The following is a 144179-nucleotide window of genomic DNA, read 5'->3' on the forward strand; positions in this document are numbered from 1 at the left end:
ATTGATTGAAGTAGACTCCTTAGGGGAAGACTTACACTGATCAAATACTTCACTTCCTATTTTTGTGTTATGTCCTCTATGAATCTGAAGTTCTTGATGTGCCAGAAATGTAGCATTGCTTCTTATGTACTAAGGGAGTTAAGTTTGCCTTCAAAACAAATTGCTTCTCCCCAAATCTCATCCCATGAGGAAGATCCCAACTTAGGTATCTGCTGGTGGATGCCAGCTGGAAAAGTCTTCTTTGCCATCAGCAAATGGACCTGCTGAGCAGACCACTCTGGCCACAACCCCAGGGGGCCGTGAGAAGTTCTGGATCAGGCGGCTGAAGGTGGTTTAGGAGGAATGGACAACAAAAAGAAATGTTTGTCTGAACGTAGATATGTCACTGATGTTCTAGCACCTACTGCTGTCTAATAAAACTGGGTATGCATGGTCAGTTCCCTTCTGTTGTCATTTATTAGGGGAGATTGTGTGAAGCCCATGCTATTTCTAATTGCCACCCTCACTCTAATAAGATATTTTGCCTGTCTGTACCTACTCTTCTCCAGGACAGGAGGGTGCTTGTTGGGGATGCTTGTGTCCCCACTTACCCTGTGCTGTTGAGTGTGTATGAGATAAGGAATTTGCTGCATGGTGGCACCGTCCCAGAGCACTGATCAGTCCTGAGCACGCATGGAGGAGGTAAGGGAAGAGGTAGCACCCACAGTCCATCCTCCCACCTTCCTTCTGCTCACCAGGCACCCTTGGCATCTCGGTAGGGATATAGAGACAAGCCCCTTCCCCATCTTGTGTTCTGCCAACTCTTCTGCAGTGGGAAAAGGAAATTGGAGCCCTGATGGGGCAGATACCTTTATACTGTCTGCATTGTATGGCCGAGGTTTTTTCTCTCCAGGTTTGTTCTCCTGCTGTACCACTAGGTGGGCCAAAGCTACATCGGTGAGGTTACTATTTCTCCTGCAGGAGACTGGCAAGGCAGGTGCCTGCCTGATCCCTGACGGCCAGGGGACAGGAAAATAAGAGGGAAGAGATGGAGAAAAAGAACGGTGAGAGGTGCCAGAGACTCTCCAAGTTTCACCTTGAGCCTTGCTATCGTTCAAACCCTAGTGACCACCTCAAGGAGAGCAACCCAGCTGGGATGGGACATAATGCCAGTTAAGTCACTTGCACAAAGTCACATCGCAAAAGGTGACAAAAACAAGAGCAAAGCCCTCACCACCATTTCAAGGCTTGGCCTTACCACCTACTGCCTTTCTAAAGCAACTGATTGATGACTAGGACGTGGTCCTAAGAGCTTGACATGGAATAAACAGAGTCAACACCAGTGCTTGCAGGTACCACCTGGAGGCACACACAATATGACGGAGAAACCCTCCTCAAACTACCATTTTTCTTCACCCAGGTTGAGGTGGCAGAAACTCCTGTATTTGAAGGTCCAGAGGAAAGGATCTTTATCCCTGACAGATCTACTCTACTCTGTGAAAGGTCTGGCACATTGCAGTGCAGGTCTTTGGGTGCTCTGCCTCCTTTAAACTGAAAACCACATCGTCTATAGAATCTTTCCTGTCCTTTTTGGGACATATCAGTACTGGTACCTATGCTTTCAGCCATCCTCTATTTCTCTTATGAGCAGTGTGACCAAAGGATAACACCTTTGAATAGAAATCTTTTTATGGGAATCCAGGATCAGCCAAATATCCCAGTCTGCCATCAGCACAGAATAAAATGGTTAGAAGGCTTCCTTTGTGAAAGGTATTTTAGTCAGTGACAAATGTATGCTGTCCCTTTGCAGCTGAGGATGTGTTCTTGTACCTTAAAGAGCTGAGAAACCCACCCTGTATGTGCTTCTGATTTGTTCATTGCTATCAGTGCCTCTTTAGAGCCCTGAGAAGAGACAATGGCCTGTAGGCATCACACCTAACTTCAGCTATCTGAAGATTAGACACCAAGTCTCGATTAGATCCCAAACAGAGAAAAAGGCAACTCTAGAAGTTCACCACACCTACCAGGGTCTTCAGTGGGCTGAGTTGCTCAGGTTTCCACTGCAATATTGAACACAGAGGCAGACAACATTGTGCAAGCAGGAATTGAACAGCTGTAGCAAGGCAGGGGGAATCCATGCTGCTGGTGTATTTGGCACATTTCTAAAAGCCTTCTCCATCTCCAGCAGTGGACCAACCTCCACTTCTGCACAGGAGTGACCTTCTAGAGTAAAACCATCTGATCACGGAGAGGGCTATCTTGAAAAGGGGACATGAATTTAACAGCAAAATCCATCCTTTCACAAGTTCTGCCATTGAATTGCATCATGATCCAGTTGTTACCCACCTTCTCCTTTATTATCCACATCAGATGAGGTCAATATTAACTACCTTGTTGCTATTTGTGCCGATGTGACTCCTGTTCAAGATGTATGGATGACATGGATGGCATGGACCTCAGTCTTCAGAGACCTTAAAAGGCACAGAGGCAAAATGAAAGAGGGAAGCAGAATGATTTGCCACAAGTCAAAGGGACGAGGGCAAAACCAGGCTCCCAGCAACCCAGCATCCAGAGACCTCGGAATTCAGCACTTAGATGATGTTTTCCAAGTATCAGTGGAGGGAGGAGGTTTGGTGGCCACAGCATGTTTTGGTATCTGGGTTTCCAGATATCTGTAACAACTCCTACATGCTATTGGGGTTCCTTACCAGGGCTGGCTTTAGGGAGGGTGGGTTACAAAGCTGCCTGATGGGGATTTACTGGTGCTCCTATTATCATGATGTGCCACAGTGTGGGCTTCTTGGCATAGGAAAAATAGGTCATGCCTTTCTCACACACAGTGGTTACACCAAACCATGGAGACCACAGCTCAGAGAGTGATATGTGAGGCAGACAGAGAGGAAATTGAAAATGGGGAAGATTAACCATCGTCTAGCAAGAACTAGTTCTAGTTGCAGTTTGCAAAAGCAGATCGTGAATCAGGTTTTACCCTTCTGCCTCGTGAGGAACCTTCCCTGGCTCCATCTTTGCTGTCAATGAGGATTATCTCCCCATCCTGCAGCCATAACAGGTCTTCTCCATGTAGGGTAGAGGAGGAAGGAGAGCAAGAAAAGTGACACAAAGAGTATTTGAGAAGCGTGACAGACTGCATTGCACTAGTCTGTCTGCCTTCCTGTCTTCCTGGATCCCTCCAAACCTTCTCTCCTTACCCCTGATCTATTTACATAGATGTCTTTAGGGTGGGAGCACCCTGGATATGCCTTTTTTGGAACATGGGTGAGGGCAGCTGTTCCCTCTTGTGACTAACTGCTCTGTGAAGTGGTCATGTTTCTAAATCCAGCGCTATTTACACACTCAAGAAGGCCCTGAAGATGCCAGATGGGCCATCCCCATGAGTAAGCAAGATAGGACCAGCTTCTAATGTCTTCATAAGGCATTCCAGCCCTACTATGATGATACCTGCTGCATGTCTTCTCATCCTCTTTTTCCCTTGCCAGCTTGACAACTGAAGCTACCCACCTCCTTTCACTGCAGGCTTATAGGGCTGAGGAATTCGCCCCACGGCTGTGATCATGGCCAAGAATTTATCCTCCCATTTGACAGCCAGGGTGATAGACCTTCATCTCCTGGGACAGTCACGATCCAAATCTGGTGTTTATTTTGCTGCTGTAAGTATGGGCACTGTGGAAAATCTGTACCACCAGGACTGAGACTTGGGGTCACCACTAAGGGGTCACAACCCTTCAACTTGGACTTTCCTCAGAACTTCTGCCTGGGCGCTGATGAGAAATGCCACGAGTAAAGAAGCCAAAGCCTTGATGCTGTCACCCCACCGAGGGCCGGATCCTGCCCAATGCAAAGCATATGTCTGAATGTGTGTCCGAATATTCAGGACAGGGATAGAAACCGATGAACCCCATGGACAAGGATAGCCAAGTTTTGACATCAGGACCTTAAACCAACTGTTGGGAGAAAACACTGTAGATCTGCGCAGCCAAATGCCAGCAGTCTCACATCCATAAAGCCCATGGCAGTCTTTTTACTGCCTCTAATGGACTGAAAAATCTGGTCCTTAAAGGGCTCTGGTTCAAAGGTAATGTTGATAATAGATAATTAATCTACGGTAGAGTTTCTAGCGATGGGAATAGCTTTTCTACACCCGACTACATTTTATCAGTGTAATTAAAAGCAGTTGGTGTCAGCATAAGCAGCAGCGCTGCCTGCTGAAGAAATCAATACCATCCCACTTGTGTGTGTGTGTGTGTCTGTGCCTGTGACAAAGTGGATTATCTCCATCCTCCCCAAATAGCAGCTGCAAAGCAAAGACGAAAAGGGAGAGTGGCTGAATTTGTACCTTCAGGTAAAGTTGCCTGGTGCTTCCTGGTGGGAGGGGCAGAGGCTTTGGGGGATGTTTAAATCTCTCCCCAGGAACAAAAGGAGGGGAGATTAGCTCGACCCCTGGAAGGGATGTGTGTGCTGCCCCTTCCTCTCCCTCCATCCCTGGTTTGCTGGAAGCCCCCATGCCCAGGCGGGCGCTGAGTGTCTCAGGGTCTGAATGTGTGTGTGCGTGTGTGTGTGTGTTCCAGTCTGCAGTGTGAGCAATTTCACTTGAAAAGACAGAGAAATCCCCTCCTTTGAAAGTCTCAGCGTTTGGTTCTTTCCAGTAATGCTATAATTGGATGGGATTTTCTCTAATACGGAGGGAAAGTCCTTAAGATGATTTTTCACACACTACCACCCTCCTCCTCGTTTTCCTCATCCTACATTATGCAATAAAACTCCCTTCTCCCTCTTTAGCCTTTTTTGGCTCCTCGGAGGTGGGGAGCTGCTGAGGGGGTGGGGGACTGGATTTAATGCACTCAATATAATTGCAGCATCAACACCACGGGGATTTGCTGGGAGAGCCAGAGAGAGCATCCGTTCCTCCTCTGGAAGCAAGCGAGAAGCTGCTCGGATCAACCCAAGCTTGGCTATACGGGGCGATTAGATCTCGGAGCACTTGCCAGAGCTCACATTTGCAATCACTTGTCATCCAATCCCAAAGAAAATAATCAGGCCCCGACCCCTGCCAAATTCCCAATGATTTAAATATCCCCGAATGAACTGCATTTCTAGTATAATTTCACTAGAATGAATATATCTCTCCATCTAGCTAGACACAAACATATCTTTATATATATGCATATAAAGCACTGCGTGTGTAAATAGAAATGTTCCCCACGAAGGCAAAATCTATATACAATTCTCAATGAGGAAGAAAGCGCATTTTGATTTGCATTAATGCAGGGTTGCAAGCCTTCCTCCAAGAAAGTCATTAAAAACTGTACCGCTCTTTGTTCTGTGTGAGCCACAGAAATTTTCTGATTTACAGATAAAATAAAATCAAGTCAAATAAATAAAGAAAATCTCATCCTCATCTCTCTCTCCTAAAAAAAAAAAAAATAAAAGGTGACAAATAAAGGCAAAAAAAACCCCCAATAAGCAGTGACTGCAACAACCAAAAAAAATCACATAAAAGAGAGTTTTCGTTGTTATTCCAGGAAGAAAATATCTCTTCACTCTTGCAGTGCCTCCTTCCCCTCATTTTCACCTCTCAAGCCCCCTTTCAAGTGACCCAGGGTAAGGGGAAAGCCTGTCAGCTGGGTGACACTTGCTCACAGATACAGCAAGCTTTAAACAATATGTTCCGGAGGAGCAGCAAATCTAACTGCGCACCCAGTCGTGAGGAGCTACGTCTTTATAATAATACAAATGATGATTTTTCTTTTTTTTTTTTTTTCTTTCTTGTTTCCACCCCACCGAAAACCTGCAGATTTTTTGTAACGGTGCGAGATACCCCAACTCACCCCCCACCACCGCCACTGAAAGGAGAGAAATTCTTACAATATGAGAGAGAGAAATTAAAAAAGAGATCAATTACTAGAGCCCTGTGGGGTGGATCTGGTGGAGGAAGTCATTTGCAGCAGCGCCTTCGCAAAGTCTGGAGCTGGGACTCTTGGAAATTGTGATGATCTGGATGAGCCTTATTGAGATTTACATGGAAGAAGTTGATTTCCTAGCAGATGTCTTCAGTGGAGCTCTTGGATATCTGGCTGGTTGGACTGGTGGGGAAGGGGTGGGTGTGTGTCCGGGGGGGTGTGCGTGTCTGTGTGTGTCTGGGGGGTGTTGTGCATGTCTGTGTGTGTGCGTGCATGTCTGGGTGTAAATCCTCTTTTTTTTTATTTTTTTTTTTAATGAAAAAAAGGAGGGGAAAAAAAAAAAAAGAACCAACCCAAAGTTTCTAGAAAGTTAGTTAAAATGTATCCCAACCATCACCATGAAGAAACGGAGATTTGAGAAGAAGACAGAATGGCAAGAAGGAGCAAATCGAGAAAATGATATATTTTTAAAAAAAAAAAACTTCACACTTTTTTTTTTTTTTTTTGCATTTTAGTAGCTTCGACCCAGGGAGTGAAATCCGGGCAGGTTGTTATAGCTACCCAAATCCACAGGGGTCCCCCCTGTCTATTTAAACCCCCTAAATCTTCCTTCCCCTTTTTAAAACTACATTTTATCCCTTGGCTTGTGGGCCAACGTGCCCCCTAATGAGTATTAAAACACTATCTCCTTGCAATTAGCTCATTCCTGACTTCGCGCTCCTGATTGACAGAACAAGCCAAAGCATCAGAATTCTCCCTTTGGCAATAAGTGCTGATTGGGTCCTTTTTAAGAGAGCTACTTCAAACTTTTTTTTTTTTTTTTAATATTTGCCTTCAGTGTCTTGGCTGAGAGAAGAGTTTTTTACCTCTCTGAGATTTTTTTTTTTTCCTTGAGAGTAGTAGAGGAAGCAAGAAAGGATTTACCTGGTCGGGTTGAGTTCACTTCATTTGACTTTTTTTTTTCCTTTTTAAATTATTGTTATTACTATTATTATTATTAAAATAATCATCCTGCCTCAGAAGAAAGGAAGGTTTTTGGCAACTCTGGTTAAAAAAAAAAAAAAGAAAGACAACTTTTCATCAATGGCCTCTTTTGGATATTTCCTGTTTCTTTGTGGGTTGAGTCAGGCTCTGTCAAGTTACCCAATCTGGTGGTAAGTTTTATTCTTCTTTTTTTTTTTTCCTCTCATTTTCATTTATTTTACCCCTCCTCTGCTTTCTCTGCAACCCCTACGCTTAAGATGACTTGAAATTCTCCTTTCGTTGCCACTCAGCTAAAGAGGTGGGATTGTTCCAGCGCCAGCAAGTTCTTAGAACCTGCATTTCACCTCTTTTATTTATGCATTCACTTTGTTTATTTTGACTGGGTTATACCTGATCTCTCCTTCTCCTACTGTAAAAGAGAGAGAGCGAGCGAGAGCGATCGGAAAGTTATTTTTTTTTTTTTAAGTGCTTTGATCCTCTCCTGTGAAGAACAAAAGGCGCTGCCTGAATTAAAGAGATAATGATACAAGTTGACATGAGCAGTTCAAGGTGCTTTCGAGCTAGTCAGGTGGAAGGAAGGGGGAGAAATGATGAAAACATTTTTTTTTTTCCCCCCTCTTCGCTTTAAGGAATATTTAGGGAGAAAGAAAAAAAAAAAAAACAAACAAGGAGGTGAAGGAAAAAAAAATAAGGAAAGAAAGAGAAGGGAGGTGAAGGCTGAACAACCTGGGCTGGTTTCGAAAAGCAGAGTAGAGAGCAGAGACGGGGCTGGGGAGGGAAAGGATCCGCGGGGACCTGCGCACCCCTTTTCCCCCGGGATAACGCACTTTTGTGTCCGCGTTGCAGCTCCCGGTTTGTTTTTTTCTCCTGCGCTTTGCACCCTACGCCTTTAAGAGCCTTTTTTTTTTTTCTCTCTTCCCCCACATAAAAAAAAAAAAAAAAAAAAGCAAATGGTGCTGGGCAAGGCATGTAACTGCAAGATCTGCGCTAATTAGCCCGCGGAGGTAATTGGGCTCAGGGAAGCCCTAGCGCAGGCGGGTGAGCGCGTAGGATGCGCGGAGCAGAAGCCGCGCAGGGTTGCGCGGGGCTGGGGAGGCTCAGGCAAAGCCGGGGAGGGTTCAAATCTTTGCCCTCCAGCTCCGCGGGTGCGGAGATGCTCTCCTGCAGGAGCTGCCAGCCCCGGGAGCCCCGCTCCGCGCTGGAGGCGGTGCGGTAAATAACCCCGAAGCATCCCCCCCCCAAAAAAAAAAATCCCAATAATAATAATATACTTTTTTAAGAGCATTTAATCTCTGCCAACCCCCCCCATCCGACGAGGGGAGGGAGCCGGGTTCAGGTGCGATCCGGCCGTGCAGAGGTGAGGGTGTTGAAGGCAGCCTCTCCAACTATTTCAGGTATGTCTGAACGCAGGGAATTCGTTGGGATGGGAGAAAAGCAATAAAATGCAAATGGGCTCTTGGGAAGAAGACAGGCAAGAAAGAGCACCTGGACGGGAGTCATTAAAAAGCAATCTTTTATTCCCAGCCACCATCTAACTTATAATTAGAAACTCTGCTTGCATTCCTGATTGGAGAAGGAAACGCATTCCTCTAATACCAACATAAATATTCCCCTGTCACCCACCGTGGGGAGAGGAGGGCAAAGCGGCTACGTCTTTATTCCCATCCCCTTCCCCATCCCTGTCCCCAACCCCGTCCTCATCTCCATCCCCGTTCCCAACCCCAAACTCATCTTTATCCCTGTCTCCAACCCCAAACTCATCTCCATCTCCATCCCCGTTCCCAACCCCAAACTCATCTCCATCCCCGTCCCCAACCCCAAACTCATCTCCATCTCCATCCCCGTCCCCAACCCCAAACTCATCTCCATCCCTGTCCCCAACCCCAAACTCATCTCCATCTCCATCCCCGTCCCCAACCCCAAACTCATCTCCATCCCCGTCCCCAACCCCAAACTCATCTCCATCCCTGTATCCCCATCCTCATCCCCATCCCCATCCCCGACCCCATCCCCATCCCGGTATCCCGGCTCCCTGCTCCCTCCTGGAAAGGCGGCTCCCTAGGTGGGGGAAAGGCAGGGAAAGAAGCAGTGGAGAGAGGGGCAGGAGGTCCCTTTCCACGCTGGGACATCAGGTGTGTGCAGGTGGACTGCAGCTGCGACTCTTTGGGGTCTGAGCTGTTTTCTTTCCCCCCCTTTCCATCCTTTCCCAGTGCCAACCAGCGGTTTCAGACGGTTCTTTCTCCAATAGAGCAACCCCCCTTAGGCCATGGAAATGCAAAGGAGGTTTTGATTGGGGTGGGGGAGTCGGAGGAGAGGCCGAGTGCTGTTACACTGGCTGCCTAAACTCCCCCTCACACCCACCCACACCCCTCTCCCCTCTTTATTTATCCTCAATCAAGTTATAAACCCCTGGCCACCCCCATGGCTGGAGCTGGGGGGGCAACCCTGGAGCTGGGCGACTCAGGGCTGGAGGGTGGCACAGGGGTTCCCCAGATGCACCCCTGCACACCCCAACATCGGGAGTGCAGTTTCTTTTCTCCTAGTCAAGCATAGCCTAATTCCAAACCAGCTGATGTAGCAAAACAGTCTTGCTTCTTTACTTTATTTTCATTTCATTTCATTCTTTTGGACTTCTTTTAATTTTTTTTTTTCTTGAAGTGGCTGTAGAGAGGGCCTGGAATTTTTTTTAGTCTGGTAACGCAAGCAGCAAACATCTCATCTCAACCATCTCTGTTTAAAGCCTCCCCTATATAAGCTCATAGCGACTTAACTGCTTACAGCAGAAAATCTGTAATTTGCCATCCCCAAACTGTGCCCCCCATGAAGAATAGTTCCTAATTAAAGCGTAAAGTCATCCTAAAGCACACAGAGCTGTGGGTACTTACAGTGCTTTCGGCTTTGAGACAATCTGAGCAAATCAGAGGCTGAGAAACAACATTTTCCTGTAAGTTTTAGTTAATTATTCTCCCAAAGGAAAGAAATTGGAGGAAATATCTAGTGTGTATTTGACAGTGGGAGCAAGCAGGCGTCTCTCTGTTACTGTAATTTCTATCTGCCTCTAAAAATTTCTCCTTACTTGGCTGCGCTGTTTCAGTTGCTGTTCGCATCGTGGCACGGGGGCACCTGTTTAAAATCAGACCATGCAGGGCTGGTGGCTTCCACACAGACCCAGATGCATGGTACCTTTGGAAAAAGTTCACTGGAGCAAAAGGGAAAAGATCCTTTGGGGCAGCGATGCTCCCACATTCCGTCCTCATCCTTTCGGTGACAACAGGGGAGAAAGCTACGGGAGCATCTTGAAAACAGAAAATTCCCCAATAATGTGTTTACAGAGAGGGATGAAATAGGCTTTAAAAATAATTATTTAAAAATAGTAAATGAAGAAGGCACCGTTTCCTATTCGGTCTGATGTGGTAAGTTTTTAGGGACGTGCTGGCATGATTTATTGTGGCATAGTAACCCCACGGGACCTTGTCCAACGCAGCACAGCTCTGTTCAACCTAAAGAAGCTACACCTGGTAATGGCAACCAGCTCTTCCACACCCAGGGAAGCAGATTAATAGCAAAAAGAGTGAGTTTGGTATTTTTTTTAATTGTTAGTGCTGTTCATTTTTTTTCCTTTTTTTTTTTTTTTAAATAGAAGAAAGACCTGAGTGAGTGAAGGAAGGCTTAGGAAATTCAGAAGCAGAATTCAAGGGTAGGGGAGGATTAGATGTTACATGTACCCTGTCCTGTTGGGTTTTAGGGTCCTTGCGGAGTCACAGTGGCAGCACAGACAAAATTACTTTTTCCAGCTAACTTGCAATTGCTGACTGAGTGCATATGAAATGGAAAAAGAATTTTGTTTTACTTTTTAATCAGTGGCATAAGGCCTGACTTGCTCTGAGGACAGTCAGGTGCAGAAATGATACAGAAGGGTTTGGTTCAGGAGGCTAAAACGGCAATAAAAATGAACACAGAGCCTGAGTGCTGGGGATGTTCACGTCCAATAGCCCAGGAGGCTGGTACTGGGTGACATGATCATGGGAGAGAACCTCTGGGCTGAATAAGAAGTACAGGCAGATCTCTTAACCACAGGAGAAACCTACCAGCTGGCATCTCAAATGCCATTCTTCTTGGGATGCAAGGCAGCATGGTGTCTGTTGAGGGATGCAGATAGTTAAAGCCTGGAGAAGGGCTGGAGGAGGACATCTCATGGGAAGAGATAAGGACGGTCTGGGACTTCATGTGGTGTCATTGCTTTGTCATCAGTCTGATCAGTTGTGTCACAGCTTCTGTCTTCTCTGCTGCTCTCTTTAATGCGTGTGTCACATCCTAAGCGGGGTGGGATGAGATCAGCCCCATGATGAGCTGGGCAAGGACAGAACCATCACCACTAATGGCAAAGTGAATGCAGCAGTACTGGAAATGCCAGGCTGGTGTTTGGAAAGTGGACATGAAGAACACGTGTCAGGAATATTTTCCTGGTTGTGATCTCTGTTGGTTTGCTCTTGGTTTCTTATTGCTTACTCCCCCCAGCTGGTCACAGGAGCTCTGTTGGTTTACTCATCTATGTGGGATGAGCTTGGCCAAAGCCTGTGATGTCCTGCAGCAGCCACTTTGCAGCCCATGAGGGCTGGAGAAAGTGATATAACAGATCTTTCCACCTCTATTTTTTTTTTGCAATTCAGGAAATGTAAGAGCATGGGAGCAGGGTGGGAGGGAGCCTTGCCAACAGAAAGACAGGTAGCCTGGTGGCAGTACTCCAGTAATGTGCAGGTGCAACCCCTGAACGTGTCCCTGTAAGAGGTTAATGACATTACTGTGATAAAAGCAGTGCATGGATGAAGTCCAGGCTTGTGCTCTGGTTAAGGTCTCTCCCGGGATCTTTTCCCCTCAAGGTGGGTGGAACAACCCCAGATTGACAATGGCGTGGTTGAAAGCCAGGCCAGGTTCTGGATCCCACGAGAAACCCCATTTTCTTTTTGTTGCAAATCCTGGAGAACCAAGCTGATTCTTGGCAAGCTCCACACTTGAGAAAGCAAAGCTTGAGTTTGGCAGACAGCAACTGTGTTAAGTGAGAGATGATCATCCCTTGTTAGCCAGGAGGGAAGCAGAGTTGCAGAAGGTCACCCAAGGGACAGCGTGAGACATACGTGTTGGCACCAGAGCTCCTAAAGCAATCTCTAGAGCTTGGAAAGTTGAATTGCATTTACTCACTTTGCTCGGTTAGCTGGAGTTGAGGATTTTGACATTTCCAAGGCGATGGCATTCATCTTCATTTCCTTTGCTACTGAAGCAGGTTGTGGTGTGAAGCTAAACAGCTGTCATGGTCCTCTGCAGAGGTGGCTGCATCTCAGCTGTATACGGAGCAATCCTTGCACATGCAGCCCTCTCCCACCCTTGCCCAAGGCTTGGGAATTGTCTTTATGCGCAAGTATCTATGTTACAACAGTATGTTACACGGCCCTGTTCTGCCAGGCAGCGTAGAGTCGCGGAATGATGGTTTAGCCTATTCATAGAATCATAGAATCACCAGGTTGGAAAAGACCCACTGGATCATCGAGTCCAACCATTCCTATCAAACACTAAACCATGCCTCTCAGCACCTCGTCCACCCGTCCCTTAAACACCTCCAGGGACAGTGACTCAACCACCTCCCTGGGCAGCCTGTTCCAGTGCCCAATGACCCTTTCTGTGAAAAAATTTTTCCTAAAAAAATTTCCTATTCTTAGATAACAACTGGCCCACCAGGTGAGATTTTCCAGAGCACAGCATGGGTGATTTGCAGCTAAGCAGCAATGGGAATAAAGGACAACTGGGTGGAGGAGATCTTAATATGTAGATGTAAAGGGTAAGAAAGAGCCCTTTGCCTGGTCCATGCATGGGGTATAGCGTGCAAAGGGTTAGGGAAGTGTTCTTCCATCTCCATTTTTTCACAGTGGGACTGCAGAAACAGACTCTAATGGTATTTATGTTGCTGCTGGCATAGTCCAGGCATGGAGGAGCTTTGCTGGTGGCATTAAATGACTGGACCATGATCACACAAGAGGACTTTCTCACAGCAGGAACTGAAAATTTGGCAAGGTCTTTGCAAGAAGTCCCAGTTTCAAACACAGGGAGGACTGAATATGAGCCAGCAGTGTGCTCAGGTGGCCGAGAAGGCCAATGGCATCTTGGCTTGTATCAGAAATGGTGTGACCAGCAGGTCCAGGGAGGTTATCCTCCCTCTGTACTCGGCACTGGTGAGACCGCTCCTCGAATCCTGTGTTCAGTTCTGGGCCCCTCACCACAAGAAGGATGTTGAGGCTCTGGAACGAGTCCAGAGAAGAGCAACAAAGCTGGTGAAGGGGCTGGAGAACAGGCCTTATGAGGAGCGGCTGAGAGAGCTGGGGGTGTTTAGCCTGGAGAAGAGGAGGCTGAGGGGAGACCTCATTGCTCTCTACAACTACCTGAAAGGAGGTTGTGGAGAGGAGGGAGCTGGGCTCTTCTCCCAAGGGACAGGGGACAGGACGAGAGGGAATGGCCTCAAGCTCCACCAGGGGAGGTTTAGGCTAGACGTTAGGAAAAAATTCTTTACAGAAAGGGTCATTGGGCACTGGCAGAGGCTGCCCAGGGAGGTGGTTGAGTCACCTTCCCTGGAGGTGTTTAAGGCACGGGTGGATGAGGTGCTGAGGGATATGGTTTAGTGTTTGATGGGAACGGTTGGACTCAATGATCCGGTGGGTCTCTTCCAACCTGGTTATTCTGTGATTCTGTGATTCTCTCAAAAAGCACAGTATGTGTAAAAGAAAAGCTGTCATCTCAGATTTTAGATGCATTTTTTTAAATTGTATTGTCCTGCTACATATTCATTGCTAGTTTTTCTTTCAATTTTAAGAGGAGTTCATTAGATAAGTTAACCTGAAAACCATCAACTTGATATTCAAAACACTGAATGAAGGCACTGCTTCAAACAAGCAAGCCTTTCCTAGCTGAAATAAGGAAAGGTGACTCATTTTGCTCTTCGGCCCTTTTCAAGTAGCCCCAGAGGCAAAATATGTCCTTTACAGACATTTGAACGCCTCTAAAACTCTTCACCTGGAAAGCTTTGAGTACCTACTTACATGGCTTAAGCTCTGATATGTGCCCAGGAAGGGAGAGAATGTTTTTTATTCCTATTTTGCAGGTAGGTAAGCAGAGGCAGAAGAATTTAAAGGCCCTGCCCTGGACCTTGGCAATAAGCCTGAAGCAGGGCTGGGTGTAGAGGCAGTTGGTTGTTCGGTTCACCAGGAGAAGGCAGGTCTTTTCTTCTTTCTCAAGACCTTTCTGCATAGGCCTCACATCCTTGGGTGCTATTGCAGTGCACAGCACAAGGGCAGGGTAAAGAAGCATTTGCTTCAAGGATAGTAGATGTTATAGAATCATAGAATCACCAGGTTGGAAGAGACCCACCAGATCATCGAGTCCAACCATTCCTATCAAACACTAAACCATGCCCCTCAGCACCTCGTCCACCTGTCCCTTAAACACCTCCAGGGAAGGTGACTCAACCACCTCCCTGGGCAGCCTCTGCCAGTGCCCAATCACCCTTTCTGTGAAGAATTTTTTCTTATTGTTCAGCCTAAACCTCCCCTGGTGGAGCTTGAGGCCATTCCCTCTTGTCCTGTCCCCTGTCACTTGGGAGAAGAGGCCAGCACCCTCCTCTCTACAACGTCCTTTCAGGTAGTTGTAGAGAGCAATGAGGTCTCCCCTCAGCCTCCTCTTCTCCAGGCTAAACACCCCCAGCTCTCTCAGCCGCTCCTCATAAGGCCTGTTCTCCAGCCCCCTCACCAGCTTTGTTGCTCTTCTCTGGACTCTCTCCAGAGCCTCAACATCCTTCTTGTGGGGAGGGGCCCAGAACTGGGTCCTGTTTTCCGCTCTGAGCTCCTGTGCCACCTAGATGAGCCATTTCACTTGTGCACATGACATTTCTTTTTTTCAAATCTATCTCTAAAGCTAGATCTGCTGCAGGTTAAGGAGTTGGAAGAGGTGAGGTGGCCATAGCCCTGCTTTCTGTTGACCAAAAAAGTCTTCTGACTGTTCCCTCAAAAGGATCAGGATAGAGGAGCCTTGGCTTTTGTTGTGAGTCTGTGGTCTCTGCTAGTAAAGAAAAGACAAGGATTGCTGATTGTACCAGGAGAAATGAGGCTGAGTCACTGATGTCTCCATCCCAAACCTATGGCATCGCTTTCCTGCTTGCATCTAGCTTCCTGCATCTAGGATGAACCAACTTGACTCCAGTAGTGCTGTCACTTTTCCAGATAGGGACTTCCAGTCTCTGCACCTCTTCCCACATCACTAGTGCTTAGCGCAGGGGCAAAGCAGCAGGGTAAGGAGGCTGTTCTGTGCTAGACCTCACAAGGATCGTACATTTTTGCTTTGCACGTATGATCGTGCAAGAAAAGTGCAGTGGGACAACCATGGGTCGACGTGTCCACTTTTGCCTTGCTCAGCATTTGCGCTTGTGTTCCTCGAGTGCATGATTCAAATAGCCCGGCTGCATTTCAAAGGGCTTTCTTGGGCATAATGACAGCACTTAACAAGCATTGCACAAGTGTGTCACAGGGGGAATCCTCTGGGCTCTGAGTCACGGATGCTCCCTTTGGACAGCTGAGCTATATGCTGCAGGATGAAGGCAGCTGGCTACGCAAGGAGCGTGAAGCCCCAACCCCAGAGCCTCCTGCGAGCAGGGATGGATCTGTCCGTCTCCCACCAACATCCATGCTGAAATCTTCTTCCCAGAGCAGGACTGGACTCATGATCTTATTTTGGTTCCCAAAAGAAAAGCTATACAGGTGGGATAAGGGCAGGTGAAGTGTGCAGGCAGTCTGGAGACCATTGTTGCAAAGAAGGAGGAGAGCTTCCAAGGCTCAAAATATGTACCCAGTGTCTTTTAGTTATGTGGATCTTGATGCTTTCTGCTCAGCCGGGTGGTGGCAGGTGCTGGGACCATGATGCCAGTTAAAACTACTGGAATATAGTGAAATGGAAGAGAAAACAGCAGGGGCAGAAGTATTGCACAGAACACATCTGCTTTGTCCACATGCTCTGCTTAGGCTGGATGGGCACTACCCCAAGAGCTGTTCCCATCCTGTTTCATTAAACCCATCTCTGCTTTGCTGATGCTACTGAGAACCAAATGAAGGTCCAAGGACCCTAAGAGCCAAGACAATTCAGTGGGGCTTAATACTGGCAGGAAATAAATACTCAGGAGAGTCTGGAAAGTCAGAAGCCCTTCCATGATGTATCCAGCAGGACTTTGCTTGATCAGGCCCAGGGTTGTTCTTGTAGAAAAGCAACTCCTCACGCTGTCTTTGGCAACTGTTTCCACCTAGCCTGGCCCAACCATAATGCTTTTCACCCCTCCTGTCCCTTTAAAAGTGGCAAGGTTTGCTTTAAGTCCTGTTATCACCTTAACATAACATATAAAAATTCATCAGTTCACCAGTTCACTCCAAATTCTCCCAGTGCCTGCAAAAAGAACAACGGAAGGGAAAAAGAACCAATGCATTAACTCCCTTGTTCAGAACTCCTAACATAGGGAACTGCTTTTAAAAACAGCCAGTAAGCCAAGGGAGAGCATTACGCATCACAAAGATGTTGTTTGTCCCTTTTCCTTGTTTGTCACCTGCATATTCACAGTCCCCTTCCCACCTGGGTGTTGCTGATACCCAGAGAGTGCTTTGCATTTGTAGAGCCTGGGCCATCAAAGGAGTTCAAGGTGCCTTTGGTCTCCTCACCACTGTTTCTGCTTTGGTGTAAATAGTAGCCACTTATGTTTTATATTTTTGTAATGATAATTCTCAACAGGGATGCTGTCACTGTTTTCCAACATGGATATTTCTCCACACTCTTTTGGTGTGAAATACTTTTATTGCATCTTTGCACACTCTCAGACTTCATCAACAAAGTCATATCATAGGATTTGAGCTGGTTCCTTTCTCACATCACAGGCCTTACAAGGCATCTCACGTGTTGTGATGGCTGTTTCTCCTCTTCCATGGGGGCTCTGTCATCTAGAAATGTGTTGGAGCAGATTTTTCTAGAAGGCTCAGACAGTGCCTCAGGGGTTCCTTGAGCTCAGATCATGGTAGACTCTTGCATTTCTGACCTGGCATCATGTCTGTCACATATTATGGAAACTCTCCTGGTCACCACACATCAAAGCTGGTGGTCAGCCTAAGCATGTCTTCCAGGAAAGACATCTACTCTAAAAAAGAAGATGCCCGAGTTCCCATAAGATGTCCGTACATATGTTCTACTTCCAGTTAAGATGCCCAATGGCATCCTAGTTGTCTTCAGAAGCCTGGAAGGAACTGTATACAACCCACTGACGACACATTCCTTCCTCAGCAGCAGCAGGAGGCCAGTCAAGACAACCCTAGCGCATCATAGTGGCACTTGATGCCTATCTGCAGGCAACCAAACAAAGCCTTGGGGTGGAATTAATTTTACTGATTACATGCCTGAAATTTTGATGTCTCCATCCAATCCAGGTGTTCTTGGCTCCTTTCATTGATGGGGAGAAGTGGGTACTTCCTCATGGTGCAATTAACGATAGTCATTTAACTGAGCTTGACAGGTCAAGTCTTCTTGGCTATGAAGGAGTTGAGGCAATCAGCTCAGAGATACCTGCACCACTGTCATCAAGGTCTGGTTAGGTTATAGCCACGACAGGGAAACCTCCTTGAGAACTAGCCCATTTGCCTATTTCCTAGCTTTATTTCCCATTGCCTAGTGCAAATATAAAATCAGGAACATTTTCTCTGTTGTTTTCCTACATTTTAATAAGTTCTTTAGTGCACCGTGCTCATCGGTGCATTGGAATGGCCATGGTATGTATGCTCTTGCAGGAACATGCATGCCATCCAGGTTGGTGCTAAAAGCCTCCTCTGGGCCACCCCTCTCCTCAGCAAATTCACACCATCTGATATTCTGTCGTGTTTCAGGACAGCTGCTGAAAACCTAAGCAGCTTGAGTGTTTTACAGCTTTCTCTGTAACGTATTTAATCCTGCCTCTAATTCAGCACACTCCAGAGCACAAATACATCTTCCTCAAGCTCCTTATCCTCAAACACGCCCAGAATCTCCCACCATCCTCCGACTACACCCACAAGTCATTGGTTCGAGTTTGGAATAGAATTTTAAATCAAAACCTTAAAAAAGATGTAAAATGGCTTTCTTACATCCCTGCCATGACAGTTTTCTCAGCGGAGGATGCAGTCACTCTCATTAATGCAATAATTGTATATGCATTTTTGAGAATTCCTCTGACTTGGTTTTACTTTCAGTTCTCTGAAATCAAATCCCTTTTTCTTCTCCCAGTCTGTATCTCTTAATTTCCATTTCCAGGTTCTTATTTCCTCTCCATCTCTCTTGGAAGATGCAGGTTTATGGCAGAAGTCACTCACATTCAGGTTTCCAAGGAGTCGCTCTTATTCAACAGGATTCACATTGTGGGACAGGGCAGCGAGAAAAGGCAGAGCCCATCTCTGCTATAGCCAAGCCCATGACATGAAGCTAAGCAGCGCTGAGCAGAGCAGGGGTTTCTTCTGCTTCCAAAAGGGTGCACCTTGTCTAATAGAGATATTTGTTAAGGGGTGGGAAGGCAGGAATGAAACTCCTTGAACAGTTGCCAAGCCTACCATTCAGTTTGTCCTTCTGCCCCCAGAGGAGCAACAATAGAGCTTGTTGCTAGACAGTGTTGTGGCGTGACAGAAAGCAACTCCAAATCCTTTGCAGGCTGAGGGACACACTTACGGGAGCCTTTCCATTTCTTTATGAGCCTACAGTAACCAGGAAGAAACAGGACAGCCTAAGCTCTTGCTGGATGGGTGGCACCCCACCCAAAGCCCAGTGAAGACTGGGCAAACGCCGCTGGGCATCAGATAAGATACATAGAATTTACTGGGAAACCCATAGTTCCTTTAGAGGCATAAAAATCTGGTTAATGCTGGGCTTGGGGAGAACTAGATTTGATTCCTATCCCTCCTGGAGGAAGAATCACCTTGCAGCCTTAGCAGTCTCTTCTCACCAAGTTCCCTTCAGAGTTATTGGTGAGAAATAGGATGCAACTTACCTGACATATGTTAGACATTTACTTATGCATGAGATGAATCACGTCCCAACTGTGCCAGTTCTCTAACCATTGCCAGGATCCTGGATGACTAGGTCGGAGAAAGATATCTCCTTTTAGATGGATGAATCCAATATCTAAGCATTTTATAGTCTACCTAGACATGAAAATACTAAAAAAGGATGCTTCCATTGGAAATCTGAAAATCCTAGTGGGCATCGCTTTATGTCTTTAGTGACTGAATTACCTTTAAAAACCTATCACTTGAAGTCCTGGTTTTGAATTCCATGTAAGTATAAAAGACCTGAGCAAAAATCCAATATCTCTGAGGGGAATTCTTAAAATGTATCAATGTCTTGCACATTCTTCCATGGGAAGAGCAGTCCAGATGTGTTTATTGTGAAATAATTTACCATAATAATCCAGACCAGGAGAGCTGGGTACCCCATTTGATCCTGCATGCCACAGGAGTGTTGCCTCTCCTTGTGGATTGGCTTCACACTGGTGGTGGAAAGATGTCCTGTAAGTTCTGTGAATAGTACCCTTCAGAAAATGTGCAGATGCTAGGAAGGACTAAAGACGTTTTGAAGTGTGTGTTGATACAATCTATTCTGGTAGAGAGGGATCCAGGCACTGAGAAGCTCAGTCTAGCCTAACCCGTTCATTGGCTGGCTTGAACAGAGTATGTTGGTTTTGGTTTTTATTTTCAAGGCGTGCATATGCTCCCATTCACAAATAATGTAAATCTACAGAGAAAGAAAGCAGCAGCCTGTTTTCCAGATCCTGAAAACTGTTTTGCTGCAGCACTAGCAGAGGTGTGGCTTGGTCACCATCTGGAAAGATTTGCTGGTAGAAGTGCTCAGAAAAAACAATAAGAGGCTAAGTGGAAAAGGACACAAGATGTGAAGTGCAAGGCTATTTGACATATAATTCTTGCTTTATGCCTTGGACTTATTGACTGCATTGCTGCAGCTGATCAATTAGCTAATTTTATTGAGCTGCCCCTTGTCGGTGACTGGTTCATGAATACCCTCAGCTCATTCTGAATATGAGGAGAAGTGGATTAGCTCTTTTGCTTTTATTGAAGTGCTTATTTCTCCTCACATGTTGTAGAAAGAACAGAAGTTAAGTAGCACCAATTTAGCTGTCGAACTACTAGGCACCTTAGTTTAGTTGAGATGTTTCCCACTGTGGGTTTGCAATAATAGGTATAACAGCTTCTACCATCATTAAATCATTAGATCCAGAGATCATTTCATCCACTCATGTGCCCCAGGCTGGATTAAATATACCTAAATCAGAATGGTGAAGAAGTAGTGGATATAAGAGGTACTTAGCACTGAGTCATTACTAACAAGAATATCAGCTGAACAAGGAAGGAGCTTACTGGTTCACAGCCTTTTTCTAACAGGACAAGTCATGGATATTAGTGGATTGATTGCAAAACCTAAAAGTCACTTGCAACAGAAGACTAAGGCCACAGTGGGAACTAGTTATTGCCTGAAAGAGTATACGGTCCAGACAGATGGGGCAAACAACTGAGTTGAAAGAGAATAGATAAGACACATTAGCAGAAGATTGGGAATCAGACGGGGAAATGCTAATTCAGTGGCCACTGAAATCCTCGGTGCAACTTGCCCACAGGCATATGGGAAGTCTGTGATAGGAAGGAGCATTGAGTCCATCTGTCCTGCTGATGCAATGTGTAGTCTCAGTCTCCTGGTGAATGGAAGGTTCAAGCTAAGTCATAATACAAGGAAATGTGTTGTTAGTAGAGCTTTCTAACAGCTTCACTAAAATTACAAGAGAACTATAACGCTTACCAGAAGAGTCTCCAAACTGTAGTACAGAAACTAATTCGTACAGAAACAAATTTGAAGGTTATACAATCTAGCATATATTTACAACCACAGGTACAGTGGTGTCCTCTGTTACCACTGAACCTGGTACTTCTCCCAAGTAACAAGTGATAGGACTAGAGGAAACAGACTCTAGTTTCACCAAGAGAGGTTTAGATTGGATATTAGGAAAAATTTCTTTACTGAAAGAGTGGTGAAGCATTGGAACAGGCTGCCCAGAGCAGTGGTGGAGTCTCCATCCCTAGAGGTGTTCAAAAAAACTTGTAGATGTGGCACTTCAGGATATGGTTTAATGGGCATGCTGGTATTGTGTTGATGGTTTGACTTGATCTTGGAGGTCTTTTCTAACCTTAAAAATTCTATGATTCTATGACTCTATATTGAGAAATTCTGTCCTGCACAGAAGCTCCAGAAGCAGGGAAATACAGACTCTTGTTTTTATTCTTGCATACAAAAGCTGAATTTTGTCCATCTCTAGTACAAGACAGGTAGGACAACATGCAAGACCATGGCTATCTAATGAATTGCAGACCCTGTGATAATCCAGAGGAAAAAGATAAATCAAGGGCACACCTTTAGGACACAGGACATCTGGTCATATCACTTCTCTGTCCACCACAAGCCTAAATAAATAGCTTGGTGATCTGGACAGATGAGAATCAGAAAGCTGGAAAACAAGACAGTTTCCTACAGTCTCTGGAAGAAACAGGCTGCACCCTTCCCTTTTCAGTGTACAGCACAGGGTCACTGAGCAGAGACAGAGGTACAGGAGGAAAAGCTGTGCTGGAGTTGCATTTGACTCACTGTCTCAAGGAAAAAAAAACACTTAGGTGAGGATAACAGCCAGGGCAGATGGACACATGAGTCAGTACAACAGACAGCATGAGGGAAGAGTTAAGGTTTGTTTACTCCATGGTAGAGATGTACATAATCCTTACGCACTGCAGCCACGCTGAGCAGGTTTCGTCATACTCTATCTCAGAGCTGGACATCTCATCTGAGGTAGTCATCTAAGCTCCCTTTCTAGTCAATGAATGAAGGCTGACATTTCCTCACTGTGATTCATCAGACCTATTTGCAATGCCAATCTTTAGACAGAATGACTCTCTCTGTAGCAGCTGATCTCTCTATGTTGGTGGTCAAGAGAACCAAGCTGACTTGTTGGCTGCCTGACTTCTGGATAAACAAGGTTATGTCAGATGCTTTAACTCCATCATGACCAAATCCTTAGGCTCATCCTGCCCATAGTTGTGGGAGCCTATGGACAAGGAATTTGTAGTTGTTCATAAGTCTGTCCTTTTTTGGTTTTCTGTGGTCCTAGCCTACCACACAAAGGCTAACTCAAGAAAGATGCTCTTGTAGGAACATCATTCATCAAAGAAATATCCATTTGGATCAATTTTTTAACGAGTAATGCTGCCAAGCGGAGGTACCATGACAGAGACCACCCTCAAGGCCAATCATAATTGTGAAATCACTGTGCCAAGAGTCACCAACTCATATTGTCTTGCCCTGAGCCTGATATTTTTATCGTTCTGCTGACCTTGCTGATAAGATCTGTACAAGTTTATTCACATACTTGTGTTGTCTAGTCCTCAAGTTCCCAGACTGTTTCTGTTACAGTGAATAAGGAAGAGTTTGGCTTATCTTAAATTTCCTTGATCTTAAAGATGTCAGGAGAGATGCCTGGGATTTTCTTTGATGTCTGAAGAATATGGTGGCAACACGATAATGGAAGAGTGAGAGAAGTGATGTCAACAGCCCTCTAAACTGCCTAAATTTCAGGTTTCTACATAGGTTTTGCTACAAAAACTGTCTGGGTGCTAAGTTAGGCATGAACTTAGCCTTAGGCACTACTATGCTAATATAGACTTTATTATTAACATTAGGAAAGAGTAGATGGAGACACATCAGGTGCAATTTGAGTAATTTTCAGCCCGTGTTGGTCCCCTTCTCTGTAAAATTCAGGCCCTTCTAAAGTGTGTGTTCAATGCAAAGCTTTAATTGTCAGAGGAGAGTTTGTGCAAAGGGACTGATGCCCTTCAGGGCACGCACTTTGTGGACCAGGAGGGATTGGCAGGCTGGGGACAGGGAGGGGCTCATGGAAGATCTCTCAGACACATTGCTCCTCTAGTCTGTCTCACAGCTGGTTTCTGCCTGAACTAAGACATAAGCAACCCTGCTGCCTGCTTATCCCTTCAATGATACTTGAACTCATTGACCCATTGAGATTCGTTTCGTAGAGGTTCTCAAAAATATTGGATACCCACAAGCCTTGCACAAATGGGCATTTAAGTAGAGGAGAGATGCAACTGATGCCCTCCCAAAGGGAGAGGCTGCAGTGTGCGTGCATATGTGCGTGCGCATATGTGTGTGTGCATGTGAGTAAGAACACACATGTGTGCATGTGTGCGTGCATTATTCCTTGGGCATTAGAAATCCAGACAGGAGGACAGAGAAGTTAGCGCTCACAAGTTTCAGTGCCTGCAGAATAATTCCTTGCTCAAGTTTTTTTTTCATTCATCCTCTGTTCCCTCCCCCTTCCTCCTCAGTCTGACTTTGTGATTTGTGGGAGGAAGGAGAACATGCAGCAAGTGGGCCATGCCTTGATAGACATAGGAAGAGACGAAGTGAATTAACCTTCTTGTTAGGTTCAAGGAGGATGGAGGGATGCTTCCAAGCCACGGCTTGTCTCCTATAAGAGGAAAATGCATACCGTGTGTCCTTCACCTGGGAGGCACTTGACAGCATGGCCGTGCACTGCAAGCATTTTTAGTGGAGGGTTCCAAGACAGAATGAATGAGAGCAATTAAGAGTTTGTGAGAACAACCAGCTTGTGTTTCCAAGCATGGGAGCAGGACAGCTGGAGAAATGCACCCACTTCCCTGGTGGAGCTGCTAGCAGCTCCCAGTGGTATCTCCTGGAAAAGTCCAGTTAACTACTTCTTTGAGGGTTCTTTGGAGAAAAGAAGTGCCTATTATGAAGGAAGATAGATAGGTAGGTAGATAGATAGATAGATACATACATACATACATGCATACATACATACTAAGAAAACACATATGGCTGTTTATGCACATCTATGCATAGGTAGAGACATGAATCTATTCCTCTCCTTAGCTTTAGCTTCTGCTCCAAAGACAGGTTGAATGCAGAGGAAATCTTCCCTTGACTTTAATAGACTTTGGAGTAATCTGAAACTCTGAGCTCCTTTAGATCTTGATCCTACAAGTTGTTTTATACTTTGGTTCTGAGCCAGGAGAGTGCTGCTTAGTTTTGTGTTTGTCCTTAAATATCTGGGCAGTTCTGTTCATTTTCTATACGCAGGCACCAAGCTGCGTCACACAGGTTGAGATCAAGCCCAAGAGCAGGGAGAGTCTTTCCTGTGTTAGGCTGATACATTGCATATTATTATACATGCTATCAGGGACATACAGTAATAATGTATGTAAATTACAAGCGTATCTCTCAGTCCCATCTCCTATCCCACTGCAGGAGAGAGAAAGAACCCAGTTAAGGCTTGTATACATCTGACAACACGCAGCAAAATCTGACTAGGAGCTGGATGGGGTTTTGTGGCATGCAAAGACAGAATTGCAGAACTTTTGTGTGTATCCTAATGGGCTTTGGCATTTGCAAAATCCATACATATACCACCTTTCGTGATCTGCACCCAAGTCTCGTATACTACGGGTGTTAAGCTGAGAGCTTCTGCTCTGAGTTCCGGAGGTGTCTGGATGAATCTCCAGTACTAGCCAAGACTCAATCAACACGAATAATTGATTCAGTAGTTTTGTGGAACAGCATAATCTTTCAGCTAAGATGTGCTACCAAGATTTGAGAGAGCTAGGTTCAAAACCCTGTTTCAAATCAAGCAGAGGAAACTTATGAAGCTCATTTTCCCATACTATGGGTAGGTGCCCTAACCACTAAGTTGCTGACTATGGGTATAAAGGGGATATTACATCCTCTGACTTCACTTTGGGAATTGTACCTTAGGGGATGGGCACATGAACAAATTACCACGAGGTAAGTTAGGGTGTGAACTAATAAGATGCCAGTTTTTCTGTGGTAACTGCTCTTACCGTGCAATAAATACAAGATGGTTCATTTATTTCGGGGGTAAGAATGTTCACATGGCTGTTCACATGGCTCACAACCTGGTTTGAGTCCTAGCAACTTGGGTATGTGCCTCTAACCTCAGTACCCTTGAGAATTCTTCCTGAAAAAAAAAATAAACCAACTGCTTTACAAAAACCCCAAATCTGCCATTTCTACATTTTCAATAAAAATTATTTTAGTGCATTTTTAGTTTGCAGATAGTCTACTGATGCCTCACAAGCTTTGCCTGTCTTGTAATCGGAGACCTTCTGGGCACTAATATAATGTTCATATTCCCCTTTTTCACAGCCAACCCCTGAACCCTGAAGAGCTTTAGGCATGTGGAGACACATAAAACGCTATTTAGACATTGGAGGAAAGGGTGATGTGGTTGTGAGACGAACAGTGCTTGCAGATTGCCTTGAGGTCAAAGGGTGTTCAGGACTTTTTCATGCACTTCTCATAAGCCTGGGAAATGACCACAAAAGAAGGCAGGAGCTCTGAAGAGATCTTGATTTAATTTCTTGGCATGTTGGGGTAGTAGCCTTCTGGGGTTGCAGAGATAGACAACTTTGCCTACGAGCAAACTAAGCATAATTGTCCATGAGCCCAAGTGACTGAATAAGGGAAAATGCCTTTAAAATGTTTCAGGAACTGGACTTTATGTTCCAGTCAAAAAAATTCCTGCTTGCTTATAGGATGGGAACTTGTCTTATAATAATCCTGATGTCTGGCTGGCTCAAGCTATCTTGAGACATCTCCTTTCAAGTTAAATTGGGAAGATTCAATTCGCCTTTGAGGAAGTGTTCGACCAACTTAGGACAACTCCATTTTCAAAACAGGGTTCTTTTAGAAAGCTTGAGGACACCTTCTGCTTCCAAGCACACAAGGAATTGTGTCTGTACTCTGTTGGGTGACAGCACAGCCTCCTAACAGACCTCTGGATAAAATTCACTCACTTAATTTTTGCCATGTAATGCTGAACTATCTGAGCTAATCATCTTACCTCCCTCTAGAAAGCTGGGCATCTTCTGAAGGCAATTCCTCCTTCCTCAGATAGGTATCTTTTTAGTGGATGTGATGAATCACTGTCTGGATTTCCCTATCTTTCTCCATCCACTCTAGAAACAGCCTAAACACCTACCTTTTAGACAGCTAAAGCTGGAAGGTATGACTGAGTGCCTGAACATCCAACAAATGTCATTGATGTGATGCCAGTTGGTGTCTGGAAGTTTTATCCCTATTTTAAGAGTGGCTGATGAGAAGCCTTAAGTGTTTCTCAGGTCCTTGACCTTCATTGGTTATTTTGCGTAGAGATAAGAGGTAAAAAACCCAAATCCTTTCTGGTGCAAACATCACAACTCTTCCAGTTTCAGCACATAAACAAACTAAAGTAGATACTGCTTTGCAGAGTTACCTCAGGAGAAAGAAAATCTTGCTGATAAAAAATTGAAAATACAATGGGAATGCAGATCTACTCCACAAGGATTCTTACATTTTCTTCTGGAGCAGCTGGTTCTGCCCACTCTAGGAAATGGTTCCTGCCCTCAGGTCTGCTAATTCACATTTTTCTGTAAGACTGGAGCATTATTACCAGCCTGGTGTGCAAACTGCTAATTCATTTATGTTTGCAATGGGGACACCAAGATCTCCATAGAGAAAATAGAATCAGTTTTCCATCACTACATCCTTCAGAGGGAAACTGATGGTTTGTGACCCATGGCTCAGTAGAACCTTGACAATGTTTTGGAGAAATATTGAGCTGAATTGCCAACAGTGTCTGCTAACAATGTTGAAAAGTGATTTAAAAACCTTTCCTTCTGAACTCATTATTGAATTTTTCTTGTGTGTGTATACGGTTTGAGAAGGGTAGGATTCATCTGAGCAAGCTTCTGCCATCTAAACATTAAACATGTTGTTTATGGCTGTCATATAGGTTCCTTTCATAGGGACTTATTCCCCTCAAAGGCAATCCCTCCTGCCTATCCTAAACGCCTACCTTAGAACAGGTTAACTTGTTCTTCTGAGGCCCTGTTCTCTCTGTTACGAGGACAGAGGGGGCCTAGGTGATATCATTAACCGGTTTCTTAACTTTTAGGTGGCTACAGAGAGATGAGATGAACTCTATTCCAGGTGACCATCTCTGGAATTAGCATAGGTTTCTGCCATGAGCATGCATGAAATTTCAGATCTGGTGAACTGAGAGTTCTTTGCAAAGCTATTGAAGTTCTGCAGCCTCAAGAACTTATTTAAAGCTCAAATGGTGTGAACTGGCACAGCTCTATAGCCTAAAGGATGGGGACCACAGCTGACAAGTATCACACCAACGTGCAGAGATGAAATATGAGGTCATTGTGGCGAGGAAGCTATGGAAGCTGCTTGCAAATTGACCTCACTATGGAGGTTTGAAGCAAACCTTCTCAAGTTTACTAGTACCTACATGTCTTTTCGAAGTCTAATTGCCCTAACACTATGCAACCCTGACTTCAGGGAAGTTTTTAACCAAGCTATGAATCTTTGGAAGTCTCCTTCTCGCTTTGCTTCAAACCTCTATAATGGGAAAGTCTCTGTGTCCAGGTTGATTTCATAAGCACAAACCTCAGCATTTCATTAGGCTTTCGTGTTTGTGTATTCAGATGAGGCAACCTGGAAATGGAGACATGTACTCAGGACATCCTAAGCAAATGAGACACATCATTGCAACTAACGTAGCTTTGCAGAGTATGGGGCTGGTCTCTACTGACCTTCAAAGTCCCGTGGTCATTTCTTTTAATGATGATATCCCATTCTTACTTCTATGGCAAGTGATAACTGCATTTCTATGTAAGTGCAAAGTTTCTGCTTTGCAAAATTTAAACAAAATCAACCTATTTTTTTTCTCTAATTGAAACATTCACCTGCTTTCCTATAACCCCATGATGTCTGAACACCTTTCCCTTCACTATCCTGCTCTTTGCATCACGTTGCACCTAGGTTTTAAGAAACACTTTCATCTGTCACTACAGTGCAATCTGAGCATCTGTGTCATTTAGGAACCCAACGGAGTGGTGGGAGTAGGAAGGTGAGCTCTTTAGCTTAACAATGGTCCATGTTTCCAGGGCTTTCTTATAAATATCAAGAGCTTGATCCCAGAGGTGACTGGGGATCCCTGCAGTCCTGGATAGATAAGGTTTACTTGCAAAATACTCTGTGGTAGATTCAGGAAAGCCAGAATTAGTCCTATTGGACATTTTTGTATGCAGATATCTACATGTAAATTTCTCAGTCTGTGAATTAAGTCCCACCCTGAGGAACCTCAGCATTAGGTGACTGATAGTTTTACCCATTTGAAAGTGGATTTGGGATGCAAAGCTCTATGGGCTTATCCATTAAGATGACAATGAGGATTTCATCACGATTTCCCCCACAACTAATATTGGACTGAAATGCATTTTGGGGAAGAGCTTTCAGTTGTGACCTTGAAGCTGGCAACCAACCTTTCTCTGGATGGAATTGGTCAGTTGGAGATTCATCAGATTCACCACACTTCAGCTCTACCTCTGAGCTTAATTTGGCTGGTTTCAGTGAAAAATCATTGGTCCCTATTTCACTGTTGGATTGTAAAAAACTCTCATATAATCCAAGTATCTGGTTGGGATTTTGTCCCCTGTTAAGTCATTTCAAGAGTGTCCTATGGAGCACTGGAAGTCTGGGAAACAAGCATTTCTGTATTCTCTCCTGGGCTTGGTGAGGTGAGCAGCTCTCCTCTTACGCTGAGATTGCCGCTGATCACATTTGTCTTCTGCCTGGGCAGCAGACAACATAGATGGGATAACAGAAATAAAAAAGTCAGTGTCCCTCTCGAAAGATGTCTCTTCTAACAGCAGAGGTTGTGTTTGTAATTTAGGGCTAGCTGGACTGTCACTGTACCTATCACTAAGGACTTTTGGTGACCTTGATTTGTTGTTTCCTGGCTCAGAAGAAAGACTATCATTAACATATTTATATCTTAATTTGTTTGAAAGAAATAAATGTATTTTATTGTTTTTTATTAAGCACAGCTCTTTCCCAAGGGATGCTGAATGCCAGTAGTGAAACAGATTTGTTGCTGTTTGATACAAGGGGTTCTTAATGTTTTAAGCTGGAAGAAGATTCAGAAATTTGGGGGGTGGTGGTAGGGGTGTTATTGTTATCACTGTTAGACACTTCATTTGTGCAAAATGGAAGTTTTTGGAGAAGTGTGGACTGATGCCCACCATGTCTTAGCACCTCCCAACAGAGAGGGGTATCGGTGTGACTGCTCCCTCTCCTTAATACAACTTTTAGTCAATGTTGTACTGCCTGAGGCTTTAGGAGGAATTAGAATCCAGGTCTAAGGGTTTGCCTGTGTGTGGAAGTTAAGCAAATTAAACTCGTGATCAAGTTTCTGTGGTGCAACAAGTTGCCACACATCAGCTGACCCTTGGTAACTGTCTGTGTGCTCACTACTAGCCTGCAGCAAGTGAGGTAATTAGACTTTGCTTACCCACAATAAAAAAGGGTTAATTTAAATCACATTCGCTAGCATTTGCTGTAGGCTAGGAATCCACGAATGTAGGACTGCTGTGGGTCAACTAGCATGTAGTAATTTGAGCTTCACTTGTTTGACCATGAGATTGAGCCCTAAGTGTAGATCTGGATTTATCACGCAATGATGTCTGTGTGATGATTCCTTCAGGAGGCACTCTAGGACATCCACATTCAGGCATCTGCAATGGGGACATCTTTTTCTGACTCCTTCATAGTCGATAAAGAGGAGAAGTGGATGTATTTTTCTCAGCTTAAAGATGTGATAGAACAAGAGAAAATGGCCTCAAGTTGCAGCAGGGAAGGTTTAGATTGGATATCAGGAAGAATTTATCTAGTGAAAGAGTGGTGAAGCATTGGCACCGGCTGCCCAGGAAAGTGGTGGATTCACCTTCCCTGGAGGTGTTCAAAAAACGTGTAGATGTGGCACTTTGTCATATGGTTTAGTAGGTACAGTGCATTTTGTTGATGGTTGTTCTTGATGGTCTTAGAGGTCTTTTCCAACCTTAACAGTTCTATGATTCCATGATCCTATGTTAAAAAAATGACTAAATAAAATACATTGAACTGTGCCCTAAATCAGCGTACTTCCCTTCATCGCTGAAATGAAAATCTGGATATCTTGCTCAGAGGCGGACCTCTACATTGCAGTTGTCATCAGGTGGACAAATTAATCCCACCTCCCAGTGGACACTGAAAGATCAATTTTGCTGCAGGCTATCAGGGTCTAGTGCCATCCAAGGGACCTCCGACCTCTTCTCCAAAAGGGCTCAGGTCTCCCTAGGGTCTAGTGTCATATCTGCCAGTCTCGCAAACATATCTCAGAAACTACATCCTAAATGTGAAGTGATTTATCCCCATTCAAAGGCCTCATTTTTAAGACATTCCAATGTAGATTATTCAAATGCACTTACAGTTGATTATTTGTATTTCAGGGTTTGTAAGGAATAAGTAGCACTTAATATCTTTATTGTCTAAGTTACTATGCAATGTTTTCTCACATAGGTAAATCATTAGTGATTTCTGTACGTGTTCTGTAGGTGTATATGATGACTCAGAGAAGCAGAGATTCTCTGCAGAATGCAACTCTTGCCTTCACATGAGCCAAAAGAACAGAACTGGTCCAATTCCAAGGGAGCTGGATATCTGAGTCCGCAAGAGATGAACAGAGAGGCTGAAAGTTGAACTGACTAAGCAGTTTCTTAAATAATCAGTATCTTTCAATAACTTGTACAATGCTGCAAGTTTCCTTTCTCTAACAAAAATGGCCCCTTCTGTAATTTCACCTTTGTGATATCTGGTGCAATCCTGAGCAAAGAAGGAAAGGATGACTTTAATCTTGTGCTATATACAGTGAATTTTTTTACTGAACAGTAATATTCCTCCCTGAGAGTTTGATACCTTTGGCTAAACTTGGATGTCTGAAGCCATTCGAGAATTCTCTGAAGTCATGTGCTGCTCCAGAAGGGTACAGGCATCCCATAGGTCCTATGTCATACCTGCAAGCTTTGTGTCGGTATCTCATATAGGGTCTTTCATGTGGAAATATTTAGGAAATTAAATAGATTCCAGCATCAAATTCAGATATTTTCATTTGAGGGTCTACAACATGGACATCAATGTTTTTGGGCTGAAAGTTTGACTGGATGTTCTTCCAACCTTTATGATTCTATGATTCTATGAATAGATGCTAAGGGTCACGGTTTAGTGTTTGATAGGAATGGTTGGACTCAATGATCCAGTGGGTCTCTTCCAACCTGGTTATTCTATGATTCTATGATTCTATGAATGCCCAGTTAGTTTTCTGAGTCCTGCTACAGTCAGCAGACATTTAAGTTTCAATATAGTTATGTATGCAAAGTATATAGCACCATTCAGGATCCTTCATGTCATCTGAGGTTTCCACATGATTTAGAAAGGCAACTAATTTGGATCTGGTTTAGTCTATGCTCATGGAAGTAGAAAGTCACTTTGCCAGTGCACGTGAGATGATGAAGATCAGTTTCCAGAAACCAGTAATCTACTACCAGTCACCAATTTAAAATTTAATTTAAGTAATTTTCACTTTCAAGAGTAACCCAGTATTACTAACTTAGATCTGTGTTTGATTACTGCTGAAGAAGAAAATTAGGAATTTGGCCTTACCTAGAAGGATAAATTGTGGTATTGCATTGCATAATTTAGTTTCTCTGATTCGACGCATTGCCAGCCACCACCAGGACTGCAAGTCCTATGGAATGATAGATTCATAGTCTCAAACGATCATAGAATGGTTTGGTTTTGGTTGGAAGGGAACTTGGAGATGATCTAACCAGCCATGGGCAGGGTCACCTCCCACAGGTTGCTCGAAGCTCCATCCAACGTAGCCTTGAATACCTCCAGGGACGGGGTGTCCATAATTTCTCTGGGCACCCTGTGCCAGTGCCTCGTCACCCTCACAGGAAAAAATATCTTCCTAATACCTCAACTAAATCTCTCCGCTTTCATCTTAAAACTCTTACCCCTCACCCTATGCCTGCACTCCCTGATAAAGAGCCCTTTTCATTTTCATGTAGGACCCCTTTAAGTACTGGAAAGCTTCTATAAACTATGTCTAGAGCCTTCTTTTCTCTAGGCTGAACAAGCCCAATTCTCTCAGCCTGGCCTCTTATGGGAGGTGCTCCAGCCCTCTGATCATCTTCATGGCCCTATACATGACCTCAACTTAATGTCAAAGCAAAAAGAAGAGTATTAAATCTGTGCGTCTCCCAGTTGGTGTAGGCTAAGAGTGCTGTCATGGACAGTTTCAGCAGTTCTCCTTGCAGGCAGCAACTTGTGAATTACTTGATCTCATTCATTGTGTGCCAATACCTTGCTTCTCGTCACCTTGGTGAGTAAACAGAGGGAGATAGAGCCCCTACCTCCACGTTTATGAAAAGCGTTGCCATGTCAACGTGCACAGCTTCACACGGATACATGTGAACAGATCAGCTACGCACAGGCATGCATCGTTCAGCCTAAGTGTGAAATGCAAGGTGACGGGAAAGAGCCCACATAATCCAATGAGCTGAGCCCTTGAATTGAGTTGATATGATGATATGGCTTCAGAGTGCAGCAGTCCACTGCATTTCATCCCATACTCATGCCAGGAAGATGTTGACAAACTGGAGAGTATTCAAAAAGCCAGAGGGCTGGAAGGACTGAAACTGATGAACAGAGATTAGCAAGTACTAATCTGGGCCAAATAGTGATATGATAATAGCTCTCAAATATTTGTCAGGTGTATATAGCAAAGGAAAGCAAGAAGGAATTATTCCATGGTTTACCAGTGGTCATAACTAGGAGAAGGAAAGAAAGAGGACCTGCAAGATATCAGGGAAAGCTGCTTACCCAATATTCTAGAATGTTAAAATGTAGAAAAAGTGTTTTTAAACTGGTAGAAGTATCATCATTTGGATTATTCAACATGATCTCAGGCAAATGGAGCATTTGTGATAGAGGTTTTTATTTTATGGCTACCCTGACTTTGGTGGAGCCATTTCAGCTGCCCAAGGGCATAGAAGAGGCTACTGAAGACATGAAATTCAGGATGTGATTGTATGGAACCCCCTAGGCATTAATCTGTGTACTCAAGTTGAGGACCTAGACATTCACTTATTTAGATATAAAAGGATGAAATTGCCAACTCATGGATATGTGTACCAGGTATAACAGAGTGGGAAAACTTATGATTTCCCATTGACTTCAATAACTTTCCAAGACCCAGCTTTTGTGTCTTCACAATGTTAAGCATCAAACATATCTTCTAGGCCAATAGTTAACTAACTCTTCCACAAATAGATTTTTCTCACTTAGGTTAAAATAATTCAGACATGATACGCTGAGTTCCCTCCTGAAAGTGCCTTTCCTTTCTTCAGACAGAGTAGACATCAATATTTTAGATGGCTACTGTTAGGTGAGATGTGTCGTACCTGAACTGTGAATGAGCATTTGTGAAGCTCTGGAGTGTATGAGAACAGATAATAATTTGTTAGAGAACCTTATGTAAAGTCAATGTTTTACTTTATATTTTCATAAGTTAAGAGGAAGTGAAGGAGTTGTTTCCTGCTGCTTGCTAGAGGAGGACCTAGATATTCCCCTCTTCTGGACACACCCTCAGTGAGAGATGGTCATTTTCTCAACTTCCCAATCTTATAGAGCATGTAAGGGCTACAACCATAGCAGATGTTAACAGACTCTTGGGATAAACAGTATTTAAGCACTGTGTAACTTCTCTCTTTAGCGTCCTGCTGAGAAGTTGGGCAGCCAACATGGTCATACAATTCAAGAGTTGGTGTTAAAAAAGAGGACATGTAAAACTGGCAAGGGAATGGATATATATCAGGCAAAGAGTTAGAGTTTAGTGACTGACTTGACAAGATACAGAGATGAGAAGGGAATATGTAACTTGCAAGCTCATCTGTGCTGAAGTTTCTCTATCCTATTAGCCGTGGAGTTGCCACCAATGCATAGATCACTGTGTAAATGCACAGTACGCAGCTGGTAGGAAGAAGGGTTTTATCATCACAGTCAAAGTGGGGTAAGTGTCTTTAGAGACAGACTGGCTGCTAAATGCCTTTAAGGACCTGAGTCCTAGTCTTCTGAGAGTCCAGGAGTGCTGCTGTTTGACACCACTTGAGCATCTGTCTTCCCTCAGTGCTGATAGAGATCACTAGATTTCAGCAGTGTTGTTATGTTACACTATGCACTGCTCCAAAATGCCTTGGGATGAGATTTATACAGAAAGCTGCAGAGGACAGAGTCTGGATGAATTACGTCTGCACTGAGTTCCTTCCAGCTGAGACAAGCTCAGGAGCAGAAGCTCACAGTTCCCATCCAGCTGGCAGCCAAACACATGAACAGATCCTCCCCACCCCTTCTCCCAGCACTGGCTGGACTTCATGGCTCGTGTGCACGTTGCACAGAGACCCTCATGGTCCTTAGGCATTAGGTGAGTCAAAAATGGAGCCTCCACCCCATTGGCCAAGTCGTGCCGAACTTGTCTCAGCTAGAAGTCACTGTTTGCGTATTTTACCATAGCTACTGAAATACGATTGATTCCAGGCTAAGGTGTGACATGCAGGTTCCTAGCTCATATATGCAAATTTGCCTGACGAATTTGGATTGCCTACCAGTTGCTGAATTATCCAAGATATATATGAGGGGTGGGGATGTCTTCATTTTTGTGATTTTGTATTCCAGGATCTGGGGCGCACCAGGAGCCAAGATCTCAGATACCTAACATTTGGGTCTGAAGTAATCCTTTTGCTCAATATTAGCCTATAAATCCAAACTAATTGACTTAATGCCTCCTCTCACAGCCCGAGGTAGAGACTGTGTTAGGCACATGGCAGGAATTCTGCCATGCAATGGCATTCCCCGGATTCCTGGGTCATTAAACAGCTCTGAGAAGCTCCAAGGTTATTATCAATTATGCTGGTACCTAGATTAGTCCCTGCTCTGTCACCTTATCAGTAACAGCGTCATAAAGTCAGCCTTTGTGATTCTTATCTCTTCACTTTGATCAAATCCCTGAATCTTGATTGCGTGCTAGGTTGATCTTGTCTGTTCCGTATGGGTACCCAAGAGCACTTAGCAGGCAGAAGCTATGCATGGGACTCAGGGTGTAAAAAGGCAACCAGGATCCTACTTTATTTAATCCAAAGCCCTGGCAAAGCTCTGAAACCAATTCTTGCCAGGCAGTACCGCTTTCACCCAAAACAGATTGAAGCGACGCACATACAATGAAGTGAACATGCAAAATGCCTTCCAATTTCCATTCTGATTTGGATGAGGACACCCTGTTGTGGACTTGTTCCTTGTGGGACAATGTATGTGACAGTTGTGGCCACCTGAATCCCATCTTTCTCCCAACGGACAGTCTGACCACATGATTCTTTGCCTGTCTCTGTGAAAAAGAGAGAGAAATAATAGCAAAAAGGCAACATGAAAAATGATATCCTCAAAAATTAGTCTGCTAAGTCACAGTTTATTTTCATGTATGCTTTAAAATAAATAAACAGAAGCTCCCAACTGATGTTAAAGGGGAGCTGGTACAAGAAGACACTAAAAGCATACAGACCACACACAACAGTGATTAAAGAGAGGTGAAGTGAATATGTGAACTCAGGACGCTCATGTCAGTCATATTTGTGTGATTGTCCTGAAGGCTCAGGACATTTACCTTCAGCTCTATGAGTACCAGGTCTTTGAAGGCCACGTACTGCTTCTTCTCTGGGTTCATCTGAGCTTCCTACCTCCTTGTGTTTTGTAGGTTGTTTGACCTGTTGGCTATCATTCAGGAAGATTCTGTAGTAGAAACAATAGGTGAAAACATGTCAGTTACACATTGAACATGCTGCCTTGGTACTCTTATTTACTAACTCAGGATATTGCATCAGGCCTCTGTTTGGACTCCCGATCAAGTCAGCTTCAACCAGCTGCAGTGGCAGAGGTTTCCTAGAGGTCTCATTGTTGGAGATCTCTACTTATGAATAGTTTTTGGACTACACGGACCAGGCTGCGGAGCAAGCTTTCCATCTAATATAAATGCATCAACTTTTGTCTACCACTGTTAAAGCATCCCTATAGATCTTTGTTGACTTAGCAACTGATATGAAGAAATAGACCCTCAGTGAACCATTCTGAATGAAATCCAGAAGTGGATGATTATCACAGAATCATAGAATGGTTAGGGTTGGAAGGGACATTGAAGATCATTCAGTTCTAACGCCCCTGCCATGGGCAGTGGTAAAGTGGGCAAAGTAGAGCTGAACACAGCAGTAAAGTTGGTAAAGTAGAACTGAATGTAGATTTATTGTAAGTTTTACCTGACAGGGGTTTTGTTGAGTTTTGGGGTTTTTTTAAACTCTTGGATATTTTCATGTTTTTAAATTTTAGAAGCCTTAAATTATTTAAAATAGAGCAGCAAGTAGGGTCCAAGGTTACTTTTAACACAGGAAAACCTGGGTCATGCATCATTATTGAATTAAATCTAATTCTTATGAAAACTATGGTTTAGCCAAACACTTAACCACGTGTTCATATGGAACATCCATGTGCTTACATACTTGCCTATGTGTGATAGATCCATAGCTTGGATGGGCACTAGGTAAATAAGGAATAAGTGGAATTGACCTAGGGATCAAAAAAGGAAATTTCCAGCTTCACACCATCTGTCCTGTCTAGTAAACTGGGTTGAAAGTTTGAAAACAAAAATCCACCAGCAATCTGACAAGGCTTTACTAGAACTGCAGAAAACAACCACATTTTTTTTTCTATTTTTTTTCAAAAATTCTAAAATTTGGTGTGGCTCCAAAGAATGCAAGGAGAAAACTTTATGGATGAGGTGGGGAGATTCTTAAAAAGAAATAGAAGTGAACCTTCCCCACCCAAAATAGTGTTTATATATTCTACCATGAGTTGGAAGTGAGGTTTGCATACTGTATTATACTTACAGTTAAACAGCTGGTTATAGCAGAGATATGATGTGCTTAGGGATATGATTTAGCAGTGGACAGGTATGGTTGGACTTGATGATCTCAAAGGTATTTTCTGACCTAGAGATTCTATGATTCCATGATACTATGATCTTGGCAGCTCTTCTAGAAAGAATTACATTCAGCTACCTTCGGTTCCTGTGTTTCTGTGGTTGGCATGAGCCTCCGTTTGCCACTGCAATATGGTTCATTCATTAATAATCCATCACCTAAGTTGTCTTTAATTCCTTAAATACTATTTTCATGAATGTATATGGTAATATTATTCCCACTTCACAGATGGGAAATTGAGGCAAACCAAAATGCCTGATTTGCCTGAAGTCCACAGGGGATCTTTTGTGTGGTGAGGTATTGAACCCACAGTCCTATACTTAATAACTATGCCATTTACTCTCCTAATTAAAGTTAGTTCCTAATATAATTGATCCATGTGTACTCTGGAAAGATTGTTATCTCAAATCTAATGTCAGCTCCATGAAGGACAGGTTCAAAAATCACCTGATCTTTTAATGCTGAAGGTTCTCCATCTCAAACTCTTGTTTTGAATTGTGAGTGCTTTGAGGTTTCCTTATTCAGTGTTTACGAAGTTCCTATCCACACTTAATACAGACTTATAAGTCTGAAATGATCAGTCTTAAGGTAAAACAAAAAAAACTTGGGAAAATCTGCTACAATTCTGATTGGTATTTGATGATTAAAAACATGATTCATCCAAAAACAACCCACGCCTTTCAGTCTGTTCCCAGAGCTCTGGCGCCAACCAAATTCTGGGTACCGAAAAGACATTTCTGTCCTGTCACAGCAAGCAGCATAGAAATTGCAGCAAGGCAATTCCTTTCCTTCTGCTAGAACAGGGTGTCTTTCACAATGGGGACCAAACTGAGTGGAGTATCACTTACAGAAGCTTCTCTTGAGCAGGATGCCACAGGACAATAGAATGAAAGGGCCACAACTGAGATGTTTCCAAACAGCATTTTTAGTTTAGGACCTTTGCTGATAAGTGATTAGATGCTCTAAACAAAAAGGTGGTGCTAAAAGGATCAAGAAGGAAAGTCAGTGCTGAGTGGGAGCAATTTGCTGGTGAGAATCAACATCCTTATTCCTGTAAGGCTGGAGAAGGCTGGTAATTTCAAGGCATAAATCCTTTTAAGGCTTGCCACATCCTGGTTTCAGCCAACACTGGGATGGGTTAAAAGCAGGAGGGGCAGCATTGTAAAGCCATGATCTTATCCAGCTCTCATCCAACCAGCTATTTATGTGGTTGTAGATATATTACATCCCATTGTCTAAGGCAGATCTTGCTACTCGGCCCTTTGAGGGATTGTGGTGAATGCTCCTCTGATCAGAGAATTTTATAGCACTTGGTGATAGGGGACTTTATGGCCTCAAGCTGTGGACCATCTTGGGCCTGATTGTGTCAGATTCCTTACCTAAAACAATAAAGTTGAGTCACTACTTGGGTGGGAAGACTTCAAGGAAATCTGAGTATGATTCTGTGTCTTCAGGATCATTATGACCATGATGTCTGAGAGTTACCCCTGGTCCCTCTTTCATCAGATCTAGTAACTTGTGCTTGAGCTACAACATTTAGCCAGATATTCAAGGCGGTGTTTTCCAAAACTCCTGTAGTCCATATTCAGACCACTGTTCTTAGAGGAACTTGAGGAACTTATCAGTGCATACTGTGGCATTAAAGATTTTGGTAATATTCAAAGTATCTCCTGTATGTGACTGGCTTCAATCCTGTGTCCACTTTCTCCATTGTTTGTAAAGGGAAGAACAATGTAGCATCTAGGGACTGGAGATTATATGAATCAGTCATTTCTCTCTCAAACATCGATGTTTTCCTGCTTTCCCAGCCCCTTTCCAGCTTTTCAGTACATCTAATGTAGTATTTTGGTAGTGTCCTCACCAGTGCTGTGTGCAGTGCTTATATTCTCCTCCTCTGTCTTGACTTTCCTAGCCAGCCTGTTGTGCTCAGTGTTCGTGTCAGGGGGCTCAGTCCCCAAATCCCTGTGTTGTCTTGAAGCCTTGACATGGCTTTCATCACTTCTGCAATCCTTACTTGGCATCTGGGACGTGAAGGTCCTTCACACTCACTCCTCTGGTGCTTTAGTATCCAACAGACTTTTTCATTAATGATGTGATGGAGGGTTTTTTTGATCCTTGGTAAGAAAGTTAAATACAACTGAGATGATCTCAGAGGGTTTCAGTTAAAAACAGCCCCACCTGAGGATGATTGTCTAGCAGAATGATGCTGGAGAACTGTCAGTTGTGCATCCATTTATTGTGTACTTTATTAATCCTTTATGTTCACAGTTTGAATTTTTATTCACTCTTTTTCTTTCTATTCTGACAACAGAATTATTTTATCACCTGTGTTTAACAATCTCATTTAAAAATTGCATTAAATTAATTTTCCACGTAACTGTAGCTATTTCCACTAATTATACTACAACTCTTTCATTCTCTATGGGTTCAGTCTTGTATCATCCATTTCCCTTTTGGGCCAGATAACAGATTTACAGTTATCCATTTGCTAGTAACAACACAGTGGATTCCTAACCTATTTGGCATTCTCTTGTTTTCCATCATCACTTTAAGATTTATTGCAAACGTTAACAGCAGTTATCCAGAAATATCCTAGATTCTCTTCATTCTTTATCTCCTTGTTTATCTACGTATGGTTGATACATTGTTAGGAACTATAAATGTGTATTTGGGTATGAGTCTCTCTGTGTGTGGATCTTTCTGTCTATTTTCTGACAACACATTAAACGATTATTTATAGGTCATTGTCATGTACTTAGCAGTATGAGCAATGGATTATTCACTGATGGCTTGGGATTCTCTTATCACTTATTTGCCTTACTTAGTCCTAATTTACAGTCACTGCATTCACAGTTTCCCCTCTCTTACCACATTGTTTTTGAGCGCACATAGAAATGGAGTGAGTTTGAGATGTATGGGCAGAGCTGCAGGATGATTTTTAAAATATCCCATGGGATTTCTCCTAAACTGTAATTTATTTTTCTTTTTGTAAGAGCAAATAGTACTCACTTCACCTAAATTTCCACCTGGACAGACTTTTCTTTTACCATCCCTGACCTAGACTGTAGTTCAGTGCTCCTATGTCACAGTCCAGGCGGAGGCATTAATTCTTTTTTCCTAAGCACAGCTAAGAAACGTGTGCTATTTTTTTACCATTTATCAAAAAAACCCACAGCAAACATTTTAGACCCCTGGAAGCCCCTCTCAGTCACTCTGCTGTCCTTTCACACCTCACGTTTCAAGATCCTTCCAATTCTTTATTAATTGCAATACATTAGCAGTTGCCAGTTCCAAGGAAGTTGAGAGGCTCCTTGTCCTAAGCACTATATGTGCATATAGCGAGAGACAGTCCCTACCCTGAAGCACTTCAAATCTAATCTAAAGAGACAGGAAAAACAATGGGTGAAATAAAGAATTATTAGTATGGCACGATGTTAGCAATTCCTTGCCCCAGATCCCTGGCAGCTTTCCAGCCCCCAAAAGGGACATGATTGTAAGTATCTCTTCTAAAGATAAGGCTTTTTTGTCACAGAAAGCTCTCCACCCTGGATTTGCCACCGAGGAGGAGTTTTTCTCTGGGCATTTGATGTACTTGGAGATGAGCTCTATCACTGAAAAGGCAACAGCAGCAATCAGACCAGTGCGCGGCTGCTGGAGGTTCTCCTTCTGCTATGTCAAAAATTCCACGTTTCTGCAGCTGGGAAATTCAAGGGAGCATTCCCCTTCTCCCTGCCGAGATTTGACATGTGTGGACACAGACAAGGAGCGGGGTTTGCTTAGGCAAGACACCAGTGCTGACTCCTGCTCTTCTGCTAACTGCTCTTCATTTTCTACTTACTGCTGCCTCTCAATTCTACCTCATTCCTGGCCCCTTTTCTCTGTTTCCTTCACCCCTTCAAGTTCTGCCTGAATGCAAACAATGAGCTTTCTACACCAAGAATCAGCTCCTTGACGTTTCTCCGTCAGCCTCCAAACACAATGGGCGCCCTAATCTTAGACTCAAGTTCAAGGCATAATAGTAATAATTATTGTTACTATCATTATAACAACAATGATGGAAAGATTTAGAGAAAGCAGAAATAAAAACGTCCCTAGCAGCAAGGGAAGATTATCCTGATCCTAGAGGGAGGTGTGTATGAGCAACTTTTATTCACCAGATAGTCGTCTTCTTTCAGTGTGGGATGATACTAGATTCTGGGAGGTCTGGTCATGCTCTCTGATGGATCACATGATAGGAGCTGTAAGAATAGGTCAGTAAAGTTATAAAGGGGTGCAAAAAGCTGTGCTAAATGGGGGTGCACAGAAAGATGGAGAATGGACTGCAGGCATCCACACAGGTTCATCAGTGATAGGTGGCCCAGACCTCAGGCAGAGAGAGGTCAACTTTTGGACGCTTATGGGGTACATAGTATGGGGTTAACAGCCAATGTGGGCATGCAGGGCTTTATCCCTCTCTCTTATTTCTTCTGAGTACACCAGATAAATAGCTCCAGGTGAAGGCCTGAACATTCTTTATGAAGCAAAACGTGCTGTCGGTCTAAGGAGGCGAATCTGTGGCCCGGGGCACCATGTGCAATGTAATGTGTCTCGAGTCCCTTGCACAGGCTTGTTTGAAATATGTGTCAATAACACCAGCAGCAGCAGCTCGCTGCTCAGAAAGTAAAAGGAGGTTAGTGTGGTGGGGAGCTGAGGGGAAAAGCAGCTCGGGGTGGAGGAGAGGTAGGTCCCCCATCCTCTCCCATGAGCCTCCTTAAGCAGTGAAAAACTTCCCCTCCTCCTCACCACCAACTCCCTCTTCAACTGGTGATATCACCCTCGTTAAAGTGAATGCCCAGCAGAAGCACTTCTAGGAGGGATCCAGCATATTTGCTTACAAAATCCTTTTTCAGCAGAAGGAATAAATGGTCTCTTGCAGGGAGTGGGTGAAGCCTTTAATTATTGTTGTTAAGGAAGCAAAATATACCCAGAATAAAAATTACGGGGGACTGATTGTCTTCCCCTTCTTCCTTCCTGTTCTAGACAGGATTCAGGGCTCACTGATTTCAGTGGAATCAGAATTATCACCTCCAGGGCCCACTTCTGGAAAGCCTTATTCCTTCTGCACTGCGGTCTATGATTACCACCGCTCCCACAAGAGAATGGCTTCAGCAGCACTAGCCACTCTTACCAGCAAAGGTGGTTAGCCACCACAGCACGTCCCCGGGGGAGACTGGTAGATTCCTCATCCCTGGATATCTTTGGATCAAGACTGAGTACCTTTCTGAAGAAGATGATTCAGCTGAACAAAAGCTCCTGGATTTGCTCCAGGTGAATCCAGAGACCGAAATTCAGTGGCCACTGGTATAGAAGAGATGAGGTCTTGAATTTTGGGAGAATTCCTGGACTTTTGAGATTCCCTCTCACCAGTTCTCCTGCCCTAGTTGATGAAATCTATCTCACAAGAAGGCAAGTGAAGGGAATAGTCCCGAATCTTCAATTCAGAATTTTTTGTCTCAGTGAGAATCTCCCTGTCCTGGATTAGGCTACTCTGGGAGTCTCTGGGTTTGGGTTTCTGTTTCTGTATTTGTCATATATCCATAGAGGTAGTTCCTACCCCACTGCAGTCCCTCTTCTCTCAACAAATCTCTCTGGATCTCCTCCAGAACCAGATCTTTTTTTATCGAAAAGGTTTGGATGGGGCCTTGGGTAACCTGATCTAGTGGGATGTCCCTGCCCATGGCAGGGGCGGTTGGAACTAGATGATCTTTGAGGTCCCTTCCAACCCAAACTATTCTATGATTTTATGATTCTATGAATAGAAACCTTCTGTTTATCACTTGGCCATAGGATCCCGAGTTCATGGCAGGATGACAGTAATTCACACTTGAGGTATAACTCTTATAGCCAGTGCAGTCCCACACATGATCTCACTTTGACCTTCTTGAAATACCTCTCTGGGTTTTGGAATTTCGACCCAACTAGTTCTGACCTCCTGATGTCCAAATATTATTAGTCAGTATTAGCAGGAAAAAAAGATGTACGAAAGGGTTCTTTGAGGGCACTCAGTGTTTCTGGTTGATGCTTGGGTGCATTAAATCAGAGAAATCCTAAATCGCTCCTCCACAGACAGGGATGTGTCAGTAGGTGTGTCTCTGCGTGGGTACATGCAGGAAGAGAAGGGAAAAGAAGACAGAAAACATCTGATGCGGCATCAAGGGTAAACATGTTCTTGCGTTCATGGCTTTACTTCCATTGCCATTTTCAGCCTTGCATTTAAGGAATAGTCTGTTCCTTCCAAAGAAACTTTCTTCTTTTCCCTTCTAGTTGGGTTTAAATGGGCTAATGTCACGTAGATGAAATGCTCAGAAACCTTTAAAATCCTGGCATCTTTGTGTTGTCAAATATTTAGGCCTTCCTGCTTTCTGTAAAATAATTGATCTGCTCTTACTCCTGCTCAGCTCTGAACCTTAATGATAATTTGTGAAACTGAGATCCATGAATTAATTATTTGAGCACTGCAGCAAAAACCAGTGTTGTGCAGGGCCTTCTGAAACAGTAGTTGCAACATCTGTGTACTGCTTCATCTGTTGTTCCTGTAAAAATACTTGAAAACTGAACTTGGCAATACATACAGTAGGAAATTCTTTTACATCTTAATTAAAAATATTGCTAAAATTCTGAGTGCTTCATTCTGGTAAATATCTCTGGCCAGTCAAAAGATCTCCTTTAGATTTCTACTTTTCAATGTTGTAATGCAAGTGGGACTATAGCAGACAAAATGCTAAAAGTTGTTTCAATGAGGAAAATTATCTGAGTGAAGAAACGTTTCCTAATATCCAATCTAACCCTCCCCTGCCACATCTTCCTGCCATTCATTCTGGTCCTATCACTGGTCACCAGAGCAAAGTGATAAGCAGCTGCTCCTCCTGCTCCACTTCCTGGGAAGCAGTAAAGTGCGATGAAGTCTCCTCTCAGTCTCCTCTTCTTCAGGATAAACAGACCAAGTGGCTTTAGCTGCTCCTCATACAGCTTCCCCTCTAAACCCTTCACCAACATCATGGCCTCCTCTGGACACTCTCCAGTAGCTTTATGTAATTTTTATATACTGTGGCACTCAAAACTGCACCCAGTACTCATTTTAGGGCTGCACCAGTACAGAGCAGAATGAGACAATCACCTCCCTCAAATGGCCAGCGATGCTGTGTTGGATGCATCCCAGGACATGATTGGCCCTCTTGGCTGTCAGGGCACACTGCTGGCTCATGTCCAACTTGCTGTTGACCAGAATAATAAAATAAAATAAAGCCTTAGCATGTTAAAGCCACCAATGGCATAGGTTGGGCTTGTTAATCTCCAAGATCTTTTTCAACCTAGTGGTTCTATGATTCTATGTTTCTATAATTCTAGGTTTAGGGTTCCCTCTACTACCTGTGCATCACGGAAGAAAATTGCAAAAACACACACAAACCTTGGTGGGGGCTTAGGCTTTTGAGGTTTTTAGCACAATCACATCCAGAGCTTAAGGTTTTGATTCAATACTGAAAAGAAAAGCGAGGGAATGTTCCTGCAACTTTCTGTTACTTCCTCTGCTGTGATAGGCACCACTAGCATCTACAAGCTTAGGGAAGTCAAAAATTGGAGAGTGAGCAGTCTGGTTGATTGCTCCTGTAGCTTTTTGGTGAGACAAAGCTGTTTCTGTTACGTGAATGAAAGCAGCTTGCTGGCACACAGTGAGCTCCTGCTGCAGAGGGCTGTGTGGTCCCTGTGGCTTCTCAGGCTCCTTAGACGTGAGCAGAGTCCACAGGTTCTACATGAGATCCATGGGTCGATTTGATTTTCTCCAGTGGAACTTTGTTCCCACAGCCTTGCATTGTCAATGTTCAGATCTCCTGTGAAACCCAATTATTAACGTTGCGTAATCCCCCAGATACATCAGTGCATCAGTTCTGCAGGTAAACGAGGAGAAATCCAAGCTGGAAAGAATCCATCTGCTAAGCCGAATGACCCTGCAGCTTTATTATTATTACTATGAAGAGGAGGGCTTGTCTCTCGTTTCTAAAGTAAACACAGGAGGTATCTTGGCAGCGGAACGTGCAGCAGAAAACTGGGATTGCTTCCCCAAATTCTTGGCCGCTTCCCTCACTACATGTCAAAGCTGGTATCTTTGCCTAGTGGTGATCACCCCTCCACGAGCTGATCACTATCTGGCAGCCTGTCTGCATTTCCCCAGCTACTTTCAGAAAGAAATCATTAAGGCTCTGATGCTGCACAGAGAGGTCTGCAGGTGCGGCTCCTGATTGCTGCCACCCTCTGAGAGACCTTCTGCAAGAGACACCTTGCCCCAAGCACCAGGGGGTCATTTACCCTCAGCAACCAAGGAAAAGAAGTGGACTGCTCTGATTATTTCCTTTTCACCCAGTATCTTATTTCATCCTCCAAGTCAGAGATTTGTGTTAGTTTCTCCATCTCCAAGGGCAATTCCTTGCTCATTTTGTTTTCTCCAAATCCTACTCCTCCTACATGTTTCCAAGTTCCCTCCCCATTCACCAGCCTGAACACCACCAGCCTTTTTTTCAGCCAGGCACTGAGTCACCAGTCAAGCTGAGAAGATACTAGGCTGGAGGACAGTTACTATCTCCTGAGGAGCATCAAGGCACCACATTTACTGAGTCACTTGGTGAAGCTCTTTGAGGCACGACTTCTCATGCGCCAACACCAAACTCCATCAAGTGTAGGGAAAGGAGCCTAAGAAGAGACCTTGGTCCCTCTCTGCAAGATCTAGTGATGCACAGGTGGTGCCATAATTCTCCATCTGAATTGCAGGAAATCAGACCAGGCCTGTTTCTTGGTTACTGAAAAGACTGGAAGAGCCTTATCATCCAAATTGCCTTTTTTTTGAGTAAGAGAGCTGTAGCCCCTTGGAGTGGGTGGCCTGTTGCTTAACAGTCCACAGAAGACGGCTACGAAAACCAAGCTGGTTGTGAATAGAATCACACATAGGACTTCCCAACTCAAAAACAGACAATAAAGAATAGGAAGTTGGAATATTTTGCTTAGCAGCCCAAGAAAATTAAGCTGCCTTATGGTTGAAACATCCCTGCTTGTTCCATTCACATCAGAATAACTTTTGAGCTGAAGGAGGCTCTATACATGCATTTCAGCAGACAGGAGATACCCACAAACAATAGCAAAAGTCAGTGCTGAGAAGTGAATGAAATCTTTCTTTTCTTTCTCTGCATCAGGTTCATCACCACTGTTATTCTTTCTGTTGTGAGAGATGATCTTTGCAAGAGAATTTTTCTCTCTCTCCAAGTGTATACATATGCCAGGACATACACTGGCATTTTTCCTGTACCTCTGAGCAACTCATCAGTCTGTACCTCCTTAATTTTACTGAGATCTAGCTCTAACATGTCAAGGAGCCATGAGGATTTTTTTCCCATGCAAAGCAGTTTCTTTGCAAAGGAAAAAAAAAAATCCAGTTGTTCTGTTGCAGCAAAAACTGCTGTTTCATTTTAAAAAGTACTTTTATAAGCAGCAAAAGAATTCTGAGCTTCATGGCAGTCTTACAAGTGTTGAGCTCTAAGAACTGACTTCTCTCTGGGATGGGGCTCTATGTAGATTCTCTGTTGTGTATCAACAGGTCATCTTTTGTCGCAGACCAGGTGGGATCTTACAAGAGAGACTCCAAGGCCAGGTTGGATGGGGTCTTGGGCAGCCTGATCCAGTGGGATGTGTCCCTGTCCATGGCAGGGGAGTTGGAACTAGATGATCTTAAAGGTCCCTTCCAACCCAAACTATTCTATGATTCTATGATTCTATGATTCTATGATTCTATGATTCTATGATTCTATGATTCTATGATTCTATGATTCTATGAAGAGCAGAGTACAGGTCCCCTACTCTGCTCTTGTGAGACACCACCTGGAGTCCTGCATCTAGCTCTATAGTCCTCATCACAAGAAGGACAAGGATCTTTTGGAGCGAGTCCAGAGAAGGCCATGAAGGTGATCAGAGGGCTGAAGCACCTCCTAAATGAGGACAGGTTGGGAGAGTTTGGGTTGTTGAGCCTAGAGAAGAGAAGGCTGTGGAGAGACCTTGTAGCAGCCTTACAGTACTTAAAGGAAGCTACAGAAAAGATGGTGTGATGTTCTTTATCAGGGAGCACAGGGAGAGGATGAGGGGGAGCAGTTTTTAAGCTGAAAGAGGGAAGATCTAGATTAGATTATAGGAAGACACTTTTTCCTGTGACAGAGATGAGGCCCTGGCCCAGGTTGCCCAAAACTGTCATGGATGCCCCATCCCTGGAGATGTTCAAGGCCAGGTTGCATGAGGCTTTGAGCAACCTGATCCAGTGGGAGGTGTTCCTGCCTATAGAGGGGATATGGGGGTGGAGAGTGGAACTAGATGATTGTTAAAGTCCATTCCAAGGCAAATCATTCTATGATCCCACGAGTTTATTAAATATTCTCCTAAATCCATCCTGTGTACAGATATGGTCCTCAAAGAGGGTGTAGGATGTATTCATACCTATATAAGACTTTGGAGCCATTGATTCAATATTGATCAGTTCTTGAGTCCTTCAGAGTGTTTGAATGAAATGGATCTTGTGACATTTCAGATGAAAGGAGAAACAGATTCTGTGATGAATGGTTGTTATGAAAGGAAGCACAACCATAATTTATTGCAAAGTAGTTAGATGGGTTTTTGATGGATAGTGCAACTAGATGAAAAGCTCTTTCAGGTTTGGGACTTTTTTTTCAGTTCAATAGTTCAAAAATGGAAGCATCTTTTTCATGGATGAAAAATAAAGCATTTGATCAGAAAATCCTTTTCCACATAAATTAAAATATTTCACTTAAATTTTGAAGTTGCGAGTAAGCATAAAAGATTGATTCACAAAGCAAAATAAACTTTTTCTGAGTGCTTGGCAAATGTGGTAAACTCCATAGTAGGTGAAAAATAGGGTGGAGATTTTATATATATATATGTATTTTTATGGGAAATAGATTCATGTTAAAAAAAATGTGCCCAGCCCTAACTGGCAATTTCAGTAGAGGAGATAAACTAGTATAGGAGTTTGCTGTTCCTCAGATGATCAGGGTTTGGATACAGTGACAATAAGAAACAGCAAAATTCCTAACGCAACCAGAGCTGTGTCATGGGTCTGAAAAGGAAACAATCCCTGGGATTGCTCAATCAAAACCACTAATTTGGTATCGATAATTAAAAATAAAAGCACATATAAGTGTAACAGAAAGTTCCTTACTGACTGTCTTGGTGCAATAAAAGTCTCCAAACACATGCTCATTCTTAAATATGTGCTTAAGTCCCATTGATTACAGTGTTAACTTGAAGCATAGGCTGAAGTGCTCCTCTAAATCTAAAGGCTTCCTGTGTTTTCCTTAACAGTATTTTATGACCAGAACAAAAAAGTAGCTGTAGGATTCATTAGAGGGAGAAGGGAAAAGAAAAAAAAAAAACAGAGAGAGAAAGAGAGTGCAAAAGGAAGGAAAAACAAAGAAGAGGAAACTTTATGGCTCCGTAAACAGCTGTAAGCAATGTCTCTGGTCGGGTCAGACCGGTCTGAGTTGACAAGGCAGTGTCTCCAATTATATAGCATGCTGTAGCCTGTAAAAATGAAATCAATTTGTTATTTTTCTGGGAGAACATTATAGCGTGAGTTCACACATTTGGTGAGCTTGATGACTCAGTGAAAGCCAAAGAAGGAACTCGCAGACGCGTGTGTGTGAGCACAACCAAGTGAGGGTCCATGTGTGTGTTTGGTGTGAGAAAATGCATAATCAAAATACATCCTTGGAGGAAAGGGCAAGAAATAGAAGCAACTCATTGTATAACAACAGCGGACAGTGAAAATGATGTTGGTCTTACAGGATTACCAAAACACCACAAGGACAGTGCTTTCCATCCATAGTTCTCATTTCAAAAATGGCTTCAACACTAAGGAGCTACAGGATAAAATTCCCCCAGGCACTTAAGCACTTAAGCAATTTAGAAGTCCAAATCCAATCTTCAGAAGGATCTGAGGTCTTTGAGCCCAGTCCTCTGAGGTATTTAGCACTGACATAGCCCAGAACAGACCTCAGTTCAGGGAGATGAGCATTAATGAGAGGTTTGAAACCACAGTACGTAATTTATATTGCTGATCATTTAAAAAAGGTTCAAGTTGGGATGCTTTGGGGGTGGGAGGTAGCTAGGAGGGCTAAGATTAACCACACTCCTAATTATTATTGAAATTCATAGTAGGAGTCTAAATTTCTATAAATACTGTAGGTATTTTTCAGTGCCTGATGTGTTGCCTTCTCTCTTCCCTCTGCTCCCCTGATTTACCACAGCTGACCCAGAAAATTTGGTTCTGGGGGCTGAAGTAAAGCTTAATTCCAATGCCTGAGTTACAAAATCATTACACTGGCTAGAAAGGGGCAGGTTCTCTCTCAGGCCAGCCAGTCATTGCATCACAAACACACACATATACATACTTTCCATTTGTCATGAAACCCTGATAGGGGTTAGGCTGGAAGAAGTCAGAAGTAAGGCAGCAAAGGTGTTTACCTGAAACTTTAAACTACTTTGCTTTCATTTGCAAGTAACTGTTGTTCCTCATCCCAGGTAAATTTATCCATCAGCAATATCATTAGATGAGTTCATTATAACCACGAGATTTACAGGTGTCATAAACTGCAGTGTAGGTGGCAGATTAAAACGTTAAGGCTTCCACTCCTCTAATATCCTGCACTGTGAGCCTGGTGAATCTTATAAGATAAACGGAGCTGGACTGGGGGCAGATTTCAACAGCAAGACCTCCAGGGAGAAGCCCCAGATGTAGGATGTGGTACAGAAACAATATCAGGGTCACTGTGTCCTGGAGCCAGGCTTGAAAACGTGGTTTGAGGGACCATTAATCTGCTGGATGGCTTGTTTTTCAGAAGACGTGTACAACAGACTCAGTTGCCTAGGGCAATTAAAGAGTTCCTGATCCTTTTTGCAAGGAACCAGGTTGTTAAAACTCACAGTTTCTCCTCTTCTATTCTGTTTGGTAGATTCTAAGGGAAGACAAAGTCAAACAAACAACTCTTGCACTTGGAGTAGAAGGTGCGGAGTCTTGTGGTGCAGCTTAGTTCCTGTGGGAATTCACTGTCCCGGCCAAACCTCAACTCAGATAATTACACTCAGCTTTCTTAGCATCCACTCAAAGTTGCTGTTGAGTAGGTTATTTTATAAATACAGACCTAAACTACTGCTGGGTGTTATAAATAAGCTGCTGCAGTCCATGTTAAAGATTGCTGCCATCCACCTCTCAGCGAAGAATTTCCTTGGTGTCCTTATACCAGCACTCCAGGGATTTCAGTGAGAAAGAGTGATATTCCTCATCCCCATGTTTAGCTTGCTGAAAACAAGGTGTCTAGTTTATGCTCATCACTTTTCCACAACCAGAGCTGCCTCCTAGGCATCTCCAGTGATTCAGCCCACCTATCTGTGGCACCTATCTTAGGATGGGCTGAATTGCCCTCTGGAGATGCTGATCTTGCTCCATGGACTCTAGTAGACAGCTAAATTGACCAAGATGCCTACCTTTTAAATGGTCAAAGTCAGGTGAGATTAATCCCACGCTTAGAGATCTTCTGATGAAAGATGCTAGAGAAATACAATGCTGCATAATCACCAGCATTATTATTAATACGGGGCAAGGGTGAGGGAATTATTCATGGGAGAAAAGTTACCTCCATGCCTGCGTGTTTACACGATTGGACCTATTCACACAATTTGAACATGAGCCAGCAGCGTGCCTGGCAGCCAAGAGGGCCAGTTGTGTCCTGGGGTGCTTCAAGCACAGAACTGTTAGCCAGTTGAGGGAGGAGATTATCCCACTCTGCTCCATTCTGGTGCAGACCCACCTTGAGTACAGGGTGTAGTTTTGGGCATTACATGATCCTTGCAGGTCCCTTCTTACTCAGGACATTCTATGATTCTAAGAATTGTGTATATTCTTCCTGGGCTAAAACAGAAAAAGAATTTAAATATAGCTCTTTTTCTCTGGTTGGAGATGAAAGAAGAGATATCTAACAAACGAGGTGGAAGAAAACAGTTACTCCAGCAGGTTTCAGTCCTTTTTTTCCAGATTGGAATAAATTATCTGGGTGAACAGACACCTGCACAGTGAATTTGATCTGTCTGACAACAGGTACAGATTTCTTAGCTGATTCTGTGGACCTCTTATGAATAGTCTGTCAACAGGCAGATGCTCAGAGATCAGAATTTGTGGACCCTACTGGAATCAATGTTGCATACTCATAATTTCTGTATTACAATATGTCACTTCTGCAAATAGTGTTAGAGTGCTTGGGTCTAGGTCTGATTGATACTGGATAATACACAACCAAAATAAACCCCCCTCAAGCTGAAAAAATGCTTTTCATGATAATCAGTTATTTAATGTGTGTCTTCTAGAGCTAAACCTATTGCTTTGCTGACCTGGGTTAAAAGTGTTTTCAAATTTTCAGCTAAAATATTTCCAACAAAAACATAAATTAAAAGTTTAATAGATTCATAGAATCATTAAAGTTGGAAAAGACCTCTAAGGTCACCCAGTCCAACCATCAACCCAACACCACCGTGCCTACTAAACCCAAAGTGCCACATCATTTTTCATTATTGTTGTCATTTTGTAATTAGTTGGGCTTGGGACAGTTTTAACATCATACAAGAAAGTCACTTCCATCCAGGAGGGTCGTTAGTAAGCACAGTTATTTCCTTTTCCATTCAAAATAATGGGCCTTGGCAATCTCTCTTTCCTTTCTTTCCATTCTAGAATGTCTCCAGGTTTTATTTTCATTTTCTTAGGGAAACAGAAAAATATTCACAATGTTTGCTAGGACAATGGTGTTATTCTGTGATAAAGAATGTAATTAAATGAACACAGATTTATTAATGTTTCTGCCTGTCCACCCACCTGGCCTTTGCGCTGATGGCTTTTCTCTGCAGAAAAGTTTCTTAGAGACTGAGAGCTGATATGTGCTGTAGGAGTGAAAAAGAAGGCACAGTAGGCTTAACTACATCTCCTGTGCCTGGTCCCTAGCTCTGGTTGAGATGTTCTGAAGTATCCTTCCCAGCTTCCAGTTGTCCCTGTTAGGGAGGCACCATAGCTCCTCAGTCATATACGCGGCTTGTGTGGTGAGGGGTTTGTGGGAACTGAGTCAAGACTGGCTTATAAATCCTGTCCTGGGAGTCTTAAACATTCAGGTGCCACAGGCTACTCATGGCAATCTCCATTTTTTAGAAACTTCATAGCTAGTAGCTCACTTCTCCCAAATGTGTTTTTAGGTAATCTCAAACACATGAAGTTCATGCTGGTCAACCTTAGCATTGCACTGGGGATTATGGGATGGCCAACACAGAGGACATAAATCTTATGCTGTAGGATGAAGTAAGGGCTGCCCACTCATCACGTGCAAGCAGCTTCCCTGTGAGCTCTGCTGACCTGCTACAAGGAGGTGTGAGGCAACCCTCACTAGGTTTTCCTTGTAGCCTGATAGGACCTATGAAGACCTCTTGAGCCACCTTCTTCTTTTCAGTATCTTCATTGCATAATTCCACGGGTGTTCAGGGAATGTTCATCTTCTTAGATAGACAGCTCTGCACAGCTTGCCTGCTTCTCCACAGTGGGGCTGAGATTCATCTTCAGTAAGTTAGATGTGGGACCATCAAGAGGTGGAGGAAATGGCTGAGAAAGGAAAAGGAAAAGAGAGTGAAGTGAACCTCTGGAGATAAGAACAGATTATGAGAAAGGATTTGGAAGAGGTGTGACATCCTCCTGCTAAGCCACCTCACACAAAGGAAGCAACATGGAAGAAAACTAGGGCATCTACAAATAAAAATGAATCCCATCTATTATAAGCAGATGGACATCCTTCCTTTGACTTAAGTTTTGCACCAGGGCTGGCTGCCACCTTGCATCTGTGTAAGACAAAAGGAGCAAGGACACCGCTGTTGCTCAGTTCTCAATATTCAGTGGGGACATAAGTGCTCTCTGAGTCTTATACTGGGTCTTTAGACAGGTTACACTATTGTTGTACAACATTAATAAATACAGCTATTATACCTGTATTGGGACCCCAGAAGGACATCTGCTGAGGATGCTCTCAGCAGCACTTTGGAGCCAGCAAAAGGCCTCTCCAAGATAAATAGCAAAATAGAGCTTCTACAGAGTTCAAGAATAACAGAATTCACAAGGAAGCATAGGTGTACACACCTCTAAGTGCAGCTGCTGATGTGACAAGGACTTTTGACAGCCATACTGAGGAGGTAGGGACACTGAAAATTCAGCAGAGTGGTGCTGTACAGCAAGGTCATCCAGAACAGAAGCTTTCTCTTTTTTCTCTAAAAGCTATAAGCATATATTTCCTGCATATTTCTTCTTCATAAACTGGCTGGGATGTCCAAGAGTGAGGGTTCATGTAATTTATTAAGAAGGTGGCCAGGTACTTATTTACAACAGTTCTACTGAAGGAGCAGATAGAACGAGATAAGGAAAATGAAGAGCTTTCTAGGTGTGTTGGCAAAGCAAAATTCTTACTGAAGGTTGAATTAAACACTTAAGGGCATGCAAGGCTTAAAGATAAGCCAAGAGCTTTGGCTGTGGATGTATAGAATAGTGGTTTTATGGCTTCTCCTGAGCTAATGAGAAAGAAAAATAATTTGTATAAGAAGAACAGCTATTTGACCCTTTCCCTTGCTTCAAACTTGAGCTGTACTTGTTCTGTGGATGACTGTTTTGGCAAACTTGAGTGCTTCATGAATTGTCCACTGAAAAAGAAGAGCTTGGTGTTAATGCATCCAGGAAGTACTGGTGCTTAAGAAATTTGAATATGAAGCCTAGTTTGACCACAATAGACAACACTTGACTCATTTCTTGACACCACATTTTCAAAATCACCCACATGCAGAAAACACTTTAGAAGCAGATTGCAGGAGAATGGAAAATGCAAAAGACAAGTTTAATCATTGGAAACAGAAAAATGAATGATGGAAGCTACTAGAGAGTTGAGTAATGCTGAAATGAGATTCTGATCTTTATAGACTTTCCCAGTGTCTTCTAAAGGTTTTGGTTGTTGGGTTGTTGTTTTTTTGGGAGGAGGGGAGGGTTGGAAGGTTCATATCTTATGATCAATAAAAATGTCAGGAAGCTGAAAGAACTTGGTTCTCCTAAAGACAAATTGACTTTAGAGAGAGGGAGAATGTGTTTGCATCTGGAAACTAGAAGCAAAGTAGGGACCAAAAGAGGGTTCTCTGACAAATGTTATCACACACCACAGTCTGCAAGAATTAGGAAGAGGGCTGGGTTTACCTGTATTTTGTAGCAGAGGCACCATTCATGGAAAGATGCTTTGAGGTTCCATCTTGTATTTTCAGCTGAAAGTCAAGTCTCTACACACTACTCCATGAAATGCCAGATTTGAATTACACTGTCTCAGTGCCTGATGACGCCTTGAGAACAAGACTATTGCTGGAGATTGTCTTTTGCAGATTAAACTTTCCAGACTGTAACACAGATCAAAGCAAGGTGTGACTGTTTCCCTACTGTATTGAGAAAGGAGCAATGTGAAAAGCAATTAAATTATTTCTACATGTTTTTATTTTTTTTTATCTTGGATGATCTTCCCAGCAACGGAAATGTATAGTTGAGGGCACCAACCTATAGACTCCTCTTCCTGTAACTGACGTTTTCACTCTGCTACTGCAGTAACCATGAAAAAACTTAGAGACAGGCATGAGTTTGTTCACATCAGTTAAGGTTTATGAGACTGGGAGTCCTAGAACTTCATCCAGGTCCTATTGAAATAGCTCAAGAAAGTCCTTCTGGCTTCACCACATGATGGATGGAGCCTGCAGCAGGTTGATTATATCTCAGAGGAGAATTTGTCTTTGGTGGGAACTGAATGGGGCATTTTTTAAAGCTCTGAGATGGATACCAGTGACTCTGGCTGATGTACAAACAAGCTCTACAGATGTTTCCACCACAGTTAATTTTAGACACTGGATATGTCCACACCATGGACTCCCTATATAGTCAGCGACTGAACTATTTCTGCAGGATGAGTCAAAGCAACCAAGTTAGTTCTCTTCTCTGAAGGCTTCAGTGTTGGCATCTCTCTTTCCTCATTGTTTATAGAGAGAACCATCTAGCTTCTGAGCCTAAAGGTAGCAGTTACCATCTTTAAATGGCAACTCTCTCTTCTGAGCCTAAAGATGCCAGCTGGCATCTGTAAATGCCTTCTAGTTCAGGGAGTGGAATGGGGTGAGATACGGAGAAGTAGTACCCTAAGACTTTGTATTTCCAAAAAGTCCATGAAGGCAACTCACGCAAGTCCTCTGAAGCCTGGAACAGTGTTTTAGAAGTGTTTTAGAGGAGGTCTTTTGTCCAGAAACTGTGATTCAGTGTTTTGCACATAACTTACCAATGAAACAAAACCATGTACAATGGAAAGCAAAATCATCTTTGGCTTGACATGGGCTCCATTTCAAAGATGCTTTCCTGTCATTAGTTGTTCCCTGAATTAATCAAAAGCTCAAGAAATCTAAAAAACTCTAAAGATCAGGCCATTTAGAAAGGGAAAACAAGTTGTCTGGGTTCTGTTCTTGGTCTTCTCCCATGGGTTCCTGCAGGCTCCTGGAGGAACTTGCCCCTTTCTACTGCTCAGCTTCAACACATTACTTAGCTTTCCTGGTGGGACTTTTTTCAAGGAACTTAACCACCCCAGTTGTTAGGTATCATAGCATGATTCATCTGGAGACTTGTAAAATGCAGACATATTCCCCTGAACCAGTCATCCAGGCTGTCTTGATAGTCTAGCCAATGCAGTCAATGGAGGCAAGGCCATGATTCACCTCATCCAAAGCAGACATCTGAAAGGAGGCAGACAGCTCTTGCCCTGGAAGTTCCTGTTTCTCTCCACTGACTGATTGCAAAAGCAGGCTGGGTTGAATAGATCAGCTAGAGATGTCCATGTTGAGGAAACCAGGCAAAAACCCCTTGCTTTCCCAGGCACCTCATACCTTGCCCAGTTCATTTACTGGAAGGCACATTCTTGACTGAGCTACTTATCTTGGTCCTGGATTCTTATCTAGAGTAATTTGTGATCCAGAAATCATAGAATCATAGAATGGTTCGGATTGGAAGGGACCTTAAAGATCACCCAGTTCCAACCACCCTACCATGGGCAGAGACACTTTCCACTATATTAGGTTGCTCAGATGGATGTCCCTATGTCTCACTTGCCTGAAAAGACTGATTTGTAAAGCCTAGTCTATGCATAGTTTACAAAGCCACTAAGATGTGGCACCTGACCATCTGAATGTCTATCTCCTTTTCACTTCTGTCATCTCTTGATCAGGTACCCACCAGGAAGGGAGATAACTAGCTGCAATTACCCTTCTTCCATAAAAATTACAGACTCTTTAAAGCATCTTTTACCCTAGCCTAGGCAAATGCTAAAGTCAGGCAAGGACAGAACCCCAGCAATGGCAGAACTCTTGTACTTTTCTTTAGTCAGAGCAAAAGAGAGTGAAACCATGTTCTCTGACTTCCTTGCTGAAAATCCAAACACACCAGGCTGTTCCTGAAAGGAAATCACATAACAAAAATGAGTGTAAACAGAAATACACACTGCCCAGGCAGGTTTGTGTTTGTCATTAGTTCTGAGCTGAAAAAGTCAATCAAGAGTTTTAATTAGAAGAAAAGGAAGTATACTCGAAAAATCCCTTCAGTTTTAGTAATAAAGGTTATTATTAGAAGCACCAGTAAAAACACTTTAAAAATCTGTCTAATTAGCTACATATCTGCTGATCTCTCTGCATAACTAACTTGTTTGTCTCTAAGGCTTCAACCAACATAATGGTTCATGGACACTCCTTTCAACGGACTTCCATTTGTCTGAGAACAGCATTTACATTCAAGTTTTATTCGTAGCTTGGGTTTTTTTTCAATTTCGCTCTCCTCACTTTAACGAATGCAATTTAGAGATCGCTCTAAAGGTCAAAGGAGGCTCTCCAGATCCTTGTGACAATAAAGCAAAGCAGGCATTGCTTTGCAAAAGTACAACCCTACTTTTGAAAATTCCACAATTTAAACTGGTGTGAAAGTGAAAACATGCTAGGCTAATATCCAGAATGACACTGGTTTCATGGAATCATAGAATGTCCTGAGTTGGAATGCACCCACAAGGACCATAGAGTCCACCATAGGACAACCCCAACATTCACACCATGTGTGCGAGGGCATTGACCAAATCCTTCTTGAATATTGTCAGGCTTGGCACTGTGGCTGCTTCCTTGGGGAGCACTTTCAGTGCTCCACCACCTTCTAGGTGAAGAACGTTTTCCTAATATCCAAACTAAACCTCCCCTCGCACATCTTCCTGCCACTCACTAGGGTCCTACAATTGATTGTCAGAGCAAAGAGATCAGTGCCTGCTCCTCCTCCACCCCTTGTGAGGGAGCAGCAAACTGCAATGAGGTCTCCCCTCGGTCTCCTCTTCTCCAGGCTGACCAGAACAAGCGACTTTAGCTGCTCCTTATATGACTTCCCCTCTAAAACCTTCACCAACTTTGTGGCCCTCCTCTGGACACTATCCAATTTCAATAATTTAGTTTTAAAACACTTCAACCTGACTAGAAAGTCCCAGTATAAAGCTTTGCCAAGCATATGCCTGGATTAAGGAGGTGTGGAAACACTTTACTAAGGAGCAGAAAATCTTTTCTACATTATACTTCTGAGGATATTGCCAACATGCCAACCATGTCTCCAAACTCACATGTCTGTTGTTCACACAGGGGAACAGTATTGATATTTTAAGCCACAGGAGAGTTTTCCCCCAGGTTGTTTCTATTCTAGCAAGGCTACATTTCCATCCCCTTTCCCCTGTAACACAAGAAATTTAAATACTTACGGTAGTGAGTTTGTGTAGCAATTCCTGCAGCACTTCAGTCAGAGTTGGGTTCTTTAAGCTCTCAAGGTCCAAACAGCTTGAGTGTTCAGGGTGAGCTTCAGTGCACAGAAATTACCTGGTAAGGTTCCAATATATAAGGTGCACAGCTGGATTGTATGATGGTTGTCAGTTTTGGGGGTACCCCTTCCGAAGACTTGGAGCCTGGTGTCTTCTACTGTTGGTGTTATTACTTTTTGTAACTCTGAAAGTTCTTCTAAATGTCTAATCCTCGGGCTTCTTTGGCTGCCAAAATTTCCTATAAAACCTACCTGCTTTTGTAGAGGTGTGCTTGAGGGTAGTGAGGTTGCCCAGAGACATGGTGGCCGCCCCATCCCTGGAGGTGTTCAAGGCCAGATTGGATGAGGCTTTGAGCAACCTGACCCAGTGGAAGGTGTCCCTGCCCATGTCAGGGGGGTTGGAACTGGATGGTCTTTAAGGGCCCTTCCAACCCAAACCTTCCTGTGATTCTATGACTCTATGTCTTTCACTTTCTAGTTGCAAAGGAAATCAGTTGTATGAGCTGAGTATCTTTGGGAAGAAGCTTCACAGTGATGGATTAAGGCTTTGAGAGGATGAAGGAAATGGAAGGAACATATTAAAGGTAGAGTTGCTTGCATTGTTGGGTCTGCAGTGCACTTCAGGAGAGAGATGATGTTGTTCTGGGGAAGGGTGACAGTGGAAAGGATGTTTTCAGGAGAGGGGAATGCAGAGGAATTAAAGATAATGACTTTCTGTTCCTACTCTTGTGAATCAAATACGATGGTGAAAGCCAGCCCAACAGCATTTCATTTTCCTTGTTTTTTTTTCCCAGGTCCTTGGCAATTGGTCACCAGTATTCCTCCCTGGGGACTCAGCCCATCCTCTGTGGGAGCATCCCAGGACTGGTACCCAAGCAGCTACGCTTCTGTCGGAACTATGTGGAGATCATGCCCAGCGTAGCAGAAGGGGTAAAGATTGGGATCCAGGAATGCCAACACCAATTTCGAGGGAGAAGATGGAACTGCACGACTGTCAATGACAGCTTAGCCATCTTTGGGCCCGTGCTAGATAAAGGTGAGTGTGGCACTATCAGTTTGGCAACAATAACATCCAAGATGGAGCAGAAACAGAGATCTTGAGAAACCTACTGTGAATTCACATGTTTCTGATAAAGTATGATTTAAATTGGGCTGCTGGAGACTGATTTGAGCTTGGTAAAGGAGGCACAGGCAGGGAATATTTTGTTGGCCAAGGATCCCATGCAAGCAGATCAACCCTGACCCAGATGGTGTTTCGTAGAAACAAGAAGATAATTAAATTTTCTCATAAGGATAGCAAGTAGATGTGTGCCTCCCCAGTGTAAGGACATTGGTTACCCACCACCTCAATTGTACAGGCAACATCCAGCCACAGGTAACCAGTTTTTCTACCTCAAACCTCTACTGGGATTCTGTAGGTGACCCAGAGATCTGGGTAACAACCCGCTTGGCAGTAAGCAGAGAGTGGAGTCATCTCTGACTGTGCTTGGAGCAGAAAGTTGGACTAGAGGTCTCCAAGCATCTCTTTCAACATGAATTATCCTATGATTTTACGTCCCTTGGAAGGAACACAAAGGATTATTGTGTTTTCAGTGGGCAAGCTGGACGTCTGTCGCCTTTTCTGAGCCCATGGCATTTCACGCTACATTTTCAGCTTTCTTGATGATTGCGGTGGGGAAATGATGGGCTGTTAGGGATGATTCCTAGGGACTAGACTTGCCCGATAACATTAGATTTGATACTGTAATGGAATACAGTGAAGATAAAAAGCCTGACAAAATTGCTATTAATTACTGGTTCTGCTTTTGCTGGTTTTGAATGTGGCAAATTAAGACAAGGTGCTAATTCAGGCAACTAATTCTGACACAGCATCCATTGATGTAAGTGGGAGCTCTTAGAAATGTTTAGGCCTACACTGTTGAATGCAGCGCGATTTAAGCAGCTGGTTAAATCTGAGTATCTGTTCTTTTCCCCTATAAGCTAGCAGGAGCCTATTTTAGCCCATAAGAAGTGTTATATCCTCCTTTTCCTTGTAGTACACCTTTTAAAGTCCAGCCTGTTCCTGCTGGTCTCACTAAGTCTGAGTCAAATTCTGCTCCTCTCCTCTCCTCTCCTCTCCTCTCCTCTCCTCTCCTCTCCTCTCCTCTCCTCTCCTCTCCTCTCCTCTCCTCTCCTCTCCTCTCCTCTCCTCTCCTCTCCTCTCCTCTCCTCTCCTCTCCTCTCCTCTCCTCTCCTCTCCTCTCCTCTCCTCTCCTCTCCTCTCCTCTCCTCTCCTCTCCTCTCCTCTCCTCTCCTCTCCTCTCCTCTCCTCTCCTCTCCTCTCCTCTCCTCTCCTCTCCTCTCCTCTCCTCTCCTCTCCTCTCCTCATGTATTCTTTCAGCAGCTGCCATCTGGAGATAGGGGTTGAGTTTGGTTTACCCTTGTTGCATTACTCAGAAGAGACTTGGAGATCTCCTTTTATATGAATTTTGAAAAACAGAGCAGCCAAGAGAGAGCAAAACCTTGGTTTGTATCATGGCACCAACTAGACCAGATGTTTTAAATGCACCTATCAGATGAATGGGTGCTTTCAGCGGTTGAGGTGTTTTTCACATACACACAAGCCCAACATAACTTTCTGAAGACGATTCACTGGGCACAGGCAATAAGTGAACCAGATAACCCAATGTCTTTGCCTCATCACTGGTTGCATGTCCTTAAGAACACATGGGGCACCTTGTGCTCCCATATGGTCTCAGATGAGGCACTCCACATCTCTTGTAGGATTTACACCCTGTGCATGAGGAAAGTGATCCTCACCTCCTTGCTGACCGAAGGAAACGCAATCCCACCAGCTGCCAAATGCTCTTATCTCACCACAGTGTTGACACAAAGGGTCTGTCCCTGCTTGAAACTGCAGGCTTTTGGTAGCCAGGCTCAGGGAGGGAAAGAAGGCTGGGACGATTTCATAACTGAAGAATGTTGTTCCTTGAGGGAGAATCAAACCACCCTTCAGTTTTGCTTCACCCAGAGCAGGAGGGGGGAGAAAAAAAAAAAAAGCTCAGTTGCATTCTTGTGCAGCAAATCCCCCAGGGTAGGAACATATTTTAGCTCCTACCCAGAAAGAGAGAAGTAGAAAATGAGAGAAAAGCAAGCAAGCAAACAAAACTTTCACTTTGCAGCTTGGGTTATAAGTTACTCAAGATCTAACTGCACATTTTCATTGGAATCAACAGGGACCCCATCCTCCCTCAAGACAAACCAGTGTAGACACAAGAGCAACTCCCTTTTGCCTTACATGACTATCTGCAACACTTTCATTGAAAAGGACTGTTTTTAATGCCTTCAGGAAATACTTTCTAGGTCTAAATCTCACTGGGACTGCCTCACTGTCTGGGCTGCCCTCGCTGTTTTGCTATCTCATTGCTAATTCAAGGCTAGGCTTGAGCTGTGATTCAGCAGTGCCAAACTGTCACTAGACTCTGGTCTCATTAAAAGCCATATTCTGATATCTCATGTAAAACTGGACTCTTTTTTTTCCACTATAAGCCTGTTCATGGAAGGAAATCCCAAAGGTTTTAGCTACAAGTGTACGTATATATTCTACATTTCTATCGTGTGCTGGTTTGGGCTGGGACTGAGTTAATTTTCTTCATAGTGACTACTATGAGGCTATGTTTTGGATTTGTACTGGGAACAGTGTTGATAATACAAGGATGTTTTAGTTATTCCTGAGCGGTGCTTGCACACATTCAAGGTCTTTCTGCTTCTCACGTCATCCCACCAGTGAGCAGTCTGGGGGTGCACAAGAACTTGTGAGGGGACACAGCCAGAATTGCTGACTCCAACAGACCAAAGGGATATTCCATACCGTACGATGTCATGTTTAGTGTATAAATTTGGGAGAAGAAGGAAGGGGGGACGTTTGGGTTAATGGTATTTTGTCTTCCCAAGTGACCGTTATGCAGGATGGAGCCCTGCTTCCCTGGACATGGCTGAACACCTGCTTGCCAAGGGGAAGTGGTGAATGAATTGCTTGTTTTGCTTTGCTTGCTTCTGTTGCTTTTGCTTTACCTATTTAACTGTCTTTATCTCAACCCACGAGATTTCTTATTTTTACTCTTCCCTCGTCCCACCACAGGGGAGTGAGTGAGTGTCTGTGTGGTGCTTAGTTTCCTGCTGGGGTTAAACCACAACACATAGCCAGGCCCAATGAACCACATCTTAAACAGCAACAGCATTCATCAGCCCAGCTACAAGGGAATGGTGACATTTATGGGATCTAGACTAGATGCTGTTTGGAGGCAGTACTTGACAGGCTTGGCCTTCTGTCCATCCAGCTCTTCACGTGTCGCTCAGGACATAGGATGATCTAAAGTTCCCCATCCCATCCAGATATTCAATTACTCGATTTTACATGTCCTTGTCTGAGGAGTAAAGGTTCCTTATTCGAAAGGAACAGAGTCACCTGCCTCACTCTCCTGTGCTACCTGCATGAGGAATGATTCGGACATTAACAGCAGGTGAAATTGCTACCAGGCTGTTGGAAGAGGAATTTTCTCCTCCTTTGTGGTCTTGGGAGAGTATGAGCAGCTGTGCAGTCAATGGAGAAACATTCAGATAGGTGCCACTGGTGTCTTTCTTACAAAGGGCTAGGGAATAGGTGTTCAAGTACCCTAAACTATTGGGAATGCAAAGAATGGGACCTTACATAGGAAAAGAACTTGAGCTCTTCTTCTCTACCTAAAGCTACCTATCTGTCTATCAGTCACATGTAAGAGACTGCAGTTCATGTACTTTCTAGTTTGCCATAAGTTCAGATCTCAACTACTGGACAGCAGAAAGAACCTCTCACTTGAATTTTGCTAACAGAAAAGTTTCTAGAGGAAACAATTGGTTCTCATTTGTTTCTTTGGGACTGATACCATTCCTTCACCTGCACTGCATGAAGCAGTGGAGCAGAACATGGCCACAGCCACACAAACTGAAGTGATTTCTTAGCCATAGCTCATGATCGACCACTTACGTGAGAGGTTTGACAGTTTGTAAGGCAGTTTCCATATCTTTCCATTTTCCAAGGAGAAGGGAAGATGCTTGAGTTGCCTTTAAAAATATACAGGATAAAACTTTGGAGCGCGTGGCAGAGGGACGCACCATCACTGGCAACAGAGAATGAACTGTGTAACCTAACAGGCATTTTCCTCCTCAGACTTAAGTTGCATTTACTGAGAATTGTGTCATTTGCCCTGTGGACTGAAGACGTTCATGTTTTAGTTGTAGTGCATTTTCTAGTCTCTCAACACTGTTTGAGAGCTCTTTGAAACTCCTCTGGACAGCAATATGAACTGAGCTCAAGAGAAATATTACAATAAAAGCTTATCATGACCCTATCTCTTTAAAGGATCATGGCACATAATTAAGTCAAAATAAAAGTTTCCTCTCTCTCCTGCACCCCCCCCATTCAATAAAAGTGAATTACCTCAAACTCTTTAGGCCCCCAGTTCGTTTAAATTTAAAAAGGGAGCCCTTGTCTATATATTTCTTTCACTCACTCCCACCTCCTTCTGCTAAAGACTGGCTGGGGCTTTAAACCTGCCAGCTGGACTGAGAAATGGTTAATAGTTATTGTGGAGGAGCAGCTTTTAATGAACTATTGAAGAATGATACATTGATGGAGTAATGGGAGTTTAAGTCGCTCTGTAATGAAACAGGTTCTCATCGCGGACCCATTGTGGTGTAAATACAGCACGACTCTCCCACTGTTTGGTCAGGACTAAATAGCAGAGGCCAGAGGGGGGTCAGCTTATGGGGTCTCCGCTTTAGTTAATCAATCTGATTGGATTAGGGTCACTGCGATCCCTAATAATGTCAAAGGTTACGCCAAACTGGATTAAATGCTTTGTTGGAGAGGGCTCAGATTCTTTCAGCTTTCACCGACAGGGCTTGTTTATTAGAGTTTAACACTCATGCAACCTTGGGAAGCCGCACTGTCCCTTTTTGTACGTCGGGGCGTTTGCCGGCGTGCGAGGGGGTTTGAACGAGCCAGGGCGGGTGCGCGCACGTCCCATTGCTTTGTCAAGTGTCTGCACCCGTCGGATGTGCCCTCTGAGGACATATATCAAATTCCCCACTGGACAAATGAGAGCCTAATGGGTGATGCAGAGGCTTGGAGGCATAAATTCATTCCGGAAATAATCGTTTGCCATCGCCCCTGCTAGAAGGCAAGTGATGAGAGCTACAAAAGCACTCTAGTGACCCACTGTTCATGTCCCTCTGTGTTAACCCTGTTCCTGTCCAGCAAAGAGATGTTCTTTTTGGTACAGCTCATGTCTGTGCAGTTAACAGGATGAGCATGGAATGAAATACGGAGTATTCAAGACCACTTTGTTGCTTTGCTATTAAATTGGGTAGAAGTCTTTCCTTCCAGCACTTCCAACTCAAATCAAGTTGGGATAGGACAGAATGGGATGAGATGGTTTCTCCCTTTCAGTTTATCCAGGGCATCTATGAAGCTTAAAGAAACTCTATTACCTTCACTCATGATGTTCCTGCAGATGACATTGTCTTATATACGTGGCAGCATGTCTTTCAGAAAATCTCTTTGAAGGCCACTTGGCAGTGGAAAGGGGCAACAATAATACTGTGTTCTTGGTGGAGATATGAGATCTTAGTATCTCAAATGCCTCTCCCCTTCTTGCAGCACTGTGCACACTGCATGTTTGTAGCCTGTCAGGACTGTCGGATAATCCAAGCAGGATTCTTTCATGATGCAGACTGGAGAATTTCACCTCAAGACTTTTGGAATGAAACCAAAATCTGGATTTGACTATGACATGCTCCCAAAGGACATCTTGCCTTGACATACCACCACGAGAAAATCTAGCTATCTACCTCCGCTTTTACAAGACCTCTTATTTCTAATGTGACATGGTTCTGGTGTTGACAACCAGCCACTATATCTTGCTTTGCTAGATTCAGAATAACTTTTCTAGAACAGAGCATTTTCTTTGCTAATTATGTCTTATAGAAAGTTAAAGAAGAGGCTTGCAGAAGAGCAGTGGGTCAGCAAAAGTTTGGGTTCATGATGTCAGACAGCAAGACAGGTTGAGGGAGTTCCATTTGATGCTAGGGTCCTTTGGGGCATGATTCATCTGATGCGTTCTAGACAGCTAGGATTGAATTAATCACACCCTGAAGTCTCTACACCTCTCCATCAATCACTGAGGGAATCCAGGGAGACCGGCTCTTGATGAGAAGACTCCTGCTCCCAGGGACTACATGAAGGGCAGAGCAGGCATTTGTCTAGCTCATGAGAGATGTGGGATTCAACCTACACTCAGTTTCATATGGGATCCTGGGCATCTTTGCAGCTAGGCTTATTTTGGACTAGGTTTACTTTCCAGCTAGGCTTATTTTGGAGTCTAGACTTTTTGGGGATAAGCCCCATGTCTTGCCTCTCTCAAGAAAGCCAAAACGTAGCTGTGATCATGGGTTGACTCTTTTATCCCTGTTACTACTGTGGATGAGAAAGCTTATGTTGTTCTAGTGAAATCCATGTGGGTTTTCCCTGGGTTTAGCAAGAACAGAACAAAACTTTTAAATTCAGTTATAATACCTCAGAGACACAAGCCTCTGCATTTTTTTTTCTTACTGTGTTGCAATAACATCACTCCACATGCTCTCCGATAGGCCTGATCTCATCTACCAAAGTTAGATGTCAAAATCTGAGCTAGTCACCCCAGGCCTCCTTCGTAGTCAGTAGAGAGTAATCAGCATCTCCAGAAAGCAATTCATCTGACCTATCTTAGACACCTATCTCAGGATAACATGATTCATACCAAGATGTTTATTTCTCTCCATTGACTATAGAGGGAGCCTAGGGCTACAGGCTCAGACTTCCATGTGTACTTCTTAGAGGCCCATCTGGGGGACAAAGATCCCACCCCCACATCATTCTCCTGTTAGAAAGCAGTCCTGGCATCCAGCCTCTGTTGGAGAGGCCAATTTACTAATGCAAGAGCATGGTAATGGAAAGGATCTCCTGGACCATTGAATACAGGCAGTCCCTTGCTGTTTCAGGCATAAGACCATCTCATGATGCCTTGCATGGCTTAAAACGAACACGTTTAGCAGACCTCATCATATTTTCCTGATGGTATTCTGGCATCTCAGCTGTCTCTGTGCCAAATGCTTCCCTCTTTTTCCTTGCTCTAGATCAGACTTCACTTCTGCAATAAAGTAAGGCATGAGCAGAAAGCCACAAGATACTGATCCATCCAGGAGGTTAGTTACATGTAGGAGGTACTTTCTGCTCTCTCATGAAACTCTTCCCAAGAGGATCTGATTTCCAACCACACCCCGTCTACCTCTCTGCTAATGGCAATTTGGGCAGCTGCCCTGGTATCAACAACGGAGATCTACAAACTCTACCCTGTAACTATGGGGAAGGAAACTGGAAGGATCAGGATTGAAAATGTGACTATGCAAGCTCCACTCAGCCCTCAAGATGCATGAATACTGTAGGCCAGAGATTTGCAGTGCTGCTGAGGAAAGGACTGGCAGATCCTGGCTCAAGGCAGAAGCATCAGTTGAGCTTAGTGTCAATGTAAACTGATTTTGGAGCTGGGATTACTGCAGGGGATGAGACAGTCATAAGTGGCAGTGTATTGCTGCACTACCTGAGTCCACTTTCCTTTCCAACAGGTACAGGACAGCCCGTATTCACAGTTGCAGCATTTCTGGACTGGCTTTTATACAGCTAAGGGGAGGTCTAGATGAGCTGTAACCATATCTCTGGTTTGTAGCTCACATCAGCACTGGGAGATTAGCAGCATCCACTGATGCTTCCACTTCGGCAAGGCCAAAACTGCAACAGCAGCAAACAGAGATGCTGAGGAAAACTGTCAACGTGTTAGTCCTTCAGCCTTTAGGAACAGAACATCAGTGAGGTGGTAGAGGAAATCCTCCTTTTATTGGTGGAGCTGCTGGTAGGGCCAGGGCACCATCAGAAGGGGTCACTTGAGCTTCTTATGACTTCAAATGTGTTCAAGGGCAAGCACCAGGCAGCTTTCTGGTACAGTAGGATAGCACTCAGAGGATTATGAATTGAATCATGGAATCATAAAATGGTTTGGTTTGGTTTGGTTTGGTTTGGTTTGGTTTGGTTTGGTTTGGTTTGGTTTGGAAAGGGCCTTAATGATCATCCAGTTCCAACCCCCCTGCCACGGACAGGGACACCTCCCACCAGACCAGGCTGCTCAACACCCCATCCAACCTGGCCTTGAACACTTCCAGGGAGCAGGCATCCACAACTTCTCTAGGCAACCTGTTCCAGTACCTCACCACCCTCATCATGAAGAATTTCTTCCTGATGTCTAACCTAAATCTTCCCCCTTCCACTTTAAAGCCATCCCACCTCATCATACCACTACATGCTCTTCTTAAATGCCCTCCCCAGCTTTCTTGAGGAGGATTAGGGTTAGGGTTGGTCTCCCTTCAGGTACTGGAAGGCCACTATAAGGTCTCCCCAGAGCGTCTCTGGTTGCATTTGCCTCTCCATCCCCAATGCAATCAGGTGAGTCAACATGGCCCGGGTTTGGTAGGCTCAAGTATACCTTGGTCTTCTTAGAAAGAGGCCCTGACCTCATCACCTCTGCACCTGCAAAGTGATCCCAGGGATAAAGATCTGGCTTTTGTGCATCTGTACTCTTCTCTGGAGATGAGACAGCCCATATAAACAGCTGTAAACAGCCAACACCCAGACTCAGGCTGCAACCCCAGGAGAGCAGTGATGGTGAAAAGGAAATGGCAGCAATTCCAGGTCCCGATCCTGTTTGCTTTCTATGCTCCCTCTACCTCCCACTGCACCAACCCTCATCTGTCAACCCTGACATGGAAAATTTTATTTTTTCTTTTCTGGCGACTAAAACATTAGACAGGGGATCAGGGAGGAGAGAAGGACCAAGACAGCCTGTGGCTACAAAACCGGTGATGTCTCTCCCGGCGGCTGGAGGCACCGGAAACTTCTGCCTCAGGCGGCGTGCACAATGCGATGGCCTGGCAGGGAGCAGGCTGTGCAGAGTTATAGATTTATTTCCTTCCCCCCCCCCTCCCCTTTCTCCCCTTTCCCTGCTGGGTACATTGCATTCCCCAGTTGGGCTCAGGCTGGTTGCAACAAGGAGCTCCCTCTGCCGCATCCCAGAGTGCCAAGTCCAAGCGTGGGAGCTAGTCCTAGACAAAAGGGAACAGTAGAGGGAGCTGATTAGCATCCCTTTGTCCTTGGAGAATCCCAGCCCCAAATGGGCCCTTGGCTCACAACAGGCAGCACAAACACACACACACACATGGATGGGAGCCAGGGAGGGAAACGAGGGAGGTGGAGGCTTGGTTGCCTTCATCCAGGCGATGGGGGAAGGGGGACACCGCTATGAGATGGGAACCCAGCCAGGGTGCACCATCCTCAGGTCCACAAGGGCGTTTTTTGCTGGTTGAGGAGATAGACCCGCGTCTGCCCGTGTTCCGATGTACCAAACTGCCAAAACAAGCAAAGTCTTCTGACAAAGAGGGATCCAAGCCCATGAATGTGGCTTTTCTTCCCTGTGAGATGTGTTGAGCTGGCAGTGCTGAATAGACTTGAGGGTTTTAAGGCCAGGAGGGGCTGTGGGATCATCTGGATGGACTTCTGTACAACAAGCAGAGAATTTCCTCCTATCCCCACCCCCAAAACAGATATCATAGAGGAGCAAGAGGTAGAACAAGGGGTATAAAGATGCTTCTTTCTGTGCTGTAGGCTTGCATGGCAGGGGAGTGGGGCTGTCTCCTTCAAAGCAGATAGGACAGACAACCAAGACACTTATGAACAGGAGACAGGTTAGCACGCTCCCTGCTAAGGTCTGCGTGCACATTGATGGATCTACTTCACTCATTCCTTGCTGCCTCCACCTTGTCTTTCAGGAAGGTCTTTCAAAGGAAGGACTCTCTGGCCATGCAAGAAGATCCGTAGGATTAGCAAAGAGGCCAGGGTCAGCCACCAGGAGAGGGAATGGTTCAAAGGGATTAGCATGACTATATTTGGATTTCTGATGTACATGTGAACCATGTGCTTACAGGAATGATTAGGGACCAGTCAAGTTAAAACTGAGCAGCAAGGACAAAGCAGGAATAAGAGGAAAGCAGACTTATGGGGGCTCCAAAGTCTTGGGAGATACAAAGTCAAAGAATCAGAGTGCTTCATGGGAGGCAGAACCTAGCTGAAGTAAGTAGGGACTTCTACTGCTCCAGGCTAGGCAGGGATGCTACAGAGAAGTAGCCTTTCTTCTTAAAACAGCATGAAATGAGTGAAAACAAGAGAACTGCAGAGTGCATAGTAGCCCCCAAGACATTAAGCATTGAAGTGCAATGTCTCCTAGTCACCTTTTACATGATCTCATGGGTCACTGAGATGCTTCTGGAGAATGTTGCCTACAGTAGATCATTGTAAGATGGATCCATAAAAGAGGGTTATAGAATCATAGAATCATAGAATAACCAGGTTGGAAGAGACCCACCGGATCATCGAGTCCAACCGTTCCTATCAAAATATATATAGATATGTCCAAAAGTATGGATATGCTTTAGGGAAGTACTTTAAGGAAAGTATTTTGGTTTTGGTTTGGTCTTGGAGTGCTGTTTCAGGAAGTAGGTGGCATGGTGAACTGCACGGAGGGTCTGGAGCTTTGGCTGTAGGTGACCCTAAAAAACAACAGCAAAATAAAAACAGAAAGCCAGAGAGTCCACCAGATACTGGAAAACACAGAGCCACCCACAGGGCTTGAGGTGGATACAGGTCATAAGTGGAGGAATGGAGAGTGTCTTTCAGTTTTTATTCCATCTTGCCTCATCTCACCCTTCCTAGAGAAGAAAACCAGCTTACAACATATACATGTTATTAGGCTGGCTTCTCCAGACCTAGTCTGGACCAATGATAGGGAGCAAGGCAGAAAAGAGAGGTTCTGGTTCTTGCTCTGCTGCGATGGAGACAGTGGAGCAGGTCGCCCTTCTTCTGCATCTCTACTTCCCACGGAATACACCACAGAAACAAATGGATAATTCAAAGAGCGTGATACCAAAGTAGGTCATGTGCAGGGCCCTGAAGCTCTTGCAGCAGAATTTAGGGAGTTTTATTGGCCTACTTATGACTATTGCTCTCAAGTTTGATCGACGGGGCAGTAATACTTCATGGAACATTTTCTGGTAGGCTGCAGCTTGTTGACTAAGCACCTGGCACATTTTCCTCTCCATTATTTCCAAGTGCTAAATCACATTAAATGATAGCTAATAATTATGGTTTATCCTTTCCTAATCATGCTTTCCCAGGGAAGCTGTTGCCACAGGGATGTTGTGGGAGTGTGAATGGGTGGGAAGGGCACAAGGAGATATTTCTATTCACCCGGAGCCATAAAAAAAGTTGGAGACCCCCCTTAGGCTAGGCATGCAGCATCGAGCCTAGGAGATATTATATCTTGTCAAAAATGTATTTAGTTATTTTCTGGGTCAGTTTTCCATCAGAAAAAAAAAGCAGCTGCATCAAAACAGAGATGTATTGCAGGATGCCTTCAGTTTCAAAGCAAAAATGCACAACTTCAGCTTTCTTGTTTCATTTTGCACATTTCAGGGAGTTTCACATTCTTGAAATTATGCTCATTTATTTCTGTTTATTTTGAATGTGTTCTTATAACAAAATAAGAAGTCAATAAACTACAGCACACTGTATCTTTAATATTTTATAGAATATTGTGATGTTTTGATATTATGGAAGCTGAATGATTTTAACTTGTCAAACAAAAAAATTCTGATGTTAGCAGGATAAAATACTTAATAGACTAGAATTTCTTTTTTCCCAGTCTCTCATCCCATGGAAAAATTCAGACTCTCATATTTTCCATATGATTTTCAACTCTTAAAAATAAAACAAAACAGAATTTCTCATAATAAATTTAATATTTTGACCTTCATTGCTAGCCTTAGGCATGACATACTTTCCGAACTCCTTGATTCTGATAGGCTGCCTAAATCCAGATTAACTGAGAGCAAAGTATTAGCAGTGCTCTCCTAAGGATCCCTCTAAATTCATAAAGCAGTCCTAGAGCTCTATGAAATAAGCTGCCAGAGATAAACCCCAAATCTATAACTTACTTTCCCCCATAATAAACACTGAGTCCCTTTGTGAAGATGCTCCAACAGGAAATTGCATAGATTCTCCTTAGAGAAGAAACTAAAGGGGGAGAAGTGTTCTAGTGTCAGTCATAGTATGGTTTGGGTTGGAAGAGACTTTCAAAGATCACCTAGCCCAGCCCATCAACTTGTGCAATTGGTTTTGGTGGAGAAAGATGTTTCTGTTCATACAACAGGCCAGGTGGACACTGAAGCTTTTGAACTTCTCAGCCAGCAGAAAAGCACCATCTCAGTTTTAAGTTCCATGTTTCCAGTGTTTCTCCCAAGATTTCAGGAACTATACAAAATGATAAATAATTAGTATGTAAGAATAAGCAAAAGTAAGAGTTAAAAAAGATCCCTAAAACCTCACTTCAGCCAAAGCCAATCACTAACCTCCAGAAGTTTCCTGTCCCATCAGTCATTAATACTTTTGTTCATTATTCATTTTAAGGGTATTATGACTTCCCTGAATCTTTAAATCAGCCTGATATAAAGCCAGCATTTTTTTTTTCAAAAAGAAGAGAGAAGGAAGAGTGACAAAGGTGCTTGGTTTGTGATTTTGTTTGTCGTGGGGTTTATTTAAGGAACCCAAACATTTCTCCAAGTTTAACCTTTTCATGTAGATACTTTGGAAATGGATGGTACTCTGCTGTAACAGCCATGCTCCTCATTACAGCTCTGACACAAGCCTCACACACCGGTGCTGGCTGCAAAATAATAGCCATTCAAAGTCTGCATAATAGGACAGATGCAATTTAAAAATATATGTATCAGCATTACAGGTCTACTGGAAAAGAGGCTGTAATCACCGATGTTGCAATTCAGTGAGGTCACTGCGTCAAGCACTCTGAGCTATTAACTACATGTATTTGCCTATTTTATGGGCTTGACCACTACTGTGGTTGACCAAAAGCTGGTATTATATTGGGCTTTTCTTGCTGGGGCTGCGTCTTCTGATATTTGAGAGGCTGTGGTGCAGACAACTAATTGTTAATCCAGGGCTGCACCTTTTCTTGTAGAAGCTTATACCTGCTGATGTTTCAGACGTTTCTTTGGTTTCATCAGCCCTGCCAGAAGAAGAAGGGTGTTCTTAATTCGGACTGGGTAACTCAGCCAGGTCGTCTGGTTTAAAATAACAGAAGAGCTAAGCTTGGTACTGATTTGGATCAGTTTGGGATAAACCCCAGTGTGGGATGGTGGATCTTCATCACTCTGTAAGCCACAAGTGACATACATCAGAAAGTCTGGGATAGCAGTGTACTAGGACTACCTCAAAAGACGACAGTGGCTCTTCTGGAGCTGGCCTGGGCAAGCAAACCACATCCCAGAGTAATACAGCCCAGCGATACTGGGCTTCTAGTCCCAACGCAGCATAGCCCTGCTGCTAACCAACCACATACCATAGCCGGGGCAAAGACCCATATGCAAAATATTGGAGAGCCATATGGGATTCAGGAGGTGCTAAGGAGCCACTCCTGCCCTAACAACTTGAACTTAAACTACTCGCTCAAGCTAATACCCAAGCCTGCCTTGAATTTAAGCTGCTCACCTGAACTAACACACAAACTGCCTTGCCTTAAAAACTATTTTAACCCTGCTTAGCCAACTGGGGTTAACCAGTTTGGGTGAACTGTGTGTCTTCTTTGTGCAGGGCTTAGCAGCTGGGAGCTTTTCATTTCTGTGCTTGATCTCTGAAGTTCTATGAGACTATAGGAATCCACAGAACATGGGCATTTTACTGATGTAGTTAAATGTATTTACTCAACAGGACTTTGAGCTTCAGATACTGGCATGATACACTTAGCATTAAAATAAGGGCAAACACAGGCCTTGAAATCTGAAGAATCCCTGCAGTTCCTTACCAAAACTTCTCATCTCTATACGAGATGACATATCCAGGGTGAAGTGGAAACTCATTCTCAGCCCTGCTTTGCTCCGCTTTGCTCTCAGTTCTTGAACTCTTCAGGCTTCCACCAGTCCCCAAAAGCAGCACCAAAGCTGATGGTGATGCCCATAGCATCTATGCTTATCCAGAATAGAAGACCAAACATGCAGATTAGAAGAAAAACATGCCAAAATCTTCACCATAGCAAGAAACGTAGCAAAAGAATTGCACATATTCAAGAAAGCCAAGAGGATGGTGAGGCCTGGGAGTGATTTGTGGGAAGGAGATAACATTTTTTATCAGCATTGGCATTGCTCAACTGCAGGATAGTACCATGCAGCGTATCGGTGACAGCTCCAGCTGGCTGGCTTCCTTTTACATCAGGAGGTCCCGCAGCATCCACAACATGAGCTGTATCATTAGTCACCGGTGCCATACTCAACATGGGAGCCATGGTTGAATATCTGAAGAGTGATGCTCAGCTGAAGAGCAACAGTGTGGTCTCCAGGAATAAGCCAAGAACCAAACCCAATTTCCTATAGCCCACTAATAGCTTCCTGCCCTCCCCAGCTTACATCCATTGTCAGTACTTGCAAAGGCTCCATATCCCATTGCCAATTGCTTAATCCATTCCTTCCCACCCCACTGTCAATACAATAATACCCCACTGAGGAGATCCACCCACCAGGAAATCCCCCTTTAACACCCTGCAAAGAAGCAGCCAGATTTATCTCTGCTGCTGCTCTGGAAAATTAAGAGAGGACTCATCTGCTCTAATCCTCTCTTAAGATTTCAAGATGAGGCCTGTGTTAGATATTACCATATTACCATATCTAACAGCTCCTACGTGTGCCTTGCAATGCTACTGCTCCATGGAGGTAAATCATGTACCAACACATATTTCAGGGACCCTACTATCTCCCTCTGAAGGCATAAATGACTGAACCTTTCCAACAACATCATAAAAATGCCTGGAATGAAGACTTGGGTTAAATGAGCTTGGAGATCTTCCTGAAGAATGAATCTTATCACTCATCCACAGCCTTCTGCTCGAGAGTTTGGGGGCCACTCCTTACATGTAGGTAGATGACAGCCATGGAGCAGCTGAAGTTCTGGGGTGAAGGTATCCACTTGGGAAGCGGGTGACTGAACATTTTGGTTATTGCTGCTCTTCAGGCTTTGCTGTTTCACAGTGAAAGCCTGAAGTTTCTTAGGGACTCCTGGAAGAGTCAGGGAGCACAAGTTTTCATGATTTGTGGTGGACAGCGGGAAACTGGGAAGGAGTGAGGAGGCCAAGGGCCATCGTCAACACTGATTGGTGTAGCACTCCTTTCTAAGCCATGCAAGACTTTTGTGTCCTTACTGTTATACCACCCAGCAGGCACTGTGCAAAACGTACCCAGCCTTGTTGTGGTGAGCTGTCCTGGGCAGACTTTTGAAATAAACCATGACTACACAGTTACCTGAAATTGCTGGAGACCAGACTTTCTGACCACATGCGTATATCAGGTCCAGATGATGCTGAAGTGAAGACTGGGTGATTTGATCTCAGCTTTTCCCCAAAACACAAACCAAGCTGGTCTTCTCAGGGTAAACAAATTCAGATGTTTGCTTTGGGGTTCTGGGCCATCGTTTCCATCTAACTCCTTCATTTTGGCAATCTCTGCCTACCTGGAAGTAAGAAATACTAATATATCCACTAAGCTCCAGAATTATGTTGTCCAGTAAAGAGGCTTGTTGGGCCATGTAATATGCAAACCTAAGAGTTTTTACTCCTCCCAGCTAAACTGGGGGAAGCATCTATTTGGAGAGATGCATTTTCAAGTCCATAACCGTCAAAAACTTTCTTGTGCCAGCACAAATCCCAGTTCCTGTTGCCATATTCAGTCCTGCAAGCCTTTTGCTGGCAAGTCTGGAACTGTACTGAAGACGTGAGCCATTTGCATGCTTAAAGGTTGCAGGACCAAACTGATTAGAAAGATTCAGCAAATTCTCCAATCAGAGCATTAGCAAAGATCCACTAGGTGAGGAGCTGGCTCTGGATACATAGTTGGCTCAGAATAACTTCCACTGGTTTCCACCGAGAGCTGGAAGTTCTCAGCTTCTCTCGGGATTGATCTCTGCACCTGCAAAGTGAATGCTTGTAAATATTGTTGCGGTTTTGGTGGCTTTTTCTTTATAATATCAAAACCTGCTACTTTGATTAGGGATGGGGGTAAAAAAAAATCTGACAGTGTTTTCTGGCATTTAGTCCCTAATTGGAATATTCCCTTTGGGTATTTATACAAAATATTAAGTTGGCCCAGATATTTTTTTATGAATAAGACTTTAATTAAATTTTTACATATTAAATGTACATCAATCGAAATAGTTAGACAAATAGCACGAGTGTTAGTCATGGGATGAATCAGTCGAAGATTGCGTATGTTACAACAGCCTCTCCCTCCGAGGGCACATGTGAGATGCTGAAAGGCAAGAGAAATTAGCATGAGAGATGGAAGTGAGTGAGAAGAGAGAGAAAAACGAGGTACCCAGTGGGTTTAAGAACGTAAAAGCTCCTTCGTTTACGCAAGCATAAGTCATAGAGTCAAGGGACCTGAGTTTTATTCCCAGCTCTACCATCGATAGGCTATGCAACTTCACAGCATTACTTTTTTTTCCTCTCTTCCTTGCACTTCCACCTCTTCCCTTGGTTTGTCCAGGTTAATTTGACAAGTTCTCCTCCACGTCCACTACAATCACAGCTGAGGGACTGGGGTTAGACTTTAGGGAGAGCAGTCTAACGGTAAGGGTAGTGAAGCGCGAGGATAGATTGCCTGAGGAAGGGGTGGGAGCTCCGACCTGGGAGGTTTTTGAGAACAGGTTAGACAAACATCTGTCAGGGATAGTTTAGGCAGAGTGGATCCTGCCTTTGGGCAGAAGGGTGCGATGTCCAAGTCTGATATCTATGATTTAAAGGCTTTTCTAGAGCAAGGGCTGAGCCTGCCAGGGCATCTAGATATCAGTTTCATGAAAATACCAAGAAGCAAGGTATCTTATTCAAAAAAGTAAGCTTTTTGTAGGGAATAAATACTCCTATACCAAGATGCACCCCTAATTACACTGAAATAAGTTATCTGCCATTTCCTTTGAATTAGACAATGTTTATTCTGACTTACACCAGGCCAAGAGGAGAATCAGGCCCCTTGTTGTTCTGCTGATGGCCCAAATCTAATTTTACTTTACCCAATTTATTCAGTAACTCATTTTCAAAGGCATTTCCTAAGGGTTCTTGGTTGTTCTTCTTTTTCATGCACGTCACATATCATCTACCCCCACTCATTCCATAGGGCAGCCGCAGTATTGCCACCAAGGGAGCTTACATTTAACAGCGAGAGAGGAATCTTTAGCAGCTCCCATCCCAAGAGACTGCAGGATGCATAGCTTTGATTTTGTTGCTGTAAGATAGGCAGGGATGAAAGCGATGTGCACTGTCAGTAAACCCTTAAGGTACTGGGTTCCTACAGCAGTTTGGTGAATATCTTCTACTCCCACTAAAGTCACTGAAGATAGTGGAGGGAGAACAGATCATCAGCCTACCTTAACCCCTCCCCCCAGTTATTATGCTGGATAAGGAGCCATGAGTTGTTCCCACCAACTCTTGTGTGCACACACCCATAGCCGTAGGGTATGGATGCTCTTTAACAACCTGTAGCAGAACTACAGGAGCATTTAGGATGCAAAATCAAGTATAACACTGCATCCAGTCATCAAATCCAAAGGCAGGGCTGACATAAGAGCAAACAGGTATTTGGTGAATTAAAAGTAGCAAGAATGAGAAGTATAAGCTGGAATTGCATGTTTTCTCATGATCAGGTTGGCAAAGTACTGGAAAAAGTCTAAGAATATGAAAGAGAATAGGCAAAAATATCATAATGACTTATAGCCTGAGGAAGGGAATGCTTCATCAAAGCAAATATTATCATTTGTCTTATGATGGGTTAACATAGACAACCCCAGAAACAGAGATCGAAGCACCTGCCTCTTTCCCACTTGCTCACAGCCCTCATCTCTGTTCAGAGAGGATCCAACACCCACCTGGAGGTTTTTCACATTCTGGGTGCCCATCGGTTTCCTTGCCTAGCAGGGCAAAACCCATGTGCAGTTCAGATTGGAAGAGATCTCTCCATAGGAAAGAGCATCCCTGCACGCTCCCAGCTCTGCTTGCCACGAGGGCTGACGAGCGTATGGCACGGGGCTGGGCGAGAAAACTGCATCCCTGTAATTAGGTAGGTGGGCGTTATTCATGCTTAAGAAATCTGAGCAAAATAAGGTAAGCATAAGATTAATGAAACTGGCTTGTCTTATGAATACAAATGACGACTGATTGAGAAAGTTGTCTGGAGGTGTTTGGTATCCTTTGCTTCTACAACAGGGTTTTGTGTTTGGTTTTTTAATATCAAGTAGCTGTCTCGTGCTGCAGTTATGATTATGTGAGGGATCAGGTATCAGCAGGAGAATGGAGTCTTGCCAGCATCTGTGCAGAATTTTGAAATTGTTGAGGGGTCACTGGTTCAAAAATCTGTGTGGCTCAGTGAGGAACAGAAATCATCATGGAATCATAGAATGGTTTGGGTTGGAAGGGACCTAGTTCCAGTCCCCTGTCATGGGCAGGGACACCTCCTACTCGATCAGGTTGCTCACAGCCTCATCCAGCCTAGTCTTGAACATCTCCAGGAATGGAGTATCTACGACCTCTCTGAGCAACCTGTGCCAGTGCCTCACCACCCTCACAGGAAAAAATTTCTTCCTAATGTCTATTCTAAAGCCCCCTTCTCACAAAACTGTTACCCTTTATCCTATCCTGTTCTCCCTGATAAAGAGCTCCTCCCCAGCTTTCTTGTAGCCCCCCCTCTTTAAGTACTAGAAGGTTGCTATAAGGTTTCTTCAGAGAGAGGGAGCTCTAATGTCTAAGGGAGCTCTCATGCCTGAAACCTCCTTGATGGGCATCACAAAACCCAAACCATTCTCCTAACCCAGACTGGTTGCTCCAACTGAAGAGAGCTCACTCCTTGTCCCTTCAGTGAGCGCATTTGGCACTCACCCACACCGTAGGATGAGAATTGCATGTCACTGCTTCTGTGTGTGAGAGTTTCACTGTTTTAAATTACAGGTAGATACAATTTATGGCTATTTTGTTGTTGATATTACCATTATTTAACTTGTCTGTCATTTAACAGTGAAGCTGATAGGAAACCTCCATTTATCTCATTTCTGTGGTCTTATGCTTACCAAGAACTCAAGCTCTTTGTCTTATTCTGGATGTGACAGACTGCCAGGTGGTCTTCTAGTCAAGTGTTCACCTCGTACGTTTTTATTCAGCTTTCCAAATCAAACTAATGGCATCTTCTCTCCAGCAGGATGAGAGGTTTCATGGTAGCTAAAATGAACCATTATTAGGACATATATGTAGTAGAGTGTTTGATTCTACTGAAGAATTTCTTCACTATGAGAGTGGTGAGGCATTGGAACAGGTTGCCCAGGGAAGTTGTGGCTGCCCCATCCCTGGAGGTGTTTAAGGCCAGGTTGGATGGGGCTTTGGGCTGCTTGATCTAGTGGGACATGTCCCTGGAACTGGATGGGCCTTAAAGTCCCTTCCAACCCAAAGTATTCTATGATTCTGCTTTGAAAGCTCTGTGGTGCAGAATCTTTTCTTCAATTTTTAAGCATGAGTACTCATTACTCCATGTCCGGGGCATACATCAGGCTGGTCATCAGTTCGCAGACTTTTTTAGCCCTAGTGTGAATGGTGCATGGAGGGATATTTTTAGGTTTTTCACTTTTTCAGTTATGATTATTCTGATTCCTTTAAATCTCTTATCTCCCATTCTTGCATTCAGAACACAAGAGTTCCTGCAATGGCTTGGCCATAAAAAACCTTTGCATGACCAAGTTCAGGGTATGCATCCACCTGGCTGATGTGTTATAGCTATTTCCTTCAGAAAAGGGCGCTGCGGCTCAGCTCTTGAGGTTTTTATTGGGTGAACTGGTGGATTTGTTAGCTTGCCCACCCTTAGAAGATGCGCTCCTCGCTGTAGTGTCCTTACATGCACTCCCCTCTGTGATGGACAAGTATAGAACTGAATGCAACTTTAGACAAGTGTTCAATATATTTAGCTCCCTTTTCCGCTTGCAAATTATATAAGAGCTCCAACTATAATCACAATATCTGTCATCCAAAGCTTATCTGCTGATTTATAATTGACTGCAAATTATTCAGTCTGTGTCTGGGGCTTTGCAGTTTTCTTATTCCTCTCTGTCTAAATAGATCTGCAATCCCCATTGCTTCGACAGCCAGTTGCATCCTCAAGTGCTTGGGATTAGGAAGCAGGAAGAGAATGATTGCTCTCTATTTTACAGGTGGGCAGCCAGGACAGAAGCAGATGAGCGGCTCAAAAGTCATGCTGTTAAGGACTGAGCCCCTCATCCCTCAGAAATCACAGATCCAGCCTCCAAACCATGCTTCCTTTCACAAGCTATTTATAAAAAGCGGCTTTTGTGCTTGGCGAGTTGCGTAGAAGTTTTCTGCCACCTCAACTGGATAAAACTGAAACCACCATAAAAAAAAAAAACAAACCCCAAACAGATTGCCAAAGGCTACTGCAGGGTGGTGAGGAGTTCCCTGCAGTTCCCCCAGCACCCAAGACCCCCTCCCTTCTCCTAGAACAAAAACTTCTGCAAGCTGAAAAATTGCTTAATTGCCTCAAATTGATTCCATGGTTTTATTTAGATATTTGCCCAGCTCTATTATGGTTAATTATTTGTATTACAGTAGACTCTGAGGCCCCAAGCAGAGATCAGAGCCCCATTGTGCTAAATATTGTACAAGCACAAAACCCCAGAAATCACTCCTTGCCCCAGATAGCTTACAATTATGCAGTGGAAACATACCATGGATTAACATAAACACCTTTTAGGAGAGGGTTACATGGATTTTGAAAGGCAAAAAGGTCCCCTGTGAGAGGCTGGGCTGCTTTCATTGTGCATCCCTGTACTTCTTGCTGAGCTCTGCTGGGAATAAATCAAAGAATATTGATATACAACAAACAGAGGACACTACCCCCCACCCTCCCACCCCACTTAAGGCTTCATGATGGGAAGGGAGTGAAATAGAGAAGAGGAAAGAAAAATGTGGAAAACAAAACAGCTTCCAATGCTTCTTTCCCCTTCACCTTATCGTTTGTGCTTGGAAGCTCGGCTGCAGGAGGGAGCTTGTTTTGTTGGGGAATTCCAGACTCATTTTGCAAAGCGTTCCTCTGTTTAGGTAAACATTGAGATGAGCACCCAACTTTGAGCTAGCTCTGTGGAGACCCTGCACCCTCTGCTGCTGCCTTCCTCCTCTTCCTACCCTGGGAGAGGAAGAGGAGAAAAAGTGCAAAAGGGATGTAAAAGGGGCACCCAATGCTTCTCCTTCCCCCTCCTCCCACCCCACTCCACAGCCAAATCTCCATGGCTGATCATACGTGGGAGATCTTGCTTATGAAGGGGTCAACACTGAGGGAGCTTTTCCGCACCTTGCAAGCAAGTGGAGACCTTGAAGCCTTGCTGGAGGTGATGCTCGGTGCTGGGAGTGTGGCAGGTTTGGGATGAACAGCCAGCTGCTGATTCACCCAAGGGTACTGGTTGTACCCCAGGCACTGCTGAGCTCTGGGTGACCCTCTGGGGATGCTCAGGAGTTGAGTTGCCTTGCGGAGAGATCGCACATCTCCGCATTGCTCGCCTCTGTCTTGTGCTTTTCCCTGCATTGCAACCCAGGCTGGAGAGGATGTGAAAGGCAGCTAACTGTAGCCCAAAACCAGGGGAAAATCCAATTGTTTCCAAACACTAAACTGAGGACTCAAACAGAGCAGGAACCTCTGGAGATAACGTGGTGTCTCTGTGTGTGTGTGTCTGTGTGTAAAACGGCCTCACAGAATCCCCCATCTTTAGCAGGGCTTTGAAAAAGATCTGGGTGGTGATTCAAAATCCAGGTTATGACCTGTGACCTTTGGATGAGAAATTGTTGCCATTTAGGATGTGTTAGGAGGTCCATCCTTTTCATCAAATGCGTGTTTCTTCTTGCTGCGGGAGGCAATCACACCGGTATATCATTAACTCGCAGAAAAGGAGGCTGTAAAAGAAGTTGATGGGGGACCTTAGCCCACACCCTGCTGGGGTCTGCTCAGAGCACAATATCCCAGCGACCATGAGATTAAGCTAAAGAGAAAAGTGAAAATGCTTTTCACGATTCACACGCCCTTTAGATTGTTTTATTAAACCATTTGAATAGGGATTTCCCTTTCGGCCGACAACGGGGCCCGGCCAATGCATAGTTCTAGGTTGCTATGACTTAGTTGGTGCTGGCTAATCACAAGTGAGGGCAAATTTCATATAAAATATCTCAGGCCATTGTCAACCTAATGCAGCGTGACAGTGCCAGCACAAAGGGGGATTCATTCACCCCAGCAGGTAATAAGGACGATTTGCCATACCAACCAGGCAGTCTCGAGGGGGGCTGTCAAATACAATCAGAGCAGCGAAATGGAGCCTCACATTCCATTCTCAGGTGGGCGAAGGCGATCCTTTTGTTTGGCCATGTTGCTTCTGATAACAGAATACAATTTTTTTTTAGCTTGCCCATATACTATTGACCAGTGAGTCTGTTTTGCATAGTGGTCTTTGGGGCTTGTGGGTTTTTTTCCTGCCTTTTTTTTTTTTTCAAGGCCAAAAGGGACCCTAATGATCCTTTAACCTGGAACATAATCTGGAAAATTTCACCGCAGTCCTTGCCCACTTCTTTTTCTGCCTTCCCCTTTCATTAAGGACTCATCCTGTCACAATGAGCATGCTGTATCTCTGCTAATAACCCCCAATAGGCACACAGCTTCCTTTTGTCTAGAGCCTGCCAGGGACACTGGCTGTTGGGGAGGCAGGGGTCGAGGTAATTTGGGGAGGTTTGAAGAAGCCCATGCTATTTCAGGACTCGAGACGGCAATGAAATATTCAGAAGGCAGCATTTACGGGATGACGGGAGGGGGGCATCAGACACCGAGTGTTTCACACATGACCAAGCCAACAGAAAGACAGATAAAATGTGCTTGCATTAAGCAGGGTAGGTAGGGAGACGTACATGGTAATGATTAGATCGACAGAGAGATAGGGTGATAGAGAGAGAGATAGAGGGATGTTTGCTTCACAGGTATCAGACTTGGGTTACTGATACCAGACCATCCTGCTGATTTGCCTATCTTGGGGGTCTGGTTACCTGTGATTACCTGGGGTTATTTTGACAGTAGCTAATTAGCGAGAGCATTCCAGCCCTTGACACACCCTCGACTCACACAGCCTTGGAGGGCGGCAGGGAGCAGCGACCTCGCTCACAGCACTGTGCACGAGGCTCCTGAGCTGCTCCAGCATCTGACAATCTGGATCTACCTGTTTCAGGTAAAGTCTGAATGGTTTGGAAACACAAGCACAGTGCTAGAGTTTGCAGCTCTGTCCTGCTGGGTGCAAGGATAACCATAAGCAACCAGCAGCAAAAAAAGAGAAGGAATATAACCATCATTCAGATGTTTTAGGGGAAGTTGGCCTTCAGGATTTTACAAGCTGTGATAATCCAACCTCCTTCAATCCAACATTCCCTCTTATCTATATCACCTTCATGTTCCCTGGCAAGAATTGCCCATTTAATAATTTCCCTCCAATGATCTGAATCACAGCTAATCTGATCAAATGTCTTTTTACAGCCTTTCATCTTCCCAGGGATGTGTTGAGACTAGCATGCTGGTTTAGAGGAAACAAGAACTCAATCAGAACTTCATTCTAAACACAGATGGGACCCAAACCTAACCTTTCCTTTAAGATATGCAAAAGTGTGGTTAGCTTCTTGTTATTATGCTTCACATTTGCATAAGGCTTTGCATTTAGGGGCCTGAGTTTTAAAAGGATAAAAAAAGTCAAACAAACCCTGGAGCTGGATTTTGGTGAGAAACGCTGCAGAAACAGCTGGGCATGGAGTTGGCACAGCTTTCTGTGAAGAAGGGCATAGGCTGTAGTGTCATGCAGAGCCTGTCATGGATCCATGGGGCAGCTCCTGGCTGGCATCACTTGCTGCAGTGTGGCTGCTCCAAAACTGCATTTCTCCAACCACTGCATTTGCTCTTGGAGCCACTCTAACTCATTTCAGGGTTCGACCTGAAAGCCTTGATTACCTGCAGTCCCTAAAGACCACTGGTTTTGCAAATCAGGCTTCCCCAGACTCGGAGATAAACCCACTTGGGACATGCTGCTAAAGATGAGGACACCCGAGTGGATGAGAAACTTGGTGGATGAAAACTTCAACATGAACAAACAATGTGCGCTTGCAGCCCAGAAAACCAACCGTACCCTGGGCTGCATTAAAAGTACTGTGACCAGCAAGGTAAGGGAGGGAATTCTGCCCCTCTGCTCTGCATTTGTGCTCACCTGGATCCCTACATTCAGTTCTGGACTCCCCAGTAAAGGAAGAACACGAATCTGTTGGAGTGAGTCCAGAGGAGGCCACAAAGACCATCAAAGGACAGATTGAAAGAGTTGGGCTTGTTCAGCCTGGAGAAGAGAAGGCTCTGGAAAGATCTTAGAGCAGCTTCCAGTACATAAAGGGGACCTACAGGAAAGCTGGGGAGGGACTCTTTATCAGAGTGCAATAGGACAACAGGGAACAATTTTAAGCTGAAAGAGGGGAGATTTTCTTTAAATATTAAGATGACAGTTTTTACTGTGAGGGTGGTGGAGCACTGGCACAGATTACCCAGAAAAATCATGACCACCCTAACCCTGGAGGTGTTCAAGGCCAGGTTGCATAAGGCTAGGAGCAACCTGATCCAGCAGAACATTCCCTGCCTATGGCAGAGGGGCTGGAACTGAATGGTCCTTAAGGTCCTTCCCAACCCAAACTGTTCTGTGATTCTATGATTCTATGAGACAAGCTGACATGCCAGAAAAAAACAGCTACAAGACTTCGGGGTTTCACTGCTGTATAGCTCCAAATCATCCAGGTCAGTTTGTACATCTACACTAAGACTGTAGTGGTGCAAACAGGTCTTTGAGGAGTGGACTTGGTGATCTCTCTGCATCCAAGGGATACCAGGCAATCATTTAAGCTCTGCTCTTGTCCGAAGTATCCCATGCAGTCATGCTCTTCTGGACAAGATGAGTATAAATTCATATAGCTCTGGATACACCTCGTCTGTGCAACTCAGAGCTGCTCTGGAAAGTCCTGGAGCTACTATCATGATGTACAGTGGCCATAAGCCCAGTTAAGGCACTGATAAGAACGTCCACACAGCTCAGCACAGAGGCAGCTCAAGGTATTGATGTGTTTCTGGGTACTGGTCCTCCCTTTTTTCCCTCTCCTCTGTCATGTCGTAGGCTGAAATGATGCTCCAAGCTCAAGCTGCAGAGTATAACTTGGTCTTTCTGATTCTTTCCTGTATGGACAGCATGCCAGGTGTGGTCTGTGGTGTTAGTCAAGAGTGATCACCATTTGAATGAATCTGTGAGTGGCTTTTTATGTGCCATGTTATATTTATTTCATCCATTTTGCAGAGACTGTCAGCGCCTGTGTCTGGAGAGGGACTTTGTGCAGCATGTATAGCTCACCAAGCGAGGCAGTCACAAGGCTCTGATTTTCCCAAAGCCTCCAAAGTCTTCCCAGAGTAGCAACAAGGACTTTTGGACTGATGCTGCTGAGATTGATCACAAAAATCAGGGTTTATGACACTTGGCTGCTTGGTATTTAGAGTTGGGAATGACTCCAGGTAAAGAAATGAAAGCTTTAAAGAACCTTTGACTTTGGAAAGCATTTTCCAACATACCTAGTAAGAATACAGCACATAGTGTCAAATTTGAGAATGTGCTCTGGGGAATGGTTCACCCTCCCACCAGGAAGCCTGACTTGTCCCCTCCTTTTATACTCTTTGTGTTGAGCACATCCAAGGCCACAACTTGCTCCTCTCCACCCACCATGACAGGCAGCAGATGCATGTTTGAAAGCCAACAGCAAGTGTGGTAAAAAGATCCTGTTTTGGGATAAAAGGCTCATTTAGGAGCCTTTGGTGCCAGACCAGGAGATGCTGTTGCAGGAGGCCAACATATTTTGGTTAGTGAGAATGGGTCAGGGGAAATATTAACACTGGAAATAGGGGCTTCTCCAGAGAGGAGCTGGAAGAACCTGGAGGCTGAGCCAGCCGACTTATGTAAAAGTCTTTATTTGGTTTATCTGAGATGGGATCCTTTATTGCTACAATACAGAGGAATGTGGTGAAACTGAAGTTTACCTGCCTCCAAGGCCATGACAGACAATATTTTGTTTCCAACGTTCCCTGTATTTTCCCCACAAGCAATGTCAGGCTCACAGCAGCCGTGACACCTCTCTGATCCTCCTCCTCTATGATGGGAACAACACTTGTTCCCCTCCAGCACTTGGGCACTGTCTCTGCAGCATGAATGGATCTGTCAGCTGGCGTGTGCCAAGGGGTTCCCTGTTCTCTGTCTTCACCTGATGCCGTGCCAATATTTAATAGTTCTGATGGGCAAACAATTTGCTTCCCGTGATCATTTGAAAAAGGCACCCTTTAGCTTTTGTTTCTCCACCTTCCCCCCTCCTTTACTTGTGATTTGAGGTGTGACCCTTCGTTTTCAAGAATCATCGAATGGTTTGGCTTGGAAGGGACTTTTAAAGGTCATCCCCCTGCAATGATCAGGGACATTTTCAACTCGATCAGGCTGCTCAGAGCCCTGTCCAAGCTGACCTTGCATGTTTCCTGGAATGGGGCATCTGCATCTCTCTGGGCAACCTGTGCCAGTGTTTAACCACTCATATAATATTTCTTCCTTACATCTAGTCTGAATCACCCTTCTTTTAGTTTAAACCATTCTCCTTGTCCCATTGCAACAGGCCCTACGGTTCCCACCTTTATTATAAGCCCCTTTTAGTACGAAGAGCATCATAAGGTGGGGGACATCATCCCCATGTCCTCAATCCTTGGTTCTTGGCTCTGGGGGATCTGCTGGTTGGCAAGACCAGGCTCCTCAAGGCTCCATCTAACCTAGCCTTGAACACTTCCAGGGATGGGGCAGCCACAACTTCCCTGGGAATCCTGTGCCAGTGTCTCACCACCCTCATTGTGAAGAATTTCTTCCTAATGTCTAGTCTAAATCTTCACCCCTTCAATTTAAAGCTATTACCCCTCATCATATCAATGCAAAAAGTCCCTCTCTAGCTCTCTTTTAGCCCCCTCAGGTACTGGAAGGCCACTATAAGGTCTCCCCATAGCCTTCTTTTCTCCAGGCTCGACAACCCCAATTCTCTCAGCCTGTCCTCACACTGGAGGTGCTTCAGCCGTCGGATCATTTTCATAGCCCTCCTCTGGACCCGTTTCAATAGGATCATGTCTTCCTCCCCTGCAAACCCCACGATGTCTGACCTGCAAGGACCCCAGCCGTAATAATCAGGTAGAAATTGAGCAGTTAGGACAGGCTTCCAGTGTAAGACACCAGGCTGTGCTGGCTCCAAATACCAGAAGCACTACTCTGCCCTAGTTTTATGTCCAGTTTCTCAGTTCTTGGGGTTTATTTCAATTTTTTTTAAATCCAGAGTCAATGTAGTGTCAAGTGTTGTGCAAATGCTAGTATGAGAGCTGTGGGTTTGCATCCCCTCAGGCCAAGGAGGGAATTAAAAGCCTTTCTCACACGCCCTGGGTACCTGCCCTCCCAGATAAATGTTGGAAAGACTTTACACCTTCTGCCCCTCAGAGATGGGTGTCTGAGTGTCTGAAATAGCCGACAGGACAAGTAGTTTTCTCTTGTATTTTAGCTTTGAAAAACAAAGCTGAGAGAAAACAGCATGTCTCCTTCCTGCAGTCCTGCTAAGCAGATATGGTATTTTCTCCACTTTAACCTACTTGCCAAGTCATTTTCCCAATATCACTCAAGTAGCCTTCAGTGTCAGAAACTCAAGGGTTGTAGTCACACCTCTGCAGTGTCTTTCCTAGTGTGGGCCTGGAAATGGGATCCTCTATTCAAGAGCAGATATGCTAAGGATGGCTGGAAGGAGTGGCTAAAATGTGGGAACTTTCCTTCACTGTCATACATCTCCAGGAACAATCTGGGACAACTCTGTTCTTTTTCATGATGATTATACATGATCCAGCCCAAAAAGGTATCAAGCCAGTGTTTCATTGCAAAGGACATGCTTCAAAAACTATGATGACAGGGTCTAAGAATCATAGAATCATAGAGTAGTTTGAGTTGGAAGGGACCTTAAAGATCATCTAGTTCCAACCCCCCTGCCATGGGCAGGGACATCCCACTAGTCCAGGCTGCCCAAGGCCCCATCCAACCTGGCCTTGAACATCTCTAGGGATGGGGTATCCGCAGCTTCCCTGCGCAACCTGTTCCTCTGTTTCACCACTTTTGTGGTGAAGAAATTCCTCCTCACATCAAGCCTAAATCTGCCCCTCTCCAGTTTATATCCATATACTGGTCTTGGGCAATAAAGAGCTGTTGGCATGGGAGGTATTTCTTCACAGAGCAAAGTCAGTAGCTGTCCTGGAAATATCAAGGTTCCCCACGCAAAGAAGTCTCAGCACCTTCAGGAGGACCACCTAGAAAAGGATAGACCCTTAGAGCAGGGTCCATCGCTGTTGCTTGGCTATCTGTTCTGCAGGCTACTGAGGTCTGTAATCCAGGACCACTTCAAGCAAGACATGGTCTATCCTTCCTCCCTCCCTCCCTTCCTTCCTTCCTTCCTTCCTTCCTTCCTTCCTTCCTTCCTTCCTTCCTTCCTTCCTTCCTTCCTTCCTTCCTTCCTTCCTTCCTTCCTTCCTTCCTTCCTTCCTTCCCAGATCTCACTGTTTTCTTTTAAAGAGCATCCAGTGGAGACAGTCGTGCCCAGGGAAGTGGTAGATGCCTCTACACTGGACACTTTTAAGGCCCAGCTTGATAGGTTGTTGGGCCATCTCATTTAAACTGTAGATCACCTAAAAACGTTGGACTAGATGATCCTTGAGGACCCTTCCAGCCTGGCATTCTATAATTCTTTTTAAAATACTATTTGGCTCTTCAAGCTGTGATCAAGGAGACAAGACTTGCAACTTTGGCTCCCAACACTCCTGGAAGTGGGTTGCGTTGCTCTGTCCCATGAACCTGCAGTTACCACCAGGCCATTGTGAAGAGAAGGAAAGATTTAGGGTGTCAAGGATGGGGGGAACAGGGCTCAGTACTATGGTTCAAAGGTGTTAAAAAGGGACTGCAGCTTTTTAAGACTAAAATAAACCATCACGTTTATCCTTCTACTTCACCGTAGTCCTTCCTCCCTCAGATCTGGGATATCTACCTGACCTATGGTTAATCATTTAGTCATTCAGAGAAAGATTCAGGGAAAATAAGTCACTGTCTGGGGCAGCAGAATCCACGAGACTAGGTTTCATATATTAGACAGTCAAGGTATTTATGCTGTTATTCCTTTGTCTCCCTCATCCCACATCTTTCTGACCATTTGTTTGGCTCCACACCTTCTGCCTGCAATTCTGAAGACATCACTGAATTTTGCATTGCAGGCTCCTGAGGAGATAAGCAGGATTCTCCTCAGGTGGATGGATAAAGAATCAGAAACACAGACTGACTAAAGGATTTGCCCAAAGTCACATAAAAACACTGGGAAAGCAGGAAAATCTTAGGTCACTTCATCCTCAGAGCTCTGAATTCTTGTATTGATACTGCTCAGCCTTGTGTTTTTTTGCAGTCTAAGATGTTTCTGCTGCTAAGACAATGACCAGAGATTGTTCTGTATGGGACATTCAGGCTCACAGCATCACAGACCAGGGTCCTTAGGAAACAATTTCCAGAAGTAACCAGTGGCTTGGAGAGCTCTGCAAGAAGGGGCAGCTTCAAAGCATCTCTGTAAGTCTCAGCACCCTTTTCACTGACAGGCAGCTCCCACAAAAGGGTCCAAAATGGGATTCCTGGAAGCACCAGTCATCCAAGTCTCTAAGCCCTGCAGGGAAACTCAGGAGCAGACAGGAACAGAACAAGCCGAAGCCAGAGCTTTGGTGACCTTGTGCTGCACTGAAAACAAGGTGGTTAAAATGCTCTTAAGTCAACATCCCCATGAGGTATTAGTCCCTATTAACCTTCTCTTGCCAGATGACTTTCCAGAAGCTCTCTTCAAGTCATAACGAGCTGCTTGTCTTCTGCTACCAGAACCACCCAGAGAGGAATGAGGCGACCTGACAAATATACTGCACTTTCCTGTTATCTTTGCTAAGTCTCTTGCATTTTTATATGGCACCTTAATAACCCCTCATTTCCATTACAAGTGCATGCTTTCCTTCTGCTTATCTGTATCTCTGTACACTCCTCCTCCATTCCTGCAGCCACACCGCCTCCGGCTACAACCTGGGGAGCTCTTCAGAGCTCAGGAGGGTCAGGTCTGCTTAGTAATCGGAGGACAGTCCTGTAAATTCAGAGGTGGCAGGACGTGATTCACGCGGTGGCGTTCTTCCATCTGCGTCAATATTGAACTCGGTGCCTTAAACTTAGGGGTAGGAGATGTAAACCCAGTGCCCTAATTTCATGGAGTCATTAAGAGATTGGCTGCAACTTTCTCAAAAGACAAACTCCTAACCTTAGTGCCCGGGGCCAGATTTCAACTTCTTCACTCTGCCTGCCTACATTCCCCAGGTACTCACTATCAGATACAATGCTATTTGCTTCCTGTTGTGTGCTGTTAAGTGGTGGCTGCACTCCACCCCAGGGGTGGCTGCATTTCAAAAGTATACAGGCTGTAAAAAGGCATTGGGCTCTTTCTGGGAAGAGGAGAGCTGGGTATAATCTGTGCTTCTTAAGGCAAATCCTATCAATACCCTCCTGGAGCTGTAGGCTTTCAGTAATGGCCAGGAGCAGTAGAGAATTTAGGCGTCAGACCTGGGATTTAGCCAGATTTGGGTATCTACAACCAAAGCAGCTCTCCTGTAGCCCTTTGTTCTGCTGCAACCAAGTCCTGAAAAATGCAGAAATCCTGCAGACCTTCTGGGGCTTCTGCCTGAAGCCCCCTGGGTTTAGAATCATAGAATCACTTGGTTGGAAAGGACCCACTGGATCATCGAGTCCAACCATTCCTATCAAACACTAAACCATGATCCCTCAGCTCCTCATCCACCTGTCCCTTAAACACTTCCAGGGAAGGTGACTCAACCCCCTCCCTGGGCAGCCTCTGCCAGTGCCCAATGACCCTTTCCATGACATATTTTTTCCTAATGTCAAGACTGAACCTCCCCTGGTGGAGCTTGAGGCCATTCCCTCTTGTCCTGTCCCCTGTCCCTTGGGAGAAGAGCCCAGCTCCCTCTTCTCCACAACCTCCTTTCAGGTAGTTGTAGAGAGCAATGAGGTCTCCCCTCAGCCTCCTCTTCTCAAGGCTAAACAACACACAAACAGCTCAGTTCTGAGCTCCTGCTGAAGCCCAAATGGGATCCACGACCCATGGACTCCTAAGCCAAGAACACCCCTCTCATCCCTACAGAGGAGAATGCTACCTGCACAAATACCAGAGCTGTAGACGCTTTCTTGTCAGTCCCAGCATGATAAGGCGAAGGGTCTCTCCATGAGGCACTGGCACAGATTACCCAGAGAAGTTGTGGATGTCCCATCCCTGGAGGTGCTCATGACTAGGTTGGATAAGGCTATGAGCAACTGGATCTAATGGAAAGTGTTCCAGCCCAGGGCAGGGAGGTTGGAACTGGATGATCTTCAAGGTCCCTCCTAACCCAAACCATTCAATGATTCTATGGTTACATTTCATTGCATTTGGACAGAAACATCTCATATCCTTCTACATTTTCCTTCATTCCATTTATGAGGTTAGTTGAAGGTTCATAGAGAAGAAGACTGCAGCATACCGACTCCAAGGAAGCATACAATTAGTAGACAAAGTAATGTCACAGAAAAAAAAAATTCTGAGAAGGGCAATTAATTACACAAATCTATAATTCATCACAATGAATCATATTTCCTTTGTGACAGTGTGAAGCATGAAAACCTCTTTTCATCCTGTATTGCAGCAGCTCAATGACTGTGATAAGAACAAGCCAATTGGGAACCTCCTTGAAGGGACGTTACATTCAAGGTGGAGCCAATTTTGCTTAGGGCAGAGAGATGTGTAGATTTCTGATAGTTCCTTCAAGCAGGACTATCTGTGCCTCTACAAATATTTAGAGCTCCATAAAGAACACAAAATCATATCCCTATACTATCTTGGGTTTATTTAGGTCAGGAATTATAATAAAATATATTTGGTAGGTTTTCATAATTTCATGTCTAGCTGTTTTTTTCTTGCTAAGGACAGAGCTGTCCGGCTAATGTTGTCCGTACTGCAGCCCACACACCCAGCTATTTTGTTGGAGCTGCAAAGAAAAAATCCTATGGCATTAACAAACATCAGCTTAGAATCTACAGCACCTTCCCAAGCAGCCAAAGGCCTGTATCAGGTTTCTCCTCTTGAGCAGAGGAAGGAATGACTCCCAAGTGATGAGAGCTAACCTATCCAAGCAACATGCTTTAGCCACTACACCTGTAAGATAGAAGGAGGAATAAGAAGAATGATCACCTTCCTCTCCTGTCCATGGCATGGCAGCATATTGAAAGGTCTGAAAATTAGGCTGCAGTGGTAGGAGGTGAAAGGTGTGTCAGGTATTCTCTGGGCAGGCACTAAACCCTCTACTTCTCTATCAGAAGCTAATAGCATTCATCCCACTAGCTTATCTGACTAGCTTCTACAAGAAGCTTGTCCCCTCTACAGACACTAGGAGTGGTCATCAGTGTTCTTGGAGACACCATCCTGAGATCCCCACCCCTGAGGTTTTGTTTGTGGATCCCACCTGGCCTTAGATAAGTGGAAGACGCCAAGTCCTCTGTCCTGTTAGAACTGGACTCGTCTGTTCATGCTAAAAAGATGAGCTTTCACACAGCTTGGGAACTGTGCGGTCATCGGTTGCTGGAAGGTGAGATCCTCCAGGCTGGACAGATGCTGAACAAGGGTTTTCAAAATCATGTGGAACCGAGAGTTCCTTTTTTGGTTTCTAGCCCTCAGTGACTTACTAACCTCATGATGTGCATTGACATCATGTTCCAGGACGTTGCTCATACCTTCAGCTTGTAAGTTCATGCACATTATGTGATTTGCATATTGTTGTATTTGGTCGTTTTCCCAAAGCGAAGCAGTGCTGCACAAGTTCTTGCTTAAGCCTTCAATCCAGCCAGGGCTGCTCTGCAAGCATGCAGTTTTGATTTCCCCCCAAGAACATGTTGGCTTTTTGGCTTGGCATATTAAACTCTCCTTGCATTAGTAAAGCCTGGAAGCATCTAGAAAGCAAAGATTAAGCCAAAATACCCAAGGAAAGCTCAGATCAGCAAAATATGGTGCAAAGAAGGTTTGAGTGGTTTTGAGGAGGGACCTCATCAGCTGATGCAAAGCTCAGTAGAAGCTGGCAAAGCCGCATCAACTGGAAACCTGACCTTTTTTATGGATATATTCATATTTCAACACTGTCCTAGCCTAATCTGAAAGGTGTTAGAGACAACATGCTTTCTCGGCTAATTCACCTGTTAGGCACGAGGTGCGTTTGTGTGGGGAATGCTATAGAAAGTTAAGAGAGACCAGTTATGAGAATCATCATGTCTTCTTAGAAATACCTCAATGGTTTGAGAATAGCCCCATTCATGATAAAACGGCCATTCTGCTGAAGCCAAAAAGCATTGCGGTTTTTTTTTCTGAGGTGTGGTGTTGAACTCCAGGGTCATTTCTAGTGAATGAAGAAACATAATTGAAACCAAAACTATGGGGGGAGGTAGGGAAAGAAAATATGTTTTGGTATATTCCCCATTTGATAAAGCAGCTTAAAATGTTTGGGTCTGAAATGGCCTCAAGTTGTACCTGGTGAGGTTTAGATTGGATATTAGGAAAAATTTCTTTGCTTGAAATGTGGTGAAGCACTGGAACAGGCTGCCCAGGCAAGGAGTGGAGTCACCATCCCTGGAGGTGTCCAAAAAACATGTAGATGTGGCACTTCACAACGTGGTTTAGTAGGCACAGTGGTGTTGGGCTGACAGTTAGACTGAGTGATCTTAGAGGTCTTTTCCAACCTTAACGATTCTATGATTCTATGGTTTAATTTTGACATTGTGTAGAAAAAAATCTGGAAACCAGGAAAACCAGGCAAATGCTACAGTGCCATTGCCCACCTGGCTGCAGCTAGGATGAAAGGCTGTGAAGGAAGGTCCCCACAGAGACCAAGGTTCCTCAATCCTTAACCATTAAATATTTTCTGCTCAACCCACCCACCATCCTGAGGCACTGAGCAGAAAAGGAAAGCTCATTTCCAGTTCCCTTGGCGTTATTAGGTAAGTGAGCAAAACTTCAGATAGAGGCAAGATGCTGTGTATTGAACATTATCTCTAAGTGAGTTACACAGCCTTGGAAAAAGAGGGTGGACACAGGATGGAGGGTGGGGACAATGTTTAGTTTACATAGTGAGGATTGGGGTTTATCTGACCCTTCTGGCATTTTGCTACCTCTGCCAGCGGAGGAGGAAGAGGTGCTTCACCTGGTGCTGATCCCACCACTCAACGTGGCTCCATCCTAAGACCTTAAGATGTCAGGTTGGACATTAGGAAATTTTTCACGGAAAGGGTCATTGGGCGCTGGAACAGGCCACCCAGGAAGGTGGTTGAGTCACCTTCCCTGGAGGTGTTTAAGGCAGGAGTGGACGAGGTGCTGAGGGACTTGGTTTAGTATTTGATAGGAATGTCTGGGCTCGATGATCTGGTGGGTCTTTTCCAACCTGGTGATTCTACGATTCTATGAAAACATACTGGCTGTCCTCAATGGGCTTGAATCAAGCCTGGCCCTGCCTACACAGGAGCTTATTTCCTATCATAAGAAAATGTCTTTGGAGTAGTTCCAAGTAGGACCACAGGGAAGAGGAGACTTCCCTGGCCTTCTGCCCTGCCCTCAGGAGGTGTTCACCGGGCGGATCATACCGACGAGTGGCCACTTCACTGGTTGCTATTCACTGATTTCTCTCTCCTTCTCCAGCTACCAGGGAATCAGCTTTTGTCCACGCCATTGCCTCTGCTGGAGTGGCTTTTGCAGTGACCAGATCCTGCGCTGAGGGCTCGGCCACCATCTGCGGCTGCGACACCCGCCACAAAGGGTCTCCCGGGGAAGGCTGGAAGTGGGGAGGCTGCAGCGAGGACGTGGAGTTTGGGAGCATGGTGTCTCGGGAGTTTGCAGATGCTCGAGAGAACAGACCAGATGCTCGATCAGCTATGAACAGGCACAACAACGAAGCTGGAAGGACCGTAAGGATATTTAGTTTCAGCTTTCTCGATCTCCCTTTAATCTTTTCTTACTTGCCACAATGAACAGTGGGAGGGAACTGAGGGGAATAACCAAACCATGAAATTATGATACCTGCCCCATGATAGATCTTGCCAGGGAGGAAACCTATGAAAGTTCTAAGTAAATTTACCCACCCAGATGTAAATGTCTACCTTGGAGTCAGTATTCCAGGCATCTTTATAGAGAACGGATCAAGACAGACCGGTCTAGGATGGGATTTCATCCCAGCTTGAAGAAGTCATTTGAAATAGCTCAGTTAATGATGCCTGAACTGTGCCTGTCCACCTCAACTGGTTGTAGGCAGAAGGTGAGCTGTAGAGACAGAGATGCCTGTACTCTGGACATATGAGGTTAAGAGAGATAGACCAGGGTTTATTGGGGAGGATTCAGCTGCTTAAGGAAATCCTTTTTAATAGAAATTGAGATACACTGAAGTACCTAGCCTGCCCTTGGGCTGCTACTGGCAAAAAATGTGTCTCCTGCAGGTCCTCCGTCATTTGGGACTGATGGCTTGGACAGGTCTGGGACCCACAAATGGCATTAGTTGCATGTCTTTAGCAACTTAGTCCTAGTTTGAGAGCAGCTCTCCATTCCCTGGGATCACCACTCTTCTTTGCAGGCTTCAGGGTGGGAAAGAGCAGGAGAGCATCTCCCAACATCCCTCCTTCCAGTACTTAAAGGGGGCCTACAAGAAAGCTGGGAAGGGACTCTTTATCAGAGAGTGCAGGGATAGGACGAGGGGGGAATAGTTTTAAGCTGAAAGAGAGGATATTTATATTAGATATTAGAAAGAAATTTTTGACTGTGAGGGTGAGGCACAGGTTGCCCAGAGAAGTCGTGGATACCCCATCCCTGTTCAAAGCCAGCTTGGATGGGGCTTTGAGCAACCTGATCAAGTGGGAGGTGTCCCTGCCCATAGCAGGGGGTTGGAACTGGATGATTTTTAATGTCCCTTCCAACCCAAACCATTCTTTGATTCTATGATTCTTCTCAACACTGTTCCATTCCCCAGGGAATATTTAAAGAAAATGAAAGGTAAAGTGATGCTGGTGCTTTCTGATTTAACTTGGACCATACCCCAAAGCCAGTCAATGTGTTTGCACTTCAGTCACAGAGCAAAATGGACAAGGGACCTGAAAACACAAAGTCTTGCCCTCATCACAGTTGCTACTTTGCACACGGTGAATATTTCCATAATGTGGAACAATCCCAGTAAGAGGACATTCTCTTTTTCATCTCAAGAATAGCCTGTAAATGCCAGAAGAATGTAATCTATGGAAAACAAGTTGTGAAATTCAGTCACAAAGATTCTGCAGATGAAGACTATGCTGCAGCCCCTCTAAAATAACAGTATTTTTTTTTTCTCATAATGTACTTGATATAGTTTATCCCTCAGTGGAAGAAAAATACCTCATTGAAATCAAAAGAGATTAATGTGGTCTTCTTCCCTCAGGAGCAGGTCTTATATAGGCTTAGGAGGACATAGATCTGCGCAATGAGCTATCGCAAAGCCACCACAGTTGCTCTATGCTAGGAAGGAAGCTGTCCTCAGACAGGCTAAGATTTCAGTATGGGGTCCTCAAGTGGATGCTATCAAGCCCTAGTGGAGTTATCCCTCCTCACAATACAAGAGAGATGATCTCAAACAGGGAATATAACCCTTCAAAATTAAATACCACTGGAAAGAAAAATTGTCCACAATAAAGATGACCACAAGCAATAATGTGGTTTCTTTCCTCCAGCATTGTCCTGAATTATTCCAGGTACCCCAAGATGCATTGCTGGTGGCAGTTGCTGGGATAGGTAATGAGATAAAGAGTGTGGAGGTGCTGGGTAGAGTGGAAAGAAGGGATTTGCCTTAAAGTGAGAATCCCTGGAAAAACTGGGCTTTGAGCAAACACACCTGTGATCCGAAACCTGCAGAGGTTTTTTTATTGTAAGTCTTGTTACTTGACATTGAGTTATTTTTGGATGTTTTACAGCTGTAAAAGATTAGAGAGCAGATGTCACACCATTATCTGCAATCCTACTGTTTTATAAAGCCCTAGTATTTTCCATTCTCACCACGCCAACCCTCATAGGGTAGCCCTTCCATTCCTCCATGCTCAAGCGTTTCCAGCTAAACCTGAGCCATAGGCAACATTTCACATTAGTTCCCTTATGAACTCCAACTCTACCACCAGGGCAGAAGCTTTGATTAAGTTCAACATGATTATATGAACTGAACATTTTGTGGTTCTCTCTCATCGCTAATTACAACCTCCTTTGCAGCGGGTGGTACTCCTTAAATAACACAGGTAAGCACCTGGTGAACACTAAGGTGCTGATTCATGGCAAATCTTTTGGACTCAGGCTGGCACTAGTCTGTTCACGTACCCAGAAATTTGCTGATCAGTCTGAAAATGCAGGTTATCATGTAAGTTGCATAAGGCTGTCTCCCACCTCAGAATACTGGACGGCAACACCTCAAAAAACCTTTAGACTAATTTCCTAAGGGGCAAAAAACAAATAGCAAACTTCCAGGATCAATAATCACCTTTCCATTTATTCCCAAACAGTGTTTTTTGCTGAAGTCTGAGCCGTTCAAAATCAAAAATTTGGACCCTATCTTTTTTTTTCTTTGAAATGATTTTAAAAAAATCATAAGCCTGGCTTATAAATAAAAAGATATCACTTTTCTGGATTTTGAACATAGCTGCAGCAAAGCTAGACCCTTGTTTACTTAAGAAAACATGAAACATGCAGAAAAGATGGAATTCTGTGCTAGATGGCTAAGACATTTAATACTTCTTGAATTTCCAACGGAATAGATGTTTATTTCATTTACAAAACCATTGTCTCAGTAGGTTTGTGTGCTCTTCTCTGCCTACATGTGTCTGAGTCCTGCTCTTCAGTGAAAGGACTGTGATATTCACACATGAACATTGATAAGTCAGAAATTATCATCCACAGAGATCTCCTTAGCCCTTAGCGAAAACTTGGTAGATGCTTCAATTTGGGGTGGGAATCAGACACAGTCATAGAATCATAGAACCACAGGATGGTTTGCGTTGGAAGGGACCTTGATCATCCCATCAAGTACCAACCCCTCTGCCATGGGCAGGTTCACCTCCCACCAGACCAGGCTGCTCAAGACCCCATCCAACCTGCCCTTGAACACTTCTACGGAGGAGGCATCCACAACTTCCCTGGGAATCCTGTGCCAGTGTCTCACCACCCTCATCATGAAGAATTTCTTCCTAATATCTAGTCTAAGTCTTCACCCCTCCAATTTAAAGCCATCCCCCCTTTCCCTTTCACTACATGCCCTTGCAAATATCCCTCCCCAGCTTTCTTGTAGCCCCTTTCAGGTACTGGAAGGCCACTATAAGGTCTCTCTGTAGCCTTCTCTTCTCCAGGCTGAACAACCCCAGCTCTCTCAGCCTGTCCCCATAGTAGAGATGCTCCATTCCTTTGATAATCACTAAAAGTAAGAAAGTTGCAGAGGTATTATCTGCCTCAGACCCAGCATCCATACAGAGCATTGACTAGAGGCTATGGCGTTTTTTGTTCACTAATGTTTCAATATATTTATGAAATCACTGCAAATCTTGAGGACACCTTGTCTAAACAGCGGAATGCAATATGTGTGTTGATTACAGACTAACGTCTTCCTTTTTCTTTGCCTTTCCTCTCCTCTTTTTCAGTCTATTATTGAGCTCATGCATCTTAAGTGCAAATGTCATGGCCTCTCAGGCAGCTGTGAAGTGAAGACCTGCTGGTGGTCTCAGCCAGACTTCAGGGTCATCGGTGACTACCTCAAGGACAAGTACGATAGCGCTTCTGAAATGGTGGTGGAAAAACATCGAGAATCCCGTGGCTGGGTGGAGACCCTCAGACCCAAATACAACTTCTTTAAGGCTCCAACTGAGAAGGACCTGGTTTACTACGAGAACTCACCGAACTTTTGTGAGCCCAACCCTGAGACAGGTTCCTTTGGGACCCGTGACAGAATCTGTAACGTCACTTCCCATGGGATTGATGGTTGCGACCTCCTGTGCTGTGGCCGTGGGCACAATACGAGGACTGAGAAACGTAAAGAGAAGTGTCACTGTATCTTCCACTGGTGCTGCTATGTCCGCTGCCAGGAGTGCATACGAGTCTACGATGTCCACACGTGCAAATAAAGCAGGCAAAACCCTTTACTGGGCTCCATGTGGAGAAATGGTTTTGAGCCTACTTCCTCTGAGGTTGCAGATGTGAGAGAAGTCTACTTTTTTGATATTAAAAGAAAAAAAAACTTTTAAAAAGGCTAAAACTGGTTGGATAGAATAGGTCTAATGACTTCTGGGCTATCCTGAGGTTCATCTGGCAGTCACACAAGTTACGCCCCAATGATGCCTCCTGTAGGAGACAGCAGTTTTTCAACCAGCGACAACAGAGAAAGAAGAGCATCAGCAAAAGCATGGATTTGCTCTGCTCTCACCCACCTGAAGTGACTCAAGGGATTAAGTGTCCTCTGAAAGACTTATATCTTCATAAGAATCTCCTTCTCCTTCAGCCAGGCAGAGGCATCTACGTACCCAAATAGCCAGACTCTGTGTATACTACGAACAACAAAAACAGCAGTGAAAGAAATAGAACAAGATAAATTAATGATTTTAAAAAAAAAAAAATAAGCAAATCCTCCTTTGCTTTTGCCCTGGAACAAGAGAAATCTACAAATATATAATGGAGCTGTAGAGTGGGCAGGCTTTTTGTGTGAACTCTTTAGCATAGTAGCTTCTGCCAGTTTTGACATAGGATGTGGTGACACCTCCAGAGAGGGAGGGAGGGAGAAGGAGAGGGAGAGAAAGAGAGAGAAATGCTGATGGTTTCCTGCAAATGCCCTGTTGGCATACAGATGATGTGCACAGTACAGAAAAGACCAGTGACTGATACATAAAGTGAAGAGGACTCGCGTGCATTGAGAAGAAGACAGTACCACAAAGGCAGAAGTTACTCCAGCTGTGCCCCAGTATGTGGCTCAGCCAATGAGCCTTCCCAAGAAATCCATGGTGCTGAGCAAGCCTCCTGGGGTTGGACACTCTCTGCTGGGCGTAGGACATCCAGCTCCTCAGCATCCCACCTTGTTCCCATAGAGGAAGAAAGGGAAAGTGCTTACCCCTCCCACCTCATTAAAGAACACCAACACCAACAGTGGAAAGTGCACTTAGTCCATCTCTGCATCTCACACAGGCTTCCCCCGGGCACTTAGAAAACCTTTAGACCACAAGTCTGTCAGGAACACAACTCTGAAGGACTGCTTGTCACCCATTAATTTACATGACGGTGAACCAACTCACCACCACCTTCCCCAAACTGGAACAGCTTCAGACTTGAACCAAATGTTGTTCCACACTTTAATTTCTACAGCTGTTCCCTTCTCTAAAAGTGACGCAGTTTAAAATGCACAGAACTCAGACTCTGAACCAGCCCAGAGGTTTGGGCAGTTTTGGACGTAAAGCCAAATACTAACTTTTCAGTGCTGACCCATCTCTGCCATTCACCCCTGACTCCTCGTCTTTGCATGCTGCTCTACTTCTGATTTCAGATCAGGATTGCCAGTTTACAAAAACAGCTTTCACCTCCTCTGTGGGCATCAGGACGTCCTTCAGCCACATGGGTATCAGGCATGGATCTCAGACCATCACCTTGGTATTTAAACCACTGTAATTTTGCTTGTGTTATTCCTGGTCGATACTGGCATAAATGAATGGTGAACCAAGCAGAGAGTCATAGCCTGTTTAGCCTCCGATGCACTTGTCCCATGTCCTCTTTGCCTTACCCACCCCTTTGGGTTCTTGTCTTGGGAAAAAGCCAATGGATTGGCATTTTTTCTTCCTTTTCAGCACAGAAAGGGAAATGAGGCATGCTCTAACTCCAAGTGACCCGTAAGAGTCTTTTCATGGCAATGTAATTATGGTAGTTCACTATTTCACACCTGGACGTCTATGTAAAGAAATCAGAGTGCTCTTCTCTACCCATGTCAGCTTATTCCCAGGAACCAAAGGAGGGCGTATGCAGAAAAACTTAATCCCATCAGAGAAAAAACAAGAGGAAATGATGCCTCCAAGGGCTGACTCTGAGTCATGGCATCTCCTGGGTCTACTCCTAGGCTGGTGCAGTTTATGCATCATCCATTTGTCTCAGGGCTATGCCCAAGGCACAAGCAAGCTTTGCTTATTGATGGAGGCACTTCTATCAATGCTCTGCAAAAAAAAAGCTGCAATGAAATGAGAGCAGAGACGCAGGAGGAGGGGAGAGGAAGAGATCAAAAGAGACAAAATAAATGGGGAGAAAATAAATCAATCGTATCTGCACATGTAAACTTTGCACCCAATGGATGACCAATATGGAAAGCAATAGATTACTGAGAAATATGGACCAATTAATGGACGAGTGACTAATTTTTGTAATGCAATCTGGGAGAAAAGGAAAATCTGATCATTACGGCAAATAGAGGAGGAAGCCACTACAAGGGGAAATTGCCACAATAACTAGTATTCAAACACAAGCTGTCAAGAAAGCAAACAGTGAAGAAAACCACATCTGCAGTGGAAGACATTGATGAACTGGAAAAGATGGGACAAGGGAAGATATGTCTGATTTAGTTAATATGATGCAGTGCTACCAGTCACAGCAAGAGATGTTACACATGTCCCATCAAGTGCTTCTATCAGCTGAGTGGTGTCTTGACAGTAAAGATGCAAAATACTGCTGTTCACGGTCCCTGTAAATCCATTAACTTCAGCAGGGTCACACTCACAACTGATTTTTTTAAGCAAGGTTGTTTCAAATTCCAGTGAAGAAATGGGTTGAAGGATTTGGCTTCCATGCACAGGAGCTGAACTCTGACCTCAGCCCATCTACAGCACGAGAACATCCACCATTCCTGCTTTTGCATCAGAACCAAACCCTATATCACTAGCAGGTGAAGGTCCTGGGCAAGCATGAGGGTGAAAAAAACCAAACTAGGCATTTGCTGAGCAATTGCCTCTTAAAGTGCACAAACAGATTTTGACTGCAGCAGTGGAGTTTATTTTGTCTGGCGTGTCATCTAGTCCAAACTATTTATCTAGTTTTCTGCTAGGATCAATTGCAAGAAACAAACAAGTCCAGAAGGTGATTCATTACAGCCTAGGATGATTTCTAAGCTACATTTGCTCAATTGCCCTCTGGATGTACCTCTTTCTATCCTCTGACTTTAGCTGATGAGCTCATACCAGATGATGAGCTCTTAGATGGGGACAGTCTGATGACGTAAAGTCCACCATGAGTCAAGGAGGTGAAGCCGCAATCTGATCGTCAGCTGAGATGGGCTGCAAGTTGTACAATTTCATTCAAAGCTGGGGTCAGGCTTAAAACTGCTCAGTGGGGGCTTCCACCCCATTTCAAAGGATTTTTAACAAAGCCTATGCATACTTGTTTGGTTTTATTATGTAATCAGTCGTCATCCACCATGATGATACAATGTAAGGGGGTGAGCAGCTGCTACTAAAGTAAATGAAAAATGCCTGTGTGAATTCTGTTAATCACCCAAGTGTATCTGAGGATCCTAGTCCTGGTTCTGATTTTGTCTATCCATGAGGAGGGAAGAGGGAGAGCCTGCTAGGGATCTGGGAGCATGCTGAGTGCAGATGTTAGGGACTTGAGCCATCACTTTGTAATACACATGAGTACAGGAAATGTCTTTTGAAAGCTAAGATCTCATTCCATTCCCTGCACTAGATGTCTCAAGGGTTGTCACTGTACTGATATGGAAGATTGAACCAGTAATGAATTAAATGCCATCCCTCCCTATATGTCTTTATGGCTACATTGAGCCTCATTTAGGAGATGGTGATCTTCGGCCTCAGGTTCTCCCATTCTGTGAAAACAGTGAGACCTTCCTTATGGAGGGGTCTTAGGGTTTCACTCAACAATATAATTATGTGGTGACATTTTATGTGCCCTACAATATCCTTTTGGGCTCCAGCTGTTGCTTCAATGACAAAGGACTCCCACAAGTCTTAAACCTGGGCAGATATGTTTTTGAGACTGTAGGGTGTTCAAAATGACACAAGATGCCTACCTGTAGACAGTTGAATTGTGCATTTATCTGGAAATGGCTTTCTGTCAAAACTTTCCCTCCACCTCAGTTGAGTTGTGTAATGCATCAGTTTACAATCAAAAGGAAAAGATCATTCATTTCCCTGACCAACTCAACCTCCACGATTCATGGTGCCCTTCCCTTCAGTGTTCACTTCTGAAGAGGTCTGTCCTCAGGCAGACAGTTTATATGAAAGATGTGCCTGGCAGTACCAGGGAAAAGGGAGAAGATATCATCCAGTCAACTAAGATGTAAACTATAAGAAAAGGAACATATTTCCATCCTCTTACGTGCTGCTATCCAACCTTTCCTTTAGCTGAACAGATGGGATTGACGGGCCCCCTCAGTTCCACATCAACCTCATAAAAGACAGTGGAGTTACCTGCAAGGGGTGGATTTGGCCTCATCTCTTTTCTTTCTATGAAAGAAATGGAAACTTTAGGAGTTTTTTCTTGTTTTGGTTTAGTTTTAGAATTTGTGGGCTTCTCTTTCTCAGGGAAAAGTATGGGGAGGGAAATGCGTGGCATTTTCTGTTACGTGACCCCTGATGTACCTCTTTTGGCTAAGTGTCACGCGCAGCATTGACAGTGCTCTCCAAAGCATTCTGAAGTCTCCAGAATTCTTTCCATTCCTTATGAGGGGCTTCATGTGCAGAGCTAAAGCAGTCCGGATTTAATCTTGGGAGGGGACTGCAGAGACAACCACACCACAAAATGGAATATGGTACAGAAATCTCTGAGTCAGCGCCAACCACATCAGCCCTGCAGACAGAAGTGCTATAGTCTTAGCTGAGCATTGCAGGATTCCTGTATTAGCAAATCTCAGAGAGCAATTTCTACTGCCACTCAACCTAAAATATTTCTGGTGTTTTCAGTGTATTTTGGATATCTTGCCACAGAGATGTCCACGGATTAGTACACAGTGACTGTGTGTGCTGCTATGCTCATCATGCCCCCCCATCCTTAGATTGAAATACAGGATAAACACCATGAGTTTTGGATCACTTTTTTTGGCTTCAAAGAGAGGTTTCAGCACTGAAAATCTGGAGTTTAATGTTCCTGGAGATATTCAGGTTAGAGAATGGATATATTCAGGTTAGAGAATGAGCATCCTGCGGGAGCTAGGAGCTTTGAATCCAGTCCTAGTTTCTGGACTACGGAAATTATTCCAGGCTCCCCTTAATATATCTCTTTGGGAAGATAAAATGGGCCTAAGAAAAGACACTGAATCAAACTACCCTGAAGACACCAGCCATTTCACCTGCTTAAATAGGCTGCCCACAGGAAAATAACTCCTGGCTCTCCCAGAGACCTGCTCCAGAGCTGAGGTTACCAAGAAGGCAACACTCTGCTATCAAGTGGTGTAGCAAGGGAGTGGGATGTCCACTCAGATCTGTCAGCCAGGTGCCCAAGCAGCTGTTTGGATAAGAAGCAGCAGAGAGAGCATTAGACAACAGGAAAGAAAGCGGGCTGGGCAAAAGGAGACCTCTTCTTCATAGCCATGTCTCCTGTTTTCTACCTCCCTCCGAGCTAAATTTGGCTGTTATAGTAGGGACTTCTTAATATGGAAGAATCTCTTCTAGATTTCTCCTCTCTCTCTGCACACCAGCCAGGGGGTCTCGCTTGCTTTTTGCTGAATTGTTTTCTTCGTGCATGGCTTTGTCCCAACATGCTCATCTTTCCTGCCCTCTCATGTGCTTCAAAAAAAGCTACTGATTTACAGTTCATCACTACTCAGCAAGAGGACAGGTCCTTCCATTGACTGCTGTGGGGCACAGACACTTCCTTTTGATAGAAAACAGAGGCTCCTTTGGCTTCTATTTTGAGAAAGGGTTTTTTTAGTCCTTACTCCTGACTCTTTCACTGTTTTCAGGGACTTGGGAAAGTTTTTCTGCTTCCACTTTGCTGCTGTTTCCAGAGGTGTCTCTGGAGCACCTCCACCTTGAATGGGGAGATTTTCTCAAGCAGAAACAAGAGACCAATAGTTAATTCCCAAGCAGTGATGGGGAATTCAGCAAACAAAGTGAGATGCTTAAGTGCAAGTATCTACCAGTGAGCTAGATGCTTAAACTTTCAATATAATCCCATTGATGGCCTCTGTTTGCCTAAACATGGCACCTAGGGCTGAACTAAGTTATTGAAGATAGGTATCTAGAGCCATTTGAGATGCTCTAGAATACCCCACTGGCTTCTAGAAGCTGCTCTGGAAGAGTGTGGGCTTCTCTTAAGTCCCATGGTGTATCTGCCATCTCTGTACTGATGCTTCAGAGACCCCAGGGCATCTCAGACGGCAATAGATGCCAGTGCACAAGTAACACAGTTGAGCTCCTAGTAAATAAGCAATGGAGGCTAGAGAACAATTCAGCTAGCCAAATGTAAGAGTCCACTGTAGAGCAAGCTGAACCACTCTCTGGACTTCACTGATTGTGCTAACTAGATCTCCATCAGATGTGGATGTTTAGATGTGTAACTCGCATGGTGACACGCACTTGTGAACATCTGCAAGTATGTATCTTAATCTATGAGCTGGATCCCACTCCTAATTCTCATGTCTTTAGAGTCTTAAAGATGGAAAACTGCGTACGGGCTCAATTCTGCTCTCACTTAAACCAGAACCAATCAGGAGGCATCGTGGAAATGCCAGACTTACAAGTGTATCAAAGGAAGGAGAAAGTGGACCTGTTCTGTAAGAGTAATTACTAGAACACACTTTACTGACTGATACGTAATGGGTTTGACCTCAAGGGAGCAGCTCTGCTCTTCCTGTTGACAAGCCCCTAATGAAAATGGACAAGGCCCAGCAAGTTATCTACAGGCAAAATCCTGCTGTTATGTGAACACCATCCAAATAGAGAAACCTCCTGAACCGTACAAGTCACAAGGGTCTTTTCCACATGACTTCATCTCTTCCTCTGTCTTTGTAGACCTTGCTTTTCTTATATATGTTCTGCAGACCAAGGGTGGTCTTCGACAGCCCTACATGAAAGTGGGGAAGGTGTGAAAAGATGCTTTCTTCATTTTCTTTTCTTTTCCAAGTTTCTCCTTATTATTTATTAGTATTTATTTATTTCTCACCACTCATTCCACTCCACCAAAAGTCCTGAAGGCATGTCTGATACAGACATAGGCTAGCAAGCAGCTGACTGTCACCCATATTTTTGAGGAAAGGCACCATCTCATCAGGGCTCCTTCCCAACATGCACTCGCCATCCGCTGCTACCACTCGGAAAGCACAAGAGGCCTGAGTCTTTGTATGGCAGGCTCCCAAAACCTCTCAAGTCCACCTGCGTGTGATGAAATCCTCCTTACTGAGAACCCTGGTTCCCACTGGTGCGCATTCCTCCAGGTCTGGTTGACCCACTGCCCAGTTGTCCCCAGCTGACTGCAACTCAGCCTCACGCGTCTTAATCCTGGTGGAGACCCACTCAATCTGTCTCTTATGACATTGTTTTCCATCACTCCCAGGCCAAAACCTGCTCAAACAAGACCTGCTGTAGCTTTGGACTATCTGACAAGCCCACCAGCAGTGTGGAAGACATAAAACACAGCCCCATAGCACCCCAGGGGATTCCCCAGTGGTACAAAATATGCTTGTCCGGTAGTCAAGGACAAGTATCTTCTTGTGGGTGGGTTTTTTCACTATTGCTTTCCCTTCCCACAGACTGTCTGCCTGATTACATCGCCTTCTTCAAAGCTACATCACTGTCTGTAACCCTTCCCCAGCCTTGCCCCTGCCCTCACCCCACCCGAGCACCCCTTTGTACAGATTGCATGTATGATACAACCTGAAATTCCAAAGCTATTGTACAAAGTAGGATTGTCACCTTTTTTTCCTCAGTATTTTGTTAAGTCTGATGATTTTTTTATGATTATTTATTTTATGAATAAATGTATATATTAGTAAGAGTATATATTTGCGGAAATAACTCATCGGGACAGTGTTGTTGCTCTGCTGTTGTGCTTGTGACCTCATTGGCTTTTACCCTGTTTTCTACTGACAGCACACTAGCGATGTCTTGTAACTGTTTTTTGTTACCAGTTAAGTTTGATAGATGTGTTTTAACTTTATAATGAAAATTAAAAAAAAAAAACATTAATTTTAACCTGTGTTTGGGTATTTTTCCCACTCTTCCACAGTATTGATGGGAAGGTTTTTCATATCACAGGCTGAAATATAGCTGGGAAGAAGTAGGGAATAAATGTTTTCCCCTTTTAGGACTGAAGTTATGCATTTTGGAAGATGAGATACCCCCTGAGTTGGCACCTAGCTACTGCGGTAAGTGACAACCCAGTTAGGAGTAAAACCTGTATACTTAAACTGCCACAAGCCACTTTCTCAGCTGAGCATCACTAGGTCAGAGACTCAGTTTCCCTCCAAGAGTCCAGCTGCAATGTGAAGAAAGGTGGCCAAAAGACATATATCTTGCTTCAAACATGGGCAGGACAAAGACCAACCACATGGATGCTCACATCTGAGAGCTGCTACATGGTGAGCCACTAACAGCTCAGCCTGTGACTGCTATAAATATTCTTTCTCTTGAGGAAGAAAGCCCAGCATGGGCAAGAATTCACTTTGCAAAATGCCCTTGGATGGCTATAATATTTTTGTGTTCGTTCAGCCATTTGCTGCCATTTTCTTCCTCTATTAGGTTGACAGCCTGCTGGGCATAGCCATGCAACAGCCAAGGCTGTAATCATGCTGGAAAAGTGCATAGATTGCAGGGACTGAGCATCAGGATATAATTAGGGGGAGACATTACTGACAGGCAAGATGGTAGACCCCATGTTGTTCCTTTCATTGGAACCTACCCTGACTGACCTTCCGTCGCACCTAACATTAGCTAGCATGGACTGTGTGCAAAGAAATCTGCTCCCAGAAGAAAGCCTGCAACAGCCTTCCTATTCCTCCATCCTTAGCAAGGAAAGGCATCCTCATGAAATAGGCTCATTTGATTCAGAAGGCAGCATAGCTTCTCTCTGACACTTTTTGTTTGACTGGATTGCCTGCGAAGATGATGGGTTGGGTGCAGAGGTGATGGGTTGGGTGCAGAGGGGATGGGTTGGCTACAGAAGTGATGGGTTGGCTACAGAAGGGACGGATTGGCTGCAGAGGCAATGGGTTGGCTGCAGAGGGGATGGGTTGGCTGCAGAGGGGATGGGTTGGCTACAGAAGGGGTTGATTGGCTGCAAAGGCAATGGGTTGGCTCTGGGGGTGAAAGGTTGGCTGCAGAGGTGATGGGTTTGCTGCAGAGAAGTCATCTGCGGGCAGACAAGGCAGCATTTCCAGGAGCTCTGTCCCCGTTCACCTCCCATCCCACTCGTACAAACAGAAACAAAATAGATCCCACAGGACTTCTTGAGGCTTTTGCCATTCACTTAGGAGAGATCCAAGCCACGCAGCTTTATCCTTCATAGACCAGGTATCTCATCTAAGCTCATCCTTGATGACTCCGTTATAGCCAATTGAGGGATTTGAGCATGTCCAGGGATTTATCCCACTTATTTAAATTATAGACTTTAGTTGGTATAAATCACCTCCTGGAGACATCTGTTTTTCTGCAGACTCCAAATAAGCACATCTATAAACCAAAATAAAACCACCTTTCCTGATGAAAAGGACTAGGAAGCAAGTAGCACCCTGTGATGTCCCAGACAAAATATCTCCCCTGCAAATACACACCCACGCCTTGCTTTGGATGACACAAGTCAAACACCACAGAGAGCTTTCAGCATACCAGACTCAACACATTTTCCAGAAATAAATGATAAACATTCTTATTAAAGAGCACTTGAGATAAACTTATTTGTCAAGCTGTGTTGCCTCCTTCACCAGGTTTAAGCAAGAGACTTTTCTTTGGCTTAAATAGGAAAAATCACAAATTGAGTGGTTATATATCAGTCGCTCTTACCTTATGGATGTTATTAACCCCTACAGACTTTTTATGAACTAAAGCAGAAAGCTAGTGTTGATAACTCATCGCTGCCCCATAGCTTGGATTTTTCACCGTTTAGGAAATTGTCAAGTCCTCTGTTTTGCAGAAAAATCCTCTTCTTCTTTGTGACAGCACAACCTAACCATGGTGACATTTAGCTGTAGCAATAGACTCTGCTCATGACAACCAAGCTCATAGATGCCACCTGCAACTCTTCCACTGTGAAGTGGCAGCTACTCAAAGCCAAGGGTCTAACCTCATTACTAAGCATAATTGAAGGGTTGATGTGCACATGGGCCTTGATGCAGAGAGGTAATTAGGCATCTAGTTTACTTGCAGTCATCAGAGTTGAGAGCTCAACATTTCCCAGCCACATTAGAACAGTAACTCAAACCTGTCTGGGATGTGCCAGACCCTTAGCACATGTGCAAATTGGTCTGTACATGCAGAGTGAGCCCAAGACTTCTAAGAGCCCCCGAAGACCTTGTACACCAGTCTGGTGGATATAAACCAACCATAGTCAGATAAATATGCATGTGAACAAGGTATCGAAAGCCTCCACAAACCTGCAAACTTGCCACACAGGCTTCACTGATTACAAGGAGTGGGATTCAACTCATGGATACAAACACACAAATGTAGATGCCCACAGAACCACAAACAGGCATATCAATGCCCTCAAGGTGTTTTGATCTGGAGTATCCTGCCTGTCCTCCAGGTGCTTTTCCAGTACAGCCATTTATCTCCTGCAGGTCTGTGTCATGTCTGGTAGCTCCAGGAAGATGTCTCAGGTACCCCAAGACATGTCAAAAGGCACTCTAGTCAAGTGAATTGAGCCCAATTTGCCTGATTTTGTGGTCTGACTTTCAAGTTCCCGTTATCGTTAGCAAAGTCTAGAGAGGGGTTAATTTTGCCGTAAGGTCTCAGTGCTACTTTAGATCACTTAGGTCATCTGCAATGTCATATGGGGTTGTGAGAAAGAAGGGAAGGGAAGGGAAGGGAAGGGAAGGGAAGGGAAGGGAAGGGAAGGGAAGGGAAGGGAAGGGAAGGGAAGGGAAGGGAAGGGAAGGGAAGGGAAGGGAAGGGAAGGGAAGGGAAGGGAAGGGAAGGGAAGGGAAGGGAAGGGAAGGGAAGGGAAGGGAAGGGAAGGGAAGGGAAGGGAAGGGAAGGGAAGGGAAGGGAAGGGAAGGGAAGGGAAGGGAAGGGAAGGGAAGGGAAGGGAAGGGAAGGGAAGGGAAGGGAAGGGAAGGGAAGGGAAGGGAAGGGAAGGGAAGGGAAGGGAAGGGAAGGGAAGGGAAGGGAAGGGAAGGGAAGGGAAGGGAAGGGAAGGGAAGGGAAGGGAAGGGAAGGGAAGGGAAGGGAAGGGAAGGGAAGGGAAGGGAAGGGAAGGGAAGGGAAGGGAAGGGAAGGGAAGGGAAGGGAAGGGAAGGGAAGGGAAGGGAAGGGAAGGGAAGGGAAGGGAAGGGAAGGGAAGGGAAGGGAAGGGAAGGGAAGGGAAGGGAAGGGAAGGGAAGGGAAGGGAAGGGAAGAGAAGGGAAGGGAAGAGAAGGGAAGGGAAGAGAAGAGAAGAGAAGAGAAGAGAAGAGAAGAGAAGAGAAGAGAAGAGAAGAGAAGAGAAGAGAAGAGAAGAGAAGAGAAGAGAAGAGAAGAGAAGAGAAGAGAAGAGAAGAGAAGAGAAGAGAAGAGAAGAGAAGAGAAGAGAAGACCTTATTGTGAACTTTCAATACATAAAGGGTTATAAGGAAGATGGGGGGAAAAATTGTAGCAGGGCCTGTAGCAATAGGACGAGTGATAATGGTTTTAAAGTAAGAGAGGAGAAGTTTAGACTATATATTAGGAAGAAATATTTTACGCTGAGGGTGGTGGAACACTGGAAGAGGTTGCCCAGACAGGTGGTGGATGCCCCATCCCTGGAAACATTCAGGGTCAGGTTGGATGGGGCTCTGAGCAACCTGAGTCGAAGATGTCTCTGCTCACTATGATTCTGTGATATGGGCTTGGCACATATAACGCTACAGACCCTTTCGGAGACCCATACCCTTCTTGATCAGCAGGTGGATACCCTAAGGAAATACCCTAAGATACCTTAGCTGGTACTAGACACCTGTGTTTAGGCAAGCACATTGAAACTTTGATCTCCACTGGTTGTAATGGGAGCTTAGACTCTAGGAGCACATGTAGGCAGCACACTACATATTCTGCATAAATTTAGATGTCTTAATCTGCAAGTTGAATCCCGCTTGAGCAATCAGTCCAATACAGCATCCTTTGAAGCTGCAAAAACCAGCTGAAAGCAATTCCTGACCAGCAGCTAACCAGGCCATAAAGAAATAAGCTGTGATCCAATATAATTTGAAAGCTTTACCATCTCATTGCTACCCAGCCTGGCTTTGGAATTTGCTTACTGATCTCTTTCATTTGCAGGTGTGGATTTTTTTTTTCCCCATCATACAGTCATTTGGAGGCACATAGCCAGATTTGCATTCCACAGGGTTTCAATCCGGTCTGGGATTTGCCTGCGAGTGTCAACAGTTGAAGTGTTAACTAATGAACTTGGTGGTAGTGTTAAGGTGAGGTCAGTTCAGTTTTTCTGCAAGTTGGTTTTGTGCAAAGAGAGCAAGGTTAAATAGACTTTTGCAGTGACCTAAAACAAGATCTGTGCTCTGGACTTGACCCTTTGAAACCCAATGCCGTTCTCCCTGGTTCATGCACATTCTAAGACCCTAAATTTCATCTGCTTTTTTGTCAAAGGGGAGGTACAGCAAGACTGTGTTGAGAATGTCCCACTGAGCCCCTGAGCTCTGAGAAATAAAGTAGCTCTCAGATATTTGTTTCCTGGGATATGTGAAGCCATGGTCATTCTCAATTCTGCAACACTGAGGTGCATGGGAAATGATGGTGGTAGTGGTGGGGTGCCAGCTTGTTCTAGTGAGAATTTCTTTCATGCACACATCCAAGAAGAGTCTTGAACCTGTTTTTTCTGTCCTAATCAATGCCGTTGAGTTATGCAGGCAGTGTCTTTCATCCCAGGAACAGCAAAGTCTTTATGCAAAATAGAATAGCTTCAGTGAGAAAAGTATCCCAGAACATCCACATAGCAAGGACAAGTGGCAGCATATGGAAATCCAAGGGCAAGCCTCCCCTCCCTATCAGACAGAGACTTGAACCTACAACAAATATCCTGGCTGAGTCACCAGGCATTTCTGAGTGACTGATAGCTCCAGCCTAGTCTTGAACAATCTCACTGGAATTCTGGTTTCAAAAAACTGCTGCTTTCCAGAGAAAATATGCCTCCTCTGAAACTGCTGCTCCCTCTCTTTTCTTCATACTACTCACAAGTGATACCCCTAAATTCCAAGTGCTCTCAAAAATAATAAAAATAAAAAGAAGTAACTTGGGTCCCATTTACTCTTTTGACCCAAGTTCACAGTAGAATCATAGAATCATAGAATTATTTGGGTCAGAAGGGACCTTAAAGATCATCCAGTTCCAACCCCTCTTCCATGGGCAGGGACACCTCCCACTAGACCAGGCTGCTTATGGCTTCATCCAGCCTGGCCTTGAACACGTCTGGGGATGGAGCATCCATGACTTTTCTGGATGCCTCTACTACTGTATGTCTTCACTACACAGTAGCCTTTGGCTAGTCAATGTGAATGAAGACGTGTGAGGCTTTTTAACAGACTTATCCCTTTGCACATAGACTGTGATGAGACACGGCCCCTTCAGACACCAAGTAGATGGTTTTATCTTCCACACTGCTAACCCAGGCCAGAATAGCAGATCAGACTTTGAAGGATATTTCTCTAAGTCATGTTCTCCACAGTGTCAGTTGGGATGGTAGGGTGTCTCAACGAAGTGGAGAGGGCAGGACGAGTAAACAGCCCTGAAGTGGGTAAAGGAAGGACTTGGCAGATATTAACAGCTAAATCATTAAGCACACTTGTTGCAGGTTCAGCCATGGAGTGGGAACACCCTCCCCCAAGCCTCGAAGACGGGGAGAAGGAGTTTGGCACATGGAGGGCTGGCAAGGAGCTAACCTTTGGACTTGTTAATGAATGATAACTGAGTGGTCCTCAAGAGCTCTGAATAAGTCCCCTCGTTGCCCAGCTGCTATTACAGGCTGGCAAGGGCTGCTCGACACACCTTACCTTAGCAGCAGATGTTGTTCCTGCAGGGAAGAGGAAGGTTACACATTAAAAGGCAGGAGACACTCCAAATTCATATGGAATAAAACACAACAGAAAGGCTGGCTGTGCAACTGAGTTGAATTATTTTTTCCTGCCCTTTAATTAGGATGTTTCAATATCTGAGGAACACAAGGAGATCCAGATGTCATGGTTCTTATGATAGTCTCAATCATAATCATACTCCTTGTCTTGTGACAATGTCTCTGGTGCTAATCATAGCTGAATACCATCCCAAGTTCTAGGTGATGTACAAGTACAGAACAAGGTAGTGGGCCCTATCCTAAGGAACTTCTGGTCCAAGTGATTTGTTTCTACCTGATCCTGTTTGCATCCATAAGTGATGCTGATGAATAAAACCAGCTTCTAGCCATTACTGTAGGCTGCCTGAGACAGCTTGCCTGCAGACCAAGGAGGTCACAAGGTTGTACATATCAAGCAGATGTCTTGCAAGTCATCCCAATGCAAAAATAAAATCAAGTTAATAATAGTAACGATGTCTGGCTTAACTAAAGAAAAGTGAGGTCCACTTTTTAGCATCATTTATCAAATACGTCATGTCAAGGAAATTACTTTTTTCACTTGTGGCTTGGAGTTAGTTCAAGCCAATAAAAAAGTTACAGTTCTGCTAGCTCACCAAGCATGTGGTTATACCTTGCTGGCATAAAGAAGGTGGGAACTGCTCTGTAAGCAGAGGCCATAGGGTGCAAGCTGGCATGATCTGCAAAAGAAATCCTTGGAGCAGCTAAGCCTGGGGAAACAACAGGGCTGAGAAGTGCATATAGAACAAATATCCACCATTTCTCATCATATTAAAACTAGGAGACATCCACTGTAATTAGCCAGTTAAAAAAACAACAGAAAAGAATGTTTCTTCTCATGGGACGTAGCTTGATAGTAGAAATCTCTGCCGCAGGGAGCTGTGGATATTTAAATTTACCTGAGTTTCAAAAGCGACTAGACAAAGTTCACTGAAGAAAAATGCATGAAGAGTTTTTACACTCAAAGATACAACTCCTTAGTCAGAAATCCCAGCCAGGGGTTTCTGGGAGTTGGGCATACGCCAATGGAAGTATCACCCTGTGTTTGTCCTGTTCTTCTGCTCTTCCCCAGACATCTGCTCTTGGCCTCTGTTAGAGACAGGAGACGGGGCCAACACAACCTGCTGTCTGATCCAGTACAGCTGATCATATATTCATCAACATGTTAATGTCCATGAAACAAACTTGGGAGACACTAATGTTCTTTCTATACTTTAGGGGGTAACGACTTTCAGGGAAAAGGTGATTTATTCTTTCAGTCTGGCTAAAAAACTTGAAGAGAGTGGCCATTTCACCTAACTTTTAAAAGATTAAGTCAGACAAATCTTTACAGTCAAGAGAGAGAATGGGACAGATCCAGAAAAAGACTTGCCCGACCAACCTTGCGTGACTGTTTTAAGAGATGAATCTCCCCCTAGGGGTGGTTCCTCTCTCTTGACTACAAAGCAAACCTGAGCTGACTGACTTAGTCCTGGGCATCTAACTTCTAGAGGCATAAATTAAGGCTGATGAAACCCTCCCAGAACTGCAAGCCTCACCTCAAATTGGCAGGAAACTCAACTGTGAGGCAGAACATAGAAAAGGTACCAAAAAAGTACTAAACACTGAAGAAAATGCGTACCTATTTCAAAATTGTTTTCTATGGGCTAACTGGATTTTGGCATCAAAACTTCCTTTGAACCCCTCAAGTTTACATGCCAGCTCCTGGCATAAGAATGGCTCTCCCTGAGAATTTTAGAAGTCTACAGTGGTTTGCATAAGAAGGAAAAGATTTTGATAATCACAGGAGCTGAAGACTGAAGGCCACCTCTAACTCAGAAGAAACCTGTGGCTGAAGACACCAAAGTAAATTTCATTTCTTACCCCAAAATGGCCTTAATGTAAGTCCAGAACATGAAACCTTAATGGGATTAAACTGAACATAGAATCATAGAATCATAGAATAACCAGGTTGGAAGAGACCCACAGGATCATCGAGTCCAACCATTCCTATCAAACACTAAACCATGTCCCTCAGCACCTCGTCCACCCGTGCCTTAAACATCTCCAGGGAAGGTGACTCAACCCCCTCCCTGGGCAGCCTCTGCCAGTGCCCAATGACCCTTTCTGTGAAAAATTTTTTCCTAATGTCCAGCCTGAACCTCCCCTGGCAGAGCTTGAGGCCATTCCCTCTCGTCCTGTCCCCTGTCACTTGGGAGAAGAGGCCAGCACCCTCCTCTCTACAACCTCCTTTCAGGCAGTTGTAGAGAGCAATGAGGTCTCCCCTCAGCCTCCTCTTCTCCTGGCTAAACAACAGACTCTGCTTAGCTGCTGAAGAAGCAGAAGAGGTTTGAGTTGAGTCAGCTGGATTTTGACTTTGTGGTTGGAAGGAATCTAAGTAGTTCAAACCTAGCACTCATCTTGCCAAGCCTTCCTTAGCAAGGATTCTTTCAGAGTACACCAGTGGTGATTAGTGGACTCCTCTTTCAGCTCCAAAGTCATAGAAGCTATTGTCTTTTCATTTCCATAAGTGAAGGGCTTCAGGAGCTGGTTTTAAGTCTGAACTGGAGATAACTTTGAAGAGTAAATTTAAGGGACTGTAGCTCTCCAGGTCCCACAAACTCAATTCATGCTGCAGGTTTTATAGAACAAAACCATGTACATACTGTGGAAAAAGAGAGAAAATGTTTTAGGACATCTAATTCATAATCTCATTCCTTTCAGTGTGCATTTGGAGACCAGAAAGCCAACCATATCCTGGGCTGTATCACAAGAAGTGTGACCAGCAGGTTGAGGGAGGTGATTGCTCCCCTCCACTCTGCTCTTGTGAAACCTCATCTGGAGTCCTCAGCACAGGAAGGACACAGCTCTGTTCGAACTAGTCCAGAGGGAAAGGGGGAACCATTTAAGATGAAAGGGGGGAGATTTCAATGAGATATTAGGAAGAAATATTTTCCTGTGGGGGTGGTGAGGCACTGGTGCAGGTTGCCCAGGGAAGTCATGGATTGCCCATCTCTGGAGGTGCTGAAGGCCAGGTTGGATGAGGCTTTGAGCAACCTAATTCAGTGGGAGCTGTCCCTGCCTACGGCAGCAGGGGTGGAACTGGATGATCTTTAAGGTTCCTTCCAACTTAAATCATTTTATGATTAACCTGCTGTAGACTGACTACCAAGCAGAAGAAAATTATCTGTTCCATAGGGAACTGATACCAGTCACAATTTGTGAGGACAGAGGAAGTTGCACTTATTTATTTCAGGTCCATAATCTCTTAGTATCGGGAATGTGCAATTTCCCCTTTTGTTTGGAATACTTGAAAATGTTAGGCTGACATGATGGTCTCTAACTGTAAACTTCTCAAAATAAATAGGAGACAAAAGTTGCTTTAGACTCCAGATCATTTCAGTATAGTGTATCTGAAGGACGAAAAGCTTAAGAATTAGCAGTCTGGAGAAACAATGCATGTTGGAAATGAGTCTTCTATAGAATTGTTCTCTCTCCTCTAAATTCATGGTTGGATATTCTTCTTTGACTGGTCCAATTGATCTCAGACACTCTACATTTTGAAACCCCTTCATTAAAGGCCATCTCTTCCATAAAGCTCCTCTGACCTTTCAAGTGACCTTAGTACTAATCTTTCAACAGTGCTGTCATGTATAGCCATGGGCAGACAAAACCCTTTGATTTACAAAGCTCCAGAGAATATTTATTCCAATCTCCTCAACCCAAGGACATGGATTGAAATCTACTCCTGAAGCAGTATCTCTTGAGATGGTGTAAAGCCAACTCCTGGCAGATATTTAATAAAGACAAGAGTTACAAACTGTAAATGAGTATTTTTTCCATACAACTTCAGTTCCAGTTTCGTCTTCCTTGTTCAGCAGGGGAGCATGGAGAGACATCTACTGGCTGAATAATTTTCTGCAAGCAAACACATCCTCCCCGGACAAGTCTTTGGGGGGGAGGTCTCAAGAATATGCATCTTCAGAGATACCATGCTGTTCAGTTCATTTGAAACATTATCATGCACTGCCACACCTCCCACTTCAATAACAAACCTGCCATTTGTTTGTTGTGTCAAAATCACCCCAAAAATGTGTCTAACAAGACAACATAACTCTTCTTGATGCCTCAAACACTGGATTCCACCTGGCCAGGTTGGATGGGACCTTGAGCAGCCTGTTCTAGTGAGAGGTGTCCCTTCCCATGGCAGGGGGGTTGCAGTTAGATGATCTTTTAGGTCCCTTCCAACTCAAACCATCCTATTTTTCTATGATTCTATGCTACTAAAAGAACTGAAATGAACTGAACATATTTCTCACCTCTTACTCCATGGAGACAATGGCAGAACGACTGTAGACTTGAACAGGGGTGTGTCTAGGTCTGTAATGTTTGTAAAAGTAGCCTCTGGTAACCAGCATGTGCAGTTCCTTGTGCTCTAAAAATTCTGTTGCCTTCTACTTGAGCTTAATAGTAAATGCCCTGGGGAGTACATATGAGCAGTTGCCCAAACCTTGTATTGAGAAAAGACAGTGGAGAGGAGGTGCATATTGTCCCCTACAGTGTTCAGCCATTATGTTCAAAGAGAGCCTGAATGCCACAGCTCTACTGTCTCCATTGTGCTAGGGGCTATAAAAACACAAAAAAAGCTCAAATCTTGCAGGTATGTTGAACACCCTTAATGCAGCAAAGATGTTCAGTGTATTTGGTGCTAAGGAGTCTTCCTGCCAGAAGGGTCTCATGAAAATTCCTTATTTATTTCTATTATACCAAAGCCAAAAGTTGGCTACTGTGCATGGACATAATGATAGACAATCTGTTCCCCCATAGATGTTAAAAGCTGGGAGGATAAATGAAGTGAAACCTGATTGCAGAAGAATAAAATTATCTCAGAGGGGGATTGCAAAGAAATGGAAAGCAAACAGAGTTTTACAAACACAATTCCTGGCTTCAAGCCCATGTCTCTCCTCCTAGTCCTCTCTCTGCTCTGTCTCATTTTACCTCACAGGACATCCAAAGAGTGGTGATCAATCAGGTCTTGATTTCTCCTTTTCTAAACAAAACATTGGCAAAAATAGCTTTTTTCTCCCTCTGGCTTCATAAGAAGCTTTCCTGTCTCACTTGGCAGCAGAAGCCCAGGTGAGACAGAGGGTCAGTTAAACACTGCAGTCATCCAAAGCAGAACCTGAATAAAGAGAAGAGTTACAGCATCCAAACCAGCAGCTGAAAAGTAATGCTACAGAGGGCCTGTCAATAACTCCTCCTAATCCCACTGCACGACTTGCGTAGAAACCTTCTCAAGATCTTTAGGGGCTAGAACATTGATGGAGAGGATGCACTTTCACTGGTCATTGATTTCTCCAGTCTCTAAACCTGATGAGTCATCAGTGTAGGAATTTGTTCCAGAAATGTCTGCTTATGGGATTAAATAAAAGATAGGTAAGAAAGGAACAAAATAAGCTTCATTTGGCACTGTTGCCACACATTAAGTTGGTTTCCTAATTTTCTTGGCACTCCAAGAACAGAAGTACAGCATGGAGCTGGCTGACTATTGCTGTCCCTATGTTGCTATGGGATTTTCTAGAGTGTAATAACTGTTGTAGGTTCTAAAGTGCCCACCACCAAAAGTGCCCCCATAGTGACATACGCTCATCTGTGTTGCTTAAGGCTTTTAGAACATCATTTCAATCAGGTTCAGGAAGCCAAAAGTGACAGCACAGTGATGGACTGACCTACTCATAAGGTCACACTAGGGATCGACAATAAAACCATAACAACAGTTCTACATCTAGTCTTGATCTAGTGGCATGTCCCTGCCCATGATAGGGAGGTTGGAACTAGATAATCTTTAAGGTCCATTCCAACCTTAACTATTCTATGATTCTACATGGTTTTCCACCATTATTTCTTTTGATATTGGATCAACACCTACAAATATTCCCCGGCTCAATTTTGCTTCAGCCAAGTTGAAGCACTTCCTCAAGTCAGGACCAGGCTGGTTTCTTCATGAACTGTAGTCCAGACTCACGAGTGTAACTCAACTCTCCAGCCAGTGATGCCTCTCAGTGGTGACATTTGATTCCTTTACTGAGCATACAGAATCAGGGATGAGGTTTACTGTAGAGGTTCCCTTCTCTGAACTGCATGCTTTCACCCCGTGTCCATCAAATCAGAAGATAGCACATGTCAGGATAATTAAAGTACATTGCTCTTCCATTTCTTTTACCACAGCATGCAAACACCTCATGGTCTTTCTTCCACATCTTCTCTACTGTCAAGTAACGTGCACTTACATTTATTTTACAAATGAGGAGCAGAACCTCAAAGAAATCAAAAGACGAGTCATTTCACCTGACTTTGGTCTTCTCAGATTTAGGTATCAAGTCTCTTGCTGCCCTCGGGAGAGACAGATAGGCATGTCTCATTCTGCAAAGCCTGCTGAAATGAGACTTTGATTTGCCACACCTTGAGCTTACAGTCTCGCTCTGCCCCTGACATGGATGGAATAAATCACTTTCTAGACAAAAAGATCTCTCTAATTAACTGTAGAAGGTGAAAAGACTAGCTTGGCTTAGGCATTTTTTTTTTGATAGATAGATAATCCAATGACACATCAAATGACTTCCCCAATATTGCACAAGGAATTGCATCACAGGGACTGAATCCCCTCATCCCAAGGACCAGTCTTTCAACATAGCCTCTCTAAGATGCCTTTTGGCAGCAAGGAAAAACACTCAAGCCACCTATTGAGTAGGGAATCAGTCTTGCAACATGCTGACTTTGAGACCATGCTCTCCAGAGCTGTCTGTTGACATCCTTAGGAACAGTTTCCCACATGATGCCAAACCATACAAATGATTGTAGCTGGAAAAGTCCCCCAAGGTTCATTCTGAGCATAACTTGATGAGATAAGATTCAGTCTACATCACAGCTGGGAGGCTGAAAACCATTTACTTCCACAGGGCACAATCTAATCTACCTACTTCATTTGTCTGATCTCTCCTAATTTTGACTAATCCAGACGAGACGAAGATCTTGCGTAGCCAGAAGCACACCTCTCTGCTCCTGTTGTATCAGATGGCCTAGTAAAAGATATTTCCCTTCCCTGCAAACTCTGAGTGACCTATGTTAATTGTAGCATTGATTTCCCCCTGCATTTATAGAGCACCTTTCACTGCAAGGACAAGTGCCTGCCAATTCACCCAGCAATAGCTGACTAGAGAACATCTTTGCTCTTCTTTCCCAGTCAGAAGTTGCTGGGATTCCTCATTTTTCATCAGAGTAGTAGAAACCATGCAGGCATTTCTCCTCCAGCAGGGTAGGTGGCAGGGAGACCCTGTGGCTCAGAGATGCTTTCTGATGCTGTCTGAACATGATGTGTTACTTTGCTTTATCATTTCCCATGGGTCACATATGGTTAATGAAAACAGAAGCATCGCCTACACCGGGAAAAGGATGGATTGCTTCTGCAGGCAGGTCAATACAAAGTGGTGGAGGCCAGTTTCACAGGTGGAGCTAGGGGCCATTTGATCCACTTAAACATGTATTAAGTCTAACACACAACATGCAGGCAGTGGGAGCTGAGCCGCGCAAAAGACGTTGCTTGGTAAGAGCTAATGATGTGGCTAAGTTAATGAGAAGGTGGCAGCTTCTAAGAAGCCCAGACACACAGCCAAACTCAGGTGTAAAGATTTTGTCTATAGGTGACATGCTGGCATCTTAAACCTTTCTCACAACTTTTCTCTTAGGTGCATTCACCCCTGAAAAGGCAGTGCATACCCTGATCTGAACTGTTAGCATGAGTCCCAACCCCTGTCTCAGAGCAGAAGTCACCTGAAGACTGCTTTGTTTTGTCACGGTTCTTACAAATCTATGTCTAGATTAAGCTCTGAATTTTGTCGTCCTTTCTGATCGGCAGAGAGGCAAATGACTACATAAAGCAGTTTGCCCGGCCTCAGATGCCTAAGATTGCTAAGACCAACAGCTTTCTGGAGGATGTTCTCACGCCATTAGATCATAGAACCATAGAATCACAGAATCACCAGGTTGGAAGAGACTCACCGGATCATCCAGTCCAACCATTCCTATCAAACACTAAACCATGCCCCTCAGCGCCTCGTCCACCTGTGCATTAAACCCCTCCAGGGAAGGGGACTCAACCACCTCCCTGGGCAGCCTCTGCCAGTGCCCAATGACCCTTTATGTGAAAAATTTTTTCCTAATGTTCAGCCTGAACCTCCTCTAGTGGAGCTTGAGGCCATTCCCTCTTGTCCTGTCCCCTGTCACTTGGGAGAAGAGCCCAGCACCTTCTCTTCACAACCTCCTTTCAGGTAGTTATAGAGAGCAATGAGGTCTCCCCTCAGCCTCCTCTTCTCCAGGCTAAACACCCCCAGCTCTCTCAGCCGTTCCTGCTAACCCTTGTTCTCCAGCCCCCTCCCCAGCTTCATTGCTCTTCTCTGGACTCGCTCCAGAGCCTCAACATCCTTCTTGTGGGGAGGGGCCCAGAACTGACCCCAGGATTCAAGGACCAGTCTCACCAGTGCCGAGTACATGTAGAGAGAGAAAAGGTGGCCGTCTTGCATTGGATGATGTACTTTTAGGCAACTACACTTTAATGAGGAATAGGCTATTTTTGCTGTGTTCATGTAACTACATGATGCTGCAGGTAAGAGCACGATCTGAGAACACAGTAATGAGGCCATACAGCTTCTGACCCTCCTTATATCAGATATTATTGTACATTAGCATGTGCTGTTCTACACATAAGTGTTTTAGTTGCAAAATAACAAGTGCTTTCCTAAACAGGGTCATTAATCTGAAATAAAATCTCTCTCCCACTAGAATAGTGGCACTATAGAAAGTTAATACTAAAATAGCTATTCTGGTCACATTTGCCATGAAGACAAGTCCTAAGGAGATGTAAAACTGGCAACACAGACCTTAGCTTCATATCCCCTGTAGTGCATTTCTCAAAGAATGTCTATTGTCTTGCTTGCCTCTGACTGAGAGATGATAAAACCGAGGAGCTGAGGGGAGCACAGAAAGGAAAAGCTCTGCTATGTAGAGACTATTGCGTGTTGCATGGGAAATCTGGGCTCTTTTCTGGCACACATATTTCAATTCCCTCCTTTTGTTTACAGGACCATTTCATGTAGCATAACACAGCACTGCCCTTGCCAAGCAGCCCAACCTCTCCAGTCATTTCCCTGCCAAAATCACAAGACCTGTTTAAAAATCATGACATCTTAGAAATAGTTCATGCTGGATTCATGTGATTTATTTTCTGATTTCTGAGTCCTTGCGGGGATTGTTCTCAAACCTGGTGCTGAGTACTAAAAATCCAGGGAAGAAGGTCTGTTTCTTTTCAACTAATTTCGCATGTGGCTGAGAAAAGAAACGCTAGGAAAAGTCTGGATATAAAAGTTCTGCAGCGTAATCATAAATTACCATAAGCAAGAAAAAGAATCAGCCAAAAGGTATTAATAACTCAAGATTGCACACAAAGATATACAGTGAGGTATAATCATATTTTCTCATCCTGATGTTGATTTAGGTAGAGGAGGCACCTTTTATAATTCATGTCTGCTGAAAAAAAACATATGCAAGAGTCTTTGAATGAAACTGTTAAACTTGTTCTACTGTTATATAGAGTCTTTTTGGTTTTTACATTACAAGAAGCAAAACACGCATCACAATGGTGTCAGTGGAAGCTCTACAAACTCTTGCTTTAATGATTACCCATTAATGATGACACTATGATTTGCACCAAAACCAAAAATCATCTGTCAAATCATCTTCTGTGAATTGTCATCCTTAACCAGTGTGGGCTTCAGGAAAGCAGTCAGAGGCTCTGCGCATGGGGCACACACTAAAGTATAATTTATCCCAGCAAAATTCAGAAGCCATCCAAAAGGAAAAAATATTTGTTTGCATGGAAGTACAGTTGAATAATTTCTGGCTGGGAATTATTTGCGTGCAGACTACTCACACGTGAAAAAGAAAAAGCCAGATTCGTTGGCTTATTTTCTGCTGGTCTGGGTCTGCCAAGCATCTCTTGTTGTACTTGCAATTTTCCTGTCATCTTTGCCATTATATTCTGTTTATCCAGAACAGTCCTTGTGCATGTGAGTAGCTCTCTCAGTTTTAGTAGAAAATTTATATGAGTAAAGATTACGTGTGGCAAGGCAGCCAGAAAAAGATCTGATCTTCTTGTTATCACCAGGCAGGGACCTTTCATTTTTAAATTGTTAATAAAGGGACGTGTGCACCACCAGCAACCACCACCCACCTATTTAACAAACTTAACTGTGAAATTGGATCCTTCCCATTTAGCCTGGATTTGCCTTTGATGCAGTTCCAGAGCTTAGGTTGGCTTATTTGCCTTTAATTTCTAATCCAGGCATATAGCCAAGTTCAGGACACATTGTCTCCTGTATTACAATATCTTCAGCACTGGCTGTAGTAGTTACATGAGCATCCTACAGCTCAAGAACAGCCCTAATGGATCAGACCAAAAATTCCCTGAGCCCCCAGCTTGTTTCCAATAGCAGACAAACAGGATAGTTGGAGGTGACCATAAAAAACCAGGACAACGAGAAGGACACCTTCTCCCACTGACCTTCTTCATCCTATCTTCAGGCTTATGAAGAAGAAGGCTTGGTATGACCAGTATGAGCTATGTTCTTGAGTAGTTTTGCTCCATCAAACCCTGTTGTGTCAGTCACCCCTGATTAGCCCCATCCAGGTGTTCATTCTTCATCCTGATCTCAGATGCGCTGCGAGGGGGTGCTGAGGAGTGGCTGTGTGTTCAGGAGGGGAGGTCATGGAAGGGAAAGCCACGGGGTTCCTGACAGAGCAGTGTGTGCTCTCTTGCTTATCCACAGGAGGCGTCTGTTCAGCAAGGTACAAGTGGCATTTCTTTATGATGCCTATAAACAGACAGAGAAGGATCCAGACACCGGCCTCATTCGTAGTAATGAAGATCAGGCTAGGCTAACTAGGAAAAGGTGCGTAAGACCATGAGCTAACTTCTGTAGGATCTCCAGGATATGGTAATGCTATGCCTTAGAAGGGAATATTCTTACCATTTGACCTGAAAGATCTAAGTGTGTTTTTACAGCTGAAAAGGGCCAGGAGCAGCTTTACTCAAAGGTGGTGCAAGTGTTTTTCTGGGACAGTGCACCATGATCTCAGATGGAAAGCATGATGATGCTTTGTCCTTCCCAGAAGCAGACAAGAGGAAACATCATAGGGTGGGATGGGGAATAAATATCTTCTCCAAAGTAAGGTAATCAACAGCTTCTCTGTATCTGGCTCACCACAAGATGTTTTAGTGTCTTGTATTGTAGTGTAATATCCACCTACGCTGGTGGTGATTCAGCTGTGAGATCCTTCACCACTAGCAACCTCAGCGCACATCCTCTGTTCCTCTCCCGCTGTTGCAGGTGATTCAAGCAAGCAGGGGTAGACTTGTCTTCTTGAGGAGTGTCAGGAGAACAAAAAGAGTCCTTGCGCACCTCCTTCCCAAGCCAGAGTTATGCCAGGAACAGAGAGAGACAACTCTATCCCTGGGAGTGCACACACAGAAAAAAAAAAAGCCCAACTCAAGAAAATACCAAAACACTGCAACACCTCCCTCCTCCGGCTGGCAAGGGAGCCCTGGATACCTCCGCCTTTCCCTCAGTTTAGAACATCTCAGGCTTCCTGACTGAACTTGGCTGAGGTCTGAAAACATGAATAAGCTTCCCCTGTCTGAAAGCCAACTGGCAAGGATGCCTTGGATGGGACCCTCCATTTGTTACGGGAAAAACGGCTGATCCAGTTCTCCTTGTTCAGCGGCGCGCTGCTGGTCGGGAAATAAAGACAGAGGGTCTGTTTGTAACACTGAACACACAATCCTTTCCAGCCTCAAAGACACTGAGGCGGCAGAAAATCTACCCTATTCACCAAGATGACCTAATTCTGTTGTCAATAGGTTAGAGTGGAGCAAAGTTGAGGGAGAATATCCTGATTAGAGGGATCACCCACAATAGGGACAGTGAGTGCCCTTTTGTCCCTTAATTTTCACCCGCGTAGCCTGCTACCGGGCTTGTGATCAATATATAACTTGGTGTGTTACAGGTTTGCCTCTGCCTAACTCTGCTGGTGTCAACTTCATACGAGGAGCAGACCCAGCACTGCACTTTATCACCCCTCCTTGGTGCCACCTGGTTGGTATGGAGGAGGGGGGTTGAAATTTTTTATCCCTTCTCCTTCTTCTTCTCCATCCCTAAGAAAGCTCTGAAAAGACAGCAGTGGCTTTGCCTTCCATGCACAAAGGAGCCGTGGCCATGGGCTTTCATCCGCCCTGCAAAGATGGGGTACAGCCAAGCTCCCCATGGTCAGCAGCTCTGCAACCTGGAGAGACCTGCAGTCCAGCCAGGTTTGATGCCCATGCTATGAATGGGGGGGGAGCCTTTTCATCCCATCACTGAGACAATGCTGCTCCTTGTCGTGTTTAGGATCGGCACACGCAGCAGAGAAAGAGCTGAGAAAAGATATAGTTCACAAATGGAAAGCTGCGTTGTCCCTAAATAAAACAGGAGAGTGATTGCTTGTCTGTATCTACCTTGATGGATTGAGGATGGACAGACAGACAGACATTTCTTTTTTGCTCTTTAATGAAAAGACAATCCACCAGTTAAATACTTGGCCAAATTTAAAATGTATAGACATTTTAAAACATGGTGCATTATACACCCAGTCCATTAAACAACACATTAATGATTTATTTATCACCAGTAAGTGTTAAAAATTGAATCTGGAAAGAAAATATTTCCCTTTCCTCTTCCCTTCTCTGGTGGTGACTGTTAATAAATGATTTAATTACCCATTTTACATCCTGTTTAAAAACGAAGGGGCATTTCTGATAACGGATGCCCCTCTGGCTGACTGGCAAGGAAAGGGAGAATGTATGAGTTATATAAATGTATTTCAGAGGACTGCCAACAAAAAGAGGGAGAGGGACAGAAAGAGAGAGGGAGAGAAGAAGAGGAGGAGGAGGAGAAGGGGGGAAGAGAAAAAAAAAAAAAAAAAGAACCTGAAAGGATTAGAAATGAAAAAGAAGGTATTTTGTGCTGAGCTAAATATTATTTTGTTTCGATTGAAAGGGTTAAGAAAACAAAGACAGAGTTGACAATTTCTCCCGACTGGAAGCTGGGAATGGCCCACGGTGGCACAATGCTATTATTCTTGCATGGGCCCATTCTCACTGGATTTTCCACAAAATCTTTAATAATTTGATTCTTTTCAGCCTCAGCAGCCAGCTGAGCTCTTTAAGAAACAGTAACAAAAACCCAGAGAAAAACCCACTACTGAGAGGGGAGCTTTGGCGGAGAGCTGAGCTGAAGCCGATTAGTTTGGCCTGAATAGAGCCAGCCGGGTCCTCGAGCTCTTGCTCAGCCTGGAGTCCTCTGTTTCATTCATTGCAGTACAATATCACCACCAGAGCCCAGGCCTAGACACTAAATTACACTATTATAAAACTAGATTGATACACAAACTTTCCCTCCCAGGCTGAGTAGGGGACTTTTTCAACAATGTGGGGTTTTTTTGGTGGGGTTTTTTTTTTTTTTTTTGGAGGGGGGAGCTCGGGGTCTATTCAGGCGTTTTGAAGTATCGCCATTCATATCGAGCATATCAATTCTTAATGGTGCCACACACACAAATTGCAAACACGGGAGATACAATCCTCTGGGTTCCTCCCCGGGGGGAGGGCTGTAGGCATTCGGCAGAGGCTTGCAGGGGTTTTGTTGGGGTTATCTCCCCGAAGCCCCAGCAGGACGGGAGCCTTTCATTGGCTGGGGGCAGCTGGCATTGTCCCCAAGAATTCACGTCGGAGCGGTGACGAGTCTCTGTCATGAAGTGGGAAACGCAGACATTTGCCCTCATCTGGATGTCCCAGAGCATCTCCTCTTCCCAGTCCTTGCATCCTCCAGATGCCCTCCTTGGACAAGCAACAGATGCACTTTCTAGATCAGTATTTTTGAGAGAGAAAATAGAAAAAAGATATAATTCTCGAGATTCCTTTTAGGGACCCTCCTTTTTCATTTTGAAACGCAAGTCTGGATTTGGCTACGCATTTTCCCAAAGACCATTGCAAAGACTCCCAAGAGTGGATTTGCAAGGTTGACTCTGTTACAGGTGCACGGTGTGTCTTTTAACCACACCAAACCACACCAGCTCAGGATGGCAAAATGTGAAGCAATCCCACAGTCCTTTCCTGCCCTGACACAAACCCTCCTACAGCTGCTTGTTTTCCCATTGAAAAATACTAAATCTCCCTTAGAAGAGACAAAGGTCCTCAGCAAGGAGTCCTCAACATTATCACCTCCTTCTTCAGCCTGGAGGAAACCTCCACGTTGAAACACATTGCTCATTTCAAGCCCTAAAATGTAAAACTAGAAACATCACTTTGATAAAAAAACAAGTTTGAGGAGGGGAGATGATGAGCTGATTCTGGAAGAAAGAAGATTTATCAGAAAACATGCTACTTCAATGCATCCCCACCCCATGCAACCTCATCCCATAGACAACTCCTGCAAAAGACCATCTGAACATACAAGACCCAATATTGTGCATGGAGAGATTTGCATAAGCCTCTCTATATTCATTTTCCGGTATATTTTTGGATGGGAGCTGCATGTCTCCGAGCATTCTTGTGATTAATCTTTCCTTGGGATGGGTCTGTGTTCATCCCTGCTTAGGCTGGATTTTTTTCTTGCCATCACTGCCACAATGTTTATTCAAGAACATGCCATTAAAAACAAAAAAAGGAGGAAGGACAGGATTTTTGCTGATTTTGCCTGGGAAAAATGAGAGGAAAAAAATCCTCTATTTCCTTCCCTGTGCTGGCACTTGTGGAATTTATTTTGCCCAACTTTTTCATTTCTTTTCTGAAAGAAAATCAGTGGAAACAATCTCCCTCTCGCTGCCTCCAAATCTCAAGCTCCCCAAACGCTCTGAATATATTAAAGGCAACACAAAAAGAGCAGCAACCCAACATGCAAATTAAATTAAAACTCATTCTCCGCAAGAGGGAAATAAACAAACAAACAAAGCCCCCACAGCTTATATACACAAAAAGAGAAGAGACTTAACAGTTCTGAGGAATTTGGACTGGTTTCAATAGCTTTTCTGAATGGGAACTGTTACATGACATCAGCATCAATCCTAATATCCCTTATTTCTGGAAAGGAGAGCTTTTCGCAAATCGTTCATTAAGTAGAAAGTATTTTGAGTAGTTTTCACTTAGCGTATTTTGGATGTTGCAGAGAGGCCATAAAAAACATCAAGAGAGGGAGCCTTGGCGTTTGTTATCAACGCTATCTTCATCATTTCGAAACATTAGGGAGGCAAATTTGGTACACAGCTGCACCAGATTTCTAGCTTCACAAACCCTCTAATTAAGATGGCACGATTACGAGGCGACGGCAGCACAACAGAACCCGTGGTTCGCTCACCGGTGTTGGGATCCTATAGCTTTGTACTGTCGTGCGTGTGTCTGTGGGGAGGTTTTATCATGGCCTGTATGGCTGGGAGTGATACGTAAAACTGAATTAGGGCAGAAGGAATAATTAGCATTGCAGCACATGGAGGAATGACCCTAAAACATCTGAAAGCTGTGACTGCTTGCAGAGAGAAACAAAGGAGCCCGAGAAGAGAAGAAAGCAGCAATTAGAAAGGAGAGAATGAGCTGGGGTGTTGAACTACAGATCTGCAAATGGACACAAATTGTCCTGACTTGTTTTTTTCCCCTGCTTTCCTCAAAGGGTTGGTAGTTTAGGGAAAGTCATATAGCAAGGATTATATCATCCCTGCAAATCCAAGGGCTGGAATTCAAGCTTTGCATTTTAAGGCCAGTGTAGGTTCTTGGATGTTAATTAAATTCTGATATTTACCAAGACTGATGAAATCACTTTGTGGCATAATTTTGTAAGAACAGTGCTGTTGGGTGATGGTTGGGTTGGATGATCTTAGAGGTCTTTTCCAACCTTAATTTTTCTATAATTCTACGATTCTATCAAATAAATGCCTGTGAAGTAACCACACATTGTCTTTCCATCACATGGGTTTTCGACACAGCACAATGGCAAATTTCTTCTCATAATCAGACATTCCACGCACTCCGATGTCTCTCTGATATCAAGGTAAAAATCATGCCTAGCAAAAGAGATGCCTGAGAAGCAGTTCATCATCTGTTTGGCAGATGTGTGAGCTTCCAGCCCAAAGAGAAAGCAGCATCGCTCCATCAACAGGCTGGCTCCAAATCAAACGCACAAGGCAGCTTCCTCAGGTGACAGACAAGGAAGTTGAGAGCAGCACCTTGGCTCTCAAAGAATAAACCCTGACATGGAAAACAGCTGCACCGGTTCTCTGATAGCAGAGCTGACATCCAGCCTGGGCCATTTCCAACCTGCCAAAAAGAAATCTTGTACTTCAGGGGGGAAGAGGAAAGGAGAGAAAGCAGGAGACAGGCAGTAGATTGTGTTGGCGTTGCTGGCTTGTCTTAGGGTAGGTACCCAAAAAGACTCCAGAAAAAGGAGGAAAATAACAACCCTTGTGATTTCTGGTCATCCCTAACTTTATATGGTGTCTATTGGGTATGACAATTCTCTTGGTTTTTGCTACCAAAATATCCATTAGCAAGCAAGTCCCAAGCTAACACCAACCCCACCTTAGAGAAAGCCACCAGTGGGAACCAACATGCATGAGAACAATGTGGGACTGATGTAAACCAAAGGGTTTGAGTCTCCAAAGGAAAGCCGTGAGGAACTACGGAGAGCCCCTGCAGGGGACAGGATACGGAGCAGGAACATCTCAGGTTGCTCAATCCCCACCAATCTCTGACACGGGACTTTGCTGGCGAGGCACCATCACAGCAAGTTGGATGACTGCCCAGAGAGGAAATATGGGGACTATTGTGGAGATGCGGCTCAAGCCTGGGGTCCAGGGAGGTTATTCTCCCTCTGGACTCAGCACTGGTGAGACCGCTCCTCAAATCCTGTGTTCAGTTCTGGGCCCCTCACCACAAGAAGGATGTTGAGGCTCTGGAGCGAGTCCAGAGAAGAGCAACAAAGCTGGTGAAGGGGCTGGAGAACAGGCCTTATGAGGAACGGCTGAGAGAGCTGGGGGTGTTTAGCCTGGAGAAGAGGAGGCTGAGGGGAGACCTCATTGCTCTCTACAACTACCTGAGAGGAGGTTGTGGAGAGGAGGGAGCTGGGCTCTTCTCCCAAGGGACAGGGGACAGGACAAGAGGGAATGGCCTCAAGCTCCACCAGGGGAGGGTCAGGCTGGACATTAGGAAAAAAAATTTCACAGAAAGGGTCATTGGGCACTGGCAGAGGCTGCCCGGGGAGGTGGTTGAGTCACCTTCCCTGGAGGTGTTTAAGGCATGGGTGGACAAGGTGCTGACGGACATGGTTTAGTGTTTGATAGGAATGGTTGGACTCGATGATCCGGTGGGTCTCTTCCAACCTGGTGATTCTATGATTCCATATGCGTAAATAGTGCCAAAGTCCTCAGCCACCCCTCTTCACCCCAGCTCCCCTCTCCTTGCAATGACATTTACAGCATGGCCATCCCTCCAAGGACAACCTATGGGAGTAAGAACGTTCAAGCTTCAGAGATGCTCCCATGCAAGGTGGCTGTCTAGATTTATCCTTGTTGTGTAAAATTAGGGTTCATTGTTAAACATGCCTACTTCACCTCCCTGTAGCTTGAAACATGAGCATTTTTGAGCCATCCAGTTTTGTTTGAGCAGACCTTTAGATGGTTTTATTATTCCTCTAAATCTTATTTACCTTTTCGTTCCTCCTTCTCCTGTTTTTCTTCCTTTGTTTATGATAGCACAGCAACGTCCTGCTGCAAGGAGTTCTCAGATGAGGACATTAGACAACAGCTGTGCATGGCTTGCGTTAAGCTTGCATCCCTTGTTTTCAACCTGACTAGAACCCAGGTGAACCATTCTCAGCACAAATGTTTGTCGTACCAGTGTTGGCATCTCTCCTTTGCAGTACAGATGCTTGCTTTACCCAAGCACCTTTTACAGAGCTGCAGTACCACATCAAGCTGGATCTTGCCTCACACAAAAGTCTTCATGACCCCTTAATCTCCAAGAGGTTGATAGAGTTAAGTGAAGGGCAGAATCAGGCCCTGGGGTACTGGATGGTCCTGTCTAGGCACTGAGACCTCTTGTGTGGCTCCTGGACCAAGCCCAGCTGAGGTCCCAGACTGTTTCTTCACACCATCATCCCCACATCCCTACAATTCCTTTCTTTGCTGCATTTTATGGCATTTCCTAACATGTTTTTTCTTGCATTGCATTTCTCAAGGAAGGCTGTCTGATGAGCAGCAAATCACTATTAATTCCTCAGGTATTCGCTGTAATACAATTAACACACTGCATGCCATGTCCCAGGCTGCACTTCCCAAAGAGCCCCCCCAGTCCCCATCTGTCACCACCATCTCTGTCATGGTGACCAAAACTCAGCCCATGGACCAAAAAATGCATAAGAGAGGGATCTTCTCCTCTCCAGGCAGAGAGTCAAGAAAGACCATTCATCTCTGCTGGACGTGGATATTCAGAAACCCTGTTAAGAGTCCATTCTCTTTTTTTCCCAGGTTTTTAGATGACAGAGGCCCTGACTTCACATTCACCAAATCAACTATCTTGCATTGCACCCAGTAGGAAGCATCTAACCCAGCTGGAGGGTCTTCCATCTAAATGGTAGCAGGTAATCAAGGGCAAAAGTAAAGTGCTTGTTTCTTTTCTGTGGAAGCCAATGTAGTTAGAGGAGTGACACTGCCAAGATTTTCTCCAAGCCCAAACTGCCCCTTGCTAGCTTGAGATCTGCCTTGTCCAAGTCAGAAAACCACCCCTTTAAGGATGTAAAAAATGTAAAAAATAGGATTTTTTACAGTTCTTCACCACTGCTGGACTGGCTCTTTCCTACAAGGTGTAAGATGTCTGTAGGAAATGTGTTGAGGTTTTCCTAAGGAGGACATTTTCATGGGAGTTTTCTTAGCACCGCAGAGAGATTTTTTTCCCCCTGCAAATCACTGCAAGGGCCTTTGGTGTCTCAGCCTGCCACAGCACCAGAGCAGGGAGGCTGGGTGGTGCTGTCAGGAGAGGAAGAGGTGAGAAGTAGGAAGAATCATGGAGACAGTGGTTGGAAGAGACCCTTGGATGTCATCCTGTCCTTCCCCCTCACAGGGGGATTCTATGGTTTACACCTAGGTGCCTGGTTGATAAATCAGGAGCCACAAGACAATCTAGGATCCCTCCAATCCAATATCCACTAATACATCAACAACAGTTCAACAGTAAGGAGGAAAACGAGCTCCTGGCCCCTGACTTTGTTCACAGACGAGCTGTCCTCAGCTCAGCATCTCTGCAGCTCATCATGCACCTTATCTTGAGCTGTACCACTGCAAACCAAAGGAAAATGGGGTTTGTCAGCACTGTCTGTCTGCGATCTGCCTAATGGGGAGCCTGCCCCAATCCTGGATATCATCTGCTGCAGCTAAAGGTGGAGAAAGTCCCTGGGAGGAACTGGAAAGACCCAGAGGATATGAGACTACCACCTCCTCAGCAATGTAGATTTGCTCCAGCATCCCAGGGAAAAAGGCCAGCCTCGGGATAAAGGGGCTTGTTGACTTTTAACACCACCAGTCTTGGGGGGGAGGAAGCAGAGAATCAAACCCAGAGGAGGAAAACAAGAGGTTTACAGCCTGCCTTGAAAAGACCTGAAAAAAAGAGTGACATTCTTGGCTCCCCTCACACCTATTAGCCTAGGAAATGGTGCCCGATCTCCGCTGAGACCTGACTGAGACCAAAGGCAAGTCAACCTGTTAGCAGGTACTTGAGAGAGGGGCTGCTGGCTGGATTGGGCTGGAGGCGTGAGAAGCCCCCCCCCAGTTCAGGTTTCCTAATGACCATATAAAAGGGTTGAGGGCAGCTTGCAGGGCAATCAGCTCCCCCCAACGCATCCCACAGACAAAACCCCATGGCCATAATGCTGCTCTCCCCCTGCCAAGGCGAACAGCTCAGAGGGACAGCGTTCCTGCATATCTATACATCCCTACTGCTGTGGCAGGGGCAATTTGAACTGTTTTCCCAAGCTGGGGATGTTCCTCCCATATGTCACACTCCAGGTCGAATAATTCCACCTTTGATGTTGGTGAGCGCCACATCATGCAGGGGCTGAGATGTCCAACCAGGAGCTGTCAGGGCAGCAGCACCCCAGATATATGTCCCCAGACAAAGCAAACCCAAACCTGCAAGGTTCGCAGTGAAATTCCTCTTGCTTTCCTGCAGACAAGCTCAGGTTGCGCATTGGTATTTCTTGCAGTGAAAACAAGAGCCCAGCAAAGTTACTTTTCCCTCAGACATCACCTTTTTCCAACCCACATCCCAGATCCTGAAATGAATTACAAGGTTGCATCAGTTTAACTGGTGGGTTTGGTTTTCTTTCATTTTATTTTGTAGGGAAAAAAAATCTGTCCGTAGACAGTCAAAAGGAAATGGAAATGTTTTATTTCGGCATTTCCAAAGGGAGAGGTATAGTTTCTGATCTTCAACATATCTCAGTGCCATTTTTGTTATAAAAGCTATTTTTTTCAACGTTATAAACAAATATTTTTTCTGAAGGCAAGGGTTTAAAATGCCTAACAAATTGAACCAGCTTTGTCTCCGTAAGTTTAAGCCATTCTAAACCATTCTATGACTCTATGATCTGCAGATCCTTCCATGTCCTAGAGGTCACAGGGGCATTGGAAAGGCCTGTCAAATGGCTAGAGGACCAACCTCTCTCTCATCCTTTTCTAGGTTTCCATCCTCAACCCTTTCTCAAGTCAGACTATTTAACCTGATTTTTCTTCTTTTTTTGGCTTTGAGTCATTTCCAGCATTCTCACAATGGTTGACGTTCTTGTCCTTCATTTTCAACCATTCCCTCTCCCATTTCCTATGAAAAGGGGCAAAATAACACACCTTAAGCTTCCCTCAAGATTCCTGTTCAAGTCTGTGCATTCATACAGCTCCACTGAGCGCTCAGACCCCTGAATTTGGACACAAAAGGTCAAGAAACAGAGTCAGGGGACACTAAGGTGGTTCTTAAATGACAGTTCAGATGGAATGTCTCAGCCCAGTTAGCACCTCTCCTCAGACCTGCTAAGGATCCCTGAAGACCTCCCCTTTCCCAGTTACCCATACATACAGAATCATAGAATTATAGAATGATTTGGGCTGGAAGGAACCTCAATGACCATTTAGTTCCAACCTCTGCCATGGGCAGGCACACTTTCCAGTAGGTCAGGTTGCTCAAAGCCTCATCCAGCCTGGCCTTCAGCACCTCCAGGGATGGGGCATCCATGACTTTTCTGGGCAACCTGTGCCAGTGCTTCACCCCCATTACAGTCAAAAGTTTCTTCCTAATATCTCAACTACATTTCCCCTCTTTCAGCTTAGAACTGGTCCCCTTCATCCTATCCCTATACTCCCTGATAGGACATATTTTGCCTTCTTTTCTCCTTCCTCAGTCACTTCAGCTCTGGAAATGGAAAGAAGTTCATCTGCACAATCAGATCCCTTGACTTTCAAATCCCCTGGCTTTGTTTCTTGTGATAGCCAACAAGCAATACTTTCTTCTCGGGAATCATAGAATCATAGAATCATAGAATCATCAGGTTGGAAAATACCCACTGGATCATCAAGTCCAACCATTCCTATCAAACACTAAACCATGTCCCTTAAACACCTCCAGGGAAGGTGAATCAACCACCTCCCTGGGCAGCCTGTTCCAGTGCCCAATGACCCTTTCCATGAAATTTTTTTTCCTAATGTCCAGCCTGACCCTCCCCTGGTGGAGCTTGAGGCCCTTCCCTCTCGTCCTGTCCCCTGTCACTTGGGAGAAGAGAAGCAGAGAGGAAAATAAAAGGAGCAAATAAAAGGAATCAAAAATGAAAAAGGGCAGCTCACCTCTCTGGTAGCAACATGCAGGAAGCCTTTACTGAAGCTCTGATTTCAAAAGGAATAGATATTTCTTTCTAAGTCATTCCTACTTTTTACACCACAACAGCTTTAGCAATTATTTAGGCAACAGCAGCAGCACTTGTAGATTTTCCCCATGATAAATCACACACTTCTGCTTTCATGGCTGCTTAAATAATTTTGCCTTTCCCTAAAAAGAATGGGCACTGAAGACTCTGGAGCTGCACTGAGCTCCCTGTAGGGGGAACACTGTCTTCACGTAGTGACCCGCCAAGTTAGGTGGTTCCTTGTTGGCTCCAAGCCCCTAAACAGCCCCTCCATCCTCCCTCTCTGAGTCTTATGGCCTCACCGGGTCATCTTCATTCAACCTTTCTGAGCTGAGGAAGCAATACTAGCTCCAGTTTTCAAAAACAAAAATACTATTGAGGCTAAGTGACTTGCCCAAGGCCATCCAAGAAATCTGTGGCATAAGAGGCTCTATCCCTCTCTCTCTCTCTCACTCACGAGTATTGTCCCAAGCTCAGAGCCTTCCTTTGCTTGTCTTTCTCAGCAAGTAAAGGGTTGGTGTTTGGTATTTTGAAATACTGATTGTTGTAAGACATTTCAATCACCTATGGAAGGACCCAGCAAAGCATCTTGCACAGTGTAATGTCTCTCTGCATGTGGCTGGGAAGCCACTAGTACTGAGATGTTGTGGGCCCTGGAAGAACAATGACATCTCAAAAAGCGTCTTACATGAAGGTGAATGAAAAGGCCAGTCTATCACAGGAAGCAGGAGAAGCTCCACTATCCCTGTTCCACCCTGCAGCTGGATTTCTACCATGCTGCAGTCTCATGGAGTTTACTGAGCATCTCCTAATACTTGCACCTGTTTGCAAAACCATGTTTCTTATGTCATGAGATCAGTGTGTCAGGTGTCATCTTATTTTCTTCTTCTGTCTTTACATCTTGCTTTCTTCTTCTCTCTCTCTTTCCCCCTATTGGCCAACCTTGATGACCACAAGGAAGACACAACCTAGGAGCTCCAACCAATATCCATAAAAAGACAATTTACTTTAGTCTTATGGATTTAAAACCAGCTTTCGGGTTTTCCAGAGGAAGCCAGTCTCTACAGAAAGCTTGAGCTGGGCAGTGACAACCAATGCCATTGTCACCCAAGGGACCTCTCTGGAGGTCCTCGTCTCTCATTACTGAATTCAGAGACATCCTCCCTGATTCCCCTCCAGTCTTGTACATGCACCACAGGAGAAGATCTGAGCTCTACACTGCTCAGGTATACAGATGGCCTTTTCAGACACATCTTTGATGTTTCTTTTCCTCCCAAGAACATCTGGGAGTTCAAAGTGTTTATCAAAACTAAGGGAATTCCATCGTAATATAGATGCATGCTTTGAAAAAACCTCTTTTTTGATAAGAGTCGCTGGGAAGGCTTAATCTACTCTCTTATTCCTCCTTAAAACATCAAATAGGAATTGTATCCTGCTGGCAAAAGGACAAAATATAGCACTGAGTTAGGCAAAGTCCTCCTTTGGAGACCCTTGCTGTGCAGAAACAGTGATCAGGTGGTTGTTTTGTAAGAATTTGCTTATATTCTGGAAATACTAGTGCAGGATAAAACCATCTCTGATGCACTCACAAGACTTTGCCCAAGCCATTTCTCCTCACCCTGGTAGGGTTTAAGGTCTTGAGCTGAAGATCACATACCTGACCTCCAATTATAGGTTCCCACCACCCAGAAAAGAACATTTCATCCAGTCTGCTAGAAGCAATAGCCCCAATGCATAACATCACTCAACCATCAGAAAAGATGAAAATTTTGCTGAGATGGAGACCTGCATCTCCCATCAGAAAGGTGCAGAAGTCAATGTTAGGGCTGAAATTATCTCTGTATTTATTCCTATTCCAGTAGTCCCGCAATGCAAGATCAGACCATACTGAACACATACTGATTCTTGCTTTGCACTTATTTATTTTGTCAGTGATGGGTGCAGAGGAGAGCTTAGCAGGCATTGATGATGGATAAGAGAAAGGAAACTGCAGTTCAGAGGCTGAAGGTCTGCAACGAGCATTTAGTCTTCTCTCCAGCACAGGCCAAAGGATTCCCCCTCTATCAGGTCATGTCCCCAAGCTTTGCATCAGGAACTTTTCCCTCTTGCTTAATGGGATCCCAAACTTCACCTGTTTAAAAGTTGGACATCTATCCTAGCCAATAAAGCTTTCCCAAGCTGCTGAAGAGATACAGGTAGGCTAAAATGCCCTCCTGGTGCAACTCTGCTTTATTTCTACATTGAATTAATCCAGGTTTTCATCATGCACTCGGTTCTGGGCACTTCCCAAGTAGATTGAAAAGCCCTTGGGCAGGCAGCACTCGGTCCCCAGGGAGACTCCATCAAAGGTACTTTTCAACCCCCTCCCTTGGAAAACCAACAGGCCCTCCCCCATGGAAGATTGCAAGGGGCTCTGAAGGAGATGGAAGTGGAGACAGAGGAGGCAGGTTGGGGTGTGAAGCCAGCAACTGTTACAGTCAACAGCAATAACGCTGGTACTGCTGCTCAGCTTTGCAAGACAGGGTGTGAGGCTCCATTTAGGGGTCCTGGATGAGTGTCTTCCTCCTTGTTGAGCTCAGTCAAATGAAACTGCTCAAGTTGCTGCCACCAGCTATCATGCCTAGGCACAGTTTCTCATTTCTGACCTCCAAAACACCTAGTACTGAAGTTCACTATTTCCTTCCTGTTTTGCAGCTGCTGTTTGCTGCTCATCAAACAGTTCTGCAATCTGCCAGAGCAAAACCCAGTTGGTGGTTGTTGCATAAGGAGAGGGAAAAAATCCCCAGCCCATAAATAAATAAGGAAGGAAGTATAAAAGGCAAAGCTTTCTTAAAGCGATAGCTTGCAGCTAAGTATTTTCAGTCACCTCTACTGACCAGACAGGTTATTCAGAGCACTTACAGCCCTAGAGATGACATTTGACATGACACGTACATGAGATGTATCATTTAGGTCACTGTGCTAAAGCACAAGACACCCTCCCTTCCTCCTCCTCCTCCCGCCTCTGCACCCCTCAGGGAATCTAAAAGTTCAGGGTCTTTAAAGCTGAATTCCCCGCACAAGAGTTCAGCACCTTTCAACCTTTTCAGACCTATTGCAGGAAGAAAACCGGGTGGAAGGAGTGGGGCAGGGAGGAGGAAGGCGGGTCAGGGAGGTTATTTCAAGGTAGATTGTTTACAGGCATGTTTAGAAGCCCAAGAGAAATGAGACATTTTACATTGGTTGGAAGGGAGATAAAAGTCACTAGATTGATTCATCTCCAGGGCCAGCAGCAGAGCGCAAGGTCCTTCTACAAGCCTTTGATATATCTTTAATTCTGCAATAATCCCTGTATAATTAAGAGAGAAAGCCAGCAGAGCAGGCTGTATCATTACGGGATACAAGCATAGTGGTTTAAAATTAAAACCACAGAACTCGACAAAACAAAACAACAAAACAAAAACAACAAAGCAGATCAATCTATTCAGCATGATCAAGTTGTCTCAACCCTCCTCCAGACGTGCTCCAGGCTAGTTTGAGGAGTTTGGCTGGTCTGGTGCTGAATGGCACTTTGGGATGAGGAGGTGCCAGTCAAGTATTAAACAAATCCATGTACAACAGGAGGACCATCTATCCATGAGGTTCAGCTCCTCAGCCAAAATCCTTTGGTATTCATATTTCTACTATGTTATTGTCTTTCCCTGCCCACTTTTACATAGCTCTCTGTATCAATCAGTTCAGACGACTAATAAAACTACCAGTATAGGAAGGATATAGTCCTGAGAGGGACATAGGAAGACATAAGGACAGCATTCAGAAGTTACAAATGGGTGGATAGAATATTACAATGGACAAACATTCTCCATACTACTAGGAAAAGATTTCTAGGCCCATCCCCAGTGATACTTAGAATAAGCACAGGCAAAACGATTTAGTGTTTGATAGGGGCACGGTTTAGTGTTTGATAGGAATGGTTGGACTCGATGATCCAGTGGGTCTCTTCCAACCTGGTTATTCTATGATTCTATGAAAATCACAGGCAAATGGAGCTGGAAGGAATATGAAGGTCTTCGTCATTCTATCATCCCCACGGTGTTTATGTCACTTCCAGAGAATGGTATGCCTGGCTGGAACTAGTCAGGAGCCCAGAGAGGTGGCAGTGGTGGACCAGCCAGCAGCAGGGACCAGGACATACCTCCTAAGTAGCGTGTCTCAATGTGCCCCCCTGCACTGGGATTGACAAACAAGATAGAGCCTTCAAAAAGCACTTTAGTGTCTCAGAGCAGTTCAGTTTTTCTATGATTCCATGGTGATCAAGTCACTATCCCTGGAGGTATTTAAAAGATGGATAGACGAGGTGCTCCGGGACATGATTTAGTGGCAGACAGGAATGCTTAGACTCGATGATCCAAGAGGTCTTTTCTAACCTGGTGATTCTATGATCCTAAGTGTGGCTCCATCCAAGGATATTGGAGATGGTGCCAGGAGGGGCTGTTGAGACAAGAATTGCTACATCACGGGTCCTTGCTGCTGCCCACTGCACCTTGCCAACCGTGAAACAAAAGAGCTTCTGGGTTGTGAATTATTCCTAAAGTTCTCCCTTCCCTGCCTGAGATCTGAGGAAAATAGCTTGTGGCCTGCAGGCACACAGTCCATTTCTGGAAAGTTGGGCACTCCTGGTACAATTAGTCCTGAGTGATATTTCAAAGAGATCCCTTCACCCTCTCAGAGGCAGAGGTGGTGGAGATGGTCCATACATGTGTACGCTGCACCTCAGACAACACAAGTGAGAATTGTCTCCATCAGTGTCTTTTTTCATGAGGTTCCTCCAGCTCCATAGGGTTTAAACCAGAAAGCATAATCCTGTTATCACAGGCCTTCTGGTTTGCTCATCCTGATGGATTTGCTCCTCTCACAGACCCAGCTGTAGGATAATGTCCTCCAATAACTACGTCCCACGTTCTCCTAGCTGGAGTTCTTTAAAACACAGAATATTCCCTACCCCACTGTATTATGTGTCCTCACAGAGCCTACATAGGTCAGAGCTCATGCCCAATGGACAGTGTGTTTCAGAGAGGAACGTATTCAAGTTTGTCAAATTTGAAAATCAATTAAAAAACTGGGTTTTTTCTGCATTTTTTTTCTAAAATCATAGAATCACGCAATCATATAATGATTTGGGTTCAGAGGGAACTTAAAGACTGTCCAGTTCCACCGCCCTGCTGTGGGAAGGAACACCTTCCACTGGATCAGATTGTTCAAAACCTCATCCAACCTGACCCTGAACACCTCCAGGTATGGGACATCCATGATTTCTCTGGGCAACGTGTGCCAGTGCCTCTCCACCCTCACAGGAAAAAACGTCTTCCCCTCCTAACTTCCAGAAAGCCTTGGGAAAAATGAATTCTCAAGGATAGATGAGCATCAAACAATATGTAAATGTAGGTCTGACTTCTCAGTGTAAATCTTTTCATATTTAGTGCTACAAATGTACACTAATTCCTTGCATACCAAAGCTTTGTATTTTCCCAAAATAATTTCACTTATACCTTCTACATAATGGAGAATAAACTACTATTAGTCCAAGGAGACCTTAGAGTGACCTTCAAGTACCTGAAGGGGATGTAAAAGAAAGCTGGGGAGGGACTTTTTATAAAGGCTTGTAGTAACAGGACAAGGGGGGTGGGTTTAAACTGGAGAGGGGCTGATTTAGATTAGACATAAGGAGGAAATTCTTCACAATGAGGGTGGTGAGGCACTGGAACAGGTTGCCTGGAGAAGTCAGAGATTCCTCATCCCTGGAAGTGTTCAAGGCCAGGTTGGATGGTGCTTTGGGCAGCCTGATCTAGTGGGAGACATCCCTGCCCATGGCAGGGGGTTGGAACTAGGTGATTTTTAAGGTCCCTTCCAACCTAAATCATTCCGTGATTCTATGTTATCTCTCATGCCTTATGCTTCATATCTGTTGATTCTCCTTCCTTTGACTCCAAGGGCAGTTTGTCTTCATGACTTTCTACACCAGTGCTTGCTCCAGTCTTGCTTTCCAAAGCCCACTCAGACCCTTGGGAAGAATTTTGCTCACCACCAGGCTTTGCAGCACGCCAGGAGCACTTAGAAAACAGCAGTACTGGAAAAAAAAAATGAAGCATTTCTCTCCCAGCCCCCACTCCACCTTGTCCCAACTGATCTGTTGAATATAAAAGAGCATTCGTAATCTAATTAATCTAACCATTGCCTGTCACGGCTGGAAGGCAATTTTGAAAGACTATCGCCTTGTGTTTTACTTCATCTCAAAAGTTAATCTCCTCAAAGCAAAGGGACTTCCCACTCCCTCAAGCCTTGCAACCCTTAATCTTTCTCCTTAACCAGTTGCTGGTGAATGTGCCTCAGTAGCTAGATGTAAGAAAGTACAAGAGGAGGCATCCCCTCCTCCTCTCCTGTCATACAAAAGAAGAGTTGTGAGAGGAGATGCTACTCAACCAGCACTTGTCCCACCACAGAAGGACTTCAGAAGGAGCTGCAGCTCCCCAGCCTCACAGTACAGTGAACCAATTACCCTATCTCATCCATCACCCAATGCTTTGCTGTCTTTCCCTCTCCCTCTTCTTTTTCTTTTTTTTTTTTGGTTGAGATTAAAAGATCTCACACACTCGGAGAGAAGAAAGAGCCTCCAGTCCATCTCCACCTTGTCAATTATAAACAAGGGGCTGGGGAGGGTTGCACACTGTTATTGACTTAAGCACTTTGGAAAGGTCATCTTCAATGTCTGGGCCTTCCCTTTCCCACTCCAAGCTCACCTGGCCCTATTAAGTAGGAATTTCTGGTCCCTCATGTATTTCATTTTGGGCCCACTGGCACTTCTGAGGAGTAATAGGCAAGGTGGAGAGGGAGGAGGTGGGATAGGGGGGATGCAGAGGGGAAAATTAAGACAGGTAGAGGGGAAAGAGAAGTCATTGACAGACTTCAAAGCAGAACAAAGACCCATCCAGATGTGAATAATTGCTAGGTCAGCAAGTTAATCACAGGCAAAGGCTAGAGTGCAAACCAGCCCTGGTCGCTTCACAGGGGCAAAAAGGGGAGGGGAGGGACAGAAGGGGAGAGATAAAGAAACAAGGCTTTGATACAGCAAAGAACAAGCCTGAAAAAATAAATTTTCCAGGTGATTATGTGAATAATGAGCCAACCTCTGTTTTATTAAGGGCACGCAGGGTCTGTAATTGCAGATGAGCGGCAGCTTGGAGGGCAGTGATGAAAGACGCTGCAACATGTGCCCATCCTCACACACGCCCTCTACTCAGCTCCACGTTCCTGCAGCCCAAGAAAAGCTCCATCTCACCACCTCACAGAGGATTTCTTGCCACGTCCACGACAATGTCTAGGCTTTCAGATCTAAACACCGTGGGAGGGAACGATCAGGATTTTGTTCTTGTGTCTTTGTGGTGAATTATGATGATGGCCTCTAACCAAGGGTTGAGAAGATGCTGGCTCATCATCTTTGCCTTTTTTTTTTCCCCCCAGTCCCGTGTTCTTGTGCCACAACACCAGGTGTGTTTATTTTGGTAACACCTTTCTTCCAGATAAGGCCATACAGTTTCACCAACTACAGACAAAACACCTTCCCACGTGGTTTTTTTATGCTGCATAAATAAAAACCCAACATCTAAATAGCAACAGATATTGCTGACATCTGCATGTTCAGTTAGTATAAAAGAAGTTTCTCATAGCAATTGCATGAGCTGCAGTGTTATAACAGAGCAGTAGCGGGTATCTCTTCTTTCCTATGCTGATTTTTTTGATGATGCTTATGAAAATGTTTATTTTTATCATATATTCTTTTCATAATATCTGACCCCCACCCAAAATTAAATGGCATGGCTTACCTAGGACCTGTGCGTGACTCTGCAGACACATATGTTTAGTGGGGTATTTTGTTTCAGTAGGATTGTGATTCTATTGGATTTTAGAAAGCATAATGCACCAAACTGGTGCTAGAGAGGGAAGAAGTGGGCTCTGCCTCTGGAGCAGGTGACAATCCTGTTTGCAGCAGGATCCCTGTCCAGGATTCAGGCAGGCTTCTGCTTTCTGCAGTCTTCTCCTGATGTAAGAGCATCCCCCTGAGTTGTGAAATAATATTTCTTCATCCTCCCCATCAATCCCCTTCCACCCATCATCTCCAGATTCTGAGCCAGAATCCACCTACTATTTCTAATTTAGGGAGGTTTGGACAGTTACTCCCCTATCGGACCCTTCTCAGAAGCTCCCTGCTCCAGTCAAAACCTCAACGCTGGCACAAAACCTGAACAGGAAACTAAAATGAGTTTCCCTCTTCGGCCACTGGGTTCTCCATCTGCACCCTAGCCAGAGCAGTTTGTATCGGGGACCTTCTAGACTGCTTTACACCTGCCCCGAAGACCACAGTGCAGACCTCAGACCTCTGATCCTTAAAACCAAGCAAGTCAGGTGTTTGGATTTGTAAAGAAAGGGGCAGAGACTCAGTCCCTTAAAACTCGTCTTGAAATGATTCTTCTTTAATGTGTTTCGTACGAGACTATGAGATACTCGTAGGGAAGACAAAGACACTGGGGAGTTACAAAGGCTGCAGGTAGGAATAACTAGAAGAGAGAGGAGATCCTTATCAGAAAATTATTTCTTGAGAAAGCAAATTATAGAAACATTAAGGTTGGACCTCTAAGATCATCAAGTCCAAACATCAGCCCAATACCACCATGCCTATTAAACTGTTCCAAAGTGCCAGGTCTACATGGGTTTTTTAACACATCCAGGGATGGTGACTCCACCATAGCCCTGTGCAGCCTGTTACAAGGCTTCACCACTCTTTCAGTTAAGAATTTTTTTCCTAATATCCAATCTAAACCTCCTGTGGTGCAACTCGAGGCCATTTCTTCTTGTCCTATTGCTTGTTACCTAGGAGAAGAAATGTACAAGGTTTGATGATCTAATTTTGGACATCTAGTTTTAAAAAGAGATGTAGACAAGCTCGGAAACATTCAGAGTAGAGGGAGAAAAATGCTGAGCTACTTAGAAAATAAAATAGCTGTAAGGAAGCTTAGAAGAAAGGAATTTGCCAGTCTGGGAACAAGGAGGCATAAACGAGAAGCACAGAGGCAGAGGGTTTAAGAACAAATGTTAGACAACTGTATGTCCGTAACATCTAGACTTTTGATGAAAGGCAGCTATTAATAGAAATATTTCTCCCATACAGCCTCTGATGGATCTCAGTCATGTGTTTTTTTACATCCAGGAGCTTCGTAGGAGCTCCACAGAACAATGAAGAACACAATCCTTGTGCAGGTAAACAGCTCTAAATCATGTCA

At 44.4% G+C, this 144179-nt stretch overlaps 1 protein-coding gene across 2 annotated transcripts; it reads left to right on the forward strand.

Moving 5' to 3' along the window:
* Window positions 1–6946: 6946 nt before the first annotated feature.
* On the forward strand, window positions 6947–100217 carry WNT3A (Wnt family member 3A). 2 transcript variants are annotated; one of them, XM_069860415.1, is made up of 4 exons: window positions 6947–7051; window positions 58826–59067; window positions 94238–94503; window positions 98230–100217. In XM_069860415.1, the coding sequence occupies exons 1-4, from the start codon at window positions 6981–6983 to the stop codon at window positions 98707–98709; spliced, it is 1059 nt and encodes a 352-aa protein (XP_069716516.1). In that variant the 5' UTR covers window positions 6947–6980; the 3' UTR covers window positions 98710–100217. The 2 variants fall into 2 exon arrangements, with proteins under 2 accessions (XP_069716516.1, XP_069716517.1); XM_069860416.1 differs by lacking the exon at window positions 6947–7051 and adding an exon at window positions 8232–8275.
* The last annotated feature ends 43962 nt before the right edge of the window (window positions 100218–144179 follow it).

Source organism: Phaenicophaeus curvirostris, chromosome 6, assembly GCF_032191515.1.
Source record: "Phaenicophaeus curvirostris isolate KB17595 chromosome 6, BPBGC_Pcur_1.0, whole genome shotgun sequence".
Lineage (NCBI taxonomy): Eukaryota > Metazoa > Chordata > Aves > Cuculiformes > Cuculidae > Phaenicophaeus > Phaenicophaeus curvirostris.

Excerpts from the sequence above, each read along its gene's own strand:
- WNT3A (XM_069860415.1), top strand. The coding sequence starts at position 6,981 with ATGGCCTCTTTTGGATATTTCCTGTTTCTTTGTGGGTTGAGTCAGGCT. Across the intron at positions 7,052-58,825 it reads TCAAGTTACCCAATCTGGTG|GTCCTTGGCAATTGGTCACC; the intron begins GTAAGTTTTATT and ends TTTTTTTCCCAG. Across the intron at positions 59,068-94,237 it reads TGGGCCCGTGCTAGATAAAG|CTACCAGGGAATCAGCTTTT; the intron begins GTGAGTGTGGCA and ends CTCCTTCTCCAG.